Genomic DNA, 143,635 nt, shown 5'->3' on the forward strand with positions numbered 1-143,635 from the left:
AGCGAGCCGTGTTAGCGGGTCATGCGACCAGAACTCCTCAAGCAGCCGCACTTCTGTTTGTTACAGATAATCCATACTGCGAGGCCATAGGTCTCTTTCAGTCTCCCCAGTGCCATTAAAAAGATGATATATCGAAACGATGACGAGGAATGCAGTGCAGGTGTTAGAAATTTAAGGAGATATAAAATTGAGTAATTGTGTTGTGTTTGGATCGTTTATCTTACACTCACTCTCGCAATGGCAGCAACGTTTTAAAATTATGGAAGCCGAAAATGACCGTCGATTCGAATGGCAGTTACCAAATGCGCAAGTTTTTGGTACCAGTACATCCCGTCGCCATCCGTGAAGAGCAGTAGACTAGTACACCTCGGGTCCGACTAGATACAGATTGTAGAAGTTAATGCTGCTCTGCGGTTAGATTAATCGAGAGGTAACTATCACCTTGCAGCATTAGCTTGTCACTTTCTTTCAAATCTTTGGGAATATGCTTTCAAGACATAAACTAAGCGTAAACGGTGAGCCGGGAGACCCTCAGCAAAGATCTTGACTTTCAGTTATCCCGTGGCCCGTGCGGACTGAATGTGCGTCAACACTCATCATACAGGGTGTCCAGAAAAAAAAGATACTACGGAACTTAAGTCGCATTAATTAACGCACGTGCCGATTTCTTTCCAACTTCATATGCTTATAGTGCAAGATGTGGCAAAACTCATGCGCACTGTAATACGTCGTTGGAAAGCTGTCTGCCTGACCTCCGAGATGGTCAACATGACCATCAGTCACCTGCAGACTGTGCTAGTGCTGGAGCTGATCCGCCGGAAGGCCGCTCACATTGAGAATCTGCTTTGAGGAGCTGCCGTGACTGACCAAAGGGTTTACATGTCATGTGGCACCTGCTGTCTGTTTTGCCATATTGTTGCGAATACAAGCATGTGCCATTTTAAAATGTGCGGTGTTTATTTTTGGAATTACAGCAAAAAATAATAGTATCCGTTTTTTCTGGACACCCTGTATGTCATATCGCTTTGTCCGTGAAGCCAGCGGCTAAAAGCACTTTGGGAATGTTGTGGCGTCCCCACGTTCAACATCGAAACCGTTCAGCTACTGAACCGCTGTCTGTCTTTTGTGTTGGAACCGCAGGAGACCGTCAGTGCGAGCATACTCCACGTCTACCCCTTCCTTCCTTTTTATCCCTTCCTTTTGTGGCGAGGACATGGGGAGTGGTAGTGTGTACTCGAAGTGTGCGAGCGTCATGACTCGCAAGTCGCAACTTCAATTTACAAAATCGAGTGGGGAACGGTCGTCTTTTGGCGCAAAGTGCGCTGTGCGGGGCCGCTTCGTCGTCTCCTCTTGTTGGTTCAGAATCAGATAATAAATTGTTCGCCGGTACTGAATGCATTGTCACGTCAGCGCGTAGTCTATTGGTGATTGTCGTCGCTATGGCAACGTTCATCTGTTTGTTGGCTGCCATGACTGTGTGTTCAACGTCCCATAGCCGTGTTGATGGCTCTTTTCACGCAACGGAATCGAAGGTCGCCGGGACATTACAGTATTCGGTGTTGGAGCTTATCGTTGTCAGGTATATTCAGAGATTGATAAAATACTTCCTTCGATGATTTTTGCGAGCTGCGGTTACAATGTAAAACAGCATCAACCATCCGTTCCCCCTCCCCCTCCAGCTAACATGCTAGACGAGGACAGTAAGGAAGTTGTGACACACCCGCTCACGGAAGCCCCGCCGTATCGCGGTCCCCTATCTGTCTGCAGTGGCCAGTATGGCAAGTCACGCGGACTCACCATCATTCTTGCCACGTCAGTGGCATAACATATTCTAGAAGCACGGCCCCTATGATCCCCTCGCTATTTTTTGCTTATCATTCACTGGATTTTAGTCCTGAGACGCCGGGCAGCGTCGGGCAGCGGTTATAACCCCGGCCTTGACTATGACCGCTGGTGCCGCCCCTGTCGCCTGGGGCAGTCCGACGCGGGCGTGACTTGCACCTTCGACCGCCACTGCCGCTGCCGCTGCCGGGTCTACTGCTGTTGTCGACTGACGGGAGGCGGGGAAGGACGTGGAAGCAGCGGCTTCCAGCGCAACGTTCTTCAGTGTCTTCGAGTTGTACGCCGCATTCCACTAACAAGTAAGCAGTTACAAGCTCCTGAATGATAGGCCCGTTCGCATCCCCTTGCTGATCCAGTTGCGTGCTTCCGTCGCCCGTATTTAGCACGTATTTAACAAGTATGTTATTGACAGAGTTACGGCACTAGGGATGTCCGCTGGTAGGTATTTGATGACAGCGTGTTACTGGATATCCACGACTAGTATGATAACATGCCTTGTTTTTCATATCGAGTCAAATAACCTAAGGGTGCGTTGAGAAATTGACGTCTCGGATGGAAACACCGTTTAATTCTATTCTATCTCACCGGAATATATTTCGCCGAGCATGAAATGGGGCTCATTGGCTTCGGAGCATAAGTCCTGAGAAGAAAACATTGATGTAACCACGCACTGCCCATCATCCTTCCCGTTCCCATTATTGCAGATGTCCTAACCGCAGAAGTACATGCATACAGCACTCGGGCCACGAGCATGCGAGCGGTGCCCCGCGTGGGTTATCAGACCAGCACCGATGTCATTTGACCTTCACTAGATGACGGAGACTTTTAGAGTTGACCTTCAACCTTCCTGTGAAGTTCGAGATAGGGCCGGTTGTTGACCTCCATAGTCCATACTCGCCATGGCAGACCGCCAGGACAACCATGACAACAGCCATACGAACCATAAAAGTCCCGCCGCGCTGAACGTTCAAAGGCACCGTCAGCCGGTATGTTTATTGTTTTCAGAAGGGGCGGGGTGGTTGCCGGGAGTCCCAAGTCAGTTTATTCAGGCGCGGTGGGTCGATAATACTGGGAAAACGTGTTTACATGTGTTCCCATGTCTCACAGCTGAGCAAAAATCAATAGATGAGATCATGTATAAGATACATTACGATCGATCAATACGAGACGACCAGTAGACTCGGTATATCAACCACGATGCATAACGTTCAATCGATTTTCAAGCTTCGACCCACAGTTGTGTCCGCCCTGATGCCGAACCGAAATGGGTCCCGGCGCCAAATATGATCAGCACAACAAAAATTAGTATGTATTATAGCCTCAGAACATGAGCGGAACTGGCACGGTTAACTTATGAAAACAAATTTCCCATCCTTTATTCATTTGGGTGATTTTTCTCTTAGAGCTTTCGCGTCTAAAGGTAACAAGACTCAAACCATCCGGCGGCCTACGCAAATGAACTTCAAACACCCCATTCGACGCATCTAACACCTCTCTCTGTTTTATCCTCAGCCAGCGATGGGAGTGGACATTTTCGGCGTGCAGGGCAGCCCGCCGTGCCGTGCCGTCTACCTGGTGGCCAAGGCCATTGGCCTGGACTACACCTTCAACAAGGTAGACATGCAGGCTGGCCAGCACCGGTCGCCAGAGTTCCTCAAGATGAACCCGGCACACACAGTGCCAACCATGAAGGATGGCGACCTGTGCTTGGGAGAGAGGTATGTGGGAAGACGCCGGATTCCTTGGTGGCATGCGGAGCCGTTGAGTTATCTCGCACTAATGCTTCACACTACATGTGCGATCAACGATATAGTTTCGATGTACCAGTCTTTCCACATGAAGCGGATCGTGTATCAGGGACGTCGACACCGGTCCGACTTTTCCGACTAGTCGGACCACTTTTTCGACTAGGCGGTGCCCTGCTGTGGCTCGCGGGGCCCTGCTGTGGCCGCGGGGGCCCCTGTTGGGGCTCTCGGGGGCCCAGCTGCGGCCACGGGGGCCCCTGCCTAACCTAACCTAACCTAACACCTGGGGGCCCCCACCGGTGGGGGCCCCCCGAGAAAAAGTCGGACCAGTTTTCCTTACGCGTCGACGCCCCTGTCGTGTATACTGTTCTTCAGGAAATGGTCACGCCGTTGCTGACGTACCTCATGTCTCGTCAGTACCCTCGAGTGTTAACCGTCCTCTACCCATTTCCAGCAAGGCCATCATCACCTATCTGATGAACAAGTACGCGCCGGATAGTGAGCTGTACCCCAAGGACCCGGCGGAGCGAGCCAAGGTCGACCAGAGGCTCCACTTCGACTCCGGACTCTTCTCCAGCATTAGGGGCATCGTGGTAGGTGCCTGATATGCCTGAGAGCTTTGTTTACTCACAGATTACTCTCAGGTCTCCTTTCCAAGCGTCCACCCACATCTACCTCAGCTGGGTTATGAAAGCAAACGCTCAGATCAGAAAAAGTTGGCGTTAAAAGAGCTTGTGAAAGTCGGGCTTCGGAGTGAAGGAACGATTTGTGTCTTTCAACGTCAACTTATGGAACTTTCTAAGTTATCTAAGAATCTTGCAGAGAAAAGCTTTGCGCACTCTTGTGTAAACATGTATGGTAGAACCAAGATTCTTTGGATACGTGGAACCACGTCATAAATACATTCCCCACCCGCTTTTACAGTTTCCGGTGCTGTTCAACAAGGACCTGGAGGAATTCAAGAAGAACAAGCCGAAGCTGGACGAGAACTTGGACCTGCTGGAGACCTTCCTGGGTCGCTCGCAGAACGTCGCCGGCGAGAGGGTGACGGTGGCCGACCTGGCTGTACTGGCCAACGTGTCCACCGTGCAGGCGGCAGGTCTTCTGGAGAAGGACAAGTGGCCGCGCATCAGCGCCTGGCTCACACGACTGCAGACGCAGCTGCCCTACTACAGCGTGAACGTCGAGGGTGCCAACATGCTCGGCGAGGCCGTCAAGAAGGGCATTGCCGAGCTGGGTGCTTAGAGGGATCGATGTGCCCGGGTTGGATAGACGGTCCGACAGAGCGTATATGACAAGTAGGTATGTATTTCGGTTGTGTGCCAGTTTTTAGTTTATTAATGATGTTTTCAGGGAATGTCAAAGGTAGTGTAATCACTGTGTTTTGAGATTCCTGCTTGTTTTCAGTAGATACTGTTGAAGCCCATGTCATCTGCCTTTTGCGGATATGTCGGGAGCCAGTCGATTCGCGAACTACTCGGACTCGGCTGCTGTGGCCTCACCATTCGTCCCGAAATAGGTAAATTGCACAGTGTTCGATAGATTGATACGTCTAACGATTTTGATAAATAAACTGTGTTTGAATGTTGTGTTTACTTGCTAGTGCTCATGTAGGTTCTTTCATAAGTTTTACACTTTTACCCCAACCCCATGTGTGAGAAAGGGCCCAGCTCCAGTACCAAGTCTCACCGGCGCAACCGTCAGGCGTCAACCGACCAGCCTACAACCCAGAGGTGTCGTTTTCCGAAATGATTGGTAGGGCCCAAAGGCGGCGGACGACCATATGTGACTAGGGTTTCCCAAGGTAGGGTACCCCCAAATCTGCCTTTCTCATCAAATTTCGGCCACTTTTCCACCTTGGTCACTGACAAGACAAACTAAAGTCTAAAAAAAAAAACTTAGAAATCTCCGCCATCACCGGACCCGATGCACAAAACGTGCAGTTTTAAAGGCACTAAATTGTAGTGTTAGCGGAACTCACGCCGTTCTGAGAGGTCCACGCCGACTAAATAGGATGGTTGCGATGAAAAGGCCCAGGGAAGGCTTTGAAGGCCCACGCTGAGTGAAGAATTCGACAACTTACGATGCTTGCTAAAATAAACGGATGAGAGTTAGATTATGAGTTTGAGTTTTCGTGATCTGATGATGGAAGGACCTGGCGCTGGACCCTCGGCATCAGGGTGTATGACTTACTGAAATCAAAATGGAGAATTCTGGAGCATCGCGGCACCCTCCGAAGTCGGCGCCTTCAGAGGCTGGTTTCGGAGACGGGCCAGGATCTATTAGGGGCCGTCGCGTGGTGTGCGGCGCTCAGAGGCAACCATGGGCCGTCTAAAACCACTGGTCTTTCGAGCCTCCTGGCTCTTGGAGACTTATTCACCATTGACATAAAAGACTCGATCCCCTTTTCGTAAAGCTCCTACGCCCATACGCCCACGGCCCAGCGATGATCGCCTCGCCACCGGCCATGGACAGCTGTATTGCAAGAAGCATTTGAAAAATACTTAGACTATCTTTACGCCAAGACGGATTTGGACAGGGCGTGTCTCAACTTGCTTTATTTGAAAAAAAAAATCAATGTCGGATTCGGAAAATTCCCACAGAATCGGGCACAAGCTCGCAAAATTGTAATTAGTAGTCGCGTTCAATAATTTAGTTTAGTCATTTTCAGCGCAGCACCGACGTTTTCGGTGGATTTTTTTTTTCAGCTTCAAGCACTGCTTCAAGGCAAAGGCGAAGACCTTTGGCGAAGAGGGCGAAGCGGGCGAAGGCAAGGCTAGAGTGAGAGGAGGAAAATTTCGTTCTGAGAAATTTTGCTTTCGTCGGGTAGATTCAGGTAAGTCGAAAATTAATATTGATTTGGATCTAGAAGTGTATCACATGAAGTGTATCATCAAATCCTCCAGCCTCAGGAACTGGTGTAAAAAGTAAAATATTTATGTTGAATACCCCTAGCAGATAGCAGAACTGAACATAATTCTCATTTTACAATGGACTTTCTTACAATCTTCTACCAATTTTACAATACCAATCTTACGAACATATTTGGTGGAGTGCTGTGCTGAGCATTGTTAGAAGGAAAATAGTTATCATTGAGAAAATAGTTACCTTTTGATTGTGACCCTGAAGAAGTCCCATGGACGAATTATAGGTAGGCATTTTTTTCAAAGAATTTTGCATTTCACTTACCATTCGGAACTTAATATGAGCAAAGGCTGTCTCAAGGGCGAAGCAAAGGCATATCTCAATGATAACTATATACCAATCTTACAACTGGTTGTTCCTTGCCAAAAAATTGAGAGGCTGTGTGATAGTGGTCACTGGTCAGTCTGGATGCCTCTGCTGAGCTGAGATGCAAGTGCAACGTAACACATAGTGATCACTCAGGTGTTATTATGACCTTATTTATCCTGAGATCCTCATAACGTTAACGTTAGTTTAGTAACTCATAACGTTAGTTTAAAATGCTCAGGTAATACATGTCCATGAAAGATGCTTTCTAAACTTAAATTTACAAGGATATGGTCATATAAATTAAGATGTTTCTTAACAATCGGTGCATGAAGACTTGGTCCCTTGAAAAATACCTACCCAGAGATGACCTACCAAATATGTTAATGAATTAAGTTCAGCCTTCAGGTGGCTGGCTTTATTGATGTTTCTTGAGAAATTTCAAAGTTTAAGATGAATGATTGCCTAGGGTAGGTACTGCTTTTATCAGTTTAAATATCTTAATTGTCCTTAGGGTTTAGGTGTCTATGTGATTCAAATTTCTTATTTTTTTATCAAAAAAATATGTGCATCTTTTTATTCAGTGAGTTGGTTAAGTAAGAAAATGTGCTTGTTTTCCACTTTTGCTTTGCAATTTTTTCTACCCTATCTCAGTCATGTAGGAGCTTCTTTGGAGCAAGAGCAATTAAATTCAATTTAATTTAAGGTTGCCTGTGCCTGACCATCTAGTTGCTTTATACTATTTACTATGCTTCCATTTGAAACCCTCTTCCATGTCTACTTTGCAGCATGCTGTAAGATTATAGAGCACTGTTTCATAATTCAGAAACAAGATGTTTTCAGTGGTGCTCATTTCCCAGTATTACTGAAGTCTGAAGCTGAGGTCCACACAATTTTTGAAGACCAAATTTTGTTCCTTGCCATGTCTTCAATGTCCTGAATAAAAATGTTGCTTAACTGTGCAGCAAATATCATGATAATTAGTTCAGGTGAGGTCACCCGACCCAACCTTATCTAATATAACCCAGCATAGCATTCTGTAAGAAGGTTTTAAGTGTTAGGTTTGTGTAGGCTTTGGATGTTGGTCCTATTGACATGGAACCATGGAACTCTTTAGTATGATACCTAAGCAAAAGAGAATCGGGTTTCATCCAAACGGTATTTTGTTTGAGTTTCAAACCGTTCCTGATCTCTATTCCTGAACACCTGAGTACACATCGCAGCTGCATCATACATGTATCTCACAAGATACAAATTACAATGGATGCATGCAACAATGGTTGCTAGATGGCGTTGCTTACGCTTTGGCTTCAAAGTAAGTAGGTGGCACTGTTACCAAAGCCCCAATCCTTGCCCCAATCTTTGCCGTATCAAGTGAGCAATACACTTTCATAATTGTAGATACTAAAAGGAAGTATGCAGTGTATGGTGGTATGCCTTATTGTCAATGATTAACGCATAGGTCTTAGGTGACTCCCCCTGATCAGTTGGGTTTCCTAGTGTCGTAAAAGGGAGACCATATATATATATATATATATATATATATATATATATATATATATATATATATATATATATATATATATATATATATATATATATATATATATATATATATATATATATATATATATATATATATATATATATATATATATATATATATATATATATATATATATATATATATATATATATATATATATATATATATATATATATATATATATATATATATATATATATATATATATATATATTCCGTGCCAGAAGTGCCTAATCAAGAGAGACTAAAAATCTTCATCCTAGATGTACAAACCGCGGGGGATGAGGTTCGCAGAGCTGAATAGGCTGATATGGGTATAGCGTCGTCGGAAAGGACTTTGTGAATACCTGTTTCGTTCATACATATATGTAAATTAGCAGTGTTGTTATTTTAAATTTGGATACCTAGCAATAAGAAACTTTCACTTGTAGCCAATTTTTTGTATTCATTTCATCCACTCTTTCATACCTGACTAATAGGGTGTGTCATCGAGGGGGTGATTCTCGCAGAATCAAACGCCGTAAGGTTTTTCCTTGGCACATTGATCAATAATGAATTTTCATCCATATCCGAGTCCACCAAAATTAAAATTCGTGCGGCGCCAGCCGTTCAAAGTTTTGGCGCCCGGCGTTGCAGTCTCCAATGCTGAGCGTCACCCAGCACTGCGAGTAACACCAAGTATTGTAGGAGGTAATAATGCAAAATAACTACCGCTGAAAATGATGCTTTTGAGCGCTTCTAAGGCTGATTGTTGCAAAAAAGCATGTCCTTAGAGTGTCCAATTATTCTTTTTATTGTGCTCAATGAATTAAATCGAGCATGGCTTCTGAAACTAAAGAAGAAGCTGCCCGATTTTGAGAAGCGGGCTGGGTGGAGGCGGAGACGGCAAGTGACTCAGATTCGTCTTCTGAAAACACCGACTCCGTGGCATCCTCTGGGCGGTGCTTCTTCTTCTTCTTCTTCTTCTTCTTCTTCTTCAGCATGTCATCTCGTGTGACCCGCCCCGTCTCCACCAGGAAGTCCCGGATGAGTCCAGCCTCGGTGGAAAGGATCTCCCTCAGCGTCGGCAAAGGGCCCCACGGGCGGGTCCGTGGCCCCTGGTAGGCGGGGTAGTCGACCAACAGGTGTTTGGCCGAGTCCGGTTCGTCGCAACGGACTTTCTCGTCAGACTCGGCCGGACCGAGTCGGAATCGGGTGTCTCCGGTGAGTGGGGAGCAGCTCACGCGGAGCTGTGCCACTGTGATGGACGCTCGGCGGTCCAGTTCTCTCTCCGTGGCCCAGAGCGCCACATCGTCCGCATTCGCAGATGTGTACCTCCAGTTCCCGAGCCGCAGTTATAGCCGGTCATACGAGCCTGCAGGGTTAGCGTCCGATGGCTGCGCTGGTCCTTCAGGAAGACAGCCTCCTCCTGAGTGACTGTGGGCGATGAGACTTTTGCACCTGCTCTGAGAGTTGCATTTGCATTTGGCGATATCCAGGAGTTGTTGAATTATGCAGTGGCGGCGCTTTGCTGGTTCCCGTGCTATAATTGTCGTATGGGCATTTCCTAATCAGCTACGTTTTTTTTCGCCTCGTGAATTATGATCCGGATAGCATAGGGCCCTGCCGAAAGTGACACGGCCGCGTACAAAACATTTCGTGATAGGACAGCCGGCACTTTTGTCCCAACAGCGACTGCTGACTAAAGCAGAGGCCTTCAGTTATGTCAGGTGGCTGAGTGCTCAAAGAAGAAATCCAACAAATAGTGCATTTAGGGCCGTGGCGAAAAAAAGGACAAGGCAACTCTGAACTAATGAAGGAATCCCTGTTCGCGATCTATGTAAAACACACGACGAAAGCGATCAAAAGGTACTGCTATAAGCCCTACAGACAGCCCTACAGACTTCTGAACAAAACACCAGAGACACAGGAAGGAACAAAGCGCCGCCACTGCATAATTCAACAACTCCTGGATATCGCCAAATGCAAATGCAACTCTCAGAGCAGGTGCACAAGTCTCATCGCCCACTGAGTCACTCAGCAGGAGGCTGTCTTCCTGAAGGACCAACGCAGCCATCGGACGCTAACCCTGCAGGCTCGTATGACCGGCTATAACTGCGGCTCGGGAACTGGAGGTACACATCTGCGAATGCGGACGATGTGGCGCTCTGGGCCACGGAGAGAGAACTGGACCGCCGAGCGTCGATCACAGTGGCACAGCTCCGCGTGAGCTGCTCCCCACTCACCGGAGACACCCGATTCCGACTCGGTCCGGCCGAGTCTGACGAGAAAGTCCGTTGCGACGAACCGGACTCGGCCAAACACCTGTTGGTCGACTACCCCGCCTACCAGGGGCCACGGACCCGCCCGTGGGGCCCTTTGCCGACGCTGAGGGAGATCCTTTCCACCGAGGCTGGACTCATCCGGGACTTCCTGGTGGAGACGGGCCGGGTCACACGAGATGACATGCTGAAGAAGAAGAAGAAGAAGAAGAAGAAGCACCGCCCAGAGGATGCCACGGAGTCGGTGTTTTCAGAAGACGAATCTGAGTCACTTCCCGTCTCCGCCTCCAGTTCCACCCCGCCCGCTTCTCAAAATCGGGCAGTTTTTTCTTTAGTTTCAGTAGCAATGCTCGATTTAATTCATTGAGCACAATAAAAACAGTAATTGGACACTCTAATGACATGCTTTTTGCAACAATCAGCCTTAGAAGCGCTCAAAAGCATCATTTTCAGCGGTAGTTATTTTGCATTATTACCTGCTGCAATACTTGGTGTTACTCGCAGTGCTGGGTGACGCTCAGCATTGGAGACTGCAACGCCGGGCGCCAAAACTTTGAACGGACGAATTTTAATTTTTTGCAAAAACGGTTGCTATGCCGTGTGTTTGCAGGTCTCAGTGCCAAGGAATTTCTTTACGGCATTTGGTTCTGTTACTGATGACACACCCTAATGACTAAGCCACTCAATCAAGTACCCATGCATTTGCAAGAAGATATGTTTGGGTTTCAAGGGCTTGTCAACTGCATGCTTTATTAAAATTTGAGCTCAGAACCGTGTTGCAATCTCCTACTGTCCTCTAACATTCATTATGCATCTTGCATTTTATTTGATTTCCATTTTTCAGGTTTCTCAACTAACATCAAACATCTTTATCCAAGATGCCGAACCTCTCAGGAAAAGTGGCGATCGTCACAGGCGCCAGCTCAGGCATTGGCGCTGCCACGGCTGAACACTTTGCATCACTGGGCGCGAGGGTGGTGCTGGCTGGACGTAACGAGGATCGTCTGAAGGAGGTGGCCGACAAGTGTCACGCGGCAGGAGCTGCGGCCGATCAGGTCCTCACAGTTGCTGGAGATGTGTGCAAGGAGGAGTACTGCCAGCAGCTTGTCAGTGACACCATCAAACACTTTGGCCAGCTCGACATACTGGTGAACAGCGCCGGCGTTCTGGTCGGAGGCCCCCTGGAATCTCTTAGTTTGGAGCAGTACGACAAACAGATGGAAATCAACTGCCGTTCGGTGGTCTGCCTTTCTCAGTTGGCCATTCCGCATCTGATGAAGACCAAGGGCAACATTGTCAACGTCTCTAGCGTCACGGGGACGCGATCTTTTCCGGGCGTCATGGCGTACTGCATGTCCAAGTCTGCGGTGGACCAGCTGACGCGATGCGCCGCTCTGGAGCTGGCAGATCGTGGAGTGCGTGTCAACGCAGTCAACCCCGGGGTTATCATCACAGAGCTTCACACCCGCTCTGGAATGGGACCCGAGAAGTATAAGAACTTCTTGGAGCACTGCAAGTCGACGCACGCTCTCGGTCGTCCTGGTGAAGTGATGGAAGTGGCCAAGCCGATCGCGTTCCTGGCCTCGGATGATGCTTCGTTCATCACGGGTCAAACGCTGGGAGTGGACGGTGGACGCGGTGTCATGTGCCCAAGATAGTTCGACTTGCCTTCCCGGGACAGTAGTAGTGCTGGGAATGGTTTCATCATTCCCGATGGGCTGTTCTGACGTGCTTTGAATGCACTTGTCTGATGTCGGGTAATTACGTGATCTAACAGGGACCGTGATAGGGTTGATAATCGATGCTATCTTTATGGGGATGTTTCATTTCATGGGTAATAGTTCTCAGGTACAAGCTGATGTTGTTTAATCGGTTTCTCATGAGAATACCTTCATTTGTATCTGCGAAGGTATTCAGAGTGACAAGAATTTACGATGCTTGTTCTTGACCTGAACATGCCTGAACGGCTGAACGTATATGAAATGGATTTTCTTGGTAAATATATACTAACCGCTTCAATGAAACAATGTGTGACTTTGCTCTTGGCGACAAATTTCCTTTTCGTGATTCATGCTTATTGCTTTATACGAAATCCGAAGAAGGGTTACCACTTTAATTGGCGAATTAGCCGCCCCTCTCCTCTCGAAATTCCTCGGGCTGCTTCGCTTGATTGACTTAAAGGAGGTCACAACTTTCAGGCTCTTTTTTGCGTCAGAAACTCAGAAAGCATTAGTGGTATCATAATAGAGTTTTCACTATTCATCGCGGCTCTGTTTTCGTACCTAGTTACTTTGACAAGCATTCGAGTGCTACCGGCGTTCCGTGCTACTTCGTTTGGGGTAGCGCTATAATAGGCCATGTGTCACCCTCAACAGTGGAGAACAACTACTGTGGACGTCAAACCTCGTGGGACGCGACTTTTTCGCAATAACTTTTGAATGCGTTGCCTCTCAAGAACGAAACTTCGGCAATGGACGTTTCAGACCCCGGCCTAATTTTTATTACTAAGGTTTTTCAATGTCCGATCAATATTTAGGGCACTTCCCGTTCACTCGTAATGTTAAATTTTGCTCCTGAAACTCTCTCGGTGAGCAGAGGCTACTCCACAAGGGGCGGAGCCATAGTGTGACGTTGGAGCTAAGCTCCGCCTCGGCTGGCCGTTGCCTGAGGCGCTACCTGACCCGAGACCGGTCAGTCGCGGTCCGTAGGGGTTGGTACGCGGTGCTTCCTGCCAACACACCCAGCCACATGGCGTACGTTATTCATGCTTTCCCTAAGGGCTGCAAGAATGTATTTGCAATGCGCCTCTTGTCGGTATTTGACCGTGAAGGTGATTAACCGTTTAACCGTTAATTTTTTAATTAACATTTTAATTTTTGGTTCTTGTAGATATCAAATCGCCAGGAACGTTAGTACACTTCGTGTTATCCTGCCAAGCCCCAATATGCCCCAACTTAAATGTTTCCGTAATGCACCGGTATGGACCGAAGCACCTAAACAACAATCAATCAATCAGCACCGGTGCGCATAGCCGGAGGGGAGCCGGATCCGCCGGAGCCGTCATATTTTGCCCTGAGTGGGAGCCGGAGCCGGAGCCGTATTGCCATTTTACTCGGAGCCGGAGCCGGAGCTGGAGCTGACTCAAATGTTCAAGTCTCTGCATCCCTGCTGCTAGCTAAGACAATAATTCGTATAGTTAATTTGGTAAAGGGCCATACTGAACAATCTCGGTTTTTTTCTCGGATTAAAAAACCTGGTAAAAGGCCATACTGAACAATCTCGGTTTCGAGATGTCCGCCCATCTGAGACCCGACGCACACAGCATGCAGAACCGGTTCTGAGTGAGGATCGACCGACAGATGGCAGTCGTGTCTGAACGGTAGATGGCAGGGAATTCGTAGTTAGTAGGCGGGGCTTCGCGAGCAGCCTGACGATAGCCGCCATCCGGGCTGATATTTCACTTAGCATTACGAGTGAACGGGAAGTACCCTAAATATTTATTTGACATTAAAAAACCTTAATAATAAAAATTAGGCCGGGGTCTGAAATGTCCATTGCTGAAGTTTCGTTCTTGAGAGGCAACTTATTCAAAAGTTATTGCGAAAAAGTCGCGTCCCACGCGGTTTGACGTCCACAGTAGTCTCGGATAATCGAGGGTCCAGGCTATTCGGATCGGGGTGAAGCGCGAGAAGTTTCCTAACATCGGCGAGGTTGAAACTTGAAAAACATCTGTTCGAGAGAAAACGTACCGTGCCGCACAGCGACGGCAGCGCGCGGCGGGCACGGCCGAGCCCGCCGTCCACGTGGTCCTCTGCAGGGCCTGGGGGGTCATCTGGAGCGCATGTGTGTGCTGACCGGCCCCAACGCGCCGGGCCGGCCGCCGCCGGCCGGCTCGGCAGTTCGCGGCGATACGACGACGACGGCGCGGCTCCGCCGGCGCAACGGCGCCGGCGTCGTACGATTCGATTGAGGTGTAGTGTGTGACGAGTAATCCAGAAATAGACATTCATCTAAGAACTCTTTTGGTCCTCCGGTTAATGAAACGATTCGATCAGATACGCAATTATTAGTGAACTGGACGATTACATGAACACTTTGGTCTGCCGTGCTGGATCAGAGTAAACGACCACGATTCACACGAACATTTTGGTCCTCCGGGCCGGATGTATGTGAACTAGTGAGTGAATGGACGTACAGTCCGACGCAAGTGCAGTGAACGAGTGATGTCGGAAGCGAAGTCCGACGCAGTGATGTCGGAAGCGAAGTCCGACGCGAAATCGACCGCAAAGGCGGTCGCACGGTGTGACGCTAAATCTACGCGCAGCTCGCAGGCATGTCATACCCGCAGCGAGACCTTCGGCAGCGCAGCGTCGTCCACCATCAGCGCAGCCCGCCGCCGAGCCGCGCTAAGCAAGCTCGCAGCGGAGCAAGGCCAGCGCGCGGCCGCGGCAGAGGCAGAACTGGCACGACAGCGGGCAGCTCTCGAAGCTCAACAGCTCGCCGACGAAGCTGAACGCCGTCAGCTGGAGCTGGAGCTGCTCGAGGAGGAGGAGTATGACCACCAGTCATCTGCCGTCGACCGTCAGGCTCTAGCTCGGCCTGCTGCCGCAGCTCCAAGTGAGCCAGCCGCCCAGCTGCGTGAGCCGCTGCTGCCGGGTGACAGGTCCTCACGCACCCGGGACTGGGTGGAGCAGTCCTCCCAGTACGGACAACTGGTCAGCGCGCGGCCATACGACGACCGTCACCAGCAGGAACCGCGACGCCCGCTACAGCCCGTGAGACAGCAAACGACTCCACAGCTGCCTCGAGTGACCCTGGATAAGTTCAGCGGCTCCGCTCTGGAATGGCCGAGATGGATCGCGCTGTTCAGGGCTCTAGTGCACGATCGAGACGACCTGACTGACGTCGAGCGCCTGACATATCTCCAGGCTCATCTCACCGGGCCGGCCAAGGAATCAGTGCGCGGTATGTTGTGCGACTCTTCTCTGTACGGTGAGGCTCTGCGTGAGCTAGAGGAGGAGTTCGGTGACCCGGCGCGGGTCATTCACGCGACGATGAAAAAACTGCTCGATTCGCGGCCGGTGAAAGATGGTGATATGTCGGCTGTGACAGAGCTGTCACGTGACCTTCGCACCGCAGTCCGTGTGCTACAGTGCCTTCACTACGACGCGGACATCTCGGCTGCCACCAATGTAACAGCTGTGATCTCGAAGCTTCCCGCTGCGCTGGCGCTGAAGTGGGGCGAGCACGCTGTACACAGCGGACTCGTTCGCCCCACTCTGGCCGACCTGGACAGCTGGCTGCGCCGCTACGTGGCCGCTGGGCGTGCGTCCCTGACCCTGACGGGCCACCAGCAATCCAAGGCCGAGGTCAACAGTGGGGAGAGCCGGCAGCGGCGTGTTTACGCGACTGCGCTAGCGCCGGCCGCGTCCCGAGAGGTCGTAAAACCGAAAATTAGTGCAATAAAGGCAGCGCCGGTCGCAAGTGAGGAGGCATGTGTAGTCTGTCAGGGGGCACATGACTTAGAGCGCTGTGACAGGTTTCTGGAGCTGACAGCGAGCGAGAGGGCGGAGGTCGCCGGTCGCAACGGACTTTGCTTCAATTGTCTCGTGCGAGGCCACATCAGCGCCGCGTGCCCGTCTGGTACAAACTGTGGACACGAGAACTGTGGGAAACGTCACCACACACTTCTGCACAACGGAGGCCGTGTGTTTCCACGGCGCAGTGCTGCCGGCAGCGCGCCGTCACCAGTGAAACATGTCGGCACTGCGGTGGTCGAGCCGCCCTGTAAGGTGCTGCTGCAGACACTGCCGATAACTGTGCATGGTCCTGCTGGGCGCTGCACGACCCACGCGCTTCTCGACCTCGGGAGCCAGGTAACGCTGGTGACCGAAGGCCTGAGCGACCGTCTCGGCATCTCTGGACCCATTGACAGTTTGGTCCTGAGTACCCTAAACGGAAGTGAACGACTCAGATCACGCCGTGTGTCCTTCGTGATCGAGCCTGTCAGCAGCGGTGGCACACGTCACGAAATACGGAACGCCCAAACGACGCCGACGCTGAGTGTGTCAAATCACGCCATGGACTGGTCACGGGAGAAGGGCAAATGGCCTCATCTCGCTGACCTGGATCTGCCGAGTACGACTCGAGGTCCAGTAGAAGTACTTCTGGGCGCTGACGTCATAGAACTGATCGTGGCACGTGCGGTGATCGACGGACCACCGGGTGCGCCGTGCGCCGTGAGAACACTGCTCGGCTGGACGGTCACCGGCCGCGCGCCGGATCGAAACCTGCCAGTCAACAAGGACGTGCATCATATCCGTGTCAGCGAGGAAACCCAGGACGCTTCGGAAGTGACTCGATGGCAACACGTGCCAGGGTCACTGAACTCATCGAACATAGGCAGCCGAGGCTGCTCGGTGACTGAGATGGCACCGAGCGGAGAGCGGGGCCAAGGTCGCGCCATCCTGTCGCGCCGTCCCCAGGACCGGCCCGCCGCGCCGCCCCGCCCGACAGAGCGCCCGAGAGACGAGGAAACAGCCGAAATGAGAGCACCAGCCTGCGTCACCAGGGGAGCGGAGCCGGCCATAAACCCCAGCCGGTTCTCATCATGGCTCAGGCTGCTGCGTGTGACAGCGTGGGCGCGCCGATTCGCTCACAACAGCCGCAGCCGAGCAGCAGCTGATCGGCGGACGGGACCGCTGACTGATGAAGAGCTGAGAGAAGCTGAGCGTGTCTGGCTGCTCAGCACACAGGCCGAGCAGTTCGGCGATGAAATCGAAGCTCTCCAGCACGGAAGGCGGCTTCCCTCGAACAGCCAGCTGCACCGGCTTAACCCATTCCTGGACTCGAACGGCCTTCTGAGAGTCGGGGGCCAGCTGCGCCACGCCCAGCTCGACTTCAAGGTCAAGCGCCGGGTGATTCTACCTGCACGCGGAGACATCACTCGGTTGATCGTCACCGACCGACACGAGAAGCTCGCCCATTCTGGCGCAGAGCACGTTCTGGCTCACCTGCGGAACCAATTCTGGGTCATCAGTGGCAGGGCCGCTGTGGAGCGGTACACACCTACCTCCACGCCGTGCCGGAAACGGTCAGCCCAGCCAGCGCCGCCGCTAACGAGTGACCTACAGGCTTCCAAGTGGGCGAGCCGGCCCCGAGCCGCACCTCCGGACGCTTATCACACGGATGAAGTGACGCGCAGACCCGGCGGACGTGCAGCTCGACGAATTAGCGCCGGTGACAAAGGACAATCTGCCTCGCGGGCACTGGCCTGTGGGGCGCGTGGTGAACGTGTTCCCTGGCGCCGTCGGCCGAGTGCGGGTGGTCGAAATGGCCACTGCCACTAGTCGCTCTAGGCGGCTGATCTCTCGTCTCTGCCGTCTCCAGTGCGATGGTGACGGGCAGTAAATGGACTCAGACGGATGACGTGTGCGCGAGTGGGGCGACTAGTGAGTCTTTTACGACCACCGTGAGCCGCTGCCGAGCAGCGTCGGAGTCTGGACATTTGTAAGTGTTAACTGCGTCCGTCATTCGTGTTAGGTTGACGTGTGCGTGTGTGAGAATGAGCCGCTCATTCTGTGCGCTGTCGCTTGTGTCAATTGTAATTCGTTTGGTGATTAGCCATTAGCTAACGGCTGTGAGCCGTTCGACAGTGTTACGCGTTCACACTGTCATGGTGCCCCTCCCGGGTCATTCGGCCGGTCGGTCTGTGCGATTAGCAGTTTAGGGCCTTAGAGTGTAGCAGCCTTAGATTGGGACCGACGCGCGGCGCAACCGATGTAGTTTACAGCCTTAGCTTTAGCGTTCGTTTATTGCTGTACGATACGGACGGAGACGCTGCCTGCGAGCAGCTGCTTGTTGTTTCGTTAATGTTTTCTCTCTTACGTTTAGAATTTCCGCGAGCGACGCGAAAATTCGGGCCGGCCATGTTCGAGAGAAAACGTACCGTGCCGCACAGCGACGGCAGCGCGCGGCGGGCACGGCCGAGCCCGCCGTCCACGTGGTCCTCTGCAGGGCCTGGGGGGTCATCTGGAGCGCATGTGTGTGCTGACCGGCCCCAACGCGCCGGGCCGGCCGCCGCCGGCCGGCTCGGCAGTTCGCGGCGATACGACGACGACGGCGCGGCTCCGCCGGCGCAACGGCGCCGGCGTCGTACGATTCGATTGAGGTGTAGTGTGTGACGAGTAATCCAGAAATAGACATTCATCTAAGAACTCTTTTGGTCCTCCGGTTAATGAAACGATTCGATCAGATACGCAATTATTAGTGAACTGGACGATTACATGAACACTTTGGTCTGCCGTGCTGGATCAGAGTAAACGACCACGATTCACACGAACAACATCTTTACGCTGATGCGAACCTGGCATATTCTTACTCCCTCCCATTGGTACTCTACATTGACCCCTTAGTTCCACCGTCCGTTTGCCTGAAGATAACTGTTTGAGGTGAATAGAACTGTCAACGGCTCAATCATACTCAACAAAAAGATAAATCGCTGCCGCTCTTGAAGCTTGCAATCGGATCATGACTCTGATCACTTAGGGGCTTTATAAGTTGATGCGACCTTTGTTTTTGCAGGGTTAACTTTCACTTTCCTTACGCCAAGAGCTCTTTCTTCAAGATGCCGAACCTCTCAGGAAAGGTGGCGATCGTCACAGGCGCCAGCTCAGGCATTGGCGCTGCCACGGCTGAACACTTTGCATCACTGGGCGCGAGGGTGGTGCTGGCTGGACGAAACGAGGATCGTCTGAAGGAGGTGGCCGACAAGTGTCACGCGGCAGGAGCTGCGGCCGATCAGGTCCTCATAGTTGCTGGAGATGTGTGCAAGCAGGAGCACTGCCAGCAGCTTGTCAGCGACACCATCAAACACTTTGGCCAGCTCGACATACTGGTGAACAGCGCCGGAGTTCTGGTCGGAGGCCCCCTGGAATCTCTCAGTCTGGAGCAGTACGACAAACAGATGGACATCAACTGCCGTTCGGTGGTCTGCCTTTCTCAGTTGGCCATCCCGCATCTGGTGAAGACTAAGGGAAACATCGTCAACGTCTCTAGCGTCACGGGGACGAGATCTTTTCCGGGCATCTTGGCGTACTGCATGTCCAAGTCTGCCATGGACCAGCTGACGCGTTGCGCCGCCCTTGAGCTTGCAGACCGTGGGGTGCGAGTCAACGCTGTCAACCCCGGAGTCATCATCACAAATATCCACACTCGCGCCGGCATGACTCCCGAGAAATATCAGGAGTTCCTGGAGCACTGCAAGTCGACGCACGCTCTCGGTCGTCCAGGAGAAGTGATGGAAGTGGCCAAGCCGATTGCGTTCCTGGCCTCTGATGATGCTTCGTTCATCACGGGTCAAACGCTGGGAGTGGATGGTGGACGCGGTGTCATGTGCCCGAGATGAATCCGTGTCCTATCGGGACATAAGTGTTGTGAATTGTTTTCACTAGTTTCGCTGTCAGGTATCTATCTACTACCTCACCTGGCAGGTTATATGGATCTTCAACATTAGGAAATGAAAAGCTCCGAAGAAGATACTTGCTGTCTCTTTGCTTGTGTGAGCTTCCTTGCAAGTTGGCCTTGCATTAGCATGGGATTGCCATGTGTTCCATTTATTTTATGGCCCATCTTGAGTTAGCGTTGAACTTAACGGAACAGTGGGTCTTTTCTTTGTTGATTTTGTAACTAGGCATTCTCGGTTTGCGAGGATATGTAGATTGTAGGTGAAATGCCTGGTAGTATTTGAAGCAAGCATGGACATTTATTTTTCAGCTTTTTTGCCGTGATCCTAATTTTGGATCGATGTGTGCTGATTTGCGTGATGCCTATACGTTTTTGAGCGACTACGAATAGAAAATTTTTGAAGTCAGTTTTATAAACAGCTGCAGGTGTCTTTCACTTCTTTTTTAATGACCTCATTGACTTCTCGGTAATCTTTCCTGATTTCCTCTAGGGTGTCTTTTTATGGTCAAAGTCCTCCAGCAGTTGAAATTAGACAGGCTGCTTTCGCCATGTAATAAACGTTGTGGATTCCGATAACACCATGACTGTATTTGCCACTACCAATCAACTCGAGAGACGAACGTCTGGAGGCGTGGCGATAGCAGTTTGATTATGTATGGCCGCTACCGAATCACTATTAAACAATAATCCACGCATCCTTCTATCTCACTCGCAAAATGTTCCATCACTGTTCACTATGCACGCACCTCGTCCCATACACGCACGCAGTCTCAACACGCCAGTAGTACATTGACTCTAGTAGGTACATGTAACTACGTTACTGATTGGTGCATTAGTACAGCGGCATCCATTTGATTAGCTGCCAATGCAATACATCTCATATAAATAAAACGCGTCGAAAATTCAGGAATGTGTTCGGAATAACTCCATTTAGAGTTACAGGATGTAGTTCGATTCATGACATCAGCGTAACGTTTGATATCGGTATGATTGTCTTCCATGTAAGCAGAGTAAAATTGGACATGTAAAACTCAAGGAGCAGCCTTCCGGTAAGCACATCCATTCGCCAGGGGCCCGCGCTGGGTCCGTAACTCCAGCATAGCCCAGCATTGCATGCATCATTACAGGAGGCTTATCAGTCAATATGCATACATTTCCTTGCGATCATGATCAAAGCAGGAACATAAATCAAACAGTCATCAAACTGCCTGCCCCAGAAGCATATCACAGGGCGTGTTATGATCATGCATAGGTGCAATGCCCAGCCATTGACTTTTCCAGTTAATCAGACTGCTAAATATGGGTAATCGTTCACGCATTCACTACTCAACGAGTAGTTAAAGGTCCACAAATCATTGTAGTGGCTGAAACATTGGAATGGCTATCCGTGCCTCGACTGCCTATACTCCCATCAAATGCAATTACCTCACATTTCATGCGTTCCTCATCGCAGTTTCAGCAGCAGAATGCCTTACGTCCTATTCTCCTATACTGGCATCCCAGATCACATGCCCATCCCTTCATGATTAATCGCATCTCCAATAGAATGATCCCAACGCCTCCCTCACCTTTCACACACCACACATTCTGAACATCACCAAACTATTCACTAGCACTCGTCCTCCCCACCGGTTTCCCCATACACATCCTAATCAACATCCACGTAAGCCCACCGGTTTTCCCACGCACTTCTTAATGCCACCTACTTCACTCTCGCCCACACGCCCTAATCACATGAACTGCGGTTACATCGCCCGCTCTTCGCGCTTCTCTTCTCGTTATACCACCTCGCTTCCTCCCGCTATTCTCTCTTCTCTCAGAGTTGCGTATCGACCATCTCTCCCGGTTGCTCCAGTGACTGCTTTCTCTCCCTCAGCGCCTTCTGCAGCTTCTTCCTCGGCCCCAGCGGCACCTCCAGCTCGATGAGGTCCTCCTCGGTCAGTAGCTCCAGCGCGGTGAGGTCAATCTGCTCCCTCACGAAGGTTGGGATGAACTCGGGAATTCCGGCGGACGTCAGGAACAGATGGAGAGCGGAGGTCTCGGGGTCCGGCTCCTGAGCCTCGTCATCTGAGGGAATAGTGGGAGAGGTTGGTCAAATAACATCATATCCATATAAAGAAGAGAGAAAGCGAGAACGAGCTATTTGGTAACAAACTAGGGCAAGTACGGCACCTTTTTATGCTCGCATTATTGCGAAACTGTAAAATGCTTATCAAGGCCGTTAAAGTAATGCATAGAAATTCTACGGCTTTTTTATAGTTAGATGTGTCATATACATTCGTTGATGAATTGATGTAGGTACAGCAAATTGTTACAAAAAAAAAACAACTTAGAAACCATTTCACGTATCCGCTCGTACGAAAATCCAAAGAGGAGAAAAGCACATCTCAATCCGATGCAGTTATTCAAAGGTCAACATAAAAGCATGCCCCGACGGAGCCATTGTGGAGCTGAGTCAGGATCTATGGACTCACCGCTGGGCAAGTCCTGTTCGTCGAAGGGGTTTTCCTTGCCGTTGAGGCTGCCGGCAGAGCCGATGCTGTCCTCCTGCCCTGGCCGTGCAGAGTCGTCACCTAGCTGGTTCAGATTCGGCATCATACCCCTGTCGTGGAAACGGGCAGAGCGTTACGGATACAGACGTCATCAGATGCAGGCACGATGACAAACGTCATCAAGATAATCCCGGCGACTGTTGCCATCATTAACCATTAACCATCACCAGGACCAGGAGTCATCTTAATCATGTACCTACATACCTATGTAGGGACGAGATTCCTTACATATAAGATATATTGTCGTACTGCGCTGTGGGTAGCGCGTGGCTGGACGGACGGTCTGTGACAATCTATTGATCTGTGGCTGATCTATTAGAGTGTCCGTCCGAGAGCCGTACGACGGCTGACAGAGCCTGGGGTCGCGAACTGGTGTGGTAACCGTTACGCCCACCTGGGACGCCCGAGTCGGTACGGCACTTGCGGTGTCGTAACCGGATCGGCGGGAACCAGCAGAACGCTGTTGGACCGGCGGTGAAAGTCGGAACCGAGCACTCGCCCACCAGTGGGCGTCTGGTCGAGCAGGTCTACCCGCTAAGGCAGCCTGAGCACGAACCAGTGGCAGGGTCCGATCAATGACCGTGGTCCGACCAGGGTGTCAGCGCAATGGCCAGTCAGAGGCGTCTTTAAGGGCGCAGAAGCCCACCTCGGTCGACTGTGGCCGGTGCAACCTAGTCAGGTCGTTTGCGTGAATCTCCGTGTTCTTCCCTCGCCTCAGAGTAGCCGCTCTTCTCCAAATGCCCGAGCCGTTTCCTTTGTGTATTTGTCTTGTAGCGAACAGCAGAGTCGAGAAACGAATTGACAATGTCGCCGAAAACCGCGGTCACATGCTGGCCGTCCCTAGTACTACCAATATGCCCGCAGGCGCGGCGAGAGACAAGCTTAACGTATGAGTCACCGTCCGGCTGCCGGGAGAGCCCCTACCGCGACCTTTGCTCACAGGCATGACGTCACGACAATGGGTTCGTAAACGTACGGGCAGCGGCCGCCTCAGGGGTGCCGCCGTGACCTTTGCACGATATGTTCTAAAGCGTATGGCACAGCGGTTACTAGGAAGGTTGAGGCCAGCGGCAGGCCGGTTTACAAATAACAAACAAACTTGACGCGCAATTGACAACAGGTAACAGATTGATTAATAAAGCGGCGACAATATAAATGAAAATGACAACATGAAATGACAAATCGCATAGATGACAAATCGCGTAGATGATCCCTACAGTACCCCCTCGCCAGACATGTCGCGGACAAAAGTGACATGGCGATATCTTACCGGAGGTCGTATGACGCGGCCGGAGCGGGTCGTCCGTAGTATCGGCTGAGGCTGCAATGGTGCAGCGTCAGCCTGAGCGACGGCTGCAGGGCGATTTGGTGCGTCACCGTAGATCAGAAGCTCCGGGCCGCTGGGCTCATTGCTGAGCGGTGGCGCGGCCGGCGGGCCACTGGACTGAGTACCGTGCGGCTGCACAGTCGGCAGGTCAGGCTGTCGATGACCGGATTCGTCTGGCGTCTCCAGGAAGGCGGCCTTACACCGGTCGATGCTGATGACCTCCTTTTTCTGTCGACGGTCGATGGTGATGGTTTTGGTGGTCCTTTCGGTAACCGGGAACGGTCCGTCGTATGGAGCGTCCAGCGGGTAGCGGTGACAGTCCCGGCGCACGAAGACGTGTGTCGCCGTCTGGAGTGCCGTCGGGACGTACGTGGCGCGCTGGACCGGACGTGGGAGTGTCGGCCGTACCTGAGACATGGCGCGCTTCAGGTCTTGTACGAAACCGGCCGGTGATGCTGCTGAGGCTTGGCTGCTGATGAAGAACTCACCAGGAAGCCGCAGTGTGGTGTTGCCGGTATTGCTGCTGTTGCCTCTGCTGTTGCTGTTGCTGCTGCTGCTGCTGCTGCTGTTGCCGCTGTTGCTGCTGCTGGACGGTCGAATGGTGCCTTGCTGGAGCATCTTGTTGAACTCGGCACGTGCGATTTGAAGGCGCTCCGGCGGGAGGCGTCGTGGCCGCTGGTACACCGGTGGACCCTTGGTGACGATGTGGTGCGTCACGTTGTGCTTCACCGGTGTTGGTCCAGGTTTTGGTGAGGTCACATCCGGGTACCGGGCGAGGACAGCTGCGAAGCGAGCAGCAGCCTGCTCCCGGACGAGACGCACTCCGATGGAGCACAGCCGTGACCGCTCGGCGCTGGCGCAGACGGTGCCGTCCCGCAGGAGACGCTGGTTGGCAACGTCCACAACGAGGTGATGTGCGGCCAGGAAGTCGGTGCCCAAGATGGGTGTGGTGACGTCAGTGACGAAGAATCGATGTTTCAGGCGGTGCTGCTGACTCAAGGTGACGTCCAGCAGGCAGGTGCCGTGCACCGCGATCGGTGAGCCGTTTGCCGCGACGAGCTGCTGGCCGACAGGAGCAGGGGTCAGTGTGGACCCGTTGGGCAGGCAGCGGCGAGGCAGCACGCTGACCTGCGCCCCGGTGTCGACTAGAAATTGCCGGTCCGTCTCCGTGTCCCTCACGAAGAGGAGTGGCGCGGCAGGAGGGGCGCCCGTGCTTTGCGCCATCAGCACGGGGCGCCTCAGTTTTCCGAGGCGATCCAGGAGCACGGCAACTTGCATCGGCGCGCTTGTGCGCCGAATCGCTGGTGGTACCAACACAGCGTGTCGTCGTGCGGCGGCGTTGAAGGACGAGCCGGTGACGGGCGGCGAGACTGGCGAGACGCCTGGCGCGGCCGGGAACGGCTGCGGTCGCGTCGCACGGCGTCCTCAAGTCGTCGGTTGCTGGCTTCCAAGCGCTCCATCTTAGCGACCAGGGAGGCGATGACGGTGTCCAGCGCAGGGGTTGCAGCTGGCGCCGGGGCTGTCACTGCAGCAGCGATGGGCGGTGCCGGCTGTGTGTACGGCTGTGCCGCGATCGCTGATAGCCGTGGGTCCGGTCCGCTAGCTTCCAGATACCGGTCGGCCGCTTCTGCCAGTGCGTCAAGCGTGCTGTCGGCTGGCAGGAGGGCGAGGGCAGCACGGACGGGCTGCGGTAGCCGTTGTTGAAAAAGGGTACGGAAGAGCTCTGTATCAACCGGGGCGTCCCCGGCTGCGGCTAGCTCGTTGCGCATTGAGCGCAACAGCGCCGTCGGCTTCTGATCGCCGAGCTGCTGGCGGCCGAGCAGGGTTTGTAGTCGGTCGGCGCGTGACTGTGCCAGGCGGGCTTGGAGCGCCGCACACAGCACGTCAAAAGACCGAGATGACCGAATGACGTCCTTGACCTGGACGGCGATGTTGGCGGGGAGGTTTGCGACGAGGAGCTTAAACCTCAGCTCGTCGGAGTCGACCCCGCTGACGTCGAAAGCACACTGCACCTGCAGTAGCCACAGGTCGGGCTCTTCCGGAGAGTATGGTGGTAGCCGGAAGCTAGCCATGGGCCGATGAGTTGACTCGGAGGCTGAAGCTGGAACGCTGGCTGGGTCTTGAGCTGCGGCGCCGGACTGTGCGCTGTCCGCCGGCATGACGAGAGGCTAAGGTCGAACAACGGAGATCACGTCGGGGTCACCAATGTCGTACTGCGCTGTGGGTAGCGCGTGGCTGGACGGACGGTCTGTGACAATCTATTGATCTGTGGCTGATCTATTAGAGTGTCCGTCCGAGAGCCGTACGACGGCTGACAGAGCCTGGGGTCGCGAACTGGTGTGGTAACCGTTACGCCCACCTGGGACGCCCGAGTCGGTACGGCACTTGCGGTGTCGTAACCGGATCGGCGGGAACCAGCAGAACGCTGTTGGACCGGCGGTGAAAGTCGGAACCGAGCACTCGCCCACCAGTGGGCGTCTGGTCGAGCAGGTCTACCCGCTAAGGCAGCCTGAGCACGAACCAGTGGCAGGGTCCGATCAATGACCGTGGTCCGACCAGGGTGTCAGCGCAATGGCCAGTCAGAGGCGTCTTTAAGGGCGCAGAAGCCCACCTCGGTCGACTGTGGCCGGTGCAACCTAGTCAGGTCGTTTGCGTGAATCTCCGTGTTCTTCCCTCGCCTCAGAGTAGCCGCTCTTCTCCAAATGCCCGAGCCGTTTCCTTTGTGTATTTGTCTTGTAGCGAACAGCAGAGTCGAGAAACGAATTGACAATGTCGCCGAAAACCGCGGTCACATGCTGGCCGTCCCTAGTACTACCAATATGCCCGCAGGCGCGGCGAGAGACAAGCTTAACGTATGAGTCACCGTCCGGCTGCCGGGAGAGCCCCTACCGCGACCTTTGCTCACAGGCATGACGTCACGACAATGGGTTCGTAAACGTACGGGCAGCGGCCGCCTCAGGGGTGCCGCCGTGACCTTTGCACGATATGTTCTAAAGCGTATGGCACAGCGGTTACTAGGAAGGTTGAGGCCAGCGGCAGGCCGGTTTACAAATAACAAACAAACTTGACGCGCAATTGACAACAGGTAACAGATTGATTAATAAAGCGGCGACAATATAAATGAAAATGACAACATGAAATGACAAATCGCATAGATGACAAATCGCGTAGATGATCCCTACAATATGTTACCTAGATTGGGAATGGGATGCTAAACTGCATAGCAATTCTCCGGCTTTTGCATGGTTAGATGCGTCATACATATTCGTTGGATAGGTATGTAATCGCCGAACCTTATAAATCATCAAGCGAAGAAGGCTGTTGCCAATATGATGTGACTGTAAAAACGAAGTGCCCAATGCTTTCTGCTGACACTGACTTGTGATGGCAAGTTCAAGTTTGCTGACATTGAGATCCTACATTAGGTACTGTATTTTCCGTCTGAAAGCTCGACTGACTAATGTGATGTTAGGACGTTAGAGAGTGTCTCTAGACTTGAACGCGTGCCTGAAGGCGTTGGGGAATTTCTCAGGAAGTTAACGAACAGCTCAGGATGTTGTCGAGAGAGTATTACGACGTTGGCGAGCTACTCAGGACGTTGGCAAGTGTTTCAGGAGTCCTGAGACACTTGTCAACGTCGTCAGGACGTTGACGAACCTGAAGGCGACGCTGCCGAAGCCCGGTCGGTCGAAGAGGTCGCCACCGGTAGTTTTGCGCCCGAACTCGACGTCCGCGAGCTTCCCACGCCGACCTGAGGTCACGAGGTCACGGGGTCACGGGCCCGAGGTCAGAGGGTGTTATATACTGCGTTTGGGAATAGGGATACTGTAAAAAGACAAGTAAATAGACTGTAAAAAAAAAACTAAAAAGACAGGTGGTGCTGTTGCCTGCTGATCACAGCAGAAAAAAAGCTTTGCACATCACATCTTATGAAGTGGGGATGTGAACAGTTTTCTAGACGCATAAAAAACACGATGACTTGAAATTATGTATCTAATATATAGCATAAATATTTCCGTCACGGCTTCACTAATTGTCCATTAAAATGCAACATTTCATTGTGAAGAGAAAAATATGCATTACCAAACTCTGTTTTATGTTCCAAGCTTTTGCACTAAATGATGAAGACTGCAACAAAATGAAAGGCATTAAGGGAAAAGCTCGATCAACTTCAGCTTCTTACTGGGTTCGTCGGAACCGGCACCGTCTTTCGTGTCGTATTTGTTGGCATAGGTAACACCAGACACCTGTTGGTAATGTCAGTCAGTGTTATCGTTGACAGGTCGAGTACGTATCAGTTCATCGGTGCCTTATCTGGCTTCTGTGCCGCACATTTCAGTAGCATTTAGTCTTTTATGTAGAAACGTAACTTACATAAAGTCTGCACGGTAAACGTGTGTCGATGACTAGTGTACAATATGCATATGGCACATATGTATACATATACATAAAATGCATATGCATTTCAGTTCAGGACATTGCTAATGCCAGGACGGCTGTATCGACAATCTAAATTTTTAGGTCACCACCAAATGATGAATAACAAAAAAAAAGGGCGGCGACCTGGGAATTCCCTCTGCGACCTGCCGCATTGCTTTAAGGAAAAGCCATCAAAAAGTATCTTTCTAAGCACTACTACCACGGGTTGAATAAAAGGCAGAACGTACCGTGGAGTTGCGGTCCTCGAACTTGTTGTTGCGCTGTTGCAGCCTACGGTTGACGCCACCCGGCAGGTTCTTGTTCCGGTTGGCTGTCGTGTGTGATGAGAAATTCGGAGCCTGGCTCACCGGCTGGCGAAAGGAAAGAGAAAAACGTCAAAAAGGAAGGCTTTCGAGACGCTTCAGGCCTCACGGTATCATTGAACTTTATAGATTTGACTCGCACTTCATCTGCATCTCTCTGTCAATCGAACGGCGAAGATGAACTCAGAAATTCAGATGAACTCAGACATTTGGGCGGCCCAAAATCACAGTGAATCAAATGAGCTCAATTGGTTCAAATGCTTATTTGTGACCACTTCTTCCGCCTATCCCATATGCATCAAGCAGCATCTTTACGACGTGGACTTACTGACACACACATCCCAACCCGGAACACCTTCTCACCTGCATGCTCTGTGTCTGGAGTTTTTTGCCGAGCAGGCCGGCCGTGCCTCGGGAGATGGTTGCCATTAGCTTTTTAGGCCCTTTTGGCGGAGGGGCGCTCGTTGCCGCTGAAGAATCCCCATTCTCTCCCGCGCCGGCACTCTCAGACTGCTGTCGTTGTAGGCGCTGCTCCTCCTGTTTACATATTGGGAAAAGGGTTAGTCAATGATGGGGTACAGTTGACTTACTACATAATGATGTCCAACTTCTCAGAGGCAAACAGTTGACTTGAGCCCTATGTCGTGCCGTTTATCGCTCAAGTAATTTTGTCTATGGTGAGCATTGGGTCACTTCCAGTGTCACACAGCCTGTGTGATGCACCACAACCTATCTCTCCAAGCAAAGTATTGCCTGTCGAAGTTCCTAGCAAGAACAAGTGTCAAATTTTCGAAATTGAGATTTTTATACCATTCGATTCAGCTGAGTCGAATGGTAAAAAATTCTCAATTTCGAAAATTTGACACTTTGATGTTCTTGCTGGGAACTGTCGCTGTGAAAGATGGAACATTAGTCAACTTATCAAATTCTGTTTTGAGCATTTCTCTTGTGTGGGAGAATGATTGATACTCGCTGCTGCTCGTGCAGCGTGGACAGTGCAGTGGGAGGGTTTGAGATGGAATTGTTTTCCTTCTGATAGGAGAGGATGGGCCAAGAATGGGAAGTCGCTACTGTTGTGAAGTGAAGAAGAGGTGAGCCAAGATCTGGTACAGCAACTGCTTCAGCTGTTTCTCTTGTTGTGCACAAGCAGGATTGCCGGATCTCGGCGCCTCTCCCCGTTCAGATTTCAACTGCCGGTAGCCCGTGTCCCATCGGATTGCTATGTTCCTGCTCCATGTACACTGCTTACTGAATTAATTTTATTCGTGACTAGGTTACCTTGGCGGCCTTTTTGTCGATCTTCTTCTGCAATTTGTCGTACTCCTTGACCCTCTTCTCTGCTTCCTTCTCCGCCTTCATCTTCAGCGAAAGAACAACCTGAAGAGGACCAAAAGGGTTTTTGATTAAAATTTGCATTGTACAACGATAGTCGTTATGCACTCGCTAAGCAAGGAGGCTTGAATAAATGCGTACCTAGCAAATTACGCGGAGAAAATCTTCAATAATTCTCAGTTCTTTATCCAACACGTTCCCATGAATATTTAAAATTTTAATTTTGCTTCTGTTTCTTGATTTTCATCTCTTTCATTTATACGACCTTTAACAATAGAAGCCTGATATAGATATTAAGCGTCTCACCCGCTGCACCCCTTCAACTACCCAGACTTTTCTTCTAACAGAAAAAGTATCCACGCCACCTTCTTATTGAGTGCCTCCTGTTTGGCGATGACCGTGTCCAGGAAGCGCAGGATTTCGTCACGTCCGCGGATTGCCGCCAGGTCCTTGCACGTGTGGAAGTCGTTGTCGAGCGCCCACAGGTTGGCGCCGAAGTTGACCAAGAAGCTGACGCAGTTGAGGTGCCCCTTGGCGGCGGCGCAGTGAAGCGCCGTGTTGCCATAGTTGTCACATTTGTCCGGATCACCGCTGTGGGTATGAAGAGAGGGTTAGTCAGGATGAGAGTAAGCGCGATGCAGGTGGCGTTGGTATCATGTGGTGACCTAAAGACTGCCTAAAGGCAGGAGAGAGAGAGAGAGAGAGAGAGAGAGAGAGAGAGAGAGAGAGAGAGAGAGAGAGAGAGAGAGAGAGAGAGAGAGAGAGAGAGAGGGACAGACAGCCAGACAGACAGGCAGACAGACAGACAGACAGACAGACAGACAGACAGACAGACAGACAGACAGACAGACAGACAGACAGACAGACAGACAGACAGACAGACAGACAGACAGACAGACAGACACAGAGACAGACTCGTGAGGAAAAAAGTAGTGGAGTGGCCGAGGCAGGCAACGATCAAACGACCTAAAATTGCAATTAAATCACAATACTAGCCTGAATGAATAACCAGATCAAAAAACATCAAAGCGTGTAATTCTAATGTACGAAGATCCCGCTCATATACGTGCACCAAAGTCCAAAAGCAATGCATCGTGCATTCACTGGGTGCACCGCGCCCTTTCGGCGCTGGCTCTTACAAAAGAGACCTTATCAGTCGGCGTACGATAGTGCTATCGAGTCAGACAGCGTCAGGCTGATGGCTATGTGGGGGGATTAGCGACGCTGTAGGGTTATACTGGCCACATGATAGAGAGTGGCATTTGTCGCTGGTTAGAACAGGACAGAAAAAAAGGAGACAGTGGGACAGAGCAGGAGTGCATGTGTCGGAGCATAGAAAACTGCATGTACCCGTAGATCAAAGCAGGGTCTGATGCAGATCAGGGATGCGTAAACATAGGTAAATGGAAAAGAAGTACTGGGGGAGGGGGGGGGGGGGCAGTGACATCAACGATTCGGTTACTGAGTTACTGAGTAAATGTCCACTGTCGTGCATCGAAATCGATGCATAGTTTTGGCTCAGACAAACCGGTCGTAGCTCTTTGCAGAGGCATAAGATTCTTCTATGTAGTTTCTCGTCGGAAGTGAGCAGCATTACTACCTGCAGTACCCTGAGAACACTGCTCAAGTAATTATTGGTTAGACGATGCCCGGGCTGCAAAAACGATACAAGTAGTCACCGTTTGACGGCTTTCTCTTACTTAGCTTCCTGTGGGGAACGAGGAGTGGGAACTACAGAAGCGCTCCGAGTTTTTGTTAGTGTCCTAATGAAGTGTTCACATTGGAACACAGCTCATTATGTGAGTGTAAAATACAGGCGTATTCACGAGGGAGCGAGAAGGCAAAACGTCAGATAATTAAATGTACTCTTACCAAAAGGCTCGGGTCAGTGAGCGTTTAGTTACTTCACAAGGAATCGGAATGTTGTCTAGGACGATTGTGGATATAAGTAATGTCACACAATGGTTCGCGACAGTTCATAACGTTGTGACGTCTAATGACGTTCTGTGACGTCTTACGTATTACCATAGTATTACACGTATTACATACATATAGTGTAACATATGTATAACCGATTTATTTCAATAACTTTGTACGAAATCATGTCATTCTGCGTTTAGGTCCATAGGAAGCCATATCCATTTGACATTTCGCTTAACGCTTTGGAAATTACATATTAGCCCATGACATCACACGATGTACCGTGACCTGTCCTTCCATGACGTCATATGATGTGTGACGTCAGCAGTATCGCTCTGCCTCGTGGTCACGTGTTGTGCACACCATGTGCACTACGCATGACACGTGACCCAGCGCCGCCGCGCGACATGAAGTACCGTTAGGGTCTGGCTGTGCCTAGTGCGGTACTGTGTGCACGTCGGTATGATCTGGCACGCGTACCTTGGGTTTTAGCTCCATGCAAAGTAGTGAAGTGATTTCAAGATTTTTGGCGAATGCCATTCCTAGGTCGAGCTCATTATAATAATCCAGACCCCTCCCCCTTGATTGAGGAGCATCATTCGAAGTTCAAAGATCTCCCGTAACAACTTCGATCCACCGCAAGTCGTAACCCCAATTTCAATTTTCAGCAATATCAGTTGCGTGTGTTTTACCAGGCCTGCCTGAGTTTTAGTTTCAAGCTCAGTTGTGCTTGCGGGACGACTCGCGAGGTTCTGGCTGGGAGAGGGGAGGGGAGGACGGAGGCCGCCTAACTGCACTGGACCGGAAGTCCTCTCCCCGGTCCGCTCCCACGCACCTCCCATCCTCTCCCCTCCTCTCCCCTCCCCTCGCCTCTCTCCCTCTCCAGTACCAGCGCGGTGAGAACGCCATGCTCATTGTCACTGTTCATAATTGTCGAGAGGGTAGAAAGTGGGGAGAGAGAGGTGAGGGTAAGAGAGGGAAAGAGAGAGGGAGAGAGACAGACAGACAGACAGACACGGAGACGGAGACGGAGACGGAGACAGACAGACAGAGACAGAGACAGGGGCAGAGACAGACCAGAGACCAGAGACCAGAGACCGAGACAGAGACAGAGGCAGAAAAAGAGAGAAGATTATTAGAAGGAAGAGATGGGAGGTCGGACTGGACTAGGGTCGCAGCTGATGATCTTATACTTAAAACCGTTAATATAAACGCGCCGAAAGCAACACTTTTGAAATAGTGCGTGATGGCTAACTCCTGACCAGAGTATTTTCAGTCCACACCGTTTCGGTTCCTGCTAAGTGCGTCACCCGTGCCGTCCTTAGCAGATTTTCGTTATAAGCTTTGCCCCAGCGCGCTTACCACTCACCTCACTCACACAAAGGGGAAAGTAGTCAGCTCAGCCGTGAACCCCCTGCCTGCCCTCGCGGCACTATATTATCTGCGGTCGGATCACGGATCACTGAATGGATCGCGGAATGGATCACGGGATGGATCACGGATCACGGAGCGGATCACGGAGAGGATCATTGGAACGGATCACAGAAGGGAATTAACTGGCGCATGGACTCATAGCCACATTGAACTGTGGACACCATGCACCAGGCAGGTCTGACTGGCAGACTAACTTCGCCACTACGCATCGGTTGAAGGAAACACCGAACTAAGTTCTTTTGAAGCCGATCATTTTGGTTAATATTGTGAGCTACCTTATCTGTTAGAACCTTGGGCAACCCTACCTAAAATGACGTCATCGTAGTAACAAGTGACGTCACATCCACTTCCAAACCACACCTACTTACCCGCGTCCGACGATGAGCCTCAGGGCATCCAGGTGTCCCTCGTGGGCGGCCCATAGAGTCGGAGTCATGCCATCTTCGTCCTGTGAGTTACAGTCGCGCTTGCTGGCTTCATGAAGGAGGTCCAGGTAGCCGTCACGAGCCGCCCTGCCGGTCAAGGGGGCAGAAAATGTCACGAAAAAGAAGGTCAAGTTCATTTATATAGCAACATCGTGCACAGCGGCTGGATATAATCATGCTCAAAACAAGCTGATTATGTCACTGCTGTGCGCTTCGTAGATTACTAAGAAAGCAATTTCTTGAGGCAAATGTATAAAAAAGAAATGAAATGCATGCATAAATTGGAGAACGAAGCATCAGAAAATAGCATGAAGTTACACTTCAGACGCTGCAAATTGCACAGCTCTTAAAAAATGTCGGTTTTTTATCCACAGCAAAAGGTAACAAGTTTTTAAACGAACTCTTCTTCCTCCGTTTCCGGCGGCGCTTGCGCAGAGGTTGTTTGCAGACTGTTGTTTGTTTTGTGACGTAGTTGCGTCACTATTGCGTCATCCTGAGGTGACACACGCATTTTGAGACAGTTGGAAAATTGCAAGATGACGAAACAGAGCCCCGAGCCACCTCCGTGGCTCGAGGGCAAGGTCAAATGTGGCGGAGCAAGACTCGGTACGCACTATGACCTACATAGCAACAAAGGAGAGATGAGAGGGAGCAGGGAAGCACGAGGCATTTGCTGTTTGCTTGATCAACGTCTTAGGTCAAGTTAGCGGTCTTGAACGCAAGCATGAAAACCATTGCTTGTTGGCAGACAAATGATATTTGGCAGGTTGGCCAAATATTCCCCCACCAGGCAGATTGGCAAAATATTTCCCCACGAGTGCTATATTTGCGGTCATTGGGGTGACTTGTCAGTAGAAAACATTCGGGGCTGCCTTGAATACACTGAGTAATGGGTATTGCTTTGACCGTTTACAGAATTTATAAACAAAGTTCACTTTATGATGCCGCGACCTAGAGCGCGTTTTGCATGTGGTTTTACATGCAAGGTTTACATGTGTTTGTAGCCAAGTACCTATCGCTTTTTCACCAATGCAATTGTGAGCTGAAACGTTATCCATGGGCCCATAGTTGCCTTCGCGACGTAGCCACGCAAGATGACCGCTGGCCATGCAATTCGGATTTGAAGTGTCTCGGCAATCAAACAACAGCGGTGCAAAATTGAGAGCTGAGGTGTCTCAACGAGATTAAACCCTCCAGTGAAGGGCCAAAGTAAACATTCCATGGTTCGATTAGATTCTTTTTAGGTAAGCTAGGCAGTAGGCACCTCAGACATGTCTCATGGTTCGTAGAGTTAGTTAGACTTTATCCACATAGCGTGACTGCTGCTGTGAATTTGATCGTTTTGTTTTTTAGCTGAGCCGGTAGGCAAGGCGTCCATTCAAAGAAGCTGGAGGAGTGATTTGATAGAGAAAGTCGGGTTAACTGGCCCAATACAAGGCATATTACAGCATGTAAATACACGTCACATTTCAATAATTGACGCCCAACGGCATACGTTTACGAAGCTGAGTCTCGCACTTACGGCTCTCTTTGTTTTTTATTTTTATTTTTATTATTATTTTGCTTTTTCACAGCCTATTGGGACGCCTGTATATCAAATGTGCATTTATTAGTGCATGCTTGTCTCCCTGATCTACCAGCCTACCAAGTCTAACACCCTATACCCTTCCATCACAAGCCTCAAAACCATGGCTTCAATAGGTGTAAGATAGCCTCGACCCACTCCAATACGAGCAGTGTGAAGAACCGATGAGTGGCATATTGTCAACCCCTGGCGGGAGAATGGGATGGGGACGGGGGTAGTAATCGACCCCCACCAAGCGCTCAGGTCGAGATAAGATAGTCACTTGGGGGGCGGGGTAGTTCGATTGGGACTATCTTTGCCGGTCTACCGTCCTTGACGAGCTGATATGGCAGCGGGATGTGGCGATATGGCAGCTCTATTGGGCGATATGGCAGCGCCAGCCGCCATCTGACCGGTCAGAGAACACACGAGGCGATGCTGGCAATGGCTGAATGGTGCATTGTTTTGCAGGACACGTGGATACCTGAACCTTTTTATGTCACCCATACGTTTCGGTTATAATTTTGAGATAACTGTGCATGGCTTTAGATGTGGTATGAACCTTGAAGGATAATAGCCGAATTAAATGCCGGGTAGGTCCTGTTTATTATACCTACCTATGTTGCTCAAAAATGGGAGAAAAGCAACCCTTCGTGGGAAATGCAGTCAACGTAAATGGTTATGAGAGAAAACGTAGCTATCTGGTAAAATGGTAAAAATGTATGAAATTATTTCATGGATGGTTTTCGTAAAGAATACCGTCCAACGCTTTTTTTCGGCTAGGAAGTTTCAGGATTTGAGATAGAGAGCCTCATGAAGAATGTCTCTAGCAGCGGGATATGCTTTTATTAAGCAGCTAATACTAAATACAGGTAACAAAACATCGCTCGAAATGTCCAATGGTTGATCGGGTTTTTATGTGTTGACTCGTCTAAATGCAATTAAATGTGCCAAGAAGTGGTTTGGTTGCTTCGGATGGATGGTTTCAAGGCACCATCAGACAGCATACTAAATTTCCGAGCATAACAAGTTTAGTCCCACCCACCCATAGGTGGGTGGCAACAAAACAGGACTTGTACGCTCTTCTCTGTACTTTGCCCTTCAGTATATCACAAAAGAATTGTTTAGAATCCATCTTACGCTTCTTTCACAGTCTCCCTTGCCACCGTAGGGCGTAGATAGATTGCTGTTGCTGGTAAGTTAAGGCACGGTAGATAGACATTACCTCGGTTCTCAACGCCTTAAGTTATTTTCATTAAAAAGAACAAATAAATGACCAATAAGATGACAGGAATGTAAACATTTTATTTAATCGTAAAGTAGTCCAAATATTGGAATGAGCTTTTGCTTTTCAGCATCCTCCGATTCATCATCTTTATCATTTGAAAATTCGAGGTACATAAAATGTTTATCACGCGCTCAATGTTAAAGGAAATAGTTCACTTTCACGAAATTATTTTTTTGCAATGGATTTATGATTTTTTATGTTCAAAATGATCAGCAAAGAAAATAAAACCTATTTATAACAAAACATTATTTTCTATATTTTGATATAGGAAGGACTTTTCAGTTTCTGTAAGGCACAGGCGATCCAGTATGAAAAGAGCATGGGTCCCGAAAATTCTTCAGAAACTAGAGAAATTATCGCGGCCACCGGCATTTGGGTGATCTGCTGCTGCTGAATGTCCTTATTGATCAGTACGAGAATTTCTCTAAAGTTCTCGTAGATAATTTCTCTAGTTTCTGAAGAATTTTCGGTACCCATGCTCTTTTCATACTGGATGCGAATATATGCAAGGCACACATCCTCAACGCAAGACACCTTTTTCGGGACGAGAAATAGAATATCTTTGCCTAGGGTGATCGTTGGGCTGTAAAAACTCCTGATTTATGCTCGTCTCAGCCCAGGCTACGGAACTGCTATTCCAGTTCAAAACCCATGTTAAAAAGTGAACTATTTCCTTTAAGTGGGAATATAGTACACGGCAGACACATCAATTTTTGACACTGAACATTTCATCCGTAAATGTTTTAGCATAATTTAAAGTTAAAAACAGCGCGAATGGCAGAGTGAAACAAACAACATCTTTCACCCATTGATATAACATGTAATCTGTGGTGCGCCAGATGCGCCATTATTTGTCAACCGCAGAAGGTGACATGTGACGTAACAGCATCAAGAGCATCTTTTTTCAAGAACTTTTCAAAACAAGTTTCCTATCTTTTTTCCCCCATTTCTCTCAGGATATTGATTTCATGAGGCAATGGTATGCACCATAAATTCTGTGAAAATAGTTTGATCATTTTCATGCATTCTTAAAAAATCGAGTTCCCAACCCCATTGCGCCAAAATACAGGGACTAGACCAGCTGGTTGCTCCCAAAATGGGTTATGTCCCAATCGCCATACTTTGCCAAAAGTAGTTCGACTATCGAAAAATGGCCGTGGTTTACCTCCTGACAAATTTTTGATACCTAAATAATGCTTGACTTTTTGCTAAATGCCTAACGTCTTGCCAAATTATTTACGCATAGCAACATGCTAAACCAATGCAACAGATTGTTTATCAGAATTTGTGTCACGAACAGGCATAAAGCATAAAACAAGCGTAAATGTGTATCTCTGCTTCTTCACAATTTGCTTCACGAAAGAAGAATGTTTCCGGAATCAACAATAGCTCAATGGTCTAAAACCCGTTCAGCCTCCCCGACCGGTGCCGGGGCATGAACCGTGCGCGACAGTTACCGCCTGAACAGTTCCTAACAATATGCGCCTCTGTGAAGGGGAACATTGAAGGACACGGCTGCGACAGTTCAGATTGAAGCTGGGTTGGATTTGGAACCATTCAGGCAAACAAACCCATTCGGGGGTGAACTCGAGCAAAGGAGACGTGGTAGCTGGTTAGTCATGCGCATTGTGGGGGTTGAGATAGCATTAGCCTCGCATAAAACCATGATAAAAAGTCCTTCATAACGATAGAGATTGGCCAAAGAGAACGGGAAGTATGAATAGAGTACGATGTGTGGCAGATTATGGTTTAACTTGTGACTTCTGAAGCAGCGTGACAGTTGGCCACAAATTGCGACTTTTTATTTGGTAGACGCTAGAAAAGAAAACTCAACAAGCCCAACTTCAAAATCGCTTTTACTCGCTGAGCTCGAACTATTCCGTCCCTTGAAACCTGACATTTTTTATAACGTTGTCACGGTCTATCTCACATTTGCTATCGTCAATCACTTGTCAATCTTCTAGCCCTCGAATTTGCCATATAATCAAAACGGAATGGATTTTGCGCATACCCTCACTTTTAGACCTTTTGTTCTGTACCAGCCTTCATGAATAGACTCCACCCGCGACTCATGATTCATACGCCCCACGACTCCTGCCTGCTCTTGTTCCTCACGTTCTTCAATAAATCCCGCTCCCAATGACCAGACCCGATGGACGACTTTGCTCGCACCTAACACCCGTCCAAAGTGTGTAACAAATCGAGCATATCATATTTGTAACACGAATTCTTAGTAGCATGCGCAGTGCGCTCAATACGGGATCTTTTTTATCTGGCAATGGTCATCAAAGAAACGCTAATTCCACAATAACAAAACATCCATCAAACACCCGTCAACCAATCATTGAATGACAAATGATTGAATCAGGTATACACAGTTCATGCCCCAAACCACTATGTAACCCCGCATGTCAGCCGCTAGGTAAGTTAGGCATACAAGGCAGTGGCACACTTCAACCCCCTACCTCGTCCCACCGGAAGCGACCATTTCCGGTCTACCGGCGACTCACCTATGGAACCTGTCCTCCTCCATGGCTGCTGGTGGGTGACCTCTGACCCTGGCTGACCTGTGATCCGCTCCCACCAATCTATCGGCACACCGCCCGCGGCAAGAGACCCACCTCTATAGCCCACACAAGTCTCCTCTCGACTGCTCGAAGCCAGGTGGCGTCACATGCGACCACTCGCGCCAGCTACGGCTTTGGGCAGCCGCCGCACAGGGACAAAGTCGAGCCGCGAGCGTCGCGCGCCGGATGGGGCGGCCAGGTACGGCGCGGGCGATACGGTTCGTGGCGGTGGGGGGAGGGGGAGGGGCCGGATGCGGGAGGAGTGGGTCGCGCGCCGCGGGGACGCCCTGGGGGAGAGGGGAGGGGGTCCCTGAGGGGAGGGGTGCCGGTGGCGGCGCGGTATGCGAGCACGGTTCGATTGGCTTTGCTTGATCGGATGTCGATGACTCAATGGTAAGGGACAGTAACAATAAGACCCCCAAAATGTGTTTAAGTAGGTTTTAAATGATGCTGTGTATTTCGACCGATTGTGCTCACATGCGGCGGCCTGCCAAGGTTTCATTTCGTGTTCAGGAAGCCGAGCTGATGTTTGGAAACATCACTTAATTGCGACAGTCGCACGGCACTACACTTAGACCGGTCATTGCTTTACACCTCTGCTGCCCTTCAAATGTCGCGGCTGAAACACATTAATCATTGATTTCATACATGCATGAGGAGCTGTGTTTTTTAGAAGCGCGATATACATATGCAGATGCTAAATAAAAGCTCGAAGAGCCAGGCCTTCGAAAATGCCGTGACATTTGTATAAAGAATCAAACACATTGAGGCATTAGCGGATCCAGGGCTCAATCTTACAAACGCCGTGGAATGGATATGGCAGCACTGGCTGAAGTTAAGCTGCAGAAAACGGCTATTAAGTGGAAGATGGTTTTCACGCATTTCAGTCCATCGTATGTTGACGGTCTAAAGATTCATTTCGTTGAATCGGACAACCCTTTGTCAGCACTGGTATCACTGTCAATGTTACCAAATGCCGTAAATAGAATAGTACGGCATTTTGATTGGGCCCAGTGGTGACATCGGACATTTGGGGCAAATGCTCCCCTCATAGCACCCGAAATCGATAAAAAAACGTTTTATCCAGAAAAGAAAGAAAGCTAAAATGCTTCTATCAGATTAAAGTATGCTGCAGAGCAGTGCACAAGTAATCGAAATCCGAGGAGTTAGTTTTAAAGGGACTATCCCACCTTTAACATGGAGTTTGAGTTGAGATAGCCAAGTTTGCGGCGAGGTTCAGAAACCACTATCTATCTAGGTTGCAACCCCCGCGGCCTCTTGGTGTTGAAGAAATTTTTTCCCTTCATTTGAAAATGGGCCTTGTACAAGGCCCTATCTTCAACATGGAACGACCGTTAGTGTGACGTCAGCTCGTTTAGTCATTCTGATTTAAATGGGTTTGTTCGTTGAAAAATCGCTTAAAGGGACCCTCCCACCTTAACATTAGATTTGAGTTGAGATAGCCAAAATGGGGTCCCTGGCTCACAATTACCGGTTTCGGCACTCACAACATCGAGAAATGCCTTAAATCGGAAATATTGAATTTCAAAATTGCAGCATTTTGATTCAGAGGGGCTAATGCTTAGGAATACCCCTCTGAATGTGTGACGTCAGCGCAGATATCTAACGATTTTTTAAATGTTTGACTAAAACGTTTTGTAGCACGCGGTGGTATATGCTATTTGCGCGCAACATCTGCCGCAAACGCCGCACTTCTGAAATAAAGTCGCTAGAAACAGCGGAGACCCCAAAAAAGTAAACAAAAGTAAAAGTCTAATATCTTGAAAACCGGTGAATATTTTTCGGTGAAATTTGGTAGATACTTGTTTTCGCTCTTTCTGAACCGAGCGACATCACTTTCATGCCAATTCATAAACTTTTTTGAAGGTGGGAGGGTCCCTTTAACCCGCGCCCTGCTGGGGGGGGGTGCTTGAACACCCCCCCCCCCCCCTTGTGGTTTTTCGCGAATATCTCAAAAACGGCGGCGCGGAGCGCCGCCGTTTTTGGTACACCTTATCATACATCAATTCTACACATGTTGTGAAAATTTCAGACCAAGGTCATTCAAGGTCAGGTCACCAGGTCACTTGAAGTGACCTCACCTCATAAAAAGTTTCAATGTCTGTCATAGCTACATCGAGTGACCGATCGCTTTGAAACTTTCAGCGATTGCTAAGAGCAATAGCATGTACAAAATGTATATCTCAGAATTTTGATATCGATGACCTAAGGTCAGGTCAATTTTGCGACCTCCCCATTATAAGTCAACGGGAGAAAATTGAAATGCGCTTCTTTTGGACGAAAGACATTATAAACACTCCCAAACACTGAATTACAAGTGGTTTAGACACACTGAACATGAAAATGGTGTCCGTGACCCCTATTTATGCCCTGAGGTCATCTTAGGTCACGAATGGCATCTAACAGTTTTTCGCAAATAACTTTTGATAGAGGCATGCTAGAGCGATGAAAACGCCTTAGATGTGTTCAGCTCGATGATACGGATCGACTGATATGCAACATGACCCTTTCCGGTCAGGTCATGACCTTGACCTGAGGTCAAATTTTCAAGTTGACCTTTCAAGGTCAAATTATAGTTCATTCGATGCGTCTTGACGAGAGGAACACGATGCCGGTAAAAGTAAGCTCGTACAAGGCTTGGGTCAAAAGTTATTGCAGAAAAACTGTTTCCGAAAAAATCGTCTATTTTTGCAGTTTTTTCCCCCTGCAGGCAAAACCGTTGACGTTAGGTCAAATCTGAGAGAATTACTCAGAAAGGTCTGTAATAGGGCTATCGAATGCGCTTTTCCTCGGCGCTGTAGCTCTATTGGTTGCCGAGTTATGCGTTGGCTTCTTGGAAATTGTCGATATTCGACCTGGAAATCGGCGAAATTTTGCCTTCAATGACCTCTGGTGACCTGACCTTTGACCTGACCAAAAAATTGACCGAAGTGATTTCCTCATTATTTTTGACGCTCTTTCGAACGCCGCCTTCCGCGTATCGCTACGTGGCCTAGGAGCCGAGTTAGAAGGGGGGTGTTCAAACACCCCCCCCCCAGCAGGGCGTGGAAATCCAGGACCCCCAGCCGGGCGCGGGTTAAAACTTGGTCTGAACTTTGTTGTGGTGCCTACAGAGTAAAAAGAATCAGCTTTATGACAGTAATGTGGCCTGGGGAAGGAGGTAATTTTGGGCTGTGACGTCACATATTTGAAAGTTTGTGTTTGGAATATGGGAAGCCTAAGATGTTTAATGAAAAATAAATGCCAGAACCGTGTTCCTGGTCATCCAATCTATAAAGTCGGGCATAATTTAACTGGTTTTAACAACATTTTAGAAGGTGGGATAGTCCCTTTAACTATGGAGAAAGCGCCGCCGTGTTTAGCACACCTGTTTATGCATCTTTTCTGCACATGACGTGAAATTTTCAGATCCAGGGCTCTCAAGGTCAAGTCGCCATTACGTCAAGTGACCTCACCTCAGGAACAGTTAGAATCCTCTGAGCTACACCGACTGAACGATCGCCTGGAAACTCTCAGCGATTGATACCAGTAACAGTATGCATCCAACGTGTATCTCGGAATTTTGATATCGGTGACTGAAGGTCAGGTCAACTTTAAGCCCTCTCCATATCAGTAAGAGAAATTTGAAAGGCGTCTTTCTTCTCACGTAAACATCGGGATACAGTTAAACTTGACAAACTGAATCGGAAAATTGCACCCGTGACCCCCTCCTTGTGTCCCTGAGGTCATCGCAGGTCATGAAAGGTCCCAAACAGTTCTTTTTTTGCAATAACTTATAATAGAGACATGCTAGAGCGATGGAAACACCTTAGATCTATTTAGGTTGACGATACGATACGGATCGACTGATATGCAACATGACCTTTCCCGGTCAGTTCATGATCTTGACCTTAGGTCATTTTTCTCAAAATGACCTGTTTATGTCAAAGTATAGCTCATTAGATCCGTGAATACGATGTTGGCAAAATGAATGCCGTGTCCAAAAATTATTACAAAGAAATATCGTAAAAACGGCAATTTTTTAATTTTTGCCTATAGGTATTAGGTACTGTTGATCCTAGGCCAAATCTAGCAGCATACTTACTTCAGAAAGTAAGTTACGAGGGCTATCGAATACGCTTTCTTGCGGCGCTGTAGCTCTATTGGTTTCCGAGCTATGCGCTGGTTTTGAAAAAAAAAAAATGTTGAACTAGGCAAAAAAGCTTGTTTGATGACCTCTGGTGCCTGGTGGCCTAAGCTATGGTCTGACCTAAGAAATGACCGGAATATCTCCACAATGATTTTGAACGCTCTACCGAATCTCGCTTACCACGTGTCAATAGGCATGGCCCAGGAGCCAAGTTAGAGGGGGTGTTCAAATACTCCCTCCCCCATCTTCATCAATTTCGGCAGCTGCGAGGGGGCATTTGACCCCAAATGCTCCCCCCTCTTTCCGCCAGTGGCAACTTCACGACATATGTACAGTCCACAGCCAGTGGCGCAGCCAGGATTTCGTTTCGGGGGGGTCATCGCCTCCAAAGCGGGCCCCCTAGTGTGCGGGCCCCCCCACTCATTTTTCAGAATCTCTCCATATTTCATACACAATCTGCTGAGCGGGCCCCCTTTACCTGCACGATAACCCTGAGCGAGTATGAATCAGAAAATTTGGATAGAGCAATAGCTCGGTAATCACCCGGTGTTCAATTTTTACGCAAATTGACCACAACAGAAATATGTTACTATGACGTATGAATTTGTATCTTTCGAGGCCGAAAAGTGCCCCTTCCGCAATATGCATAGCATATATGCAATCGGAACTGTTGCCTGCTTCTGTCGGACAAGATTTACCTACCTACCCTAGATATTTCATGACCCTGACCCAAATGACCTTTGACCTACTTTCCGAGACCATGTTTGGCCAGAATCGCGGTTCGGCGTATGCCGGCTCGCATTAGCCGCGCGTTTGCAGTCCTTTCGAGTTTCGTGGTTTCAATTGTTCAAACATGTGATTTGATGTTGCTCCCATGCATAAGGGTGATGTCAATGTCACCTGAAGGTCAGGTCAGGTCAGGTCATTGACTTATGATGACCTCGGTACACTTTTTCAAGTAATGCATGTTTCTAGGCTAGTTTTTTAAAGCTGAATTCGATTTTAACAACCATTTGAACATTTCAGAAGTAGTTTTGGTGCCTTCGTAACATGTTACGAAGCTGTCGGAGGCGGTTGACACGTAGGCACTACGAATACCCGGCAGGACCCCTACTGGTTGACATGGCCTGACCTGACCCGACCTGGCCGAAATGCATAAAGACATCATCTGTGATCAAAACTAACATAATATTCGTGATCAGCACCCCGACAAATACCCTATAGCAGCCACATTTTACGACGTTCTAACAGGTCCCGATTTTCCCGACATTTGGGTCATTGACCTGACCTGGAAGGTCGACCAATGACCTAGGACCTTGGAATTGGGTATTATCGGCTTCCTCTCGTCACGGGCAACACGCTCGTTTTTTTTTCCGCGAAGCTCTAGCTCGATCATGGGCCAAACGCGAGGAAGGGGTCGTAACCTCCCTCCCTTGTGCCGTCGAAGGACGCAAAATGGCCTGAGCCGCCGAGGGTTCGCGTTCACATGGGTCATGTATTGCCTTGGGCCAGGTTTGTTGTGGTGTGGTGATGTGGTGACGTAGATTCTGTCTGTTACCGTGGTTCCGGCATGGTGTTACTTATCCCGGGGTAGGTACAGGCCAGACCGTTGCACCTACATAGTGCGCTAAACTTTGCGCAACTTATAGAACAAGGATGGGGAACGTGCCTGTGAGGAGTCTCAGCTCGATCGGGCCGGTGGTGAGCACATGGCGCGTGCTCAAAAAGTGCGAAGTCGCGTCATAGACTTTACATGTATAAATCGGCTTGCAAAATTGGGCAAAAATGGCTAAATTTGCCCGACACGGGTCCGGTCCCCGTGCAGTATCTCGGTAACCGTGGGTCCGATCGGCATGGGGAACACAGTATTAGAGATGTCAATCGGATACCAACTTTTTGGTATACCGATACCAAACCGATACCTACCAACTTAGTATTTGGTATTTCAATCCTAATGTGTTTGGTATTTTGTTGGTATCATGAATCCTCACTAATGCATAGGAGGCTAAGTAATCGGTAAAAAGTTGGTATTTCTCTCATGTTCCCAAGTTGGTTTGGTTTCGGTATTTCCCCATGGTTTTGGTTGGTATTTGGTTTGGTATCGGTATTCCGATTTTCTGTAATTGACATCACTACAGAGTATCGTATATGAGGATCGAACGGATGTAACGGAAGTTGGCACAGATTCAGCACAGATTCAGCACAGCACAGATTCGGTAGGGGAAAAAAGGCCAGGGTAGAGGGAAACCTTTATGGCCCGTTTTTCCCTAGAAATGACGTCACAAACGGGTAAAAAACCACACCAATCGAAAGCTCTCGTTTACCCAGACACAGCTGTGCAGGAAAATTTCACTTTTTCCCCATAGGAAAGTTTTTACGGGAAAATCAAAATTTTGGGTCAATGGGGGGTCCCCCCCGATTTCGTTCAAAATCGGCACACAGGTGCCCCACCACCAGCCGAGAAACTTTCCCCAAAACGGTCCCCGTTGCATTGACGTTTAAGGCCCTTAAAGCCCCGTAAACTCGTAAAAAATCCGTAAATTCGCCCTTGTACGGCCAAAAACGGGGCGCTAGGGTAAAAATGGGTATCAAACGAAAGCTCTCGTTTACCCAGACACAGCTGTGCAGGAAGATTTCGCTTTTTCCCCATAGGAAAGTTTTTACGGGAAAATCAAAATTTTGGGTCAATGGGGGGTCCCCCCCGATTTCGTTCAAAATCGGCACACAGGTGCCCCACCACCAGCCGAGAAACTTTTCCCAAAACGGTCCCCGTTGCATTGACGTTTAAGGCCCTTAAAGCCCCGTAAACTCGTAAAAAAATCCGTAAATTCGCCCTTGTACGGCCAAAAACGGGGCGCTAGGGTAAAAATGGGTATCAAACGAAAGCTCTCGTTTACCCAGACACAGCTGTGCAGGAAAATTTCACTTTTTCCCCATAGGAAAGTTTTTACGGGAAAATCAAAATTTTGGGTCAATGGGGGTCCCCCCCCGATTTCGTTCAAAATCGGCACACAGGTGCCCCACCACCAGCCGAGAAACTTTCCCCAAAACGGTCCCCGTTGCATTGACGTTTAAGGCCCTTCAAGCCCCGTAAACTCGTAAAAAATCCGTAAATTCGCCCTTGTACGGCCAAAAACGGCTTGTACGGGTTTTTAAGGGCCTTAAACGTCAATGCAACGGGGACCGTTTTGGGGAAAGTTTCTCGGCTGGTGGTGGGGCACCTGTGTGCCGATTTTGAACGAAATCGGGGGGGAGCCCCCATTGACCCAAAATTTTGATTTTCCCGTAAAAACTTTCCTATGGGGAAAAAGTGAAATTTTCCTGCACAGCTGTGTCTGGGTAAACGAGAGCTTTCGTTTGATACCCATTTTTACCCTAGCGCCCCGTTTTTGGCCGTACAAGGACGAATTTACGCATTTTTTACGAGTTTACGGGGCTTTAAGGGCCTTAAACGTCAATGCAACGGGGACCGTTTTGGGGAAAGTTTCTCGGCTGGTGGTGGGGCACCTGTGTGCCGATTTTGAACGAAATCGGGGGGGGACCCCCCATTGACCCAAAATTTTGATTTTCCCGTAAAAACTTTCCTATGGGGAAAAAGTGAAATCTTCCTGCACAGCTGTGTCTGGGTAAACGAGAGCTTTCGTTTGATACCCATTTTTACCCTAGCGCCCCGTTTTTGGCCGTACAAGGGCGAATTTACGGATTTTTTCACGAGTTTACGGGGCTTTAAGGGCCTTAAACGTCAATGCAACGGGGACCGTTTTGGGGAAAGTTTCTCGGCTGGTGGTGGGTCACCTGTGTGCCGATTTTGAACGAAATCGGGGGGGACCCCCCATTGACCCAAAATTTTGATTTTCCCGTAAAAACTTTCCTTTGGGGGAAAGTGAAATTTTACTGCACAGCTGTGTCTGGGTAAACGAGAGCTTTCGTTTGATACCCATTTTTACCCTAGCGCCCCGTTTTTGGCCGTACAAGGGCGAATTTACGGATTTTTTACGAGTTTACGGGGCTTTAAGGGCCTTAAACGTCAATGCAACGGGACCGTTTTGGGGAAAGTTTCTCGGCTGGTGGTGGGGCACCTGTGTGCCGATTTTGAACGAGATCGGGGGGACCCCCCATTGACCCAAAATTTTGATTTTCCCGTAAAAACTTTCCTATGGGAAAAAAGTGAAATCTTCCTGCACAGCTGTGTCTGGGTAAACGAGAGCTTTCGTTTGATACCCATTTTTACCCTAGCGCCCCGTTTTTGGCCGTACAAGGGCGAATTTACGGATTTTTTACGAGTTTACGGGGCTTTAAGGGCCTTAAACGTCAATGCAACGGGGACCGTTTTGGGAAAAGTTTCTCGGCTGGTGGTGGGGCACCTGTGTGCCGATTTTGAACGAAATCGGGGGGACCCCCAATTGACCCAAAATTTTGATTTTCCCGTAAAAACTTTCCTATGGGGAAAAAGTGAAATTTTCCTGCACAGCTGTGTCTGGGTAAACGAGAGCTTTCGTTTGATACCCATTTTTACCCTAGCGCCCCGTTTTTGGCCGTACAAGGGCGAATTTACGGATTTTTTACGAGTTTACGGGGCTTTAAGGGCCTTAAACGTCAATGCAACGGGGACCGTTTTGGGGAAAGTTTCTCGGCTGGTGATGGGGCACCTGTGTGCCGATTTTGAACGAAATCGGGGGGGACCCCCCATTGACCCAAAATTTTGATTTTCCCGTAAAAACTTTCCTATGGGGAAAAAGTGAAATTTTCCTGCACAGCTGTGTCTGGGTAAACGAGAGCTTTCGTTTGATACCCATTTTTACCCTAGCGCCCCGTTTTTGGCCGTACAAGGGCGAATTTACGGATTTTTTACGAGTTTACGGGGCTTTAAGGGCCTTAAACGTCAATGCAACGGGGACCGTTTTGGGGAAAGTTTCTCGGCTGGTGGTGGGGCACCTGTGTGCCGATTTTGAACGAAATCGGGGGGGACCCCCCATTGACCCAAAATTTTGATTTTCCCGTAAAAACTTTCCTATGGGGAAAAAGTGAAATTTTCCTGCACAGCTGTGTCTGGGTAAACGAGAGCTTTCGATTGGTGTGGTTTTTTACCCGTTTGTGACGTCATTTCTAGGGAAAAACGGGCCATAAAGGTTTCCCTCTACCCTGGCCTTTTTTCCCCCTACCGAATCTGTGCTGTGCTGAATCTGTGCTGAATCTGTGCCAACTTCCGTTACATATCGAACGGGCTATCGAATGGTGAGCGGTGCAGGGATGGCACGCGCCACGTGCACCCGTGAGGGCACTTATGCTTGAAAAATTGACCTTTCGGACGGATTTTGGAATTAGGTAATGCTAATTTCGGGTGACTGTCAGACGGAGCGGGTTCAAACATCGCCTGTTGGCAAGAGAAATGTACCGCCTCTCAAGGAAAATTTGTGAGAAGGTAATTGATCAAAAACAATGTGGAACAAATCACTGAAGAAAATGGTATTTGTTCATGACTTACTTAATTACATGGGTTTTGCTGCACAACCTGATACGTTAGACAATTAAAAATGGCATCGTTTGGAAAGAGCATTCAATTTTGTCCAAGATCCAATCATCGCTTTTGCAAGACGAGCAACAGTATACTTAAAAATATAAATTTTTCAAACCTCTACATGGCAATTCATCTATGGCTCTCATTTTTCAATGACCTACGTCAACCTATGCTATAAAATACACTTGGCAAGTTCTATAGTAGACGTATGGTTATCAGACACGAGCACCTCGATGCGATGGATGTTTTTTCCCAAAACAAAATGCTTAGCCGTCAAAAGACAACCGACCGAAATGTATACATGACCCACGGACACAAGACCAACCAAACGCCCACCGATCGAAAATATCCCGCATTCGGGTTGCGAAGCAAGCGGGTCACCCTAGCGGGCCCCATCCACCCGGGGGGCCCGGGCCCCATCCACAGGGGGCTGGTCCCCGTCCACACGAGGGCCCAGGCTCCGTCCACCCGGGGCTCCGGGCCCCGTCTACCCGGGGCTCCGGGGCCCGTCCATCAGAGAGCCCGGGCCCCGTCCACCCGAGGGCCCGGGCCCCGTCCACCCAAGGACCCGGGCTCCGTCCACCCGGGGCTCCGGGGCCCGTCCACCAGGGGCCCGGGCCCCGTTCTCCCGGGGGCCCGGGTCCAATCCACCCGGGGGCCCGGGCCCCATTCACCCGAGGGCCCGGGCCACGTCCACCTGGGCTCCGAGTCCGGGCCCCGTTCTCCCGGGGGCCCGGGCCCCGTCCCCTCGGGGCCCGGGGTCCGTACTCCCAGGGGCTTGGGGCCGGACCCATCCACTGGGGGCCCGGGCCCCGTTCTCCCGGGGACCCGGCCCCATCCACCCGGGACCCGGGCCCCATTCACCCGAGGGCCCGGGCCCTATCCCCACGGGGGCCCGGGCCACGTCCACCTGGGCTCCGAGTCCGGGCCCCGTTCTCCCGGGGGCCCGGGCCCTATCCACCCGGGGGCCCGGGGTCTGTACTCCCGGGGGCTTGGGCCCCATCCACCCAAGGGGCCCGGGCCCCATCCACCCAGGGGGCCCGGACCCATCCAACGGGGGGCCAGGGCCCCATCCACCGGGGCCCGGGCCCTACCCACCCGGGGGGCCCGTACCCATCCAAGGGGGCCCGGGTCCCATCCACCAGGGGGCCCGGGCCCAATCTCCCGGGGGCCTGGGCCCCATCCACCCGGGGCCCGGGCCTCGTCTTCTCTCTCTCTCTCTCTCTCTCTCTCTCTCTCTCTCTCTCTCTCTCTCTCTCTCTCTCTCTCTCTCTCTCTCTCTCTCTCTCTCTCTCTCTCTCTCTCTCTCTCTCTCTCTCTCTCTCTCTCTCTCTCTCTCTCTCTCTCTCTCTCTCTCTCTCTCTCTCTCTCTCTCTCTCTCTCTCGAGCGGGCCCCTGACAGAAATTTCGGGGGGGGTCAGCTGACCCTCTGACCCCCCCCCCCTGGCTGCGCCACTGTCCACAGCAGAAGTAATGTGTGGCAGGGGCGTAACTTTGTATACTTTTGGGGAGGCAGGTGCCCCCCCAACTTGAAATTTTGCCACCCCAACATTCCGTTTGCCCCCCCCCCCCAACCTTGGTGGGCGCCCCCAGGCCCGAAAGGCGCCCTCACGGGCCAGCGGCGTCATAGGAGCGCGTGCGCCATCTTTCAAGGGGGCGCCATCGCCTATATGGAAATGGGATGCGTGAGAGGGGAACCTCTGAGGCCGTGGGGGCGCCTGCATGCGAAAGAGGGGCGCCCATGAAGTCCTCAGGGGCGCCTCAATGCAAAACACGGGCGCCTGAGATGGCCACAGGGGCGCCTGCATGCGAAAGAGGGGCACCTTATTGGCCTCTGAGGCCCTTCGGGGTGCCTCTGAGGTCTATAGTATAGGGGGCGCCCACATGAAAAAGGGGCGCCCATTAAGGCCATAATGGCGCCCCTATACGAAAGAGGGGAGACTGCATGCCAAATGGGGGCGCCTCCGAGGCCCATAGAAAGAGGAGCTCCAGTTGAAGCCCAAAGGGGCGCCTCAATGGGAATTAGAGACGCCTGTGAGGTCTATAGGGGCACCTCTGATGCCCATGTCGAGAGAGTCGTCAGTCGTTTGTGTAACGTTCCTCAGGGATGGTGCGCCGCTTGCGGCAAGTAAAAACTTAGCTAAATAGCGTGCCCCATTGGTTAAAAAGCGCCCCTCGAGCCAAAGTGGTGCCCCTCTGACAACACGCACGTCTTATGTCATCTGTTTTGCTAATAACTAATGCCCCCGCATGCAGAGCGGCGCCCCACCCGTTTATCAATGTGACCCTTCAGGTGGATGAAGCGCCCCTCTGGCCAATACCTTATCATCATTGTTGCTAGAACAGCGCCCCCAGTCCGTAGACTGCCCCATTGGCTCCTGAAGGCGCCCCTCGTGCCCGTTTTGGTGCCCCTCTGCACTGAGTAATGAAATGTATGTGGCCTACCAATTCTTAAGGGCGCTCCTTGAGTCATAATCATCGCTCCTCGGGGAGGGGGGGGAGGCTAGAGGGCCTAGATACCATAGCACGCTATAGTGTGTTATGGCATCCCTGCTGCTAAAACGGCACACTTAGCTAGGTTAGCGCCTCAACGGTTCATACAAGCGCCCCTCGAGCCGAAGTTCGCGCTCCTCTGACTTACATAATTTCCTTGCTAAGTACGACGCCCCTCGCTGGGCATGGGGTGGCGCCCCACCAGTTTACCAACGCGCCCCTTTAGCCACATGAAGCGCTCCTCTGGTCAATGCGGTCAATACCTTATTTCATCACTGCAGCTAGAGCGGCGCCCCTATTTCGGTGGCTGTTCCATCGGTTCCTGAAGGCACCCCTCGAGACAGTTTGGAGGCCATCTGCAGTGAGTATTAAAATTGATGTGGTTAAGAATGGCGCCCTCTGCACGGTGTCGCACCGATTCTAAAGGGCGCCCCTTGAGTCAATGTAATCGTCCCACAGGGCCTTGTGTGTTATGGTATCCCTGCTGTTAAAGCGCCACTCTTGCTTGGCGTAGCGTCCCAACGGTTCATAGCACCCATCGAGCCAATGTTAGCGCTCCTCTGACTATACTGGCATCCTACATCATCTTTTTTGTTCAAAGGGTGGCAAAATGTGGACCCGAGGACCCGGTCAAAAGAACCGGTCTGGACCCATATGGGTCCGGAGTCCGGACCGGTTCCTGGAAATTTTCTGGCGGGTCCAACCGGGTCCTACCATAAACCATACATAGTGGACACTACATATGATTGCAAAATATGAAGTGAATGGAAAGAAAACATTTGCTCATGTATGTTCCTTTGCACACTGTAGTTCATAAGTATTATCAGTGGGAAAAGGGCTGTTTTACACGATGCAATTAATGATTTCTACAAACGGTTTGTATTAGGTAATTGACTTTTGGGGAACGGGTCCAACTGGTTCCGATTCCAACTTAGACCGGGCCCGACTGGTTCCAGAAATGTCCAGCCGGGTCTGGTTCGAGTCTGGTTCCCAAAATTTTCACGTTTTGCCACCTCTAGATCAAAGCAGGAGTAATTTGTACCTATCATTTCGTGATAACTTGATATCACCTGGTGAGCCACAGACTTCTGCATGTCTCGGTATACAGAGGTATATGGGTGACCTAAGCTTGAACGCTCTCAGCCTGGGATTAACCCGCGCCGGGCTGGTGCTCCGCGACTTCCGCGCCGGGCGGTGAGGGGGGTGTCTGGTCTAACTCGGCTCCTGGGCCACGTAGCGACACGCAGTAAGCATCATTTGAAAGAGCGTCAAAAATAATGACGGAAACACTTCGGTCATTTCTTGGGTCAGGTCAAAGGTCAGGTCGCCTGAGGTCATCGAAGGTCAAATGTAGGCCATTTCAACAATTTTGGAAACTGCAACGGCTAACTCGGGACCAATAGAGCTACAGTGCCGCGGAAAAGCGCATTCGATAGCCCTTTTACAGACCTTTCTGACCATTGTTCTCAGATTTGACCTAAGGTCAACGGTTTAGCCTCCAAAGGGCAAAAACTGTAAAATAGCAGTTTTCACGAAAACTGTTTTTCGGCAATAACTTTTGACTTAAGAGTGCCACGACATTACTTTTGGCAGCATCATGTTCCTCTCGTCGAGACGCGTCGAATGAACTATTTTTTGACCTTGAAAGGTCATTTTTAAAATTTGACCTCAGGTCAAGGTCATAACCTGACCGAAAAGGGTCATGTTGCATATCAGTCGATCCGTATCGTCGAGCTGAATACATCTGAAGTGTTTTCATCGCTCTAGCACGCCTTTATCAAAAGTTACAGCCAAAAAACTGGTGGTGACCGTCTATGACCTGAGATGACCTCAAGGGCACACAGGGGTCACAGGTGCATTTTTTCCGATTCAGTGTATCATGTTTACCTATGAAACGATGTTTGAGAGGGTTCTAAATACCATTCGTCCAAAAAAGGCTCATTTCAATTTTCTCCCATTGACTTATAATGGAGAGGTCGCAAAATTGACCTGACCATAGGTCACTGATATCAAAATTCCGAGATAAACATTTTAGACATACTGTTACTCTTATCAATCGCTGAAATTTTCAAGGCGATCGTTCAGTCGGTGTAGCTATGACGAGGATTGCAACTTTTTTCTGAGGTGAGGTCTTTTGACGTGACCTGGTGACCTGACCTTGAGAGCTCTGGGTCTGAAATTTGCACATGTGTAAAAAAAGATGCATGAACAGGTGTGCCAAAAACGGCGGCGCGGAGTTTTGAGATATCTGCGAAAAACCGCAGGGGAGGTGTTCACTCCCCCCCCCCCGGCCCGGCGCGGGCGGGGGGGGGCAATTTTTTATTTTTTTCGATGAGGGCAAATTTTTGCCACTGGTTTGCTTCTAGAACACGTGCGGAAAAGATGCAGTATGAAGTGTGTTCTTAACTTAAAAGGGGAGGCGTAAAAACGTCCCTTGCTTCTGCGTGGGGTGAAGTTCTACAGATTTGTTTCTTTAATCTCGCCTTTTTATCAGTTGTTTTTTCTTTTCTTTTTGTCAATTCATCAGTTCGTCTCGTTTCTTTAGAAGAACTACCATATGCGTTGTTTAATAAGGCGTCACTACCCTGGTCCCCAATTCCACTACCCGCCCCCGGTCTCTGGTCCCCAAAGTGCTTTCAAAATGTATTTGGTTACAAAATAATTCCGCGCTTTTGGCGCGCTATTTCAGAAAAAACTGCAACATAACGTGCCAAAACACGACGGCACAAAAACAACGTGCTATGGTAAAAAAAAAAAATGCTGCCGTTAACTGAAATAAGACTTATTTCTAGACAGTCACGGGGAGGCGCCCCCATGCCCTTAAAAAGGCGCCCCTGACAGCGTTGCCCCCCCAACGAAAACCAAAAAGTTACGCCCCTGATGTGTGGTTTCAGTCATGGGTATGTTCTGCTTCTGAAGCCTAGGAACGATTAGCCAGACTGCAACGAGACTTTAAATGTAGCTTACCTGTATCTTCACCCTTGCAGCTACAACTTTATCTACTGACGTCTTCTTTTCAATCAGTCCGCATTTAAAAATCGTCGGTCAAAACCATCCGTTAAGATTGGTAAAACCACACATTACTTTAGCGGTGGGCTGTACACCTGGTGGCCATTTGGTAAGCAGTAGTTCAGGTAGATGACGCTGCCGTCAGCGCCGTACAGCGATCTCCTTCGACGAACGTCCTGCGGACGGGGTCGGATTCCCTCGTACGTACATAGGTAGGGGAGAGTGGGGAAAGATGCCCAAGGTTTTGCAATGTCATACATTATTCGAAAATGACAACCGGAAAGCAAAAACTTGGAGTTTCAACGGAAGCCGACATCATTTAAAGAATATCACAGTTTCGTGCCTGAAACATGATAACTTTTTGCTATTAAGCATTTTCCTGAAGAAGTGAAAGGGGGCATCTTACCCCAGATGGTGGGAAAGACGCCCCTGGCGTTGGGGGAGATGCCCCCTGCACTATATGTGACATAAATGGGCACCTGAATTGCCTGAAGGAATCACTAGTCCCTTCGAGCCGGTAGACACTAAAGGCTATCATAAGGGCCCTAAAAAGTCGTCGTGAGGGGCTTCAGAGGTCATCGTGAGGTCCATCATGTCCAGCGCGATCAAACGAGCCTCTGTGGTGGCGTTCGGAGACCGTCGTGGGGCTCTTATAGGTCTTCATGATGCTTGAGGGCCCTCAAGCCCATCGTGGGGACCTCAGATGCTAGCGCGGCCCGTGGAGCCAACGTGGGAGCCCTCAAAGGATGTCGTGAGGGGCCTTGGAGTCAATAATGGGGCCCACAGAGGCCGTCATGAGGGCTCTCAGAGTCTGATGCCGCCCAAAAAGTCGCTGTGTGGGCCGATAGACCGGCATGGAGAGCACCCGACCGTATTGGACTCTCAATAGTCCCAGATCGGCTTTTGTTTCTCATCACAAGTATGTAATAAATGATTCGACGGGTTGCTTCAGTGGCGGATCCAGGGGGGGGGGGGCAAAATGGGCATTTGCCCCTCCCAAACGGCATAATTTTAACATTACGCCTATGGACGAGGCATGGAAAGAATCGATAAATTGCTATGGTTTGCCCCCCGCCCCCCCCCCCCCTAAAAAAAAACTCTGAGCTGGATCCGCCTCTGGGTTGCTTGAAGGACAGCGTACGGAAATAGGGGCGTCTTTCCCCATCAGAGCAGGGGGCATCTTTCCCCAAGGTACCGAATTAACATTTAATCAGTACAATCTGTTAGCCATAAAACAACAACCTGAAACAAACTAGTTGGGACACAGTACACGCATGCTTATGTATCACGACCATAGCAAGGGAGATAAAAATTATTTACCTTCTTTGATATTTACAATGTTTTGACACCAAATTTTTTTTTTTTTTTTTTGAAAGCAGCAAATAAAAAACATGCAATCACCAGCCAACCGTTGCTCAACTGAGCTTCGCAAATTTTTGTGTAGTTAACCCTCGCGGGCCCGGGGGGGGGCGTTTTTCGCCCCCCCCCTGGCGAATATTTGCGATAGCTCCCGAACGCTTAGGGATAGGAAAGCGAAACTTTCAGTACCTTTTCTCCCATCAATTTGACATCTTCTGAAGTAAAAAATTTGGACCTAGCCCCCTTGATGACGTCACAAGGTCCATTTTTCTAGACCCCTGCACGGCAAACTTCGGCGTCACAGACGCAAACTTCAAATAGCTACTAAAAATAGAGTTTTAGAGATAAAGACAAATTACGAGTACGGTTGTGTAGCATTTGACCTAGAGAAAAATAGAAAAATAGTTTTGGTGACCTGAGGTCAGAGGTCAGGTCAACGACCCCGAAATGTGGTTTTAGTTTTTCGAAAATAACTTCGACAAAAATGGTCCTAGAGCTACGGCAGTGGTACCATCGCATTCGCCTTGTCAAGCCGCGTCGAATGATATATATTTTGTTCGGAAAAGGTCAAATTTTATGTTGACCTCATGTGACCTCGAATGACCTCTGGTTGACCTTGACACATGAAAGGTCGTTTATGATGGATTTGTATCCGCTGATCACGAATCTGGCATCTATTTTCCTCTCAGCCTTCATTTAGAGCTTCCGGATGGCAAAATTGTCTTATTTATTATAACTAACTTGAATTAGTGAAATAGCCTCTAGCAGGGATACTCTTCTGTGACCTTGACCTTTGAGCAGCCTTGTATCGTAAGATGAACCACAAATAGGGGACTGGTAAGCCTCAAAACATTTCAAAACATCTTGGAAGTTAGCACGCAAGATGTGCGAAAAAGTGCCAATTTTGAGGTCAATTTTGAGCGTGACCTTGACCTTGACCTTTGATTTTGAGCACAGTTTCGGAATCCTCAAATTCTCTTCTTTTGTTTGACACCCAATTTTGCCGGTTTGATGCAGCCTGCCGTCCTCTAGAAGGCTTACTTTGAGATCACTACACATGTGCCGGTTTTTGCCTTTGACCTTGACCTCTGACCTTGAAAATTGACCTGAGGTCAAAAATTTTAGGTGCTTTAGAATCGTCTCGTAAGGACCTTTCGTTTGGTATCGCTTTTGTTTCCGTAGCTCCCTTATTTACGGAGTTAGACAGGGGGGCGAAAAACGCCCCCCCCCCGGGCTGCGGTGGTTGGGATTACCCCCCGGGCCCGGCCGGGTTAACAAGACAGGCTTCCGCTTTACGCTAGAACATTAATTTTCATGTTAGATTATTTGTTTCGCCGCTAGAGGGGGTGGGGCGTCTTTCCCACCCTGGGCATCTTACCCCACTCTCCCCTACGTAATCTCAGCCGCATCATCTCGATTGAGGAGGATATTGAAAACCGATAGGTCCGGCTTATAATCCATGGTCTGGCGAGGGCTAGTGCCTAAAATAGGTGGCAAAATGTGGACCCGAAGACCCGGTCCAAAGAACCAGTCTGGAGTATAGACTCTGGACCCTGGGTCCAGACCGGTTCCTGGAAATTTTCTGACGGGTCCAACCGGGTCCTGCCATAAACCATGCATCTTGCACACTACACATGATTGCAAAATATGAAGTGAATGAAAATGAAACATTTATTCTTTCTTTGCACACTGTAGCTCATAGGTATTCGCCCAGTAGGAAAAAAGGCTGTAACTAATGATACCTGCAAATAGTTTGCATTAATTGACTTTTGGGGAAAGGCGGGGTCCAACTGGTTCCGATTTCAACTAAGACCGGGTCTGACTGGTTCCAGAAATGTCCAGACGGGTCTGGTCCGAATCTGGTTCCCAAAATTTTCACCTTTTACCACCTTTAGTGCCTAACATTTGCAATCGCGTCAGAAATGTTGTCGTTCCTTTCCACTGAGGTAATTAGAATTCTCTTAAAATGCAACGCGAGAAAAAGCAAACAAGGAACTTTTTTGAACATTTCGGGCGTATGTCATGTTATGCAACGTCCAATAGCACCCTTCTGGATATCGAGCAGTAGGTATATATTACTGCTCGGTATACTTCTACTGCAGTAGTGGCAACAGACCAGCGAGATGCGCGCCTGGCGTTCATGTTGATTCCCCGAATTTCCCATGGTTTCTATGAAAAGAAACACGAAGTGGCTGTGGCACCCTGATGGGAGTCACTTTTTCGTTCTTGATTTATTGCTGTCTCCTGAACACATGAAGAATGAGTTTCGCGATACACCGGCCGTCAAACCATTAGAATATAGACGTGAGTTCTGGTAACCGGTTGTTTTATTCATGCCGTGGACCATGATGGCTTTGAGGCTGCTTTAGTAAGTCTCCTATGCTTTGTTTCCCGAAATGATAACCATTTTTCATCGTCGCTCCGCTCAAAAACGGCATGTCACTGTCTGTGTCATCCTGACAGGCATAAAGAAATACTTAAAAACAAAAAGAAACGTACACCTCTGTGTGCACTGCTTGGAGCTGATTCTTGGTGCATGCTAGTTGTGTGTCCTAATCACTGCTGTTTTTCTGGTATTATTTTTTAGGTAACTGTTGAGTATCGCACTGTGCGTCGCACGCTCCACAGTGCGTCCAGCGCCCGGGGGGCGGCAGGCTGGGTCGGCCAGTCTGGACAGAGGTGACCCGAGCTGCGGCAAGGGCGCGAGGGCGGAGGGTGATTCGGCTTGTGCTCTTAGCTTTAGGAGCTCTGTCATTAGCTTAAGAAAATAAGCTTTTATCTGGCTTTAGGAACGATTGGTGAAGTAGTGCATGGCACTGCAGTGACCAAAGGAGATTTTTTTACTCATCATCGCTTTTATTCTAAGCGTTGGCTATTTTTGAGAATTGGTCTTGCGTCAGAAAGAAAGCCTAAAAACAGAATGAATGATCTGTGCATGCAGTATGTACGAGTAGATTGTTCTGGATTGGCTGTTTCTTTAGTGGTAGATCTTCATTGAAGCATTTTGAACAGCCGATACACAAGTTGGTCATATATTTCTAATACAATGTAACGCTACCATTTGTATAACAAAGTACACAAAGGCGTAGGTACTCAAAGGGACTATCCCACCTTTAACATGGGGTTTGAGTTGAGATAGCCAAGTTTGCGGCGAGGTTTAGAAACCACTATCTATCTAGGTTGCAACCCCCGCGGCCTCTTGGTGTTGAAGAACTTCGTTCCCTTCATTTGAAAATGGGCCTTGTACAAGGCCCTATCTTCAACATGGAGCGACCGTTAGTGTGACGTCACCTCGTTTAGTCATTCTGATTTAAATGGGTTTGTTCGTTGAAAAATCGCTTAAAACTTGGTCTGAACTTTGTTGTGGTGCCTACAGAGTAAAAAGAATCAGCTTTATGACAGTAATGTGGCCTGGGGAAGGAGGTAATTTTGGGCTGTGACGTCACATATTTGAAAGTTTGTGTTTGGAATATGGGAAGCCTAAGATGTTTAATGAAAAATAAATGCCAGAACCGTGTTCCTGGTCATCCAATCTATAAAGTCGGGCACAATTTAACTGGTTTTAACAACATTTTAGAAGGTGGGATAGTCCCTTTAATACCTACTTACTTTTTCATTTTCTTCTCATAGCCTCTTGTCAAAGCTCGGTTCATGATATAATACTTTGTCTGGCAACTCGCTAATTTAGCGTCGATCAGTCCCATTTCAATATGGCCACAGCCACAGCGACATTGGCACTTCCATCAGAAAGCAACAAAAAACGACCATGTCACAATGTTGGCCGTTTTGATTCATATTGCATCCTCCTGAACGCACAAAAAAAATAAAATGCCTCTTAAGTACTGAGGTTCTTGGACACAGATGTCGGGCAGATACAGAGCTGGCCCGCACGAAAATTGCGCTAGACTTAGACAAGGCGAACATACAACTAGCACATACACACTTTTGAGCGGCAACGAGCAAATCGACGCAAGAGAAAGACAGATGAAACGAAGAAAAGGCTTGCTCAAACTAACACTGGCCAGACGCAAAAGCCGTTTACTATACACTTACGCAAGGAGTGTTACTTTGCTCAGACATAACGGGCAAGCGAAACACCTGTACCTATAGATCGGTAAGTACCTACATCTGGCATTCGACAACATTGGCACACATGACACAACACTGAGGTTCCGCGCACAACTAGACAGAAGCCACCCAAAGTTCATGTCCTATTCGGTGTTTGGGCCTTTGATTTATTGTATTTAAACATTGAGGAAGTTTCTGTGCATAGGAATGCACATTGCACAAAGAAACCCGCACATACTTGTTTAGAGCATTTGATGCTTTTCTGGAGGTTGTTTTGTAACATGGATATCAGCACGAAGACATCAGTTTATCGCTGCAACTGGCGCGGCGGCACCCTGTTCTTCATTTTCATCCTCCGTGGGTACGGCAGCCTCTTCTTCGGCATACACAGGCAGAGCTGCTCTGCTCTCGACTTCCTTGAACAAGTGCTGGATCTGCTCCAGCGTCATACCACGTGTTTCAGGAAGACAGAAGATGGCGAAGAGTATCTGAACTACGCTGACACCCGCGTGAAGCACGAACGCTCCTCCCAGACCCACCGCAGCCTGTAGATCCGGGTATACCTTCAGTAGGATAAACGTACTGAAGTTGATGGACATGATGACCATGTTGGCACCAAGTGCACGTGTCTTGTTGGGTAGCAACTCGTTGGCGTAGCTGAAGGAGATTGGTCCGACGATACAGACGTACGGCAGCACGACGACCACGGCTCCTAGCATTACCATCCACCCAAGATGCGCCCGTTCGCCGGAGGGCAGGAAGTAGAAGGCAGCTATGATGCCACAGCCGGCCGTGCTGACCGCTCCGGCGACTCGCAGAAGCGTGAGACGTCCAAAACGCTCCACCAGAGGAATGGAAGGCACGGAGAGAAGCAGGGCAAACACGGGCACGACCAGCGCGCGCTGGTAACTGTCCAGAGATAGGTCAGCGGGATCGAGAACGATGGCGGTGATGAGAACCACCGTCTGTCCACCACCCCACACGAACAGCACCATCTGTAAAGCGGCTAGAAGAAGCGGTCGCAACGTCTCCCTCCGACCCATCAGCCGCCAAGCTGACACTCCGTCATCGGCAACAGCCAGGGATCGCTGGATGACGGCTACCTCAGCGGCGGCGTCTTCGTGTGGGTGGAAGAAGAGGATGCAACGGCGTGCCTCTTCAGCGGACCGTCCGTGGGCGAGCAACCACTTTGCTGAGTCGGGGAAGAAGAGAACGCCGCAAAGACAGATCCCAGGAGGCGTGCATCCGGCTACAACAAACAACGTTTGCCAGTCCAGGAACTGACCTAGCAGCAGCGCCGCCACCTGGCCCACGTACAGCAAACCGTTCATCAACGTCGTATACAGGGCTCTCCGATTAGGGGGCACGATCTCAGACACGTAACCACGCACGGTTCCCTCGGACATCTGCAGTGCCACAAACATCACAATCCTCCCAATCAGCACCCAGACGAAACTCTTCCCAAGCCCAGCAGATATGGCGCCCAGCGCATGAAGTGGCATAGCCACCAGAAGAAGACGTCGCGCGCCCAGCACTGGAGCTGCTGGTACGGCCAGCAGGCATCCCAGCATTCCTCCCAGCACAGTGGCGGCGATGGTCCAGTTGAGCTGATCGTCGGTGAGGAAGCGATCCGGCTGCTGGGGGACTTGGATCAGTGTTACGCTGTGCATGCCGAAGTTCATTCCCAGACAGAGAATACCTTGGCCGAGGATCACAGCAGCGAGAACCTGCCGACAGAAGAGAAGAGCTGGTGTGAGGCGGATGTTGTGTAGACAGGTTACGAGAAGAGCACATATGTCTGAGAACGACCACACATCGCAAATATCATTCGGCTGATAACACAAAAGTCCCACCAAACTCCTCTGACTACCTCGCTAACCCTACGAGTCTTTAAGAGTCCTTCAGCTTCTCACGGATAGTTACCCATGAGTCATACCTCATAGTCATTCAGAGTCGTTAAGGCGCTTAGACTCATAGCTGTTTCGTGTAAGTATACCTATCTACCCCGTGGTGTCACGTCAGTTGCAGCCTGCATCGGTCATTTTATGCATGTGTGCATCCAGACGGTCGGCGAAGCCAGTGCAGTGGTAACCGAGTAAAGCCTGAACCATAAAGCTTCAAAAGCTTCATGCAAAGTCGGATACCGCTGGCAGTATTTCTGAATTTGATACTGGCATGTGGTCAGTGTCAGTGAGTCACTTCTTACCAGTGGCCACCGTGATAGTTATATGGCTTCATTAGGTAAAGGTAAGCCTACATCAGGTGCAGCGCTTGTTGAAAAAGAAGATTCCGTATTTCCAGTTTCCACTAGTACGTAGTCTGTACTTCGTGGTCCTCAAGCGTAGGGGAGAGGCGGGAGAATTGGGACGCAGGAGAATAGGGACACGCCAATATCTAAAAAATGGACAGCATCCTTGCACGATTATTGCCTTTACCTTTTGATTCTATGTGTCATGCAACGATGGGAAGCCTTAGCAACCCTTTTGTGGGCGTCGTTTGGGCTGTGCTGGCTGGGCACCAAAAAACTTGTTTTTTCGAGTGCTATTCTGAGTTGTCTGTGCATTGCATATGACAAACTATCTTTCTTTTAACATGTTACGATGTTAGATTAACACCGTCCTTATGCGATTGCTAGTTTGTATGAACACGCTCTGTAACTGATAAATGACAAAAAAAATGCGTGATTTGTTATGGCTGTGTGTTGGAGAAAAGGGACACCAAATGGTAAAAACGGTAAAGTGGTGCAAAAATATGTGTTTTTACCTTCGTGTTTTGGAAGGGGTTGCAGCTGCACCCTTAACCACAAATACATCAAAGCGAAGACCAGAAAGTCTTACTCTGGTAGGAAAATGTGCATTTTATGGGAACATCGTAATCGTGAAAGACGATCCCGGCATTTAACGAAACAGATAGTGTGAAGATAAGTTCCAATGTATCAAATGATTGCCTATAAACATAGACACGACAAATAATTCGAGATAGAGTCATCCCAATACCCGATTTTTATATGTCCCAATTCAGCTTCGTGTCTGTCCCTTATCTCCTTGCATGTGTCCCTATTCTCCTGAAAATGAGTGTTTTTGTTTTTGTCCACATATAGCTACATCATTGCACAGGCTCGCTATTTTATGATGGCATAATGCAGAGAAATGGTGGACCTTTTATTGGCGCTGCGCAAAGCAGCTTGGCTACAATACTTGCCAAATAATACCTCAATGAACATGGCCTGAGAAACAAGTCCCAATTCTCCCGCAACGGTCGTCTGTGATTCTCAGTGAGTCCGGGGACCGGGATTCAATTTCTCCAGGTCTGGTTGTGCAATGTGCAGCACGCTTGTTTTACACTTCTTTGTTCGTCCTTTTTTCTTCGTATCGATATACCTCCGCTGCAAAGTTCCTTATATCAAACTTATTCCCGATAGTTTATGTAGAAGGTTAGATCCGAACGCCTTGATCTGGTCAAGCGCTCTGTTATCGCCATGTCCTTGCTACATACTCTGGTTTCTTGTTTGATTAACTATACAGTATACAGTTTACATTTGATCGACTCATGTTTCCTCAGCCAGGCGAGAGAAGTTTTCTGTAGACCATTGGATATATACTATTATACCAATGACCGTGATGATTATTCAATTGGTGATATCGAATGTCGATTCCGAGTAGAACATCTTTGAATTTTGAAGGATATCGAGCATTCCAAACGTGTTCATACGTCATAAACAATGATGAACCAGCTTGAGCGAAGAAAAAACGGGCAAAAGAAGTCATCGATGGATATCCTGTCAGAATCTCAAGCACGGAATGAGACCGCGCTGTGAACCTCTGCAGTGGACCAAGGGGCGCATCGGGACATAACCTAGGGGCGTTATGTCTCCGCAATCCGTCCTTAATTTAATTATTATATATTAAACCGCGAGTAGGTAGAACAAATCATTTAAACGTCGAGCCGATAGGCGAGACGTTTAAATGATTTTTCTACTTACGAGCGGTTAAATAATTTTATCCCGTACCGCTGATTCCTTTCGGGCGCCTAAAGGTTAAAAAAAAATACATTTTTTTACAAATACGACACATTTCAGAAGAGCCAGAGACAAAGAGAAGCAGAGACAGATAGAGCTTTGAAAAACGATCCAGACAATGTGATCGGTCTGGAATTGACAGGTTCATTGAAGCTCAAGTCGCAAATACAAAAAAAGAAAGAAAATGATGTTTCATTGCGTTTCCCTGCGCATACTGGTGAAAATAACGTAACAGTCAAATGGAAGAAATGTCTATTAGACGTTTAACAATTTGTTAATCGTCACTAGACGTTTAACAAATCACTTGAACGCACGGACGTATAAATAAACTTATTTACGTTTATTTATACGTCCGTGCTTGAACGACATCTGTTAATTTTCTCTCTTTGCACGTGAAGCAATTGTAAACACTATCTTCGGTGCGGGATAAGACATTTTAATCTAATGGTAAACATAGGCAGCGGAACGGGGAGGGCACCGTGCCCCCCTTTGATTTTGACATTTTTACATTAGCCCTATGGGCGTTGCATGGAAAAAAATGGGACCAAAACAGTGCCTCCCCCCCCCCCTTAATTGAAGGTGTTCCGCCGCTATTGACGGTAAAACACTGCATTTGAGATGCCTGTGCTTATAGGCCAGCAGTAAGTATAGCGACCAACTAGCAACGCCAGCCCCGGATCGATGCTATTGCATCATTGTGCTTGTTCCATAAGAGCTGACTGAGTTATTGATCCCAACTCGAGCTGGGAAGACTCTACGGATGCATCTGGAATCCAGTAGGCGTGATTACTGACCAAGGAGATTATTCTTAGAAAGCCTCTGACCGGATGGGTCACTGGAGAAGGGAGGGGAGGGGAGGGAAGGGCAGGGGACGGGAGGGGAGGGGGAGGAATGTGCCCTCAGTGTGTGCAGACTATCGGACCGGCGATGACGTAATCATGTCACATGATTCTCTGACGGTTTGCACCGAATTTCGTGCGTCATGGCTCGCTGTCTCGGTTTGCAGTGAAATTGGTGGGCAGTAGAAGGCGAGGGCAGCTGCCCCTAGCGGAACGCGATGGTCAGCTGGCTACGCTGCAGGCTTTTTTAGATGAGAATGCTGACCGGGCTAATAGCATGATTGTTTTAGACGGAGTGACAGCTTCCTTCATCGGATAACATAAATTGGACACCTTAATCTCAGATGCATATGAGGCGTCCAGAGATACTTTCACCGGTTATATTCCATGAACATATAGCTTTGCTTGGCCAATGCCTGGGTGTGTCCCTACTCATGTCATGATTCATTATTCATGCCTCGCATTATTTGAGTGCCGCTAGCTTCCGTAGTTCACCGATTATTGTTAAATGCCGCCTGTTGACCGATATTACACATACGTTTCCGCTTGTAGCCAGCCACCCCATCAATCACTGTCCATTTACCGATGACAAGTCCATCTGTCCTGACAGGATGGTATGTCTTCCCTGAGCCCTGCCCAACGCTGTCAAACCGCTGGGTGTTTGTTGCCAAAACGTCCACGAAAACACCCTCAAACACCACCCGAGGCTTGACCGATAGCACGGAGAGACTGTCAAGTGGACATTTTTCGACTGGCACAGTCGCCGCCGCAGTGTTGTGACCAGGCGCTCAATATCTCCCGCAGCGCTATCGTCCTAGCTCTCAGCTGGCCTGGATCCACGAGGCCCCCTGAGCTCCTCTCAACATAGCGGGTATCCCATTACGCTGATGAAGCGCGTGGTATGGACGGCCTGTACACGATCTCAGACAGTGCCGACAGCCCCCTCTCCCCCCCCCCCCCCCCCACACACACACACTCCCAGAGCACTCTCCTACCCCCCCCCCCCCTGAGCCCCCTCGAGCCCCCTCTGCACCGGGTCGGTCATGACGAAACTATAAACAAACGCTGGGAAGCAGCGCCGGTGGTTCTGTACAGGAGATATATTGCAGGTCTGCAGAGTGGGAGGCAGAGCCTGGTCTTGGAAGAGGAGGGTAGAGTGGGGGGGGGGACAGACGGCTTGGAACAGCTGATAATCACCAATTTGATTCAACCCCTAACATTTGTATTACTTCGTCTTGTTTCCTTATTTGCTAGCTGAAATAATGCTTTAAAAAGGCACAACGGCTCTGCTTAACTACAGTATCCAACCGCTTGTTTGACCATCATTGTCCGAACTAATTAGCTTGTGTCGAGAGCGTGCGGGGTCGCACAGGACATGTTGGGAAAAGAACGCACAGGAAAACTGCCTCATCGGTACAAAATATATGTTTCGAAACAATTGCATCTTGTTTTGTCAAACATGTGCGCGGCCATGACATTTCGGTAAATTGTCGCACTTTTCTAGATATGACATTTTGTGAAATGTGTAAATTGTAATGATGTCAGGCACTGATGATGGCAAATGCGACTCCAAGTCAACGAGCCGATACATAGAGAATCCAGATGCAATAGGGGCCTAACTGCACGAAGACATAGGGAAGACAATAGCGACCGTTTTTAACTGCCGTTTACTTCAGTTGAAGCGTAAATCCTGGTCTGGCATGACTTGGAGAGAAAGGTTACAGGTCAAAGGTCGTTTGAGCAAACATATTATGCGTAGCCCAGTGGCATCGCCCAGTTTAAGCACAGTTAGGTTGCGCATTAAGAGCTCCCCCGTTAGACACGTGTGTTGACGCCCCAGGGGTGCCTGGCGAGCCCCAAACAGATGTCAGTTGAACCACCCATCAAATCTCAAATGAGACTTTAACCAGACATTATTGCCGCCAGGCGCTCAAGACAGGCATTGGTTTTGTAATCGAAAATTGGCACGTGTGAGAAATTCAGCAACAAACATAGGCTACTGGTGCAGTAGCGATGTACTAAATGTTTGCTTAAAAACCTCGTGCGGTCTGGTTATACTCGAACATAGATATCACGGGGCCCGTGGGGATAATTCATCCTCGTGAATGTCAATAAAGAATCTATATTTTGGATACACCATTTTATATTTACACATAGCTATCTTAAGACATCGATATGTAACACCTACCTACAACTTTCATTAGTTATCTTTGTTTTATTTATTGGTCAATCAATGAATTTAATGATATATTTATTATTTTATTCCTCTATTTTTTTCAACAAAGCTGAAAGATGCATGATAATCGTTGCCTTTCGATAGGGAAACGCACTTTACAGAAGCATGTAAAAATGATTAACAAAAACGGTGACTCAACTCAATATGTTAACTGTGAATAAATTCAGCGACAACCACCTTTGTTTCTTTTGACAATAGTTATGAATGCTTCATAACGTCAACAAAGACAGTTTCCTCAAAATAGCTTTAATCTTTCAATGTTCCGTGCCCCGGATGCTTCCAGTGCTGAGTTATATAACTATTCTATTTGCGTGGTTTTTCCTATCTGTTGACCATAATTCCCACAGACGATAGAACTACTTTCCGAACAAAACCTTTCTTACATATATTTGTAAGCTGCATGACTAACGATGACATACCGTCCAATCGGGTAATGGAGACAGGAGAATTGGGATGCCAAAGTTTATCGTACCCATCTAAGCCGTAATAGTTCCCTCCGATTCAACTGACCAACTGGCTGCGATTGCTCCCACCAACTGCAGAGTGCAGACACTACCCCGTCAGGAATTTCCTATATCGAGCGCGGTAGTGTTGTTTAGAGATGTCAATCGGATACCAACTTTTTGGTATACCGATACCAAACCGATACCAACTTGGTATTTGGTATTTCAGTCGTAAAGTGTTTGGTATTTTGTTGGTATCATAAGCCCTCACTAATGTATAAGAGGCTAAGAAATCGGCAAAAAGTTGGTATTTCCCTCAGGTTCCCAAGTTGGTTTGGTTTCGGTATTTTCCCGTGGTTTTGGTTGGTATTTGGTTTGGTATCGGTATTCCGATTTTCCGTAATTGACATCACTAGTGTTGTTGTTAGTGAGTGGACGAGGGGGAGACCGGCTGGTCAACGAATCTTGGGCTAGCCGGCGGCCTAGGAGACACCGCTTTCCCAACCCGGCCCGACCCGACGCGGACTGTGTAGCGTCTCGCTGTGTGTGAGCGGGGGGGGGGGGGAGAGGGTCTGTCCGAGGCCAGAGGACAGCGTCCCCCCCCTCCGCCTACCGTCCTAGCCCGGGGCGGTCCTTACCCTCTGTGGGGACCCGTCCCCACGGACCCTCTGAGACCGCGTTCCCTTTCATCTAATATACCCCGAGCGTCGCCCTTCCCCGTCCCGGCCCGGGGCGGTGCATACCACGTGTTCTATCACCGGGCCCTGAGGGGCTGCGTCCCCTCCTAGAGGACGCCTGAGATCCCGCTACCTGCGGTGGGATTAGTGCTGGTATGCGAGTACCCTGCCGTCCACGGCCCTCACCGCCCTTCCGGCGCGGCGGAGAGGGGGTAGTCTGGTCGGAGGCCGGTGTGGTGCGCACGTGAACAGAGACTGGTGTAAAAAATGTTTGGTCTACGAAACGACTCGAACACGGGCTCTCACCACCGGAGTCTAACCCTTTGCCAACTGAGCTGCAGGACGGGCTAGAACACTCGAAAACTTACAAATTGCAAGAAAACACAGAAAGCAAGAAACTTCCGGACATGTGTGTCATCATTGCTCCATTACCTATCTGGCAGGTAAGAATAACAAAAAGTTGCATGGAATGTGAATGAAGGAAATGCAAAGCTGTACCCGAACCAATTCGGCAAGGGTTTCCATGATATTCTTGAAACTTGGCCCTTGGGAGAGTTCTGCCAATATCAACTTAACGTGCGCCAGCGATGTTAAACAAAACTTTTATGATCAATCTTAAAAGGTCATTAATTATTTTGATAGATACAGAAATTTTTGCTAAACATAGCACCTTAGGCACAAAATAAATTAATACAGAATAAACTGCTCCGTTGATCCGTGGAAGCCTTATAACTGCCGTCCTTGTGCCTGACTTTTACTATTTTTATCGAACCAAGTCACAAGCATCAGCAGCAAACACCATAAAAAACGTTACGACTGCATGCCACGTCTGAGAAACATTACCTGTTTGACGGTGCCAATCCAAGTGCCAGTCGGGCGCTGCTCAGGCTCCCTCGCCTGCGTTGACTCTTGTTTCTCCATGTCTGCTCCTCCCGTGGCCCCTTCCAGTGTCTCTGTATCCTCCATCATTACTCCAGAGTTGTGAGTCTTCCCTCTAATGAGTCTAAACTCTCCCGCGCGCACGCGCTCGCTGCGACCGACCGCTCCCGACTCCGTCACCCCTCTGGTGTGGCGTCGGCGCTGCTCGGATGGTACCCCCATCCCCCCCCCCCACCGACGCTGCCTCATGGATCGTCGGTGGCCAGAGGCGGGTCCAGCGGTGCTGTGTCGGGACGGTGGTTTAGTTGCGAGGAGATGAGAACAGCTCTAGATCACGCATGTGTAAAATTATTACTCTACGGCGAGGGATGAAATAGGTTATCTTCATTCAGAGTTGGGCGAAAAAGCACGGTGATTTTTATAAGAATGAATATATGCTTGGACTAACTTGTAAAATAAGGAGATGAGAAACAATGCTATGATGAGTTTGAGTTCGAGTGGTCGTCAAGGAAATGAAAAATTAAAGGTGTGTTAGGTGAGACAAACATTGATCGTGAAAATGAGGTTCAATAGCACGCATGAAGCCTTCCCCCAGTGCAATCCTTTCTTCCAAATGAAAAGTGGCATACAATGTTTTTCGACCATGTAACGTGAAAAGTTTCATGTTGTGCAATGTGCAGATTGGCAGCAGGTTTCTGCTAGAAACCTGTCACCTATTGATCAATGTATTTTTGTTGCCGAAGCGTCATTATTCTTCTCAGGTAAATAGATGTCTGAAATGTTAATTGTTTTCAAAACGGGCTTCGCTGAGGAAACTAAATATTAACACATTTCAGGGCAGTACTTTTTAAGCCATGATTTTTTTATAAACGTGTACTTAAAACCAGTGAACAAGGCTGATCAATAAAGCCGAAATATTTGGCTATAATAGGTATTTACATAGGTTCCACAGCGAAGCCCGTTTTGAAAACAATTAACATTTTAGACAATGTACTTTTTTGCATAAATCGAGCATTATCATCCACATCGGTGAATGTGTATGGTCTCATGTTCAAGTAACCTAAGTTCAAGCCATCGGATGGGAATTGTGTCGCAAATTATTTTCGTTAACTCACATAGGTAAGCGCATTGAAGTGTGCCTGTAAGTATTACATTTATACGATGATTCAAAATGAATAAGTTTGCCCGTTACTTGCGCATATCGCCGTCACGATTTTGATTGTAAAAGGTACGCCCTCTGTCGTTCAGGATTATGGAAGGTTTCTATGTTTCGAGAAACTATTTTTGACTGAGTGAGCCGGCCCAGGCGGCCCGCCAAAACGTCCATTCACGCCTTTCTGGATCCGCCAATGTAATGAGACATCGATCATAGAATCCTCTGATACCACCGGGCCAGCTGCCTTACGGGGTTCCAGGGGGGGGGGGGGTTCTGGGGTCCAGGGTCTACCCACGCCAGCAGATCAGACAATCCAACCACCGGATACTTCCGGGAGTCCACGGGTCCACACCGGAAACTCGGAGTCACATGCTCCCGGTTCAGATAGCGTCCAAGCCATTCAGAATCAGCATGAAGTCAGCAGAGACTGTGCATTGTGCAGCTGCCCGTCCTTTTGCTGCTATTTTGGCATACACGTAAGTACTTCTATAGTCTATGTCTATACAGGGCGCAGGATCTCATGCAAGGATTTTTTTTTTTTGCTTGTTGTGCTTTAAAGTGATGAAGATTGTTGATTACCTACATACCTACCTAAAATATTTGCAATATTTTAAGCTCGGTCTAAGACACATTAAAATGTGAATTAGAGTAATACGATACGGACTGCAGCGTGAAACATGCCTGCCAAGCAGACCATTGGGCTCCATACCTATAAACGCTGCCCCATAAGAAAAAAACATAAGATGTGAAGTTCAAAGGAAATGGAACGCTTTCAAAAGCACAGGGACGCTTTTTCACCATTTTGTAAAGGCACATTTTGCACTCTGGGCCATTCGGTAACCAAAGTTCCGTAAAGCGGAATTCCGTGAGCAACATTACCCTCTTTTAGGCGCTGAATCACTTATCGAAACAACAAAAAATGTCAGCTGAATGCTGCCAGCCAGTGTCAGCAGAATGAGTGCGCATGCGCGCGAACCGTCGCCGAATAGCGGAAAAAGGTGAACCAGTTCGGCCTTTTCTGCGGTGAGACCGCGCAAAGCCGACTTCAGTGTCCTCTGAAGTCCTCGAATGTTAGTTTTTGGGTCCCCTTCTCTTTTCAGTACGTATCAACCTTATATGTTTCCAATAGCCGTTTTCACGACGGCCATCTGGTTACTGGTACACATTTGGTGCACATCTGGTACAGATTAGGGGCAGATTTGGTCAAATCAGGTTCAGTGTGTCTCTTAGCAGCTATCAGCTAGGGTTGCACTAATTGCTTATATGCCTGCTTTGTCATATTATCGGAGAGCATCATCGATTTAAACACTGAAATAAATTCATAAGGGCCGTTTTCACGACGGAACTTTCGCAGAGGAACTTATTTGATACCTAAAAAGTACCTACCCTTAGAGGCCTTAACATCCCTCAAACTGAAATATTTTATGTTCAAAATAATTTTAGAAGTTTAAATCTGGGCATTTTTTGCCCTCAAATCACTTATTTATTTACAAACACAGCAATTTTTGGTTCTAGTAGCCCACCTTTCGACTATGAGGTATTAAATCAGCGTGGCAACTTGCTCCCTCTTTGCTCCCTCGGGTATCTAATTCCGGAATTCTTAAAAACAAGGAAAGTATATATCGAGTTCTCTTTTATACCTATTCAGTTATGTTTTAATGGTGATTAAAATATGACAAATTTTTTAATTACATTTCATATAAGAAAACACGCAAAACAATGAAACAAAAAATACTACGGCAGATAATTACCTTCAGGTATCTAATTCCGACCAATCAGCACCTCAGTAGGATATGACGTCATACAAGAATGGTGGTGAAGGCCGTTTGCAGTCCCGGCCGGTAGGTCACGTGACCGCCGGGCGCCTCGGGTCACGCGGCGGTCGGGAGTCGGACGCGGGGCGTGGTCGCGGGCGGACGCGCGGGGCATCATGCTTTGCTTTGCTTGCTTTGTCAACTTCATATAACTTACTATCGCATTCGTGTGAAAGCCAAACACTGCTCAGTGACCTTAGAATTTGAGTTTTGGAAAGCTCAAGTCCCTATAGCTCCTCAGGTCGGCAACAGTTGAAGCCTCATCTGAACCCATGTGAAAAAACGACGGTAAGGAACCTTGTAATTCGTATATGATGTAAGATAAAAACACCAAAACCACCCAACGTTTCGTGTTATTCACTTTTTCAAGGGTGATATGACACATCTATACTACTATTTGAACAGGATCCATCTGTCTGTCTGTTTGTCTGTCCGCCACGCCGTGTAGTGGGTTCAATTTAGCCGGCCTACAGGGCAGACGGTATATCGTAAGGGGTTGAAATTTGCACACCTTCTAGGTGACAGAGTGGGTCAGCGCCTTTTCTAGGTTTCGGCTCGCTGGGGTGCACGGTTCGCGCGTGGGGCGCGCCGGAAGAACGCCAATGGAATTTTTATTGGTTCGTAGATCTTCATTGAGAGCCGGGGTCGACAAACTTTGTGGCCTAAATGCATGCCGATCGGCGGCGAGTGCCTCGCATTGGCGGATCGGCAAGTTATTAATTTGAATGAAAAGTGGCGAGAGAATGTGTTGATTGTTGCTAAATGGGTGCAGTTTTTGATAGGTATTTACAAATGCACCGCGTTTGTCGCAATGCGTCACATTGGTCACAACACGCCATTTTTGCCGCAAATCGCACAGTTTTGTCAAATATGGTCTGATATGGGTGCAATTTGGTGCTAGGATGCATGCTCAACCAACAGGTTCAGATGCGCCGCGTTTGTCGCAGTGTGCCACATATGCCACAAAACGCCATTTCCGACAAATACGGTTAAGCGTAATGGAATGGCACGAATAGGAGCAGTGCTAAAAGCACTTTTAAAGTCTGATATTTTAGTACTGATTGGATCCAATTATTCTGTGACCTGACATGACCCAGCGGTGTTGGTAGGGGTAGGGGTAGGGGTAGGGGTAGGGGTAGGGGTAGGGGTAGGGGTAGGGGTAGTGGTAGGAGTAGTAGTAGGAGTAGGGGTAGTAGTAGGGGTAGTAGTAGGGGTAGTGGTAGGGGTAGTGGTAGGGGTAGTGTAGTGGTAGGGGTAGGGGTAGGGGTAGTGGTAGGAGTAGTAGTAGGGGTAGGGGTAGTAGTAGGGGTAGTAGTAGGGGTAGTGGTAGGGGTAGTGGTAGGGGTAGGAGTATGGGTAGTAGTAGTGGTAGGGGTAGGGGTAGGGGTAGGGGTAGGGGTAGTGGTAGGGGTAGTGGTAGGGGTAGGGGTAGGGGTAGGGGTAGTGGTAGGGGTAGTGGTAGGGATAGTGGTAGTGGTGGAGGCAAAAGTAGAACAGTGGCCCGGGCTGATCCCAGCGGACGAGAGGTGACCTATGTGACCTGGCCTGACCCAAAGCGACCGGGGCTGACCCCTTTGACCCGTCTTGACCCCGTATCACCCAAATGTCATCCAACAACGCCCTCAGAACAGTTCTTTTTTAAATTCTCTTCACATTTCCGTCCATATCTATGCTTCTAGACGACACATCTACATGAATCAAACACCATTCGAAAGCAAATTGGCTGGTGCCGCAATTTTTTCCTACCACGCAGCAAAGCAAGTGGCGCAGCCGCTTGTCTATATTACTATTTGAGGAGGGTGCGTCTGTCCGTTACCGAGGTCCCGACTTGGTAGTGCTTTGCGTGGACTACAGGACAGACCGTTGCACCTAGCACGCTGAAATTTGCACAACTTATAGATCAAGGATGCGCGACGTGCCTTTGAGGGGTCTCAGCTCGATCGGATTGATAAGGAGCGCGTGGCGCGTGCTCAAAAAGTGCAAATTCGCGTCATAGACTTTACATGTATAAATCGGCGTGCGAAATCGGGCGAAAACGGCTAATTTTGGCCGACACGGGTCCAGTTCCCGTGCAATATCTTGGTGACCAGGGGTCCGACCGGCACGGGGAAAACAGCATCGTGTACAGAATTGAACGGGCTATTGAATGGTGTGCAATGCAGAGGATAGCACGCGCCACGTGCACCGGAGAGGGCACTTTTATTTGAAAAATTGCGGTTTTTGAGGGATTTTGGAATTAATTTTATTTTTTGGTGACCGTTAAATGGAGCGAGTTGAATCAACGCCTATTTGCAAGAGAAAGGTACCGCCTCTCATATAAAAATTGTGAAAAGCTGATTGATCCAAATCAAGGTGGTGCAAATCACAGGAGAAAATGGTGTTTGTCAATTTTGTGCCACTTTATTAATCACACGGGGTTTGCTGCATAACCTGATACCTTTGGCAATTGAATATGGTATCATTGGATAGAGCATTCCATTCTGTCCAAGATTCTCTCTTCATTTTCGCATGATTAGCAACAGTATCCTTAAAAATGTAAATGTTCCAAACCATTACATTGTCATTTTTAGCGAAATTCATCGATGGCCCTCAAAAGACTTCACGCCAGTTTTCGAATCATTCTAAAGTAGAACGCATGATAATACGACACGGGCACCTCGATGCGATGTATCTTTTTGTTTTCTTACAAAATGCTTGGCCGTCAAAAAGCAATCGAACGAAATGGATATCTACCAACCAAATCGACACAGACCAACCCAATACCCACGGGTCAAAAAATCCCCCCTTGGCGTTGCGGAGCACGCGGGTAACCCTAGTTTTACCTATCGAGTCAAGTACGTTTTTTCGGTTTCGTTCGAATATAGCGCGGGCACTTTTTCACAAATTTCCTCTGCCTTGCATGACATATTCACACATACATACACACATACTACAAATTAACGTCTTTCCTAGCCAACAGAGCAGACACCGAAGCTAGTCTGAAGAATCCACTCGAAGTGTTCAAAACATCACCTTTCGCAATAAACGCTGCTTCTATAATTCTCCGTTGGGTTTTAGAAAAGTTTTGATCTACATGTGTAGCCCGCGTCCAATCAGGTAAATGCCCTTCTTTCTCAGCGTGAATAACAAATGCATTAGAAAGTCTGTGATTACGTAAATCCCCCCTGTGTTCACGGATCCGTGTTTTGAGACCCCTACCAGTTTCCCCGTAGTAGGGTAAGGTGCCTAATTAGCGACCCTTTCCGATTTGCGACCTACCTCCCTACAAAAAAACTGGCAGGAGAAAACGGGGTAAAAACATCGTCAAAAGGTCAGCCATACTTAGGTTATCAAATTAAATTATTTTCCGGTCGTCGATGTTTCTGGTGAGACGTTTCAGGTGAGTTTAAATAAAAATGACGAGTTTCTTATCCAAAAAGTGTGTGTTTGGGCCCTCTCTGATGAAAAGCGATGCACATTAGGATGATGCACCTTTTTTATTCTGAATCGACATTCCTTTTTCAATTGATTGCCGTTTTCCCATAGTGAATCGCTCAACTGTGCACAGCATGGCGGTTAAAAATGTGTCGCAACTCATATTTCCTATTTGCGCCTGACATGGTCGCAAATAGCTCAAGAAGGGAAAGAAAGGGGAAAAGGGAGAAATGAAAATGAGGTGTTGCTGAAGCTTGCAATGTGTGGCAGGGGATGCCAAATGTCGTCACCGACTGCAGGGGTGCCGAATTCAGCGCGGACCTCAAATATCATACGAGATAGCCCGCAAAATGTGGGTTTCCGCCTTCTTTTCGCCTTCAGTGCATCACGTGATCAGTTTTCACTTACGTAAATGTGTTGGATAAACGTGCATGTTCGAGTGAATGAGTGCTTTGCGTATAGGTTACCTTTTTGAGATCATATTTCATATTTTCAGGCGTCGCATTTTTTGCCATTTTTAATATGGGAAAACCCATAGACTTATTAGCGACCCTCCCCGGTCGCTAATCGGGAAGAGGTCCCTATTAGCGTTTTTTTGCAATGGTCTGCCAAAATGCTCACTACAAATAAGTTAGTGAATATTGGGGCAGAAAATGACTATATTTTAATAGAAAAATGAACGATCTCTCCGAAAATCAAGCCATTAATACAGCGGCACCCACAGAGCGTGAGCAATGACGGTTCAAATTAAGGGGGTCGCTAATTAGGCACCTTACCCTACACCCGCGGGCACTATATAACACGAAACGTTGGGTGGTTTTGGTGTTTTTATCTTACATCATATACGAATTAATTTGTCCAATTCAAATAATCAAGGAACCTTGTGTTGCTTTTTCTTTTACCGTCATAATTATCTCAAACCATCACAATTTTGAGTTGCCACATTGTCTGCTTCACTACATTCGTGTAAAACTTGGGTGAAGGCTGGTGGCTCAAAGAAAGGTGAAGATATTTCTTTAAGTGCCTAATCCGTGAAATTGAAATATCCCGGCTTTACAAACCTACACTTTTCATTTTCTCCACGATACATTTTTTAAAATTGTTTAAATTTTATCTACATTTGTTAAAATCGGGGCTTTGGTTTTTTGTAAACTAGATCATAAAGTTTACTATAGTTTTGTGTAACCTGATGGCTGAAGAAAATAGTAATTTTGCTAAAATGATGTGCGGAAATTTGTTGCTTTCCAAATCAAATTACTCATACCTATATTTCATTCAAAATTAGGAGGCATTATTACTGTTTTTTCTTGTAACATGAACTGAGTTTGGGTACGGTGCTCCGGAAACGTTGTGGAACTTTAAGCTAGCTAGAGCAGTTTCCATAAAAATTGTTTAGATGTTGACATGGCTTGTTGACAACTCTTTTGCTGTTTCTAAAAAAGTGAAAAAATATTTTCCTGCATTAAGCACACAAGGCATGTTATTCTCATAAGCTATCGAATGTGTGTGTTTTTTTAAGCTGTTTTTTTTTTTAAGCTTTTAAGCTGTAACTTCAGTTACTTCACTTTAGAACATATTGCCCAGAATGCGTCACTGATCATGAGCTGGTATATCATATCATATGTAGCAAATACATAAATGAGAATAGTGTGTCATGAATTTTTGTGCATGCTTCTGGATCATCTGTAATTACATCAAAGGCTCGGCTCAAGAGTGTCCTGCCGACCAGCTTATGCCCAACCCTTTCTGTCCGCAGAACGTCGCCTGCGACTCCCGCACGCCGTTTGCCCCGGCCGTCCGTACTGGTCTTCGCGCTGCGAGCCGCGCTGGAGTTCGCGGCGGCGTCGTGGAGCTCCCATCGGGACGGCGTGTGATGCCCGCGTCGAGCTTATAAGCCGTGAGCTTCGATTGGCGGCTCACGCGGTCACCAGCTGTATGTACAGCCTCGGCCCCGACGACCCCGCTAATGGCCGAGACCGGCATACCCCCGGCATGGGTCCGCTGTCCGGCGCAGCGCTGGCCGCCCGCATGCTATGCTACTTTTGGCTGTATCGCTGCCCAGCGGGAGCGCGCTCCACGCTGCGGAAAAGGTACACGTTGCGACCCGACTGAGGACTGCAACCGGATGGTGACACGTCGGCCTCTGCGCCCTGGCCGGGGCAGGCGTGACCGACGTCACAGTGGAGGAACGCCCAAACAAGACCAGCCCACCGTCGGAGCAGCATGGAAATATCATGTTCTGCCTGGACGTCGGACCCGGCGGCCGCAGTGCACCTGCACACGTGCGGAGAGGGGCGCTGGAGGCTACTCTGGAGCTTCTGCCATTCCGCGGCGCGACTGCTGGCAAAACGGCGGCGATTGAGGCGGTTGGGAACAGCTGCAGCAATGGTGATGGCGGTGATGGCGACATGGCGGTTTGGGACTTCATCTCAGCGCGGCCGCCGCCCAGGCGCCGCTGCGCCCGGCTGCTCAGCCACCTACCGGATGGCGGGGTGGCCCTTACGGCCCTCACGCCCGTTCGGTCTGCGGCCACGTTGTGGGGTGGCGGTCGCGGGGTTAGCGGCGTTGGACTTCGTCCTTTATCCAGACTGCACCGTACCACCTGAACGGATAGATCTGCCAAGAAAGATGACATCCAAGGCGGCTATGAGGCGATCACAAAGCTTCACCAAGAGCTTCTCCTTCATGGAGCCGGCCGGCCGTTAAGTCGCAACACCGGCTGCCGAGTGCCAACAGCTGCGTGCGCTGGCGCCGACGCGTTGTGGGCCGCGCTGCTGACGCCCAAGCTGCGATATCAACCATCTATGAATAAGTGGCATCGGTGGCGGCTTGTCAGTTGTTAACGTGCCTTAACAGACGTTGCGAATAGCCCGCGTTGGAATCGCATGGTTGGGAACACAACGCAAGTAAAAATGGGCTTCCTTGATGAACCTACTTTTTAAGCATTGTAGCCTTTGTAATTTTGGATGTTTTGCTGTAGATATTATTTTCTACATATATACTATATAGGCACTCACGTGCTTTAAATCGCGCAATGCAATTGAACCATGGTAAAGACAATAATAAATAAACTGAGAGCTGACATGCCCCATGCTTTGTGTGTGTATGTGTGTGTGTGTGTGTGTGTGTGTGTTTTTTGCGAGTCGATAAAAGTGGTTTTGGACACTGGATGAGTTTTTAGGGGTGTGGTGAGGGGGGATGTAATTCCACAGACATTCTGTCAGATTCACTAATGCAGTAGGTCTGTGCGGTGTTTAGTTATCGGAGCATTCTTTGAAAGTCGTGAATAGGGCCACCGAGTACCTAAAGCCGTGATATTCCCCCACAAAAACTTCTTTTAAATAACCGGGGATAGGTACATGAGCAGAGTAAATGCTATTACGAACGCCTATCACAATGCTGAGCGAATAGGAAAATCCATAGATGGAGAATTGTGCCGCGTTACGGGTGCTCGGGCGCACCCAATCCACCGTTACCCCAGCGGTGACCTTGACCCGCATCGTCTGTCTCGGCTCCAAAGCCAAACCGGCGTGGAATTGGGAGCGTTCGAGCACTCATGGTCCAGCGCAATTCTCCACCTAAATCCATTCCTGATACACATTTGCTTGCTCATAGTCATGTAACCCCGGTAAATTCACCCAACTTTCATATTGGTCGCTCCATAGACAGATGGCCACAGAGATCAACTTAAAAGGCCATTGTTGCATTCATTTAGTGGAGATCATTAAAGAGCCGTGACAGGCCACAAGTCGCGTGACATCATACGTGTAACGACCAATGACGACGGCCTGCAAAACCCAATGGAAGCGGCTAGCAGCGTGCAATAAAACAGGGCGCTGCTTTCTAAATGTCTGTCGTGCGCCATAAATGAATATATTCTTTGTAGCCTGGCAACTCAGTATCTTTTTTTAACTATTGTACTAGTATCTAATAATTTCATAATTTTATAATTGTGCTTACGCTTTATGTTGATATTAGTGATAAATCCTTAGATAAAGTAAATCGATGTGATATTTAATAGAAAAATAGCAAACTAACGCACCATTCATTCGAAAGCTGGGGAACCTACTAAAAAGAACTACTAAAATTCCTGAGGAACTTAAGGATCAAATGGGGATTAAATAGATGCCTGCTATTCCGTCGTGAAAACGGCCAAGATGAAGATATTTGCTGTAAAAGAAATTCGGTACAGATTTGGTCAAATCAGGTGCATTCGCCGGTAACCCGTCGTGAAAACGGCTAATATGTACCAACCTTATCGAACCTTGCGACTGCACCTTGCGAAATTAAATCTCAAGTTGCCTTATGTATGCGGATGGCGTTAAATTTACCGGCACGTCTTTTCACCATCTGCAAGTGCAGTGCGGTGTTGACCAGCTATCACTGACAGCATGGTGCGTCAGGGGACTGACACAAACGGCGATATGCAAATCTCTCTCGACCACTCCCAGGCGTGCCCCGCTCGGACCAAGTATTGTATCGCCGGTACCGAGCTGGAATCTGTTGTAAAATTAGAAGACTTAGTCCGGCACCGCCTGGACTATCTGCCCGCCACAGCCAGGTTGGAGGTCGGATCCGATCCGATGGCACCTGTCGGTGGATAATTTCTCTGTGGTGATGATTATAAATAAGCAAAGAAACAGATAAGAGAATAAATGTTTATGTTTATCATAGATAACATGAATCCGAGCAGAATATCGCACGCAGGTTACATTAACTATCAGGGGCGGAGCTTCCTAGACAGTCGGTTGGGCGGCTGCTCCACCAATAAGTGTTTTGCCCCACCAAACTTAGCTAATTTGTAGGACTTCGTTGCCTTGCAAATCAATCTTTTTCGCACTGAGGACGTTTGTAATCTCGTTGTAATGCAAAATAATATATCTGTAATGATCTGCATTGTTTCAGGGTATCATTTGATCCAACTTGAACATCAGGCATTGTGAGGTTTGACGACTTTTTGCCCAGCAACTTCCCTGGGCCTTTTTGCCCAGCCCAGCAACTTCCCTGGGTCGAGCACCCATGTTAGCTTTGGCGCCGCCGAGCTAGCATGGAAACTAGAAGGAAGTCGCCAGAGCACCGATGTAGGAATGTCACCTGCAGAGCAGGGGTGGATAATTAGGGGTTTTGGGGGTGCTCGAGTCTCGAGCAGCCCCTGAAATTCAAAAGTCACCGTGCAGTAGTGCTCCAGGGGTGCTTAACTTACGTCTGAGACACAAACTGCTTTGCGTAAGCCGCGAGGAGAGTGATGCTGCTTGGAAACGTCACTACCTACACATGCTTTTCTACGCAAGAATTCGACTTTTCCATTCATCAGATGCTAGAAAAGCACCCCCTGGGATTATGACCATTCTCCGCCCTTGCTACAGAGCTCCGCTTTTGTCGAACGCCGAATCGCCATAGTGTGCGCCAGCCATAGTGCAGTGAAATAATGCGTAAAAAGTATGTTTATGTAACGTATGATACTTAAACAACTCAAATATTGTCCCGGTGGCTGTGCCCCATTTCGAAAAGCAGCGATCAACCGGAATATGTGTAAAGACTCAGATATGGCGACGATATGATCTATTGGGTCACAGGGCCAGGGCGTGCAGGGGTGTTCTTGGGCAGCGCTTTTGGCAGTGAGATGGTGCTCATCGCTCCTTCACTCTTATACCCCACCCCCACCCCCACTCTGTCACCAGACTTTATTGCTGTTTACATGTCTCACCGAGCAGCCTGTCGTACATTGCTGTCTGGAAACTCTCCCGTCCGGTAATCTCGGTCGGCGTATGTTTTATCTCGGCAGCTCGGCCCGCCAGCTGTCGACGCGGGAATCGATACAGCGCGGTCACTGACCCAATGACGTCACTGATTACGTCATCGTAGTGCCAGAGACGTCACCCCAGATACACAGTCGCATGACCTGAGTTAGGCTGCTGCCTGCTGGCAGGTGCAGTTTAGTGCTAAACGGTTAATATTTTCCATTTTGTTCTTATGAAATCCAATATAGTCTTAAATCATGCCTTTCTATAATCATTACTCACACGTTTTATATGTCATTCGACGCGCCATGGCGCGAGGAATGCAATGGTGTTAAAGTTTTTCCTCTAGCTATGCAATGTAAAAAGTATTTTTTTTGTAGAGAGGACCTCTTCGGCAAAATTAACTACGTCAGTTAAAAACATATTACCCGTTACGTCAGCTTTAGCAGTGTAGAGCCTTATAATGGGAAGCATACAGTGGCTTTGTAGGCCCCCCCCCCCCGGACAGGCCCCTGTGCAGATGATCCCGAACCTTAAACAGAAAAAAGATTAAAATGATCTAGGGAATCGGTTCGCCATTCTAAAAATCCATATCCTAGCATGCTCATTTTCTGTGATGGATTTATCGGTGCCTTCGACTCGACTCCGACCCCGGCTTCCAAAACCGACTCCGACTCCGGTCAGAGCTGTCGACTCCGACCGACTGCGACCCCGACCTCGCAGCCCTGCTCAGAGGCGCACGCGGCCCCTCCATGATAAGATCCGTGTAGGTCTTCATAGGTCTGTCGTATGGAGGGTCCTCAAAGTCGAAAGGGTCCTCAGAGACTGCCATAGTGCCAATGGGCCCTTGGACGCCGACGGGACCCTCAGAAGCCAGTATTGGGCTGTTGAGGCCGACGGAGGACCTTAGAAGGACTGCCGCCTCACACTGAGCCTCGCATGCGGATCGCGAGTTTTTGGGTTTTCGGGTTTCTTTAAGATTAAAGGATACGCTCTGTGCTGAGTGACCCACACCACCATGTAACAAGCGAGTCTGCATGTTTTCAGCATGCGAGCCAACTTGCATAGCATTCCAAAAGTTGATTTTGAGTCAACTTTCGAATTTCCTCGCTGCGAGGGCTGCGAGCTTTGGCGTGTTTTGTTGAAGTCGATTTTTGGTTCGTTGTGCTGATATTGCAATAATATGCAATTTTCTGAGGGTGTGCCGGCTTCACTGCATTCATGTAGTGACCAATAAGAGAATGCTTTGATCACTCCATGAATGAGCATTACACCCGCGAATCAAAAACCCGCAGACTCGCAACCCGCATGCGAGGTCCAGTGTGCCGTGTGGGGCGGCCTTACCTATATTTATGGTGGACATTCGCACTACCTCCTACAAAAACAATATAGGTACTACTACTGAAATCCAAGGGGCGTTGCTGTACCTACCAAAATGTAAAAAACAGTCTTAAAACCTCTTTCCTACAGCTAACAGTTAAATACAAGGGGTATTCGAATTTGCCACTGATTAAGCAAATTTGTCGGACCTGGTCGGACCCCTCCGATTTCGTTCAAAATCACAGGAATGATGCTCCTTGACCTCCTGAGCATCATAGGCGGCGGAGCGGGGAGGGCACCGGGGCACCGTGCCCCCCTTTGATTTTGGCATTTTAAAATTAGCCCTATGGGCGTTGCATGGAAAGAATGGGACCAAAAGTCGGAAGTGCCCCCCTCCCGTAATTGAAAGTGTTCCGCCGCTTCTGCTGAGCATGAAAATGGTACTCCCTTTGAACGCTGTCAAGAACTTTTCCAGATATGCGCATCCATGCACATTCAAATTGCATAGGTGTAACGAGGGCCGTGTTCAGTCCCACTGATGACTGAACTCTAAGAAGGGATCCCACGCTATGTAGCTTCCAAGGGACCCAAACCGACTTCTTAGGGCCCTCAGGCCGGCACTTATGAACACCACTCCGATCTTCCACTGCTGTTTCTGAAGGCTCGGGCGCCGATCTTTGAGAGCCACTTACCTATAGCTGTCACGTGTCAAATAGCGCCAAGAGGTGAGAAAAGGTGCATGACCTTGAACGACCTTGAACTTTAGATGCTCATCCTGAAAAAAACTATGAGACGGCGTTAAATACAAATTAGTTTTTTTTTTTTAATCAGCTTTTATGTTTACATAAAATCAGGAGTTTTCCAAAAGTTGGTTGGGTCCGATTTTTCCAATAATGGTTACGGTCCAGAATATGTTAGCAGTGAAACACATGTGAATACCTATTTTAAGAACCACTTGACGAGCATGATTTTCGGAATCAAAAGCTCAAAATCTATCAGTTGTGCAATTTTGAGCCAAATCTAACAGGTCCGCGAATGTGCACGCGATTCTGAATATGAATATAATGCAACTTGATGCACGCACAAATTTTTGGGTGTGTCTAAAAAGCAGACGAGATTAGCAGACGAGCCCATGCGGCATGCTCAGTAACCACTGGACCGATTTGGATATTTTTTCACCATTCAATAGCAGGGAACGTATATAGGTGCCGTTTTTCGTTTTTTTTTGCGATTGGTTCTCTCTGACTGGATCAATCGGACCAAAATGGTCTAGAACCATAGACCCCGTCACCCCCTTAAAAGCAGACGAGCCCACGCTCCAAAACTACTGGGCCGATTTTAATGAAACCTTTACCATTAGATGCGCCGTGGTCTGAAACGGTGCTGTTTTTGATAATTTTTTGATTGGTTCACCCTAAGTGGTCCAAATCGGTCCAAAACCCCTAAAATCTGTTGCAGACGAGCCCATGCTCCAAAACTACTGGACCGATTTCGATGAAACCTTCACCATTAGACGCGCCGTGGTCTGAAACGGTGCCTTTTATGATATTTTTTTTTTTATTGGTCCGCCCTAAGTGGTCCAAATCGGTCAAAAACCCCTAAAATCTGTTGCAGACGAGGCCATGCTCTGAAACTACTGGACCGATTTCGATGAAACATTCACCATAAGACGCGCCGTGGTCTAACATGCTCCAGTAGTTTCGGAGCATGGGCTCGTCTGCAACAGTTTTTAGGGGTTTTGGACCGATTTGGACCACTTAAGGCGAACCATTCAAAAACGTATCGTAAACGGCACCGTTTCAGACCACGGCGCGTCTAATGGTGAAAGTTTCATTTCATCGAAATCGGCCCAGTAGTTTCGGAGCATGGGCTCGTCTGCAACATATTTTAGGGGTTTGGACCGATTTGGACCACTTAGGGTGGACCAATCAAAAATTTATAAAGAAAGGCACCGTTTCAGACCACGGCGCGTCTAATAGTGAAGGTTTCATCGAAATCGGTCCAGTAGTTTCCGAGCATGGGCTCGTTTGCAACAGATTTTAGGGGTTTTGGACCGATTTGGACCACTTAGGGTGGACCAATAAAAAATTATCTCATACGGCACCGTTTCAGAGCATGGCAATTGGCACGTCTGATGGATTTGTCCTCCCCGTGGCCTAGTGGATAAGTTTCGGAGCATGGGCTCGTCTGCAACAGTTTTTAGGGGTTTTGGACCGATTTGGACCACTTAAGGCGAACCATTCAAAAACGTATCGTAAACGGCACCGTTTCAGACCACGGCGCGTCTAATGGTGAAAGTTTCATTTCATCGAAATCGGCCCAGTAGTTTCGTAACTCGGTGGCAGCGAGTTCGCGGCCGGGAAGCTCCACGTCGTTTGACCCGCGTTACTATATTCAGCCAGCTGGCAACTGGCGAGAGAGGGCCACGCTAGACCCGGGAGGACCGTGCCGCCATCTACCTGCGGCACGTTAAACTTTCGATCCAAATAATCACCGGTAAACCGGGCGCGGGCGAGGTCGGGGCCCTGTTTCACCGGTGATAGCAGCACGCTGCTTTTACACGTGTCAAATTGGGTTTCCATGGAAACATCAACAGGCCCATTGCTCCAACACTACCGCAAGTGTGACATCAGCTCGCGCAATTTGATAGCAGCGTCCCGTGAAACACCGCCCGGGTGGTTGGTTCGTGGTGCCATTCGCAACAAGCACTGCTTAGCGGGGCACCCGGGCCCAAAGCCAGTGCCACCCATTCAGCCATTCGGACAAAATTTCTAAAAATTTAAGAAAAAAAATGGTGAAGGTTTCATCGAAGTCGGTTTAGTCAGCCCCCGTTCACGAGCTTCAGAATTCCTTTACCGTGACGTCATCACGGCGCATGAATTTTCCTTCACCCATAGAAATGCATGCAAAGCATGGTGTGTTTCAGGCGGGCTAAGGAGAAATCTAAGGCCTACATGTGTTCAAAAGACGTACCACTAAGCCAATGGATTCTTCTCATTACGATAAATGGGGTTGAAATCGAAACATTCGGCCTATATTTATCTAAAATGGGCCAATCAAATGGTCCCTGCAACTCATAATGAAGGATTTCCTCTGCGTTAAAAATTTTGTTTCAAGTGTTTTTTATCAGCGACAGGGGAAATCCTTCATAATTGCTACCAGATTACTACCATATTCCCTCGCATTTCTGTTCAGGGTTGCCAGACTTGGCGATATGTCGCCAATTTGGCGAATTTTGAAAGTCATTGGCGATAGAAGCACGGCGTTTGGCGATAGGCGATAAAACGTCAAATATTGGCGAATTTCCAGAGTTCACCTCTAAATCACCGAATATTATTTTAAAAAATGAACAAAACAAAGCAAAAAACATCGTTACGAAATATTTCGTAATCTGATTAACTTAACCTTCCAACGTTTCATATTACGCACTCAAATATAAAATGTTCCTGATGAAAATATCTTCTTGATTGAATGTGAGAATGTATGTAGATGTTATGTAAATGAATATGAGAAACGAGATAGGTAAATCGTGAACTTGGAAACGAATCGTGAACACGGTTACACCTACGCCAACTTGCGCTGCTATACTCTGTTCCGTTTCAAGCTTGCAGCCGAAGTGCCCTGTTGAAAGCAGTGCATGATTTCTGTATACATATATAGCTCTTTTACATTTTAAGACGCAAATTCTTGAGCGGAGGAGCGATCTGCCGAAGAAACTCCGACTGCAAACTTGATATGGAACAGACTATACGTATGCTTATACAGTGCATCCTACTTGGCGAATTTTGGCGAAATTCGAGGGGCGAATTTGGCGATAAGGACCATTCTGGATCTGGCAACCCTGTTTCTGTGAAGTTTATATCAATTTAATTGTCATATTTTGACTGATTTTGGCGATTTTCAATTATTTCAACGCAGCATAGATCAGATGGTTCTCATAGTTTGCTGAAGAATGTGGCTTTTGCTTGGTTATTTTCAAAATATCTGTGATTTGGTGCGCCGTGATCGTAGCATTATACAAATTATAAAATTGAATCAACTTTTGAAGTGAAGTTCACATGAAAAACCAAAAGTTCAAGCATAATAATTGTTTAAACATAATGATGCAACATGTGTCTCCCAGATGGAAGTTATAATTCAATTGAAAACTGAAAATGGAAAACAGAAGATGGATCTGCGGAGTTACTGAGATCACAAGGTGCTCTTGATTGTTGGTAATTGAAGATGTTGAGGGAACTTGTGAATCTGCATACCAGTCCTGACTTGCTTGATTGTTTAAAACTATTTTAATTCTCATTATTGTGTAATGTGTAGTGACTGTGCACATTGCGCAGCACATGTGCGCAGAAATGTGCAGGTGGCTGGTAGGTGGGTTAAACCGGCCCCCGCCGAAGTTAGTTGGTAGCACCGCTGCTCCACGGCGTACATTTCCTACCAGCCCATAGGGTTTACATGTTAAATGGCCTGTTTTCGGCGAGCGATATCTCGGTCAACCTTTGAAGGAATCAATAGTTCTTAGTCTCAAATGATAGATCGATGAATTTTCTTTCGACAATTCCTCTACCATTTTTCACGAAACCCAGCCGATCTTCTACGGCGTACAGGGTAAAGATTTCTCTGCACGCCAGCACCCGCGATCCGCCTCTCCGAGCGTCGGCTCGCGGTCCTCGGTAGCGCAGTCGGTAGCGTATCGGGATACAGATCCGAGGGTCGTGAGTTCGAATCCTGGGAGCGCCGCGTGATTTTGGCTAGAATTAAATATGTAGATTCTTGAATGCTTGCATAATCAATTATTAAAGGGACCCTCCCACCTTCAAAAAAGTTAATGAATTGGCATAAAAGTGATGTAGCGTGAATCACAAAGAGCGAAAATGAACATCTACCAAATTTTACCGGAAAATATTCAACTGTTTTCGAGATATAAGACTTTTATTTTTGTTTACTTTTTGGGAACTCCGCTGTTTCTATGACGTCACATAAAGGTTTTCTTTACGTCGGCATTTGGAAGCAATAATTTGGTATCAAAGTGCGACAAATATTGCGCGAATGATGCGTTTATCTTATCAAGGTCAATATATGATGGCCAACAAAGGATTCCAGGACAATTCTTCTAATGCATTTTTTCGTATCGCAATTCTTCGTCTGCAAATCTTCGTCAGGGCATTTATTCGTATCGCATTACTTTGTCTCGCATCAGGGTATATGAAAATCGGCTCGCATTTCTTCTTCAACGCAAATATATGCAAGAGTAAGCATTGATGGACAAATAAATGCACCGACGAAGATTTGTAGACGAAGAAATGCGGACGAAGAAATGTCATGCGAGGATTCGTTCGGGTACCATGACATTTATGTGATTTCAAAGTCAAGGCTCACAGCTGATCTGCTAAATCAAGCCAAGAATCCAAACTATCAAAAAACTATAAATATTTGTTTGTCTGTCACAGAGGTCTCAAGCAATATAAGGTTGACATATGTTGAATCAAAAATCTACTGCCACAACTCACATCTCCTGCCTTAGTTTATCATTGTTGTTTTAACTTGCTTTCAAGAGAAACAGAAGCCAGTATCTGATATCACTTCAGATGATTGTTTCAAGATCTGAGTTCAAATGGAATTAAAAGCAAGATCAAGATGAAACAGGGATTATTGCTGTTAAAGTAGTTTGGCCATGATACAACAGGCACATAAATCATTAGCCAAATCAAATACTGGTTGGTTTGTCAAGATGTTTGTTGTCTGTCGTCTGTCGAGCTGCTATGAACACTGAACGCTCTCACTCTTACTTTAAAGAGAGTAGTTTAAGTTGAATGGTAGTGAGCTGTAATTAGACAAAGCAGCTATTCAGTGCTCACATCAAGCCAGGCTAGGAAATGGCATCAACTGTGGTGGGAGGAAGCAGGTTCGGCAGGCCTATGTTGTAAACTTCTGTTGTGTCTTGTGTTTGATCAACTGATGTTTTCTGCTCTGTTTTGTGCAGTGATAGTAGCAGGTAACTGCATGCTTGTCAAATTATGTGAATAAACGAATTCATAACATTGCATTTTTCTCTCCATGCAAGGAACAAGTAAGATGTTGTAGAAAATGTAATAGAGGGCTGCATTGCTGATTTCATGCACTTTATCAGAGCTTTATTTAGAATTGCTTTCCTGAAAGCTACACACAGGCCACAGCACTGATATTCACAATGTCATAGCTTTTGGCAGAAAAAAAGAAAAGACTTGCCTAGGTAAAATTGGCTGAAAGTATGGCAGAGCAGGTCTTGATGCGTATGCCCATCCGTGTGCTTGCCGAAGCTGAACTGACTGCAACACATTAACTCTGACCCACCATGGTGGCTGGCATATCCTGAACTTTCACCACTCTAAACAAGACAACTTTCAGCCCTCAGCATTGTATTAAAACACTGTACATGGCAGTTGACACTCAAAATTTGTTTCAGTGCCATCCACGGACAACATCAGTCGCCATTCACCAGGCCAGTAAAAACAGAATAGATAAAAGCTTCAAACCCATGTAGTCAGAGTTACTAGGTCTGCACCTCAAAACAAAATCCAGGTGACATTCACCACGCCAGTAAAAAAAACAGGTAGGTACTTAGGTAACGTAACAGCTTCAAATCGGGTAACATGTTGGTCGGACTTAACACTACCATATGTACATGGAATAATATGATACCAAACAATAGTGCAACCATTCTGGACAACAAAAGTGTATGATAAAATTAATTTAGAATACTTTGGCAGCATGATTTACGAGCACAGGCAGGTGTTACCTACCAGCCTTCTCAATGCTCGTAAAACCAACATTGTAGTTTTGATTTTACCTTACATGATAACACACTTGGCTGCAATGGCACATTTAATTTAACACTGTGAAAAGACCAGTTATAACCACTTCACAAGCACAATTGCACCTCATGCCGACATCCTTTTCCAAAGACAGTCAGCAGCGTCTTTCGTCAAAACTGGAAGATCAATCCCCTTTCAACTGTTAACATCAAAAATATTTCTTCATGGTGTGATCTCCTATGGAAACCTTGCGGGAAAAGAATTAATGTCAATTGTCAGCTCTTCAAATTTCGGTATCGGTAACCCTGGCGTCACCGGTAGCGTTTTCGTTCAAAGTTAAGGTTTCCTGCATTAGGCAGTATTAGGCCACCGTGCCAAGCCGTAGCATGCTGTGACGTCACTGGGTAAGAGAACGTACCACGCTATCAGTATCGACTGAGACTCAGATAGACTCAGAACGACTCAGGCAGACTCAAACTGACTCAGGCAGACTCAAACTGACTCTCAGACCGACTCAACCGACTCAAATAGATTCCGATCGACTCAGATCGACTCAGAACGACCCAAACTGACTCAGACCGACTCAACCGACTCAAATCAATTCCGATCGACTCAGACCGACTCCAAACGACTCAACCGACTCAAATAGATTCCGATCGATTCCGATCGACTCAGACAGACTCAGAACGACTCAGGCAGACTCAAACCGACTCAGGCAGACTCAAACTGACTCGACCGACTCAGAACGACTCAAACTGACTCAGACCGACTCAAACTGACTCAGACCGACTCAACCGACTCAAATCGATTCCGATCGACTCAGACCGACTCAGAACGACTCAGGCGGACTCAAACCGACTCAAATCGATTCCGAGCGACTCAGGCAGACTCAGAATGACTCAGGCAGACTCAGACAGACTCAGAACGACTCAGGCAGACTCAAACCGACTCAGGCAGACTCACTCGACTGACTCAGAACGACTCAAACTGACTCAGACCGACTCAACCGACTCAAATCGATTCCGATCGACTCAGACCGACTCAGAACGACTCAGGCGGACTAAAACCGACTCAAATCGATTCCGAGCGACTCAGGTAGACTCAGAATGACTCAGGCAGACTCAAACAGACTCAGAACGACTCAGGCAGACTCAAACCGACTAAAATCGATTCCGAGCGACTCAGAAAGACTCAGAACGACTCAGGCAGACTCAAACCGACTCAGGCAGACTTGGGCCGATTCAGATAGACTCAGGCAGACTCAAACCGACTCAGGCAGACTCAGACTGATTCAGCTCGATTCCGAGTGACTCAGAAAGACTCAGAACGACTCAGACAGACTCAGGCGGATTCAAACCGACTCAACCGACTCAAATAGAGTCAGTTTGTGTCTGCTTGAGTCGTTCTGAGTCTGTCTGCGTCGATCGGAATCGATTTAAGACGGTTGAGTCGGTCTGAGTCAGTATGAGTCGTTCTGAGTCGGTCTGAGTCGATCGGAATCGATTTGAGTCGGTTGAGTCGGTCTGTGTCAGTTTGAGTCGTTCCGAGTCGGTCTGAGTCGATCGGAATCGATTTGAGTCGGTTGAGTCGGTCTGAGTCAGTTTGAATCGTTCTGAGTCGGTCGAGTCAGTTTGAGTCTGCCTGAGTCGGTTTGAGTCTGCTTGAGTCGTTCTGAGTCTTGCTGAGTCGATCGGAATCGATTTGAGTTGGTTGAGTCGGTCTGAGTCGGTCTGAGTCGATCGGAATCTATTTGAGCCGGTTGAGTCGTTCCGAGTCGGTCTGAGTCGATCTGAATCGATTTGAGTCGGTTGAGTCGGTCTGAGTCAGTTTGAGTCGTTCTGAGTCGGTCTGAGTCGATCGGAATCTATTTGAGTCGGTTGAGTCGGTCTGAGTTAGTTTGAGTCTGCCTGAGTCGTTCTGAGTCTATCTGAGTCTCAGTCGATACTGATAGCGTGGTACGTTCTCTTACCCAGTGACGTCACAGCATGCTTCGGCTTGGCACGGTGGCCTAATGCTGCCTAATACAGGAAACCTTAACCTTGAATGAAAACGCTACCGGTGACGCCAGGGTTACCGATACCCAAATTTCTTTGGACTTAAAGGAAATAGTTCACTTTTTAACATGGGTTTTGAACTGGAATAGCAGTTCCGTAGCTTGGGCTGAGACGAGCATAAATCAGGAGCTTTTACAGCCCAACGATCACCCTAGGCAAAGATATTCTATTTCTCGTCCCGAAAAAGGTGTCTTGCGTTGAGGATGCGTGCCTTGCATATATTTGCATCCAGTATGAAAAGAGCATGGGTACAGAAAATTCTTCAGAAACTAGAGAAATTATCTACGAGAACTCTAGAGAAATTCTCGTACTGATCAATAAGGACATTCAGGGGAACATTATCGCCCTTGCCAGTAAAACTAGTAAAAGGGCTAACTTTGCATGGTTCTTTAATCTTTAATGCATTATTTCACGCACTGGCGGATCCAGGGTTTCAGCGCGGGGGGGGGGGCATACCAGGTCACGGAGCCAAACGTACTCCTAGGGTACCCCCAAATCCTGTCTTCTCATCGGATTTAGGCCACTTATTTTTCGTCATAGCCCTGATACGATAGTTTTTTTCTAAAAAAAAAAAAAAATGGTAGGCCACCTGGGCCCTGTTTCACCGGTGATAGCAACACGCTGCTATTACACGTGTCAAATTGGGTTTCCATGGAAACATCAACAAACCATGGCGTCGTCAAACTGTGTGATGTCATGAAATATTGATGCTAACATCTTCACGGCCGTGCGATCAAACAAATGTATCAAACGCATTCAACGAGACAGCAACTCTGTTCCAAACGTAGCTATGCAGCGTGCTGCTATCACTGGTGAAACAGGGCCAATACCCCACTGGCAGATCCAGGAGGAGGGGGCTTTTGGGACAAATAACCCGGCAGCGCCAGATATCGACGGAAATTTACGTTTTCGTTTCAGGAATAAGACGAAAACTTAACTTATATTACGAAAAGTTTGCTTTAAAGTGTGTGAGAGAGAGAGAGAGAGAGAGAGAGAGAGAGAGAGAGAGAGAGAGAGAGGAGAGAGGAGAGAGAATGAGAGAGAGAGAGAGAAAAAAAAAAACCCTATGGGGGGCGGGTGCCGCCCCTCATAGGGTTTTTTTCGCGATAGCTCCGAACACACTGGCGATAGAACGCTGAAACTTGGCATACCTGACCTTTGATCCAAGCCGGATCTTTTGACACCAACCATTTTTGGGTCAGGTCAGGTCACTGACCTATGACGTCATAAGTGAACCTCTGCACGGTCTTCAGATGTCGCAACTTCGCAACGCCCTCACTGCCAGAGGAGATGTCACAGAGAAATGAAACTTGCAGGATCTAGTATCCATTATGGGTCTCACAACTTGTATATCTCGGATTTTTCCTAAACGTCATATGAGGTCAGGTCATTTTCGTGACCTCACCATTATAAGTCAATGGGGAAAAATTCAAACTGCTATTCTGGCGCCGGGAACGATCTCCAACTATCTCAAGCACACAGAATCGTGATTTGATGCACTCCTTGCAAGGTTAGATGCGTCACTTTTGCAATGTTGACCTTGTGTGACGTCATTTATGACGTCATCAAGGTCATATTAGTTTTTCGTCAATAACTCTTGATCAAATTGAGCTAGCGAGTCGCGGAAGCCACCAATGGACTCAAGAAGACCTGCCGAATCGAATGATATGCGACATGACCTCTTTCGACCAACTTCGTGACCTTAGGGTGCTGACCTGACCTTGACCTGAGGTCAAAACCCCAAGTTGACCTGAACCGAACAAAACGTATATCATTCGACGCGCCTGAGCGAGGCAAACACGATGCTACCAAAATCGCGGCTCTGCGGCCATTTTTTGCGAAGTTATTCACCAAAAACTGAACCGTACCTTGGGGCACTTGACCTAACCTCAGAGGTCACCGGTTGACCTAGGACCTTAAAATCGGGTACCAATCTCTGCGTCTCGTAACGGCGCACACGCTCGTTTTTTCCACCACGCGCTAGCTCCACCAGGGGCGAAACGGCGAGGGGGGGTCGTACCCGCCCCCCCCCCCCTCGGCCGGCGCGTATGTAGAAAACCAATAGGTCCGGCGAGGGTTTTAAGGGTGGGGGGGGGGGCACTGCCAACTTTTGGTCCCATTCTTTCCATGCAACGCCCATAGGGCTAATGTTAAAATGCCAAGATCAAAGGGGGGGACGGTGCCCCGGTGCCCTCCCCGTTCCGCCGCCTATGGAGAGGAAAGATGAGTGAGCAAGGGATTTGAGAGATAGGTAAAGAGACAGGAGAGAAATGAGATTTTATTGCTCCGCTCCTAATAACACTTCCTAAAATAAAATATAATTGGCCGTAATTATCGAATAAGAATCGGAAATTGTCAATTGAACGTCTGATTCGCTTACATCAATCGACAATCCGCCCTATACCATGTTTGACATGTTTGCAGTTTGCACCAAAGCCAGCTTGCAGGCTATAGCCTATTCGAGGCAGTGGTATATACTATACATCCCGGTGAATTCCTGCATATAGCCGAGACCTCCGGCGGTATTTTCCCACGATCAGCCGGATTTCAAAGTCGTGTATTTTTCCTCCATGGCAGGCGGCCGGCGCAATCTCGGGGAAAGAGGCGCTCCAGTAACAAAAGCACGAGCAGATCGCCCAAATGCCGGTGGCCGCGATAATTCCTCTAGTTTCTGAAGAATTTTCGGGACCCATGCTCTTTTCATACTGGATCGCGTGTGCCTTACAGAAACTGAAAAGTTCTTCCTATATCAAAATATGGAAAATAATCTTTTTTTATAAATAGGTTTTATTTTCTTTGCTGATCATTTTGAACACAAAAAATCATAAATCCATTGCAAAAATAATAATTTCGTGAAAGTGAACTATTTCCTTTAAACTTGCAGTACCATATCCAGTTTGCTTTGATATTTTGTTTTTCATTCCATGTTGAAGTTGAACACCAAGCTCCAGATATAGCAGGCAGCTTGATCATCTTCGGCCTTGGTATAATATCAGTCCAAGTTCCAGTGGTGGGTATCTTCTAATATTCAAATTAAAATGAAAAGCAATAGGCTTTCTCAGCGCCGACGACGGATTTCACGTTGATAAAAAAGGGAGCTCAAGGTCAGCAAAACTCGGGTTCAAGGAATGGCGGGCGTTGAAACGACTGCTGACGTCATCAACAAACCGCTAATGGTTAAGAGATAGGGACTAAGCTGGTCCCACCCTGCAAGTAAAGGGAAGAAATTTCTTGAACACCATAAAGCTGCGGGGGTTGCGACCAGGATAAATGGTGGTTTCTGAGCCTGGCCGCAAACTTGGCTATCTCAACTCAAAACTAATGATAAGGTGGGATGGTCCCTTTAATAGCTAATTGAATGTATCGGCCCACTAATCGGCCCTTAAAACCTGTTATTTAAGAAATTTAAGAAATGATTGTCACGTGCGCGTCACGACTGCCAACCATAAGCGCTACCATATTCTAGATTGAACTAACTTTTTGCTAGTCCCGACCACATATAGTAGGTTTTCTAGTAGTTATACTAGAAATTCCTACCAAAGTTCGTCCTACCCTTCACTCAATATACCCTGGGTTAAACTTCGGAGATGCGAATTTGGATATCAGTTATAAAATCAATGGTTATGCCTTGTAGAGTAAGCTCTGCTGTTTTTTTTGTAATTGTCTTTTTTATAATTGTAACCTACAATGCTGCTAGTTTCATTTTTAATAAAATGCTCGACCAGAATTTGCACTTGTTCATGCATGAATGGCTAAGTTTGGGGTGTTTATTCAACCCTGACTGCTCAAGTTTTTCAAAGGCACATGACTCAGCACGGCTAGATCAGCTGGTACCTACCTGTTGACTATTTTTGTTTTTGGTGGTTATGTGTTTGCTGTTTGTCTTTTGCAAGGTGGTCAATGAAATAAAATAATGCATTATTTTGGAATGTTTCCTTGACAGAAGCCAGGAGCCGGATTAATGTGTGCTGGTGAATGAGATGGTTCAAAAGCATTATCTGATGTTTTTCAATGTGCATAAGCCATAACATCCCTTTCATACGCTGAAGTTTTAATAGCTTCTCAGTCTCATTTTCATTCTCATTTTCATTCTCATTTTCAGTCTCGGTCTCATTCTCAGTCATTTTCCTGAAATATTTGGTGAAGATAAGAGATATCAGTACCTTCTCAGAGGTACCTGCCTTCTGCTGGATGAATATTTAATTGGTTGGACGAAATGGACAGGTAGCCTTATGATAATGTAATGTGAAATCTTATTTCTATAAAACTTTGAAAATGAAGTTCTAATTATTCATATGTGCATACATTTTTGATGACTAAGAAAGTTTTCCACAAGAGTAGAAAATGTGGGAAAGTCTATCAAATGACACATTCTGAAGGCTCAATGCTGACAGAGTGCTGCCTCAAAGAATAACTGACTTGCTGGGTTACGAATATTCCTTTATTTTAAATTTTCAAATGTAATGTACAATACATTGCAGTGAAATAACAAAATAGTGCAGTAAAATAGTATTGGCGACGATCAAACAACACGTGCGCCATTGATGTCTGCAAAAATTGCTACCAGATTGCTACCAAATCCGTGACGTAGCTACGGCGCCTTTATTTCCCTAGTGAACCAACCTGAGTAGTAAAGTAATCTTGGGTTTAGTAGTTTCGGAGCATGGGCTCGTCTGCAACATATTTTAGGGGTTTTGGACCGATTTGGACCACTTAGGGTGCACCAATCAATAAATTATCAAAAATGGTACCGTTTCAGACCACGGCGCGTCTAATGGTGAAGATTTCATCGAAATCAGTCTAGTAGTTTCCGAGCATGGACTCGTCTGCTAATCTCGTCTGCTTTTTAGACACTCCCCAATTTTTTTGAATATTCCAGAATCGTCTCCCACGTGCTCACGTTTTTGTTCTCGGTCAAACGGCTGTATCAAGACGCGCGCGCAGAGCTCCTGAAATCAAGGCCCTATATACCCCTGAAATTTTGTTGGAGTGGTGAGGCCATATATAGTAGGTAGCGACACTGAGCGATTTGTTTACAGCCAGTTTCGATCGAGTGGTGTGGTTGTGTGCCTGTGGGGGGAGGGATTATATTAGATTATATTCATATACCTGTTTCAAGGAATGCTGTTCAGAGGTGAGTTGATTGTTAGGTAAAGGTTTAAGGTTTAATCTTGTCAGCTGGTGCCTGGTGTCGACCAGGTATGTTTGGTGCTCACATCCTGACACATAGGTGTAGGAACACAGTTGGGGAAACTACGAGGCGAACATAAAAAAATTGACTGGGTCAATAAATTGACTGGTATATGTCAAGTTTACGTCCTAAGCACATATCAATGATAATTGTTTCACATTCCTACGTATTTTGACGTGCTGAATCCAAAAATCATACTTACATGTCTCGCAAGAACAAAATTATCACCAATACACTAAGCAATTACACCTTCCGACAACACACGATCAAAACAAATCGAGAGGAAATTGAAAGTGTCCCGCGTTGCCATTTGTGAAAAATATTTTGTCTTTTTTTAATGTCGAGAAATAAAACATTCAATATATTATAAAAATAAATAGGAAATATGTAAAAAATATTTATTTAAAAAGAAATATTATTATTAGAAATAGAATAGCAAAACAACAAAGGGGAAATGTTGGGAACCGGGGTTATTGGGTGGGGGGGGGGGGGGAGGAAAGGAAAATCCTGAGAACTGGGGGGCGATTACTTGTGCAAAGTTGGCCAAAATCAAGAATGATATCTAACAGTTGCTATTCAACTGTGAATAATGACGTCATAATATTTCTCGCGGCGAAGCAGCGCAGTGCCGAAGGCAATGCCTTAGGAGAGATTACAGGCAAGAGTAAATCAAATATTTTTAGGTTAAGTGGTTATGTATCTGGCTTCAGGCGCCTGAAAGCCTGATGCATGACCACTTAACCTAAAAATATTTGATTTACTCTTGCCTGCAATCTATTCCTGCAAGCAACTTTTTCCTTATCCCCGGTAGGCAAAAATCAGTAGGTTAGGTTAGGTTAGGTTAGGTTAGGTTAGGTTAGGTTAGGTTAGGTTAGGTTAGGTTAGGTTAGGTTAGGTTAGGTTAGGTTAGGTTAGGTTAGGTTAGGTCAGGTCAGGTCAGGTCAGGTCAGGTCAGGTCAGGTCAGGTCAGGTTAGGTTAGGTAACAACTAGATTTGAGGCAAGAACCCCGATTCCTAAAATTTCCCAAATATTGTAACAATTCTTATCGTATTTTTCTCCATCCCCCTCCCCACAAACCCCGGTTCCCGACATTTCCCTATGACGTCATTTTCATTTTTTCTCTCCCCCACCCATGAACCCCGATTCCCAACATTTCCCTGTTTTTCTAACCCTCCCCACCCAATAACCCCGGTTCCCAACATTTCCCCTTTGTTGTTTTGCTATTTAATTTCTTATATTTTTTAAAATAAATATTTTTTTACATATTTCTTTTTTATTTTTATCATATATTGATTGTTTTTATTTCTCGACAGGAAATATTTTTCATCAATGGCAACGCTGCATACTTTCGATTTCCTCTTGCCGTGTTTTGATCGTGCGGTGTCCGAAGGTGTAATTGCTTAGTGTATTGGTGATGATTTTGTTCTTGCGAGACATGTAAGTATGATTTTTGGATTCAGCATGTCAAAATATGTAAGATTATGAAAGAAATATCATTGAAATGTGCTTAGGACGTAAACTTGACATTTACCAATTGACTTTTGATAACCATATATGGGCATAAATGCAGCCCCCGCTACTAAGGGTGAAAAACGGCATAACAAGCCGGTGCTTGCGGTATCGCGTCCACTTATCGGAGAGAAAAGGTTTCCATTTTCCAGAAGGAATTAGCATGATTTGATTCAATTCGGCGAATTGACTCGAAAATGGTGATAGGAAAACGGCTTTTCTGCAGGTTCTGGCCGTCACAATCAGCTGGCCATTCAATAAGTGGATTGGTGTTTTGAAAGAAGATTTTTAAAAGATTTAATTTAATTACAATAAACAAAGATATTTAATTTTAAATTAATAACTTAACCAAAATTAGAAAAACCATAAACAAAATAATAAAAATAATGAAATTTTTAAACTACTGTACTGCTTACATTTTTTGGTGCCTGTTTCAATCCGCCATATTTGCTAATCACTGACCTTGCGACGCGTTTTAACTATGCGATTTAGAGCCGCCGGTTAATTGTGCGCCAAGTGAGTGTAGGCCTTGTGTGGTTAAAAAACATTATTATGCCTTATTTTAAATTTTTTCATTTGAATGTTAGGATGCATTGAAAAGATGAAGATGTCTGATTTTATGACCATATATGGTCATCGCCCCGCCCACTCCAGCCGTTGATTGGCTAATCCAATTTTTGTTTGGCTCCTCTTAGTTTCCCCAACTGAACAGGGGGGACGGGCCGGGGTGGGTGGGGGGCTACTAATGGTTGGTGGCCCCCACTTTTCAAGCAAGAAAAGTCTAAAGATGTCAGTGCCCGCATTGACCAGATGATGAGGCCCTGTTTCATTTAGCAGCATATTTGAGATAGGTGCGTTTCTGGCGTCTAATGGGGGTCCATTGCCATTGTTTTAGCTCGAAACCAGTTTGAAGTCTGGAATTCGCATGGGTGCCAACTGCCAACGCGGCTGTGGAGAACTGGGACGCGTCCACCAGGCTTACTTTCTGAATGAGGGCTTCCCTGAGGTTTTGGCCGATTTTTTCTTGTAACATTTTTTAAACTGATTTGAGCATGTTTGCAAAAGTAAAGTGGCCGAAATCCGAGGAGAAAATGGATTTTAGGGGTAGGTGAGGTTTTAGGTCTCTAGGGCCTGCCCCCCCCCCACTTTTGAAAAGTGAAAATGTTCCTACACCTATGTCCTGACAAGATTATCGGATCAGGCTGAGGAAACTGGCCCAGTGCAGCTTATCAAACTTATTTTTGAAACTGTTGGTTGTTGAAGATTCAACCAGACTTCCTTAGGTAGCTGTTTCCACAAGTTTGCTGCTCGGTTTGAGAAGAATTTAAAAGTCTGGAAACATGTTTTGCCCTTTTCTTTATAAGATTGAGTCCATGTCCTCTTGTTCCCTCCTGATGTGTCACCTCAAAGAACTGTTAATGGTTCACTTCTGCTTTTCCAGTCAGGAGCTTGTACAAAAACCTCAATTCATCATCATCATCATCATCTCAGGAGCTTGTAGGGGTAAAGTCACTGTTTACCACCTATGTTCGTCCCCATCTTGAATACTGCATCCAGGCAGTGGGTCCACACACTGTCAAGGATATTAAGACTGTAATGGGTGCAAAGATGGGCAACCAAACTGTTACAGGCAATTAGAAATATGTTGTATGAGGCTCGCCTCCATATTACCCAGTATCAAGGAGAGGATACATAGAAGTGACATGATTGAGACTACTCTACTCCTCAACAGGCTCGGTATTCATTCACACTGACGAGGAACAGGACTGGGCCCAGGGCCCGTATTCACGTCGGAATTTTTCGTAAGATTTATCTTACGATCGCTCTTTGTCGTACGATAATTTGGTATTCACGTTGACATCGCAGACACTTAAGATTTATCTTACGATCAAAATTTTGGTCGTAGACATTTGTCGTACGAACGATCGTAAGTGCGATTCACGTCGGGACATCTTAAGTCCAATCTTCCGATAATCGTACGATCATAATGTTGAAGGTATTGTGAACTTACGACTACTCCCAGAGCAGTCTTAAGTGCGGGATCACCTTTGTATGCTATTAATTTGGGTTCTCTTTAAGAGTTCCAACACAATAGATTGGTTTTGAGTTATGTTATGTCATTTTATGAGCCAACGGTTAGCTTTTCAATCTTCGATTTATCTAGATTCTTGATACTGTATTTTTAATGGAAGATATTTTCAGGCATGAAAATATATTCCTTAAAAACACTGTATAGCACCGTACGCCATATTTTAAATACACGTGCGTCGAGTTTAAAAGGAATTATATTTCACATTAACACAATCGAGTAGCACACGTGTAGTCAGCCAGTCAGTCAGTCAGTCAGTCAGTCAGTCAGTCAGTCAGTCAGTCAGTCAGTCAGTCAGTCAGTCAGTCAGTTCGTCTCACTGTTAGGGAAGTTGCTAGAGCGGCCAAACACCTTGCACTCTTCAAGAGCCAGCAGCCGCTCTTGCACCGACACACTTCTCTGCTGAGTGGCCACCAGCTCCTTGAGCGACGCCAAGATTCCCTGCTGTGTCTTCAGCATCTCTGCTGCCACAGACTCCTCAGCTGCCGCATGTCGTCTTTTTTTGAGTGGTCGCGCCTGCTCACCGTAGTGAAGCCCATCGCTGGTGCCCGGTTGGGCATGGTCACCTTCTCCTGCGTTGCAGTGGTCTGAGAGATCCTGCGCGGTGTCGATGCCGCCGACCACTCCGTCCACGGCCTCCTCTCCAACGATGCTTATGATCTTATGGTGCAGGTCTTCCGGCGCTGTTGGTGGGGGCCCGCCGCCAGTTTTACCCGACTCTCGCCGGAACCGTGCCACTTCTTTTTTTGCAGCATATTTCATGTCTGTCCACTTCTTTTTTATTTCCTCTACCGACGTGGAAGTCTGGAACAAAGCAGCTAGCTCAGTCTGAATCAATCGCCAGTTTTCTTCTTTTTGGTTTTTGGACTGACCTGGGCCGCTGAATTTCTTGAAAACTTCTGGGTGACCAGCGATGATATCAACGAGAGCAGCCTGTTCTTGATTGCTTGATTGCTTGTCCGGCGTCATGCGTTCTCGATGTCGTTCGTCGAAGGGGACGATCAGCCAGGAGCGAAGTGGGTATCCGCTGTCTCCTAGCAGATACCCCAGACGGCCGTGGGATGACGCCAGCATTCGGCCCAGTGCACTTTGTTCGAAAACAAAAGCGTCGTGACTGGCACCCGGAAACTTGGCGACGACGTTTGTGATGAGCATGTTGCTGTCGCACACTCCTTGCACGTTGATGCTGTGCCTCTGGTGACGATTCACGTAGAGGTGTTCATTCACGACGGGAGCCTTGATGTTAACATGTGTGCCGTCCACGCAGCCTAGCACGTTTGGAAGGCCAAACTTGTCCCTGAACTGGCGCTCTGTGTCAGCGATTTCTTGCTCAGTTCCAGGGAAATGAATGACATTGGGATAGGCAGCACGTACAGCCTCACAAAACCGCTGGAGGACGCGGCTGACGGAGGGCTGACTGACGTCCACAGTGTCGCCGGATGGACGCTGAAAATTGCCCTCCGCCAGGACACGCAGCGCGCATGCCACTTGCACATCTGGTGATATGTTACGGCCTCGGCTGCTCCTTGCCATACTATCACGAACTTGTAATGTCAGTTCAAGTAGCATGTGTCTTGGCATTCGATACCTTTTGATGAGGTAAAGGTCTGGCTGATCGAAAACTCTCCCAACTCTCTGGATAGGCCGCTGGGGATTGTCGTACACATCTCGTGCGTCGGGATCGAGCACTGCTAACAATTCCATTACCCAGGGCTTGTGTACTAGATACTAATTCTTTTTATCCAAATAACATGCTACGTAAAAACCAAACGTCTCAAGACACAAAGCTGGGATATCATTCGGCTTCTCTCTGGCCTGCACTCCCTTGCACACCTTACCAAAGCCCTAGGACCCAAGGCCATATGGACACTTGTATGGACCTAAACTTAATCGTTAGTTGATCGTCGTGCGTGCAACAATGAGATGCTTTTCCTAAAATAATCGCGTGTTTTATCTATCGATAGTCTTTACCTAAAATGAACTTCGCTGACACATCACTTTCTATATCATTTAGTGTTTGGGTGTAAAAGATCAAAATCAATTATTTGTTTTCGAAATATGATCAAAAAGTTAAGTTTAACAAACTTTTACCTACATTGTTGTTTGCAATGGATTCTCGGCCACGTAAATAAATGTAGTTGAGTGTATTCGGTGCTTGCCTCGCAGCCGTTCCAACCGCACTGCCGGTCCTCTCGTGGGACTCGGCGCCGCCGCCACTGGCGTACCACGACGGCCCTCTCCTGACCTGACCTTGACCTGACCTCCACCAGAAAGTGACCTGAGCCGTACCTGATGGTCTTATAACCAACACCATTGAGTTGGAAATGAAAAATTGGTCATAAAACACGCATCGCACAACCTTAGTAAAGTTGGGTTCATGTGGTGACCCTTGGTGACCTGACCTGTGACCTGACCTGGTATGACCAGTGACCTCTAATAGCAACATATGTACTAGACAACTGACGCCCTATCGCTGATTTTCGACAAAATGCGTTTTACTCGGTGTTATAGCGCTTTCCCTAGAAGACCCGTGAACGGTGAAACATTTTACCTTTGACCTGACCTGTGACGTCATCGGTGACCCCGAGGTCAATGAAATTTGGTTTCCCTCGACAAATCTGACAGGGCTATCGAATGCCGTTTGAATTTTCCGGATCCCGTCCAGTAGTTTCAGAGATACGGGGGGGGGGGGGGCAAAAAAATGCCCCCCCCCCCCACCGCGCGGAAGGTGGCCGGGAGGCCCACCGCCTGCCGGGTTAAGAAAGGATAGAGAAGCAGCTATACGAAAAATCAGGCTTCTAGCTCTAAAAGTGTTGAGTGGAGAGCAGAAAAACTACCTGGGGGGGTGGCACCCCCCCCCCATGAGCGGGCGAGGGTTAACATGTATAGCATAAGTAATCGCAAAAAAGAAAACTATTGGCAAAAAAATCGTTCTACTCCGTTCCATACAATGCCTAAGCGGATGCCTATGGGCATTCTATTTAAGGACTATAAAATTCAGGGACTATTCTTAAGAATGGTTAAGAATGTTTAAGAATGAAACATTCTGTCGAATGCCCGATTCCAAAGATCGCCCATATCAAATTCACTTTTGTTTAATAAATTCAGCCCGAACTTAATCCGCTAGGAGACTCATAAACATCGAGCGCCCGTCGCGCTTCCAGCCCAGACTTTTATAACCGAGACGCGTGCTCCCATCACGCGGAGTCCATCGCTCTACCGACTGAGCTAAGGGAGCAACTAAATACTATTACTCTATTATTGTATAGATATTATTAATCATATCAATCGCTGAAAGTTTTAAGGCAATCGTTCAGTCGCTGTAGCTATGACGATTGACAAGCATTCTAATTTTTGAGATGAGGCCACTTGACGTGTTTTGGTGACCTGACCTTGGGACTTGGGAGACCTTGAACTGAAATTTTCACAACACTTGCAGAAAAGATGCATTAGCCGTTTTCATCGACGGGCATCCGGCGAATTAACCTAATTCGACCAACTCTGCGCCTAATCTCTTTTACAGCAAATATATTCATTTTATGAATTTATTTCAGCGTTTTAATCGATGATACTGATACTGTTAATATGACTGATAATATACTGATAATATGACAAAGCAGGCATATAAGCAATTAGCGCAACCCTAGCTGACAGCTACTAAGAGATACACTGAACCTAATTTGACCAAATCTGCACCTAATCTGCACCAAATTTGCACCAAATGTGTACCAGATGGCCGTCGTAAAAACGGCTATTAACAGGTCTACCAGAAAGGGTTTTTGAAATATCTATGAAAACCGCAGGGTGGTGTCTAAATATCCCCCGGCATGACTCGCGGATTAAGGAAAGGAAGCCTACCTTAAAATACATGCTTTATCGGTTTAGTCTTGATATGATCATTTACAATATAATAATTTCGTTTCCATAATAAAAGTAAAAAAAAATTCATAATAACTTTGATGCATCCTAAATATATGGTACTTTTATAATGTTAGGAATAGCTCACTAATAACCGTTTGAATATATTTCGTTTATTGTATCATTTGGACGGAGGATCCATTTTCTATGTCGTCCCGGAATATGCTGCTAAAAATCAAATCTTCGAAACTGCTACGACATCTTAAGTTGGGTCGTAGGATGAATCCTAGGAGTTTTGACATGAATACCAAATTATCTTAAGATTGTCGACGTGAATTAGAAGTATCCTAAATATCCAGACTGATCGTACGATAAAAAGTTAAGATGGTCAACATGAATACCAAATCGATCGTACGATGAAAACTGATCGTAAGATGTCGACGTGAATACGGGCGCAGTACTGAACCCTGGGGGACTCCGCTGGTCACTTGACCCCAGTCAGAAGCTCCTTTTCCCACTACTTCTACTTGCTGCTCTCGTTCATATAGGAAGCCCCTTTACTAAGTCCCAATAACTGTTGCTGTTGGTGCTTCTTAGACAAATAACAATGTCTCAGCATTGTTCTGTTTGTCAGAATTTTGGGGCAGAAAATCACATCCTATGGGGAAACTATTTTCATCACAAAATCAGAAAGTGACATTTCAACTTTTGGCAATGTTAAATGCATTTGAACAGCCAGGCCCAGGTTACATATGACTTGACAGTTGGTGCATCCATGTCCTTATCTTTCAGATCCTGTTAAGATCCTGACATGAAATTCTGCTTTACCAATTGGCATAAAAAGTAGGTTATGCCCTTTTGCTAGAATCACCCACATATGGAGGCTATGGAGCTAGGACAGCAGTTACTTGTTCATACACATTCATTATTCACAGGTGATGACTCGCAGCACTGGACACGTTTGGCAATCAAGCACCTGGTGGCCAAGTTTGAAGCAATCACCATGGCATCATATGTCATTGGCACAAGTGCTTTCAAGCACTTGGAGACAGGATTCTGGATCACACAAGCAGAGGCGGCACACAAGCATGTGAGTGTTCTTTGCTGTGGCTGATGGTTGTGTGTAGTTTTAGCTGTGTGAAGTGGGTATGTCTCCTGTGGCTAGTGGATATCTGCACTGCACTGCCCTCACATCTGTCGGGGAAAGTTTGAGCCAAATCACATGTGTACAGCGCGATGAAACTTATGCAGCTGGTGGCACCTTCTTAACCCGCGCCCTGGTGGGGTCTGTTTATAACGCGACCTGGGGGGGGGGCTATTTTTTGCCCCCTCGTATCTCCGAAACTACTGGACGGATCCGCAAAATTCAAACGGCGTTCGAAAGGCCTGTCAAATTTGTCGAAGGAAACCAAATTTCATTGACCTCGGGGTCACCGATGACGTCACAGGTCAGGTCAAAGATGAAATGTTTCACCGTTCACGGGTCTTCTAGGGAATGCGCTATAACACCGAGGAAAACGCATTTTGTCGAGACTCAGCGATAGGGCGTCAGTTGCCTAGTAGATATGTTGCTATTAGAGGTCACTGACAATACCAGGTCAGGTCATAGGTCAGGTCACCAAGGGTCACAGTTCAGGTCACATGAGCCCAACTTTACTAAGGTTGTGTGATGCATGTTTTATGGCCAATTTCTCATTCCCAACTCAATGGTGCTGGTTATAAGACTATCAGGTACGGCTTAGGTCACTTTCTGGTGAAGTTCAGGTCAAGGTCAGGCCAAGAAAGGTCAAATTTTAAAGTTGATAGTTTTGCATAAAATGGGTATTGATTCGATGCAGCTCGTCACGGTGAGTCTAATGGTGGTCTTTGTTTTGCGCTACGGGGTCTAGAATTGCTAAAAATTGAGTTTGAAAATTTGACGTCATCAATTTTGAACAGTTTTTTTCGCTATAACTTCAAAAAAAGAGGCATCGATCTCAAATTTGTTATGTAGATAGAAGGCGGTAGGGACTATCACATATTTTCCGGTTTTTGCGAAATTCAAAAAACTTTTTGGATTTTTCAATTATTATATTAAAAAAAAATATTTTTTGATTTCTGGGGGTCAGAATCTAAAAATTTCAAAAATCCGAGATAGCAGTTTTGTAGCCCTGTCGATTCTACAGCTTTTATGTCTTTGTCGTTTTTCTGTATTTGCAAAGCTGTAGGCCTGACAGCTCTTCCCGCGAAACCTTTTTTTGGGTCGAAAACGGCAGAACATGACGTCACTCTGACGTCATTTCCGGCCAACCTATCATAGCCTTTGGAAAAATTTTTGGTCACAATGTGTAAAATTGATGTCCGGGAGGGTACTGAAAGTTTGGTGACGATCGGCGCAGCGGTTCTGGAGATATAGCGAAAAGTCTGGAGGGGAGGGGGGGGGGGCAAAAAATAGCCCCCCACCAGGTCGCGGGTTAAGGTGACGCTTCATTTGGCGCCACCTTTTCTTTCTTTCTCGTTCCCGCGGTGGCCAGCAAAGCATTTGTGCGGTTCCTTGGCCGCGGCGGTTTCTCTTTCTACCTCTTCTCGCGCTGGATGGCGATTCGACAGTTCCTTTCGGGCCGGCGTGTTCTTTCGTGGGTCACGTCGACCGTGACGGTGTCACCGACCGCTAACCTAATCGGCTTGCCGCCCACCAGATCTCCCGAGTCGACCGCGCTCCAGGCCATGAACAGGGGACACTCTTGGTGTCTCGTGGACCGTGACGGTGTCACCGACCGCTAACCTCATCGACTTGCCGTCCGCTAGATCTCCCGATTCGACCGCGCTCCAGGCCATGAACAGGGGACACTCTTGGTGTCTCGTCGACCGTGACGGTGTCACCGACCGCTAACCTCATCGACTTGCCGTCCACTAGATCTCCCGAGTCGACCGCGCTCCAGGCCATGAACAGGGGACACTCTTGGTGTCTCGTCGACCGTGACGGTCTCACCGACCGCTAACCTAATCGGCTTACTGTCCACTAGATCTCCCGAGTCGACCGCGCTCCAGGCCATGAACAGGGGACACTCTTGGTGTCACGTCGACCGTGACGGTGTCACCGACCGCTAACCTTATCGGCTTGCCGTCCACTAGATCTCCCGAGTCGACCGCGCTCCAGGCCATGAACAGGGGACACTCTTGGTGTCTCGTCGACCGTGACGGTGTCACCGACCGGTAACCTCACCGGCTTGCCGCCCACTAGGTCCGCCGAATCGACCGCGCTCCAGGCCATGAACAGGGGACACTCTTGGTGTCTCTTCGACCGTGACGGTGTCACCGACCGCTAACCTAATCGGCTTGCCGTCCACTAGATCTCCCGAGTCGACCGCGCTCCAGGCCATGGACAGGGGACACTCTTGGTGTCCGTGGACCGCTGACCTCATCGGCTTGCCGTCCACTAGATCTCCCGAGTCGACCGCGCTCCAGGCCATGAACAGGAGACACTCTTGGTGTCACGCCGACCGTGATGGTGTTACCGACCGCTAACCTAATCGGCTTACTGTCCACTAGATCTCCCGAGTCAACCGCGCTCCAGGCCATGAACAGGGGACACTCTTGGTGTCACGTCGACCGTGACGGTGTCACCGACCGCTAACCTTATCGGCTTGCCGTCCACTAGATCTCCCGAGTCGACCGCGCTCCAGGCCATGAACAGGGGACACTCTTGGTGTCACGTCGACCGTGACGGTGTCACCGACCGCTAACCTAATCGGCTTGCCGTCCACTAGGTCCGCCGGGTCGACCGCGCTCCAGGCCATGAACAGGGGACACTTGGTGTCACGCCGACCGTGACGGTGTCACCGACCGCTAACCTCATCGACTTGCCGTCCACCAGATCTCCCGAGTCGACCGCGCTCCACCCGAGTCGACCGCGCTCCAGGCCATGAACAGGGGACACTCTTGGTGTCACGCCGACCGTGACGGTGTCACCGACCGCTAACCTCATCGCCTTGCCGTCCACCAGATCTCCCGAGTCGACCGCGCTCCAGGCCATGAACAGGGGACACTCTTGGTGTCACGACGACCGTGACGGTGTCGCTGACCGCTAACCTCATCGGCTTGCCGTCCACCAGATCCGCCGGGTGGACCACATTCCAGGCCATGAGCAGGAAACACTGCTGGCGGTGTGTCCCTGACAACATGTGGTGGTACATACCACTGGAGCAGGTGGGGGGCCTTGTGGGCCAGGCTGGGGATGGCGTCATTCCACCAGCTCTCATCTTTCTCTTCTCTCCTGGACGAGTTTTACCAAGTCTCAGTTCACATCTCTCAATAGGTGGCAGCACACGGTGTGGGGAACATTCGCTCCTGACGTGTTGTACCTTCAAGGCTCAAGGCCAGCGTATGGATGAAGTAATTACTGGATGGATGAAGTAATTACTGGATAGGGCTCTTCGCATTGTTCTCGACCAGCAGTGGCCGGTGGGGATATGCCTGCCATCTAGCGGGATCAATATCGTGAGCCAGGGGGCGGACGCGTCGCCCAAGCTTTCCAGTGAGCGTGCGGCGAATGTTAACGGGCACGCCGTGTGGCATCAGGCTAGCGAGACCGTCTTGAAGGCTTTGAGGCACCGATGATACTTTTATGGAGTTATATGATTAACCCATTAACGCTCGCTAGTACAAATAGTCGCGCAAAAAATGATTTATTGCACAAATAATGGACGAAACACATAACGATACACCCAAGTAAGTTTCATCAGTTTGCAATAACGATATAGACGTTTTTTACACCGTCCTCATATGAGGACGCCGGGCGGATAGGGGCGGCGGCGGGACGGCCGCCATCGCCGGCCCGACTGCACGGCGGGCGGCCGGCCGGGCGACCCCGCCGGTGAGTTACCTGTTGCGGTGGCGATGACAGACAAGACACGATCTGCAGAAAGAACTTTGTTATCCCTGCTTCTAGAGGCACCTTCGAACTACTTGGTATGGTAGGGTTTGAAACAGGGAATGCACAGCACAGCGCAGCACTTCTCGCAGTAAGAACGTGGCTTACTTGAGCAGTGTACAGACTCACACTGCAGCCACCCAATGAGCCAGTTCCTCAGTTGACTGTTTCCCTGGATGCAGCTTGGCAAGGTAAGCTAACTGTTCGCAAGTTGAAGGTTAGCAGGTAAGATTGAGTTAGGGTGAGTACCTAGCTTTAACTGGGTGCTACTGCTATGCAGGTCTTGAGTAGGTTGCAAATATGTGTGATGATTGAGGTTAGGTCAGGTTAGTCAGGTATGCTCACTGTTCAGGTCACATTTTTTATGGACACTTGACAAATAAAAAAACTAAAATAACCTAATCTAAGCTAACCCGATTAAACCTACACAACTACTGACTATAGGAACTAAGCACCTACCTACTTGTGCCTACATCTGATCTCATACCATGTCAAAGTAAAGCTCCTTGGTGGAAGTGAACTGGTGGAAGATAACCCTCATGTACTTTTTTATCCCAGTGTGAAGAAAACCAATGCTTCTAAGTTCTGAGTCACTACTGGCCATCCACAGAAAGAAACGCTAAGGCTTTGCCATTGTATATTGGACCAACAATCACTATGACGAATGACTATGAACACATTATATGATCACATTGTTGTATGGATTGTCACATTGACAATTTTACTACAATCCTTTTTTCAAGAAATACAGAACGATTAACATCAAAATCAACAAAGTGGATTTAGTGATCCAAAACTTTCTCCTCCAGTAGCAATGGAATGATCGCATGTTTCATTTGCCAGACACTGAGTACCTGATGCACATTACCGTCTGCATACTGCATAGCATCTAAGCATAGTAAAGCTGCCCGAGTCCATTCATTCTAGATTTTTCACTTGATAGTTAGCACTAATTTATCTTGCTGTTGTAAGTTATCATTCAATATTCATACCAATACATCGCTCATCAGTCAACATTTCCTGGCATGATACTGCTCAGCGTGCTCTTCAGTATTGATCCAAGATCTCCTGCAATATTATAGCTTGTTTTCGGCCAATAAGCTCTTTTAATTTTACTTTTTCTTGCTGATATGTGAGCCCGATCAACTTGCGTTTATCAACCAAAATTTCACAACTTCAAGTTGAAGTTCAACTTGACACTGATATTGATATTCCCTAGTAGCACATCAACATTGTATCAATGTTGTATCAATATTGACAACAATGTTGTATCGATGTAATTCTGTTAGCCACTTTCGACATTGATACGATGTTGAAGTTCGACATCGTATCAATATTGACGGGACAACATTGTGCAACGTTGTCTCGATATCGCTACAACATTGTCCCGACGTTGATACAATATTGTCTCGATGTTGATGCAACGTTGTTTCGATGTTGATACAACATTGTCTCGATGTTAACACAACATTGTCTCGATGTTAATGCAACGTTGTCTCGATTTTGATACAACATTGTCTCGATGTTGATACTACATAATCTTTACGTCGTATCAATGTCGCTTCGATGTCGACACAATGTCGTTTCGATGTAGACACAAGTCTCGATGTCGACGCAACGTCGACACAATGTTGACTCATCGTTGGCCTACAATATTGTCTTATTTGTCTCGATGTTGTATGTATGTTGAGACCCAAGAGTACGACGGCAACATGTTCCAGCGTTATAGACAGTCAATATTCAGAATAAATGTATTTCTCGGATAAACACAGCCATGTCCGGGCAACTTCCCGTCACATTCGACACAGTACGTCCGACGTCGTCGCGTCGCGGCTGCCGCTCCGTCCAATCCAACTACAATGCAGTAGTGGTTTCGCCAGACGGCCCTCGCATCCTGCGTTCCTGTAACAAGGTAGAGATTCACATGTTACAATAATATATTGATTGAAGGGACAGAGGAAAAATATCTCATTAAAAAAATAATCTAGAAATAAGTATACGAATTTACAATCGCTAGATCTGCGTTGACGTCACAAATTCAGAGTGGGCATTCAAATGCATTATAGCCCCTCTGAATCCAAAGTGCTGCAACTTTGAAATTAAATATCTCTGAATTGAAGATTTCTCGATGATGTGAGTGCCTAAAACTGTAAGTGGAGGCCAGAGACCCCAATTTAGTTAGGCTATCTCAACTCAAAACTAATGTTGAGGTGGGATGGTCAATTTAAGGTGGGATGGTCTCGCGTAACAGAACACCTAACTCACGTTTGCTTCCGCCAACTCTCATTGGCGCATCCCACAAGAAGACTTGGGCCACTTTCTCCGCCTCCTGTTCGGTCGTCCGCGGAAAGAGCCGCTTGCTTGCACCTGTAACACATTTTGAAGCTAATGATGTGGAGCAAGTAGCTGTTGTTCATTTTGACGCAACCACAGTAGACATTCTCGCGTTATGAAGCAGAAGTACATATTCAGCTTACGAGCAAATGAATTATATAGCAGACTGAACTTTCAAGCCATAGAAAGTTATTCATTGAACACTTACCGACCAAGCAAGCATATAGTTGCAACGCCTGCAGCATACGCTTCCCTTTCCTCCCCTTCATGCTGAAGGTGCTCATCAGCTGGTTTGTCAGCACACTGCTGAGCCCTCGGCGGACAAACTCGTCCACGGTTTTGCCACCGATTCCGGACAGGTAGCGAATCTGTCGGTGAATGGTAAAGGTTATCTTTCGAAAACGTATTTGATAACACATAATATGTCTGGAACAAATTATGTTTTAGAGAGATATTATCTATCTGAAGCGTACAATCTTGCATCTTGCAGAACAAATCTGTTACCAAATTCGACGGCGTCCAGAAATTGATGTAGTTTTACGAAAAGCCCTTCGGAACTTAAAATCAATATGTATCGATGACATTATAACACCGCAAATCAACGGAAGTAACCGTCATGACACCACAATCATCAATCAGTCTTGAAACGTAGCAATTTACCACTATTTTGTCTGAACGTGTAAACTTTGCATTCGAAACTAGTGAGGCACGTAGCATATCGCTTATAACTACACTGACTAGGTCAAGGGTCAAGGCATGATGATGCTTACCAGCCTCTTGCGTTCTTCCGGTTGGGAGAGAGCCTCTTCGAGGAGCTCTAGCTCTTCTGGAGAGCTGACAGGAGATCGGACGAGCTGCTCCCCAGCTCCGTCCTCCTCGCTGAGGCTGTTACCATCCAGGCGCTGTAGAACCAGTCTTTGATTCTCCAGCACCTGGTGGAGCAGTCGAACCACGACCGTCCCTGCTGCAAATTGGAACGGCCTTCATCGTAGGAAACAACCGTTCGCATTATATATTAACCCGCGCCGGGCCGGTGCTCCGCGACTTCCGCGCCCGGGCCGGGGGGTGTCAACCCCCCCCCCGTCTAACTGCCCCTGGGCCACGTAGCGACACGCGGTAAGCGGAATTCGAAAGAGCGTAAAAATAATGACCGAAACACATTTTTTGGGTCTGGTCAAGTATCAGGTCGCTAGGTTATCAAAGCACAGCAGCAGTTAAGCAGCAAGGAACGGCTGTATCCCACATACAACACATTTTAAATGGCAATATAATGCCTTCCAATGGTAATTGAATTTCGTCAAAAGGTCTGTTTGTGCATGTAAGATATAATACTAGATGCCGGCAGCGCTCTTGCGTTGCCTTGGGCCAGAATTGGAGGAACGGACTGAGGGCACACACCGGGCCAAACCACCGAAACCCAGACTGAGCTTGGACTGAACCTGAAACCAACCGAAACATCCCAAAAATGCTTGGAAGAACGTGAGATTGGTGTGGATATCTACCTACAGTAAGATATTAATTAACTGCGCGTGCGTAGTTCATGTCCCAGGCACCCCAGTGCAGTCATTTTCATTAGCGTGTGGCTAGTTCTATCAGTGTACCGACTTTTGTGTCGCTAGCTCGACGTTTCCCGGGATCAGAGGATCCCTCGTCAAAACCGTTATCCGCCCCCCGCACGCGCAGCTTGCACCCCTCGGATATTATCTCGCCGGAATGTCGTGATCAAATGTATTCTTCTTATGACCTGCAAGTTTTGAACCAGTTAGAGCTGACGTTTACCCTGCAGGCGTGGCAACGTACGAAGGGGTGCAATCGGCTTGCACGTGCATAGCTCATGCACCACAGAGTTTAGCTCAACCAAATGTGCATTATTCTGGAGGCCTTGCCTGGGACTACCATTGAACCGATTTTGAGGTTGATAGCTTAAAATTTCTTTGAGCCAGAGGACCTCACGTCAAAACGGTTTTCCGACCCCAGCACGTGCAGCCTGCACCCCTCACAGACGGTGACCCCCCTGGAAACTGGTTCAAGGTGTTACCGATGTGTCCCGCCAGTATGGCTTTGCCCGTGACCTCGGGTTGACCTGTAGCCTTGACAAAAAATTCGTGTCACCGAAACTTTGAAGCAGAATAGCATGTGCCACGAAGCACCGAGCGAACCGAGACCAGCACCAAAAGTTTACCTCGCCGGAGACGAGTCGAACGGTCCCACTTTCGTCCCGATCGGTCCTCCCATTTTGACTCCAGGTCCAAAAATGCTTGGACAAACTCACATACTCACATACTCACATACTCACTGACAAACAGGCTTGGCCGAACTTTTCTTCAGCGACCCACCAATGGGAATTTCCGGATGCAAAAGCATGCTATCGCATGCTTTTGATCCTCCAATTCTGGATAACAATATTTATGTTACATTCTCGTTGCCCGGGGCATCGCCACTTCCCGACACGTCCGGTACCGATGGAACCACCAGGACCGGGAACTGCGGGAGGGGAGCCTTCAGGTCCTCAACTCGCGCCGCGTTCGTTGCGCGCATTGCGAGGAAGGTGAACTGCCACCGTGGTCGTGCATCATGAGAAAGGTATGGGCGAAGATGGTCGTTGATCGTTGGAGTGAGCACCACCCCTTCCGCGCACTCCCTGAGAAGCGGGGGGGGGGGGGGTGGCCCTTGCACGCCACTCGTTGTTGAGTTCCCCCCTGCGGGCTGATCCCCAGACTGCCGCCATGGTCAGCCATGGGTGATCCTCCCCTGTGAACGGAACCACCCACCGTCGATTCTCAGGTCGTGGCGCGTATGACGTCCGGTAGAGCGCACACCGTGTCTGATCGCCCTCGTCGTGGCCTCCGAAGACGTCGTCGGTGACTCGGAGGAAGCCAAGATCGTGTATAACTCTCTCGAAGTTCCCGAAGGACTCGTGCGTCCACCCAGGGTCTATCCGGGCCGCGAACGGGCGGCGAGCTGTTGACATACGCCGCCACGAGAGCTCATTCCATGTCACGTATCCACTGTGAGGTGCGTGGATTTCTCCCCAGGAGTCGATCGCCACGACCGAGACACGCGAGATCGGTGCGTCGGCAGGGTGGGGAGGGACTGAGCCTCCCTCACGTTGCCCCGGTAGTTGAGGGACCAGTAGAAACCTCCCCCCAGGAGATTCCCAACGAGGTCAGTTATGCGCCGCTTTGCAGCACCGACCGCCCCAAGGTTCTCCTGGTCGTCGGTGTGAACCGAGAGGAAATCATAGATGGCGGTCTGCTGGGTTGGGTTCTCGTACCCCGGGCCTGGGTAGTTGATGGCCAGGGTGTGCCCGCCCAGTGCGAGCGACACGTCCATGTATGTTGCCAAGGCTGACAAGTGTCCGGCAGTCGGGATGAGGAACTCACGGCCCGAACGGGGGTCCTACCGACCGCGCCAGTGTTAGCTGACACGCCAGCAGTCTCGTGGTAGGCAGGTGTATTCACAGTCGCACCCAGCAGCGTCGGCGGCACTCGTCACCACACTCCGGCGCCGGCGACCGCCCGGCACCGCGCTCCGGTCGCCACTGCCCGCCGGCCCGCCGGCCGGCCGGCCGGCGCCCTGACCCAGCTCGGGTCAGCCGGGACGTCACTGCCCGTGACGTCACCGGCTCCGCTCTGCGGCGCGGCCCCCGATGCGCAACGTACATCCCAACATTTACCCAGTTCGTTTCCTCCTCCGGACCGACGTCCTTACTCCCCCGAAGCTTCACGCCGATCGTGGCGTGGCGGTGAGCGCTGTGCGCGAGCATCATGCTGTCTTGACCATACCCGCTGGTGGTGCCGTTCTTCAGAGGACTCGCGCCGGTGGCGTAGCGGCGAACGCCGAGAGGTGGTCCGGCTCCCTGAAATAAAATTCAAGGCCACTGAACAACAAATAGGTTTTGCGTTGCTCTGACTCAGGCAGGACCTCTGTCAGTCTCCTGGATACATGGGATTGTTTTCAGTCACCATGCTTCTCAAAAATGATATAAGTCAATCTTAACCCTCGCCGGCACAGACCATTTTGAGTCCTTCGACGGCACAAGGGGGGGGGGGGGTTGGTACGACCCCCTCGCGTTTGGCCCCTGATCGAGCTAGAGCTTCGCGGAAAAAAAACGAGCGTGTTGCCCGTCACGAGACGAAGCCGATTCTACCCAATTTTAAGGTCCTAGGTCATCGGGTGACCTTCCAGGTCAGGTCAATGACCCGAAAACCGGGAAAATCGGGACCTGTTAGAAAGTCGTCAAGTGTGGCTGCTATGTGGTTTTCCGGGGTGCTGATCACGAATATCGTGTTAGTTTTGATCAGAGATGATGTCTTTAAGCATTTAGACCAGGTCGGGTCAGGTCAGGTCAACCGGTAGGGGTTGTGACGGGTATTCGTAATACGTGTCAACCGCCTCGGACAGTTTCGTAACATGTTACGAAGGCACCAAAACTACTTCGTAAATGTTCAAATGGTTGCTAAATTCGAATTCAGCTCCAAAAACTAGCCTAGAAACATGTAAAACTCGAAAAAGTGAACCGAGGTCACCCAAGGTCACCAAAGGTCAATGACCTGACCTCACCCTCAGGTGACCTTGACACCCACCCTAATGCATGGGAGCAACATCAAATCACATGTTTGAACGTTTGAAACCACGAAAAGCTTGCAAACGCGCGGCTAATGCGAGCCGACATGCGCCGAACCGCGATTTCGGCCAAACATGGTCACAGAAAAGAGGTCACAGGTCAAAGTTCATTGGGGTCAGGGTCATGAAATTTTCAGTGTAGGTGTAAAATTGATCAATGCGAGGGTACTGAAAGTTTCGTCGCGATCGGCCGCTTTTTACGCGAGTTATTCGCGAAAAACCTTCAACCCCCCCTGTGCCGGCGAGGGTTAAGGGATTCAAAACATCTAACAAAACGACGTACAAGAGTACGGAAACCATTAAATAAACCTGAATAGGGCCTTGGAACAGAGCCAAGTGGTGCTCCATTTGTTTGTTTACAATGATTATAGTGCTGATGTATTTTTAGGACTCTTACGGTCGGCTTATAAAAATAAAACGTTTTAACAAAAGTTGTACGGCAAGTAATATTTATCCGAAAGAACTTAAATATTCAAAAACCAAACACTATGAAATACATGAATCGGAACGAAAAAGTAACCTAAAAATCCAGCCTAACTTCGGCTCCTAAAACTGCGACAAAATCAGCACTTTTCCCCGCAACTCGTTGTCCAGACGTAAATATGCTGTGCCACAGTCAAATTTTTTTTTCAGCAATCTAATCAGCTGGTTAAAAGCCTCTGTTGCATCTGTTTCGAAATCCTTGATAGCCTTGGCCCTTTTCGGTCGCTGTTTTTATATCAGCTTGCTGTCGGTTTTCCCCATATAAGGAAGTTATTGCTGGCGCTTGGCCTCTCATTGGTCTAACGAATAGACCACTTGAATTCGACCAATGAGGAGCCAAGAAGTAGCAGCATGCTCGCAGCCTGCTGATGAATAAACGGGGGGCGAACAGAGCTCTTGTGTTTGGAGACAGATGTCGATCTCGCCTCCTCATGGCCGAATCCAAGCCGAATCTGTAGTTTTTTGTTGTCGCCATCTATATTTCAAACATTTGGTTGGTGGGGTACCTGCAACATTTTAGGTATGTGGAATAGTAGAACACCTGTGAAATGTAAATTTGATTACTGGTAACTGTCATGTCTTCATAAACACATTTAAGTAATTCAAGTTATTTTGTCCTTGCTTTTTTATGATTGTAAAATGCTTTTTGTAGGCAATACCTCTTTGAGTACAGGTGATATTTTAGCACTTATAGACTGAAATTGAGTTTCAAAATTGATATAAGCTTTTTACTCCCCCGCTTAACAATTTAGCCCTGGCCCTGCTGCCTGATTTTTTCACCCCCCCCCCGCTCAACAACTTTTTTATCTTTGAGTCAATTTTGAGTCGACTCAGTTCACAGTTGACTCAACAAAACATTTGAGTCGGGTTGAATCAACTCATTTTTCAAACGTACACTTTGAGTCAAATTTGAGTCGCAGTGTTCTAAAATTGGATATTTGTTGGGTGTGCCGATGAAGAAGAAAAATCCTAGGATGAGAAAAAAGAAAGTAAATAACTGAATAATTTTTTCAAAACGGTGTGCCTAGGTAATGTAAACTTTTATGCCAACTGGTAAACCAGGATTTCATGTCAGGATCTTGACAGGGTGTGGAACAAAAATAAGTGGGTGCATCAACTGTCAAGTGACGTGTGAACTGGCTGTTGGGAATACATGAAACTCTTTTCAGAGATGAAGTAAAGTCGGTCATTCATATTTTAGGGATGAAACTATTTTCCCTATTAGGTGTGATCTGCCACCAAAAAGTCTGAAAAATGGAACACTGTTGAGTCGACACATATTTTCATTGATCCGCTTGAGTCATGAGTCGAGTCAAAGGAAAAAATCATCTCTTTGTTTGAGTCAGAGTTGAGTCAGGTCTTCCTGAAGTTGAATGATGAGTCGAGTCGGCATTTTTTTTTTTTTTTAGTCGAGCTCAACCCTGCTTCTAATCTAATCTCCTGGACTACCTATCTTGTCCACCACTTCGTCTGGGAGGAATAGGTTCGTGCAGTCAGAAGGAGTTTTCGTGTCGTGGATGTCAAATGGAAAGTTGTCCCCGGAGTAATGGCGCCAGAAAAGGTAATGATATGAAAAGTTAAAGGAAACAACTCTTCTTCCAGACAAGTCTCCGTGCTGGAAAATTAAACCAATCTTCAAACTAGGAGGATGAACGAGACTTTATCAGCTTCACATATGCACAAATACACCCCAAGTTGCAGAGCAGATGGATGCCTACGGAGACAGATCGGTTCGGTACCTTGGCGGCGGACTTGACTTTCACTTTCAAGAACGCCACAAGCTGTATGTGGTTTTTTCTTAGACTGGGCGCTGTCTTTATTGTACCCTTGACGTCCTCAGCATAGAAACGACGGAGATGCTGCCATGACGCTTTGGCGTCACTGAGGTTGACGTCATATTTGCACAGAACATTTCTCACGCACTTGAACAGGTGTGGGACGTCGCACATCGCCACTACCTCCCAATCCTCTACAGAGAACAGAGGGCGCTCCACGCTTACACCCAGTCTTTTCAGCAGGTCCTGATTGGGTTTCCCCATGTCGCAAAATGTTGCATCATTTTTATTGACTGCATTTCTCAGCTTTTTTACCGCGCTCTTCGCCAGATCTTCCAAAACTGACGCCGGCGTCGGCCCAGCGCTGTAAAAGAAGCCGATCGGCTGTTTCCAAGCTTGTTTTACTCCGTGTGCTGGAAGCACGAGAGCACGGTCCGCCACTCGTACCGTCATTTCCCATCTCTCCCATGTCCTTGAATCCTTCAACATAATCTCCACCTCTGTGGTACACCAGCTTTTTCTGACGGTCATCTCGTCTATCGGCAGAACGACCAGCGTGTCTGTGTCCGTCATCTTTTTCGGCTATTCGCCAAGAAGGTCGATAACGACGTCCTGAAATCCAGGGAGCATCTGGATGTGCTCGATCCTCTTTCGCAGTGGGCGAGGGTGAGGTGGTAAAAAGATGGATCGCAGGTGACGGTAGGATCTTGATCTTTGTTAATGGAGAACAAGGGCCATCATCATTTCACTGTCCGAATACCTACGCCTTTTGGGCTTGACACAGGCACACCTAAGCTGCAGTTTGAGAAAACTGAACACCCTTGCAGCGGGGAGAAAGCCTAGTGGCCGTGAACAGAGTAGCTCGAGGACGGCGAGCCTGTCACGGCTACTGAGGCTCGAAAACTTGAACGCCTTCTGTTCATTAGTTCTTAGGTGGCCTTTCATCCCCACTGCACGGCTCCGCCTTGAACACAGACTCGATTATCACCGACTTCCTGCTTTACCACAAAATCGAAAAGTTTATCCGTGACTCGGAAAACAGATAGTGTGTCAATTGAGGTGTCTTTCAGCGAAAAACGAGGCAGCAACGAATCATTTTTGAAGCCGGGACTCCTTGGACTGCCCCTTGTTCGCCACTTCAAGCCACCACGGTAGTACTGCACCAATATTTGCTCGCAGTACATGCAAGATTCTGGCTGTTCGCCGCTTTCATTCCCAACGCTAGCAGCATGAATTTATAGTCAGCGACGGAAATAAAGCGCACGTGGCACACTTCGAGCTGTGTTTTTATGCCGTTCGTGGCTATTCGGGTGATTTCCTGGCTGATCCGTTGATGTGAGCTCGCAGGGTTCTTCTAGGACTCACCAGCTTCCTGAACGCTTGCGTTATTTTGTCGTATTATGCTCTTTTTACTAGCCTAAGGCTTTTATAATCTATTAATCTAGCACGCTGTCTTATGACACACTTGTTTCACTAGTGTGCCGTTATGGGCGCAAAATGACCTTGCAGTCGGCGCTCCCTAAAGCCCCAATTAACAAGCAACACTACATTTGGCCCATTTCTCTGCGGAGTCTCATCGATAAGCGTGATAGCGTATGTAGTGAACAACTTAAATTTTCCCCATGGCAGCATCATCCGCTGAAAAGATAAAACAAGAAGAACAAGAACAAGGAAAGATAAAACAAGACTATATTTTAATCCCTGATGACGAAGACGAGAGGTCTTTGAAACCGGTTGGATCTATTAAAATATGCTGCTCTGTGCCCCAATATACGTCTTTTTGTTATGAGACAAGAAGCTTCAGACATGCGCAGAGTGAAAACAATACGGGCCCAGGGTCCAGGGATGCATCGTGGATCCAGGTTGTGGCAAAGACGAGCTTATGGAGAGAATATGAGGACTTAGGATGGGAGTTCCCATGGTGGGATTAGAATGACTACGAATGATGCTTTCTATGAGCCGTGTTAACCCTATTAGTGGCAGGGGGGGGGGGGGGGTTGTTTTTATCCACCCCTCAGGTTTTTCGGGAATATCTCCGAAACCGCTGAAGCTACGATGCTGAAACTTTTTGACTTTTCCTAAAACTAAATTGGGCACATTCCCTGAAAATTTCAAGTTCATAACTTTACCAGGGGCGGCTCCAGAGCACTGGGAATTGGGGGGTCCTATTCGTGAAGCGAGTCATTTGGGCGAAGATCACGATGCTGCACCAGTTTTACGAACAGTGAATAAAAGGTATCATGTGATAACATATACAGTTATTGTGCATCCTCTTTTGACACGTTTTTGCTATAATAGGCGGATCCAGGCGTCCAAAAAGGGGGGTTATGTTTTACCTCCCAACATAGGTGCCCTGACACCGCCTATGCATTACCAATACAATTTTAGTCGTTCTCATAAGAAAATTATAACATAACAAGACCATTACCACCCTTTTTAGAAACAGTACCAACAAAAACCTTATTTACTATACTTTTTGTGTACCCCCAATCTCAATGATCTGTATCCGCCTATGATTTTTGAAAATGCATATTTTTAGGATCCATGTGAATTCCTGGTTCATTCTCTATCGATCGGCAAAAGTTGCGTTAAGATTGGTTCAGAAACCTGGCCGTGATAAACAGTCTAAAATGTATCTGCAATTTGCCCGTTTTTACCCCCCCTCTACCCCCCTATTGACATTTCTTAATTTTTATTTTTTAGAAATGTAGATCACGTTGAGCGAAATCGAATGCCGTTTGAATTTTGAAAATCGGTCCGTTAGATCTCGAGATATCAAGGGGGGGGGGGGGGGTCGTAAACAGCCCCCCTGCCACTAATAGGGGGTAGCCAGGAGCCTGCCACTAATAGGTTTAAAGGGACCCTCCCACCTTAACATTAGATTTGAGTTGAGATGATAGCCAAAATGGGGTCCCTGGCTCCCAATTACCGGTTTCGGCACTCACAACATCGAGAAATGCCTTAAATCGGAAATATTGAATTTCAAAATTGCAGCATTTTGATTCAGAGGGGCTAATGCATAGGAATACCCCTCTGAATGTGTGACGTCAGCGCAGATATCTAACGATTTTTAAATGTTTGACTAAAACGTTTTGTAGCACGCGGTGGTATATGCTGCTTTGCGCGCAACAAATGCCGCACTTTCAAATAAAGTCGCTAGGAACAGCGGAGATCCCAAAAAGTTAAGAAAAGTAAAAGCCTAATATCTTGAAAACCGGTGAATATTTTTCGATGAAATTTGGTAGATATTCGTTTTTGCTCTTTCTGAACCGAGCGACATCACTTTCATGCCCATTCATTAACTTTTTTAAAGGTGGGAGGGTCCATTTAAGAAGAAATTAGAATGCATCTGCGAGTGAGTCAAAGCCATGCCCAGAGATTCAGCGGAGTTAAAGGGACAGTATCATCGAAAAAAAAATCCATGCATGGAGCTGATTTTTTTTTTACTAGCATTTCTTATTTTTCTGAATCAGAAAAACATAGTTTGAGGACCGAACTCGGTGAAAAATATTGCAACCACATTTCATTTTCATGATTCATTTTCATGAGCGAACCACCACTATACAAGCATGGCCGCCAGTTTGGAAGCATGCAAAATTACTACAGAACTGGCGCAGATAATACATTATTGACGCTACGCTTACGCGGTCGTTCTTCTGATTGAGTTGTCCTTAGTGAGAGGTAGCCTTAGGTATTGCCTATAAAAATATAACGTGACAATTGGAGGGAGTGACAATTGGACGTGACAATTGACAATGGGAGAAAATATCACGTGACAATCACGTGATAAACGTCATACATTGGAGGGAGATTGTGATTCAAGCTGGAGGAATTCCTTTGTTGAGCCGCTAGAATCCGAAGGAAACAGCGGAAATTGCCTACGACTATTTAATGAATTTAACGGTGATGAATAAGTGCGAAAAACGTTTTGGCTTTATAAAATTTGATGAAATGACCAGGGTAAAAGTTTTATTACTGGCGGTCAATTCAAAACGGCGCAAACATTTAAACAGTGAAGATAGTGAAGCACGATTCAAAGTGTGGTACACCTTTCGTACTTTGAGCGGCGATAGCGGGATAACGGTGTGGAGCTTCGAGGATCGGTCTTCAGTTCCCGGACCAGAAAGGTGGGGCCTATGCAATGTCAAATTTCATCAAAATGGTGATACTGTCCCTTTAAGGAGATGCAGGATGAAGTTAGTGTGACAATTAGAATGAGTGTAAATTACGATTTGCACGGCAAACTTTCACTCAGTATTAGACTTTGCAAACTCATTACACTCGCCCTGTAGATTAAGCATCATGCCAAGAAGCAAAATCATAAGGCTACGCCTTGCGGGACGTCGGAAAGCTACCGAAACACCGAGAGGTCGACGTCCGACAGCTGAGCCCACGGGACCACCGCCATGAGAATGACAGTGGCCTACGGGGCGCCGAACATCAGCAGGCACGTTATTAGCCATTTGATGTTCTGAGCCACCGCCGCAGCCATGGCGGGGGCGTCAGGGAAGGGCACAGTGTGGTGTCGCCTGGGGGGGTGAGAGCGTTCCCCCGAACGACACCACGACTACATCGGGGGATGGATCCCCAGCTCCGGGGAGGGGCCCGGCTCCCGCCGAAGGAAAGCCGACGGGATCTTCCGGAAGTCCTCTTTCTCTAAGAGTTCTCCCCTTGAAAGTTCTCACCAGACACGCCCAAGGTGCTCGGCACGGGCGGAGGGGCAGGCAGCGAAGGCTCATGATTCTCGTCAGACTCCGGAGAGGAGCTCCGCTGAAGTGGTCTCATAAGCGGCTGAGCCCTCCTGAAACATGGCCGAGCTCAGTAAAGCATCTTTCACTGAAACTGGCAACCACGGGCTGGCGATATTCATGGATTACTCTCCACCATTTCATACAATAATGCTCGATTTTGTATGCTGCTCTTGTTACGTTAAGTGTTGATTTGCCAGTCTACTGAGTCATGAAATAAACAGCCACACAACGGAAACATCAAACAACGTTGCATACCTCCGACGTCTGCCATCTTCCCTCTCGCTAGCGCTAGCAACGTCGCTGGTGTAGACCGCTCTTTGCTTCAAGACTCCATTCGCCTCGCGAATATCGTCTAATGGGAACGGGAAAAAAGTCGTAAATAAGTATAGCCCATCCATCGGCACTTTGGGACAGTTCCATTCCTTATACTTCTTTTGCCGAAAAATAGTGAAAAGCAACACTTCAATAGCTGTTGCCTGGTAATACAAAGCGAGTCAGAAGCACTCAATATGATATATGCTTTCTATGTACGCATAATCACTGACGAAGCTAAAACTTAAAAGCAGTGATATAAAAAGTAAATCCAAAGCAATATCCTATTTGAATGATAGTATGTGACCAAGCATAGCTTGTTACATACCTGTCACAAGAAGTGAGCGCGCCGGATGAACAGACCATGTCTCGTCAGGGTCCCGACCGCCGTTCTTTAGCAGCTGGCCGATCCGGCCGCTGTTCCTCGGTGGCCAGTAGGTGTGGCTCAGTGGCCTCTCCTCTTCTTCCTGTCCTTCTGCAGTCCGCCACCAGCGAGCGCTGATCACCGCCACCTCACTCGCGTCGCGGAAGGACACGACGCGAAACATGGCGATCTACGATCTACAGAAACATTGGTGATTTAAACGATCTCGGGAACGCATAAGAATACTAGCAAATGCATCTTCAGAAAACAGCTAGTCCTCTAATCTCCGCAAAGCTGATGCAGCTAGGGAAACGGCACATGCGAGTTTCCATCTAGTTTAGCAAGAATGCATTTCCGAGCACGGCGAGCACACTCAGGGCATGATCTAAACGATCTCGGGAACATACGAGAATACCAGCAGATGCATCTTCAGAAAACAGCTAGTCCTCTCCAGTGGCGTAGACAGGGGGGCATGGGGGCCATGGCCCCCCTTTCCGCCCAGCCGCCCAGATGGCGCCCCAATTAGCGCCGACTAGGCCGATGCCGTTTTACAGAGGGAACATGAATTAAAAGTGATATGCAGGCAGGGATCGAACTCAAAATCTCTTTCGGGGTGCCTGGACACCCCAATATTTTCCAGGGCATCCCCAAATAGGACCTGAGCCCCCCAATGTTGAAGGGTGCCCCTCCGGAAACCAGAATATTAACCAGGTGGTAATCTTATAGCAAGTATCACAGGTGCTGCCGTTTATTTGGATTTTTTTTGGAAAAAGTCATTTGATTCACAAGTTCTTGAGATATTTACCCAGCCAGCAATTCCGGGTGAATCCCAAGCGGGATATCCCAGCATTTCCCCTATCGGTCGCTCAAGAAATCCCAACCGTCCGCTTGGGAAATGAGACACTTTTTTAGGGGTATCCCAGCCAGTTCCCAAGAGAAACCCAAGCGTTCCCCAATCGGACGCGTGGGATATTCTCAGCGTTCCCCTATCCACATACGGCCGACCAGCATTCGAAAATATTGTCCCCGACCGGGATATTCCATTATTTTCCCGAGCGAATGGTGGGGATATCTCACGCGAACCCCTATACCCACATGAACGTTATGCATGGCATCGAGCCCTATCCCGACCGGGATTTCCCATACTTTCCCCAGTGACGTCGTAATTACAATTTTAATTAACCATAATTAATAAGCTTTGATTAATTAATTAATGGCTAATTAACACTTACCTACTATTTGATTTTTATAATCAACCAAAATTAATTTAATGGTAATTAAACAATTTACTATTTAAACAATTCAATTAGCTTCAGTTAATGAATATGCCCGTTTTGGGTGCCCCGAAGCCATCTGCAACAGCTTGCGTCATCTCATATCCCACCGCTGCACGTGCCTTGGCCACTCCACCTGATCATACCACGCTTGGTCAAATCCACGGCAACGTGCTCGTGTATTGTAAAGGAAAACACATTAGGTGATAACACGCACGCGAGACATGAACATCCTCAATAACGAGCAAAAGGCAGCTCCTGCTCCTCCTCCTCCTCCTCTAGCTCTCTGGGAGCTGGACGGGCTGCCGGCGTCTCTCCTCCGGACTTTTTTCCTCTTTCTTATCTTTATTAGCAAAAAAGGTCGCCATCAGGCAGCCAGCCACAGTGTACTACAAAAACGGTCGTCGTCGGGCAGCTAAGCTCAATAACACCATACAAAACAAAGTTAAAAAAAAAACAGCCAACGCCGGCTGACGAAGTCGCACAACACTACGCAAACGGTCGCCACCGGGCGGTCAGTCCTCAGCAGAACGAAAGGCCCCATCATAGGACATAAATGACACTGAGAATAAGAAGCCACCATCAACTTCTCAACACAGCCTTCGCCTCATATGCTTTGTACTTGTCACGAGGAACCAAGGACTAGCAAGGCCATCCGTACTGGAAGGTATCCCTGAGATCAGCAGAATGGCCCATATCTGGACTACATAAAGCTACACTAGACACGTGGCTACAGGCCAGCACTGCGCTTGCCTACTCGCTGGTAAGGCACAACTTCACCACCTCGCGCCTGATGACGCTGTATGCCGACGGCGTCAGGTGGACGCCGTCATCATCATACCATGCCGAGAGCGGTTGGGCGGCGGCGGGCGTCCGGGAACCCACCCCGTGGTCCAGGCGACGTCAGGGACAGCCGCGCGCTGGGCCTCGGCGAGGGCAGCTCGGCACGCTGCCACCTCCCTCGCCGCCCTCTCCGCCTCCTCCAGGACCTCGGTGGCGACGGACGCCACGGCCCGCGAGGCCGTGAGAAGCCGGTTGGGTAGCAGGCCCTCCTCGGCCTCCTGTTGTAGGTGGTCCATGGCGGCTTGGAGGGCCGTTCGGCTATTGCTGCGCTCCGGGGCCATGTCGTCCGTGGCCGGGCGGGAGGAGGCGTGACCGGGCGTGGCAGCGTGCAGCACGGACGGGTCCTGGGCGGCGGTGGCGGAGCATGGAGCCAGAGGCGGTCCCGTGAAGCAATGGCCGCCGACCGACGCTTGCGCCTCCTCCGGACCTCCAGCTGCTTGACGGGGCGCCGGCGCCTCCGCGACGCCCTGGGCAGTAGCCGCGGTCGACGTCCGCTTTCTGCGCGCCGGCTCCGTTCCGCTGCGGCGGTCCCTGGCCCCAGACAGCCACTGGGACATCCGGCGGCCGACCTCGGCCCTGGAGACTCCCCATGCAGTGTGCAGAACATCTAAAAACAAGTAACATCAGCGTTATGTAGTTACTGTCCCGTAGTACAGCTGGTAGAACACTGTGTAGACTCCCGCACCATGTGGTTGGCGGGAGCAGCATCAGTCAGTTGAATTCAGCAGAGGGGCAGACCATGACGTTTAACCGCAGGTAGTTGTTAGAATTGTTTTTCTATGAAAAATAACCGGCACAGTTTTCGTAATTTTGGATTTCCAATTCTTCTGACAACTCTTACGCGACGGGACGGTGGGGATCAGGGCCTACGCCAAGAGCTCGCTTAGCGCTGACTCGGCTACAATCCTTCCATTCACATGCATTCTAACTAAATTTGCCAAAAAAGGTCGAGATTGAGATAAAGAGGTAAATGACGGGTTAGGAAAGTGTGCATTCTCTCAGCATTTACTGTTAACGAACGCAATTTTCAATCCCGCGTGAAATGGACCATGCACGTGTAGATACTTGTAGGTACTAACCTGAAACGACCTCGAAGACGTGTGTATTACCGACACACATCTTCTGGTTCTGTCCATTCAGTGACATCCTCTTCGCCAGCTCCGGACCGAATATGGCTGGCATCATTTGCCTCATACTATTCTGGACATCGATGGTGCACCATCGGCTCGATCGATGGAGCAGCTCAGCCGATGGGCTGCTCCTTCTGTAAAAACACGCCCATGCACCAATACCTCAACTGAAAGTGCAGATTGTACCACTCATAGGCGCCAGATTTATTTAAATATATGCCCCCTTCTTCCATCTTGTTGTCTCCATCCTGGAAGGCATGGTACAATTCCCTTCTCCCGGGTGAGCCTGCACTCCCGTTCGTCCATGTGCAGCTAGCCTCCACGGGCTTGGCGACATTGTTGTAACTTAGATAGTCACAAAAGTAAGTGTCGACCACCATCTACACTTACTTTTGTGAAGCCTTACAGAACCCGAGCACACTACTCCGTCCATTAGGATGGACTCCCTCTTCTCGAGGAATGCGTTCTGTTATCTATGTAGAGAGGTGATAGGTGAAAAGCAACAGAAGAGACGGATGAGTGGTAGGGAGATGAGAGTTAGAGTGGCAACACAGCGAGAGTACCACAGCTTTGAGGGAAACCACGGCGCGGGCACTTTTTCTTCAGCCTCAGCTCCTTCTGGGCGTTCCGGAGCAGCTCACGACCTTTTACTGTTGTGTGCCTCTTTGTTACTCTAGTGATGGAGTTCACGACGGCCCACACCCAGTTACTTGTCTTCCTAGAGTCCTCTGCCAGCGCAAGTAGGTGTGCTCCATCCTAAAGCATGGGCACACAGGGCGACATGGACCTCTCACGGTAGTCCTCCTGCATCTTCGTCAGTTACTCCAGGAATTTGCTGGGCACTGACAGCCCGTGATGCTTAGGGACCTCCCGAGCTTTCCGGACTATACGAGGAAAGGAAAGGAAGCCACGTTAAGGAAGCCTTGAAGGCTTGTTTCACTCCGCGTGCCATGAACACGAGAGCCGGGTCCGCCACAAGACCCCATCTCTCCCATGTCCTCAAAGCCATCAACATAATCTTCACCTCTGTGGTAGACCACTTTTTACGGTCATCTCGTCCATTGACAGAACCACCAGCGTGTCTGCGCCCGTCATCTTTTTCGGCTATTCTCCAAGAAGGTCGATGACGATGTTGTAGTGTTTCCGACAAAAGTTCGAGTTGGTCTAGTCTTCTATTTCCATTCCGACGGCACCAACACCACACACGGACCCGTCCTCTCGCCTGCCCCCTCTCTGCCTCACTGCCGCCTCTCACCCCGTCCACACATGGCCAGCAGGCGGCTTCCGCCCATGAACAACGTCGCCCTTCTCCCGTCCCTCCACTTGTCTCTGTCGCTAACGAAACAGTACTATTCAAGCCCACTCGCCGACGCACAATTAAGCTACAATGACACATTCGAAACACATTCCCCCTGTTCCTGAAGGAACCCATTCACTCAACCATCTCGCTCGGGATGGTTCACATCCTGAAATCCAGGGAGCATCTGGATGTGCTCGATCCTCTTTCGCAGTGGGCGAGAGTGAGGTGGTAAAAAGATGGATCGCAGGTGACGGTAGGATCTTACTCCTTGGTATTGGAGAACCAGGGTGATGAATCACAATCAAGTCATCGCAATGTTCTTGTATTCTCTGGCCAAGCTCTCGCTACGCGGCGAAGACACACACGCTCAGCGAGTAGTTCCGTGAAAACCCCATAGAGGGCACCGCCATCTATCAACTGCGGTTAGTCGCCTACACATCACAGGGCCATAGTCATTGTACTGTCCGAATACCTACGCCTTTTGGGCTTGACACCGGCTAAGCGGATCTGCGGTTTGCTGCACGTTGTGAAAACTGGAGACATTAGGGGGCGGCGGCACTTGCTTTGAGTACAATAGTACATCATTTATGGTTGTCTCCCGCCTTTGCTTCATCTGAGCTTCGAGCATTTGGATTTTCCTTTGCTGTAAGCTCATTAAACCTAAGTATGTTTTCCGCCTTCGATCCCCGACTTTTTTCGACACCGCTTGGGGTCGTTCTCATCCCACCGTGAAGTCATACCGAGGTTGTGCTGGATGGCGGGTATAGTCACTCTCCACCGGATCTGTTTCCGAACACAATTCTTTTTTAGGGAGTCACCGAGAGCTGTCTAAAATGAATCAGATAACTTCAGGAAGCTACTCTCTTTGACTCTCGCCAGATCTCACTACTTTCCATGTACTCCGTACTTCTCTCCCAACTCTCCCTAAAACTTTCCTCAAACTCTCCATTGCTCTCCCACTAGGCATTAGCTCTCCTGTTAACTTCCCACTCCTCCTCCCCCCCACACAACCCCTCATTGCTCCTTTCGCGGGACCATTCATTACTCACCCAAAATTGTCATATGCGAATAGAACAAACCATTTATTAAAATTATCATTCGGGTTAGGCTCAATCTTTCGCGGGTATTTTCGTCACGAAACGTCAACAATGGGTCACCCAGCTGACATGTTGCGCCCCTTAACAACACATTACAATGGACTGTGATTAAGAACCGGCCATTGCCCAGTCTGTGTTATGGTTCACAATCAACGGTCGGGCAGGCGCAGCGGAGATCTAGCTCAAAGGTGCATACGTAGAAATACGACCTTCAAGTAGTATTTCGTAAACTTGCAGAGAACGACAACCAAATGCATGGTCATGAGCTACGTACCATTGCCACCCTAGCCGCAGTGTTGCGACCGAACAAATCATCCAGCGCCCTGAAATCTTCGGCGGTTATCAGGCGTCGGGAGCCAAGCTGCTGCTGTTACCCCAATGACTGCGCCACTCAGTGTCCCAAAATTGAGTTTTGTCTTGGGTGTCAGAGGGGAAAATTACCCACCAAAAAGAGGGAAGAGAGTGGAAAACTGCTGATTCGATTAGATCAAAAAGGAGTGCGAAATGACAAAAAGCATGCATTTTATTCTAGGGTGTAGAATGTTTGATGCTAACTGGGCATCCACACAACTGTCTTTCTATAGGTAAAAAAATATGTTTTCTTGGTTGGGACTTGGGAGTGGAAAATTGTTCTTAAAAATGGTGGTGAGAGTGGAAAATGAATTTCATTTGGATGGCGTTTCCCACCCAAGTAGACAAATTTTGGGACATTGGCGCCACTTGCTCTCGAAGCCCACGCTGCCCCTTTTCTAGGTTATCCAGCTTAGCCAAGATCTTGGCCAGGTAGACGGTCTGCTTACGAAATTCTGTACCAGATAATGGAACGGTCTTAACCCGCGCTCCGCTGGGATATTCAGTATTCAGCCATACGCGCCCTGCTGGGGGGGGGGGGGGGCAGATTCTGCCCCCCTGTCTAACTTCCGAACCGATGGTCTCTAACTTCCGAACCGATGGTCTCCAACTTCCGAACCGTCTCCTGAAGCAAATATGCTTGTTGCTGCAACACCTGTGCAATCAAACAAAGTAGCCGAGTCTCTCGGTGCGTTGCTCGATTACGCCAGGTGGCAGAATGTTGAGCAGCGCGGCCGCCCGGTAGCCGAACCGTCGCTTGCCTGTCTCGAGCCGCGAGCGTGGGAGGTGGAAAAGGTGGTCCTGTCGAGTGGATCTCACTCGCGCGTCACCCGTTATTAGTGAACATGGCCGCTAGTTCTTTGGGCTCGCTCTTCCTTATTATTTACTGAGCAGTTACAAGGGTTTGGATATCGGTAATAGCTTTTGGAGGCATCCATCCGAGTGAGTCACGGAGGCCAGACACCTGGTCAAATTTACGGCGGCCGAAGATGACCCGTGCAGCGAAGTTCATTTTTTTTAAAGTCGTTCTAAGTTTTTCCGTGAGTCAAAATTGCATAAGACGTTTGACTGGAAAGCTGCTGGTGGTGCTGCTACAGCCCACAGAATAGGTAAAATTTTTGTGATGGTATATGTAGATTGTAGAACTTGTATCTCAAAGTAGCTTATAACAAGACATCTTTTGTAATTAATAAATATTAACTTTTGTAATTCACCGATGCTGATGTTGAAAATGCATAATGAATTCATGACAAACAATACTGTTTGGTGTTTAAGAAGTAAAAACAATAAACAGTGACAAAGAATTGAGACTACGCCTTGCGTGGCGTCGGTTAGCTACCGAAACACCGAGAGGTCGACGTCCGACAGCTGGACCCACGGGACCACCGCCATGAGAATGACGGTGGCCTCCGGGGCGCCGAACATCAGCAGGCACGTGATTAGCCATCTGATGTTCTCGGCCACCGCCGCAGCCATGGCGGGGGCGTCGGGTAGGGCACTGTGTGATGTCGCCCGGAGGGTGAGAGCATTTCCCCCGAGCGACACCACGACTACGTCGTGGGAGGGATCCCCAGCCCCGGGGAGGGGCCAACTGCCGCCGAAAGAAAGCCGACAAGATCTGCCGGCAGTCCTCGTCGGCAGCCCCACCCGTCGCGCCACCCAAGGCTTCGTATTCGCCCCCCCCCCCCTGTGGTGAGGTCGGCCGGCACACTGGGCGACACGCCTGGCGTGGCTGTCGCCCAGGTACACAACGTGAGCCTGATGACCCGCCGGCCCGCCCTTCACGCCTGGCGTGGCTGTCGCCCAGGTACACAACGTGAGCCTGATGACCCGCCGGCCCGCCCTTCACGCCTGGCGTGGCTGTCGCCCAGGTACACAACGTGAGCCTGATGACCCGCCGGCCCGCCCTTCACGCCTGGCGTGGCTGTCGCCCAGGTACACAACGTGAGCCTGATGACCCGCCGGCCCGCCCTTCACGCCTGGCGTGGCTGTCGCCCAGGTACACAACGTGAGCCTGATGACCCGCCGGCCCGCCCTTCACGCCTGGCGTGGCTGTCGCCCAGGTACACAACGTGAGCCTGATGACCCGCCGGCCCGCCCTTCACGCCTGGCGTGGCTGTCGCCCAGGTACACAACGTGAGCCTGATGACCGCCGGCCCGCCCTTCACGCCTGGCGTGGCTGTCGCCCAGGTACACAACGTGAGCCTGATGACCCGCCGGCCCGCCCTTCACGCCTGGCGTGGCTGTCGCCCAGGTACACAACGTGAGCCTGATGACCCGCCGGCCCGCCCTTCACGCCTGGCGTGGCTGTCGCCCAGGTACACAACGTGAGCCTGATGACCCGCCGGCCCGCCCTTCACGCCTGGCGTGGCTGTCGCCCAGGTACACAACGTGAGCCTGATGACCCCCCGGCCCGCCCTTCACGCCTGGCGTGGCTGTCGCCCAGGTACACAACGCGAGCCTGATGACCCGCCGGCCCGCCCTTCACGCCTGGCGTGGCTGTCGCCCAGGTACACAACGTGAGCCTGATGACCCGCCGGCCCGCCCTTCACGCCTGGCGTGGCTGTCGCCCAGGTACACAACGTGAGCCTGATGACCCGCCGGCCCGCCCTTCACGCCTGGCGTGGCTGTCGCCCAGGTACACAACGTGAGCCTGATGACCCGCCGGCCCGCCCTTCACGCCTGGCGTGGCTGTCGCCCAGGTACACAACGTGAGCCTGATGACCCGCCGGCCCGCCCTTCACGCCTGGCGTGGCTGTCGCCCAGGTACACAACGTGAGCCTGATGACCCGCCGGCCCGCCCTTCACGCCTGGCGTGGCTGTCGCCCAGGTACACAACGTGAGCCTGATGACCCGCCGGCCCGCCCTTCACGCCTGGCGTGGCTGTCGCCCAGGTACACAACGTGAGCCTGATGACCCGCCGGCCCGCCCTTCACGCCTGGCGTGGCTGTCGCCCAGGTACACAACGTGAGCCTGATGACCCGCCGGCCCGCCCTTCACGCCTGGCGTTGCTGTCGCCCAGGTACACAACGTGAGCCTGATGACCCGCCGGCCCGCCCTTCACGCCTGGCGTGGCTGTCGCCCAGGTACACAACGCGAGCCTGATGACCCGCCGGCCCGCCCTTCAGTGTCGAACTGAAAGTGTACTTCCTCGTCATCTAGCAGCATCAGCATGGCACATTTCACTTCTTCTTCTGTTCTGACACTGCCAGGATGTTGACTCACACAGGCTCTTCATCTTTTTTGACATTGATGCACATTGCACAATCCATTTCATTGCGTATCAATGTATTTTGGATTCGTCACAAAGCGCAACCACATTCGGCCATCACCACCACAGACTGCCACAAGTTGAAGCATTTCAGGCTTTAGGGTCTCACACGGTGCCACGTTACTCAGTCGGTGAGAGGCAATAATCCTGGGCTGTAGAGTTCTGAGGATGTCATCTGATCGAACAATCACTTAGATAATATTACAGTACTGGGCAGGAGCACAATCGAGAATCCCGTACATTTTTAGGCGCGCAATTGCTCGCTCGACGTGAATGCGTGCTTCTGCGACGTCCCGGTTGTGCAGGGCCTCGTATTTGGTAAATTGAGGATTAAACAGGTACGCCGGGGTGTTCACCTGGACCCCCTCCGGCACAATATCTTTGACGGGGAGCCATTTGTCGGCTATGATCATTGATCAGGTCACCTGCCATCAGCTGACCAAGGATGCCGGACGTTTGCACAATGTGTCGGCCAGACGCTTGCCCACCATAAACTGGGCTCACATGTTAATGACGCCGTTTGGTGCCAACCCCACCGCATGACCTTAAGTGTGTTGCAAGATTTCAGCACTGTATGTGCTCGCCTTATCGTTTGTTGCTTCGGGCACTTTCATCCGAGTTCAGTGCAGTCCAGTATAGCACGACAGTTTTTTAATTTTGAGAACGAAGCTGTTAATTCGGTCATGTTTTTGTCACGACTTGGCATCGACTGGCACCAGACCGTCAGTTCCATTAAAACAGCTTTGTTGCCCACAAAGCGAAGGGTAACTTCACACATAAATGCTACAGTAACCTATTGGTGGCGAAAGAAAGCACATGACTGGTGTTGGCTTCTTGACCAGCGTTCTGTAAGCGTACGGCGCATAAAGGGAACTGCTCAAACGCTCGCGATGCCGAATCAACACAACGGAGAACTCTGAAACGAATGGCTTACAAACGTCTACGACCTCGAAACACTACGTTCGGACTAGTCATATGACTCACTTAAACCCGTAGTAATTGCGCTTAAGATTAACCTCTGACATCAATTTACGATCGTTTGATGCATAAACACGTGTGTCAAGTGGGCCACAGCGGCATTGCGTTATGATCCCGGGAATAACATCTCGCCAGCTTTTTCACGGCGAGGCGTTATCCCGACTCGTCTCCTGTATACGTATATTGTATTGTCTCCTCCTTTCTCTCTTTGGCTACCCCGTCCGCCAAGCAGCTGCCTCCCAGCAGACTGAGCGTGTTTAGGTACGATGTTCAGTCCTGCAGGCTGTCCTTTTTCTCCTTCCGCCGCCTCTGCGCCCAGTTTTAACGACCAGCGTCCCCTCGCGCCGGTCGTACTCCTTTTCGTCCGGCGTGGCCCCGCTGCTGTTTTTGGCGGGTGATGTGTTGACGTTCATTCAAATTTCAAGCGATATTCTCGATCTGATACTAATCCATCTACTCTTTACCTTTATTCTAGTCTAGCCCTTATCGATTCAGGTATCTTGTACAGTCTGTCTTAAAAGTACCGCGCAAAGTGACGGTGGATCCATCAAGCCTGACCGAGGAGGGGCCTGCTGGAGTTTGAAAGTCACCCAACCAATTGACCTGGGGAATGGACGAGGATGTCAATTGCTTCGGTGACTCAAATTTAGCAGGCCCTTCCTCGGTCAGGCTTGATGGATCCACCGCCACTTTGCGCGGTACTTTTAAGACAGACTGTACGATACGCACGTGTAATTTTATCCATTCCTGCTCTTTAGCTAGCCTTGTTCTTTTATCTTGTCGGTGCTCTTGTGATACACTTGTTTTACTAGTATGTTTTCGGCGCAAAATAACCTTGTAGTCGGCGCGCCCTAAAGCCCCAATAAACAAACAGCAAGCAAGATCTGCAACATCTTCAGCTGGGTTTTCTCAAGGTTTGCAATGCGCCCCTCGCAACCTGTCGGTATGGCGACACCGCTCCTTCTGTTTCCACTACCCTGGTTTTCGAGAATGTCGAGGATTCGCATAAGGTTTGCTTCCAGAGCGTCCCGCCTCGCTTCCAGCGCTCCGCGGCTGACGCCGGGCTGGGCTTTGTTGATGAGAAGTTGGGTTCCGCCGACGACGGGCTGGGCTTCGCTGACGCCGGAGCCCAGCTCGGCGTCTAAAAAATGTAGAATAGTTTATATTCACGTCTCATAGTTTTTTCTTCGTTTTTTTTGTGATTTTGGTCTCCTGGATATTGCAACGAAATATCTACCATCAGTTATTTTATATCAGCCCTGGGTAGGGGCACCCTTTCCACTGCCTTTCAGACCCTGAGACGGCGCCCAGCCGACCGAATATCATGCACATTGCACAATATTAAAGGCGTTGTAATTGGTCCTATCATCACGTGGCGCCGCAGGCTTCCGCGCCAGCTGCTCAAGCTTCTCCTCAGCCAACGGAGCGGGCTGGGCACCGATGGTGGCCGTTGGCGGTCCGCTAGAGTTGTGCGCCAGCTCGAATTGGAGTTGTCGCGCAACCCCGCTCCGGGTGATGCGTCCATACTCCACAGACGAGCGGCGGGTGTCTAACATACATGTGTGTTACACTCATGCTACACTAAGATGTGCATTTCACAACAATACGCGCTTGCCATCATCCTTTCTTGTTACAGCATATGTTATATTTTGTGTGTGCTATTCAAAGTACTATTCTTGCCTTTATGAGTCGTGAATGACCAAGTTATTATATAAAACGTCGTATATCATACAAACATTAAAAACATCCAATAAAGACGATATAAAAAGGTCGAGCGGACGGTGCTCACCGGCGGCAGACTCGCACTGGCAGTGTTCCTCTAACGCAGGACCTCGTGGTACACGACGTTGCGGGTCGTTGACCCGCTGAACCGTTGACAGCTATGCCGCAAATGCTACGGGACATTGCGACATAGAGCTAGCTGTCCGTGAGATAACACGGGGCTCTTGAGGCAGACTTTCACTCGCTCCTTCATCTGGCCCTGACTACGGTTGATTGTCATCCCGGAGACCACGCTCACGAGAAACTGCAGCCTCCGGAATGAAACACAAGCCAGAGTCCGCCGAAGACTCGACTGGGAGTTGCGGAACAAAAATACTATTGCCGCGCTCTGGTCTGGTGACCACCATCAGAGTGGTCACCAGACCAGCGTGCTCTAGCACGCTGTGCATCAACGTCTTTACGACGCAGAGGATGCTGTAGACAATCCGAGATGCGTCCGAGTTTCGGATCAAAATGACGGGAGCACCGGGCTTAAGGCGAATTTTGTGGGCCGGTATTCCAGAAAGTTCTATGCTGTTGAGCACCTCATTTGCCAGTGGCACCGCGTCAGGGTCGGCCATGGAGTTCACGCTTGTGTACCCCATCTCTGATTTGGACACACGCGCGATGACCAGGCCATTGACTTTCTTTGCGTCGGAATTTAGCACGGTTAAAATGGCTCGCACTTCGAGCCAGCCCAGGTCCGGCAATTTCGGTCCAGATCGGGGTATATCCGGTCCACCAGCTCGTCCGGAGTCCGAGCCGGACTCAACACAGTTGGACCATACTAACCCCTGGGGGTTGAGTTGGTGGCTTCAATCCCTCTGGGGGGGGGGGTAGTTCAGGGAGGGCTACAATTCCTCCGCAGTTCTGCTGAGCATAGGAGCTGACATCCCGCCAAAGTAAGTCATTATGAAATATGCAAAGTACATGTCAAGATATATGCGACACAGTGCGTTTGTACCTATATTATACGAGTATATGGGAGGCAACTGCACGGCATACAATAATTCGTGCACTGCGAGGCGGCGTAGCGAAGGCACTATGCCACCTCGTACATGTCCAGGTGTGCCGAGTGTAACGATATAATTGAATCACCGGCCATTATTCACTTACCACTCATTCAAAGAGAGAAAGCTGGGACACGGTTTATTTGTTACAAATCATCCGGCTCAGGCGCCGTACGGCGGCGCGCTCTCGCGGCGGCAAGTGCGTCAAACGTGATCCCAGTCGCCTAAGCAGGGCAGCCGTCCGACGTAAAATCACACTGACTTCCTGTGCCCTCTCGCGCTGGGCAGCCTGAAAAAAGAAAACTTGGCGTCACCTCACGAACAGGGTTAAGTAAAACCGGGTAGGTGGTCAAAGTAGAGGTCAACTTAGGCGTTTTTTTATACATTGCTCAGGGGTATAGAATTATCCGATATTTTAGTGGCAGCGGCCACCAAGACGACGTTAGGGATGGTTCAGCAATGTGCAATGGACACGTGCGTTAAACGGAGAAACAGAAAAGATCACTCACCATGGCCAGATATGCAGCGCGGTAGCGTGACCGTTCGGTCGCCAGGTACCCCTCCATCAAAACGCAGTCGTAGCATGTAGATGGAGGCGGCACGTCCGGATCATACCGCCAGTCCGGTATCTCGTAGTCCGGGGACGGACTCCTCGCCGTCCGCCGCACAAACTTCACATTGAAGTCGCCTACGACCTCCTGCTCCGGGCTCGCCGGCCGCGGCGGGATCTCGGTAGGGGAAGTCTCGGAGATGGTTGTCGTGGTCGATGGTTACGATGAGGCTGGTAGAGATGAGGAGGCTGTACGCACTTACTCTGACTGGGGCACTCCGAGGAGTATTTACTTATCACCTAGCGAAGGGGGCGGAGCGAGGCTCAATCCCCGCCCAAGCCTGCCCGACCGACCCCTTGGATTGGCCATCCGTAATCCCGGCCATTAGGACCGGGTTGCGCCGCAGGGCGCAGACCGGCGCCTGCGCACTGGGAGGGGAAGGGGCACGTCTCCCCATTCACTCTCCCTCTCCGTCGTAAGGGTCAACGTAAAGAGCGGTTAGTGACATCAAAGAACGGTATCGTAATGCCCGGCGGGGTCATGCCGGGATGGGGCTGCCTCGTGAGTCAGCTCCGGGGATGGGGCTGCCTCGTGAGTCAGCTCCGGAAATGGGGCTGCCTCGGGCTCCGGCCTTGCCTCGGCCACACACAGACTCGGTAGCCAGGCCATTGGACAGCGGTCTTAGTGTATGTTGTAGAGGACTGCGAGCTTCTCCAACCCAAACGAGCTCCTGCAGAATCAGAATCAGAATCAGAATCAGTTTATTCGAAAAAGGTCCGCGTAAAACGGGGCTTTTCACTTTCTCACGTCAATCAGTAAATCAATGGGGAATGTTACTGGGACATCAGACATAATTAAAATCGCACATCAATCACGCAAACACTCACATAATACCTAATACAACACATGACTAAGTAAAAGGGGGGGGACTCAGTTTGATGCCTGTGAGAATGCCAGACGCCCCACCACGCTGTTCAGGATGGCTGATGTCATAGGCTGGTCAAATGCGAAGAAGCACGGCTGCTTCCATGCGCTGCATAGGCTTCTAGCCATCATCATCTGCATTTTGCCTGCACACCTGACTTGATCTGCTTCTTGACTGTAGCACCACCGAGAGGCCTGGCTCACTTCGTCAAAGCATGTTTCGATCAGCTTTTCGATGTCTGTCTACACGGTCTACGGTCAGCCGTCTCACTCCTGTCACCGGTCACCGCTCGCGGCTGGAACAGTCAGCCTCCGAGACCCCGGGTGACCTCGCCTTGGCCACACAGCGGCTCACTGCGCCTATCGGCCGAGGGCGCGACCCGAGGCGACGCACTCTGCCAGGCAGTGGGGCGCGGCCGTCCGGCGGCCCTCGCAGCACTGTAGCCCTGCTCGGCAGTCCTGGCCTCCTTAGTCGGCCGGCCAGACGGCACGCGCCCTCTGCCCCGCAGGGTAGTGGAGCGGCGGTGAGCTGTCGCCGTTGGCTGCACCCCAATGCGGGTTGCGCTCCTGCCGCAACCCGGCACTGCCCCGTGCAGGATGGAGAGGCCGGCCGTGCTGGTGCCCTCCCACCGTCGCAGGAAGGCGTCTACCTACGCCCTTGGCCCACTCGTGGCAGTCAGGTCCGATGGAAGACCGGCGGATGAGACCTTCCGCAAACTGGCGACATGCGTTTCCACCGCACAACAGGGTCAGTTCCCCTTTGTTGAGCCCCTCAAACAGGCCCTCGACTCCACCCAGGTTATGGGACTCCAGCCCGGGGAAGAGGAGGTCACTGTTTCGGCTTCTCTTTCCCAATTAATGCATTGCGAGAATAGCACACAGTTAGGCGACCTTTACCCTTTTATTTCTGGAAGTCTATCATCTTTAGCACGATACATTTCTCTCTTTTAATGATCCGGGCCCTCGGATGGCGGGCCAAGAAAGCCCGCACCGCCAACACCCTGGTCGGCACTCCCATCTCCACAAGCGTGTCGGCCGTTGCCAGTTCGTCTGCGGACCATGTCCACCGCTTCCTGCAGGCCGTCTGCTGTCTCCTTTCCCACAGTTTTTGATGGTAGATTACCTGGTATTTGCACCACTCCTGATCAGCGCCGTCACTGTAAAAAAACGGTACGATCAGCTGACTATGACGTGCCCACCGCTATTGGCGGCGGTTGGGAAAGCCAAATAAAATCCAGGGCGTATGTCGGGGACTTCCGCAGGGCTTCGCGGGAAACATACGGCGGACTGGCCTAACAAGGCACTCTGCTTCTCCGGCCCTCCGGGTGCGTATTATTTAGGCCAGGGTTCATAATGTCCAGGGTACAATGTGTCCAGTGCTCGAATTGGCCAGTGCCTTGAATTGGCCAGTGTTCACATTGTCCAGGGATTACATGGTCCAAAAGTGGCCAACTGGCTGCAGATAGGGTAAATTCAAAGAGGCCAGGGTTCATAATGTCCAGGGCACGATATGTCCAGTGTTCAAAATGGCCAGGGTTCATAATGTCCAGGGCACGATGTGTCCAGTGTTCGAAATGGCCAGGGTTCATAATGTCCAGGGCACGATGTGTCCAGTGTTCAAAATGGCCAGTGCCTTGAATGGGCCAGAGTTCATAGTGTCCAGGGATTACATAGTCAACCCAACCCAACCAAACCTAACCTAACCTAACCTAACCTAACCTAACCTAACCTAAGGTAATGATGTTTGCCTACCAGGGATAAGGAAATAGTTTCTCGCATGAATAGATTGCAAGCAATAGTAAATCAAATATTTTTAGGTTAAGTGGTTATGCATCAGGCTTCAGGCCTTCGGCCTGAAGCCAGATACACAACCACTTAACCTAAAAATATTTGATTTACTATTGCCTGTAATCTCTCCTAAGGCATTGCCTTCGGCACTGCACTGCTTTGCATTGAGCTGATTCCGTGTTTTTTACATAATGACGTCACTTTCAGTGACTATGCAATCCCTGGACATTATGAACTCTGGCCAATTCAAGGCACTGTCCATTTTGAACACTGGACACATCGTGCCCTGGACATTATGAACCCTGGCCATTTCGAATACTGGACACATCGTGCCCTGGACATTATGAACCCTGGCCATTTTGAACACTGGACACATCGTGCCCTGGACATTATGAACTCTGGCCTCTTTGAATATACCCTATCTGCAGCCAGTTGGCCACATTTGGACCATGCAATCCCTGGACATTATGAACTCTGGCCCATTCAAGGCACTGGCCATTTTGACACTGGGCATAGCGTACCCTGGACATTATGAACCCTGGCCAGAATGAATGCTCCCCGGCCCTCCGCTCCACACACATTTCTGACGCCCTCAATTTAGCCCTTACCGACTTTATAAGAGCGATTCTAGGCGCATGTTTGTATTAGTGCCCAGCCTGACTGCTGGGATAGTTGGACCAGGTCGCTAGCATATGCGTCGCGCTGTATTTTACCGTCATTGTCTGAGGCATCTTCTACCCCTTCATCCGATTGATCACCAAGTGTCCCCGCGGGGGGGGGGCGGCGGGGGGATGTAGGCGGCATCAGGGGCGTAATTTTTTTTGGAATGAAGAGTTGCGTACGTGCTGCACACGCTCGAGTTCGAGCTCCGCTCGCTCACTGCTGCTCACTGTGTCTCGTTGTTCCTGTCACACTTCCTGACACAGCACTGAAGAGCGTATTTCTGTATTACGGTGTCCAAGAACGGTGCGACGGCTAAGAGAGGACAGGGGCACGTCCGCACGCTGCGGAGGCCAGGCGAGAAACATGTTTACAGCGGTTTGAATGTGACGAGAAATGGGGACACGAATAATAGCACATATGGGGAGGCTGAAAGAATCCGGAAACTAGAGGGAAGAAAAACATGACCGCGGCGGTCCCAAAAATAGCCGCACCTGGTCAGTCCGCGCGCATACCTGGGACGGGGACGCCAGCGTGGACAATGCATTCCACGCCGGGGACGTCAAAAACAGGGGCCGGACTCGGCCCTCCCAGGCGGCGGCGGAAGGGTCAGGCAGCCCGGCCCGGGCGGCCGGCGCGCTCGCGCCCGGCCAGTCCCGGCGGTCTGCCTCGCCAGCGACGGGCCACAGCCGGCGAATATGCATATGCATACACTCATGCGGCGGTCACAACACCTTTCCGCCACATGTAACCATGACGGCACGCCAGCCGTCGAGAGCCTTATTGGTCGAAGTTCAGGCTGACCCACGTCGCACCGACGCGCGCACGGGTCAGGATCCGGCTGACTGCAGCGACCGGGGAGATAGTTCGGAGCGACGTCGAACATGCAGAGATCGGGTGTCGTTGACATGTGCCGTCCCCGGCTCAACCCGTCTAGCCAGCCAGCTTCCAGTGTTGTCGTCAATGAACATGATCGCCTTCATGTTTGCCTGGTTCAAATTCTCAGAATGGGAAGGCTTGCTTACTACACCTTTTTGCACTCAAAATAGGCATCTTTTCATTCAATTTCGGCGAATTGCATTCAATTTTAGCGATCTCTCATTTGCTTCGAATAGAGAGATCGCTAAAATTGAATGCAATTCGCCGAAATTGAATGAAAAGATGCCTATTTTGAGTGCAAAAAGGTGTATAGTCGGAAAACCTGATCGATGCAATTGATCACCGATCATTATTCGCACGCCACTCATTCAAAGAAAGAGAGCTGATGCACGGTTTATTAAGAACGCACATCACTGTGGGGACAATTGCCCGGCTCAGACGTCGCACGGCGGAGCGCTCACGCGTCGGCAGGTGGGCCAGGTGTGGTTTCAACCGCCTAATTAGGGCGGTCGTCCGGCGTAGAAGTGCAGTGCCTCCCGGGCCTTCTCGCGGTGGGCAGCCTGAAAAAAGAAAACCTGGTGTCACCTCACGAGAAAGGTTAAGTAAGCTCGGGTAAGCGGTCAAAGTAGAGATCAAATAGGGCGTTTTTTTATTTCGATGCATTGCTCAGGGGTGTACTGTAAAGTTATCCCATATTTTGGCACGACAGCGGCTATCAAGGAACGACGTTAGGGGCGGTTCAGCAATGTGCAATGAACACAAATGAGTTAGACGGAGAAACCGAAGTGATAACTCACCATGGCCAGCTAGGCAGTGCGGTAGCGCGACCGCTCGGTCGCCAGGTAGCCCTCCATCAAAACGCAGTCGTAACATGGAGTTGGAGGCGGCACGTCCGGATCGTACCGCCAGTCCGGTATCTCGTAGTCCGGGGACGGACTCCTCGCCGTCCGCCGCACAAACTTCACGTTGAAGTCGCCTACGACCTCCGGCTCCGGGCTCGCCGGCCGCGGCGGGATCTCGGTAGGGGTCGTCTCGGCGATGGTTGTCATGGTCGATGGTTAAGATGAGGCTGGTAGAGATGAGTAGGCTGTGCGCACTGACTCTGACTGGGGCACTCCGAGGAGTCCTTACTTATCACCTAGCGAAGGGGGCGGGGCGAGGCTCAATCCCCGCCCCGACTCGCCCGACCGACCCCTTGGATTGGCCATCCGTAATCCCGGCCATTAGGACCGGGTTGCGCCGCAGGGCGCGGACCGGCGCCTGCGCACTGGGAAGGGAAGGGGTATGTCTCCCCATTCACTCTCCCTCTCCGTCGTAAGGGTCAACATAAGTAGCGGTTAGTGACATCAAAGAACGGTATCGTAATCGGCGGGGTCGTGCCGGGATGGGGCTGCCTCGTGAGTCAGCTTTGGGGATGGGGCTGCCTCGTGAGTCAGCTCCGGAGATGGGGCTGCCTCGGGCTCCGGCCTTGCCTCGGCCACACACAGACTCGGTAGCCAGGCCATTGGACAGCGGCCCTTATGTATGTTGTAGAGGACTGCGAGCTTCTCCAACCCTAACGAGCTCCTGCAGACGCCCCACCACGCTATTCAGGATGACTGATGTCATAGGCTGGTCAAATGCGAAGAAGCACGGCTGCTTCCATGCGCTGCATAGGCCTCTAGTCATCATCATCTGCATTTTGCCTGCACACATGACCTGATCTGCACATTGGCTGCAGCACCACCGAGAGGCCAGGCTCACTTCGTCAAAGCATGTTTCGGTCAGCTTTTCGATGTCTGTCTACACGGTCTACGGTCAGCCGTCTCACTCCTGTCATCGGTCACCGGTCGCGGCTGGAGCAGTCAGCCTCCGAGACCCCAGGTGACCTCGCCTCGGCCACACAGCGGCTTCCTGCGCCTATCGGCAGAGGGCGCGGCCCGAGGCGATGCACTCTGCCAGGCAGTGGGGCGCGGCTGTCCGGCGGCCGTCGCAGCACTGTAGCCGTGCTCGACAGTCCTGGCCTCCTTAGTCGGCCGGCCAGGCGGCACGCGCCCTCTGCCCCGTAGGGTTGTGGAGCGGCGGCGAGCTGTAGCCGTTGGCTGCACCCCAATGCGGGTGGCGCTCCTGCCGCGATCCGGCACTGCCCCGTGCAGGATGGAGAGGCCGACTGTGCTGGTGCCCTCCCACCGTCGCAGGAAGGCGTCTATCTACGCCCTTGGCCCACTCGTGGCAGTCAGGTCCAGTGGTAGACTGGCGGATGAGACCTTCCGCAAACTGGCGACATGCGTTTCCACCGCACAACAGGGTCAGTTCCCCTTTGTCGAGCCCCTCAAACAGGCCCTCGACTCCACCCAGGTTATGGGACTGCAGCCCGGGGAAGAGGAGGTCACTGTTTCGGCTTCTCTTTCCCA

At 48.9% G+C, this 143,635-nt stretch overlaps 5 protein-coding genes across 8 annotated transcripts; 3 read left to right on the forward strand and 2 right to left on the reverse strand.

Annotated features, from left to right (window-relative positions):
* The first annotated feature begins 1,815 nt into the window (after positions 1 to 1,815).
* On the forward strand, positions 1,816 to 5,171 carry LOC122369131 (glutathione S-transferase 1-1-like). The gene is made up of 4 exons (XM_043343587.1): positions 1,816 to 2,141; positions 3,355 to 3,560; positions 4,042 to 4,180; positions 4,512 to 5,171. The coding sequence occupies exons 2-4, from the start codon at positions 3,361 to 3,363 to the stop codon at positions 4,830 to 4,832; spliced, it is 660 nt and encodes a 219-aa protein (XP_043199522.1). The 5' UTR covers positions 1,816 to 2,141; positions 3,355 to 3,360; the 3' UTR covers positions 4,833 to 5,171.
* A 1,128-nt stretch (positions 5,172 to 6,299) lies between these two features.
* LOC122369128 (glucose 1-dehydrogenase-like) lies at positions 6,300 to 20,510 on the forward strand. Of its 3 annotated transcripts, XM_043343585.1 has the most exons (4): positions 6,342 to 6,423; positions 7,607 to 7,807; positions 11,470 to 12,279; positions 20,028 to 20,510. In XM_043343585.1, exons 3-4 carry the CDS (start codon positions 11,504 to 11,506, stop codon positions 20,029 to 20,031), a joined length of 780 nt encoding a protein of 259 aa, XP_043199520.1. In that variant the 5' UTR covers positions 6,342 to 6,423; positions 7,607 to 7,807; positions 11,470 to 11,503; the 3' UTR covers positions 20,032 to 20,510. The 3 variants fall into 3 exon arrangements, with proteins under 3 accessions (XP_043199518.1, XP_043199520.1, XP_043199519.1); XM_043343584.1 differs by lacking the exon at positions 20,028 to 20,510 and having other exon boundaries at positions 11,470 to 12,648; XM_043343583.1 differs by lacking the exons at positions 7,607 to 7,807; positions 20,028 to 20,510 and having other exon boundaries at positions 6,300 to 6,423; positions 11,470 to 12,648.
* On the forward strand, positions 13,209 to 20,510 carry LOC122369127 (3-oxoacyl-[acyl-carrier-protein] reductase FabG-like). Its single transcript, XM_043343582.1, has 2 exons — positions 13,209 to 13,378; positions 19,209 to 20,510. The coding sequence occupies exons 1-2, from the start codon at positions 13,374 to 13,376 to the stop codon at positions 20,029 to 20,031; spliced, it is 828 nt and encodes a 275-aa protein (XP_043199517.1). The 5' UTR covers positions 13,209 to 13,373; the 3' UTR covers positions 20,032 to 20,510.
* Positions 20,511 to 20,657: 147 nt separating this feature from the next.
* On the reverse strand, positions 20,658 to 39,381 carry LOC122369125 (Usher syndrome type-1G protein homolog). Its single transcript, XM_043343580.1, has 10 exons — positions 39,185 to 39,381; positions 33,766 to 33,909; positions 30,409 to 30,634; positions 29,990 to 30,088; positions 29,075 to 29,248; positions 28,637 to 28,759; positions 28,153 to 28,216; positions 27,627 to 27,720; positions 22,565 to 22,692; positions 20,658 to 22,157 (listed from the first exon to the last, which is right to left on the reverse strand). Exons 1-10 carry the CDS (start codon positions 39,205 to 39,207, stop codon positions 21,907 to 21,909), a joined length of 1,326 nt encoding a protein of 441 aa, XP_043199515.1. The 5' UTR covers positions 39,208 to 39,381; the 3' UTR covers positions 20,658 to 21,906.
* Positions 39,382 to 58,788: 19,407 nt separating this feature from the next.
* Positions 58,789 to 96,671, reverse strand: LOC122369124 (facilitated trehalose transporter Tret1-2 homolog). 2 transcript variants are annotated; one of them, XM_043343579.1, is made up of 2 exons: positions 96,614 to 96,671; positions 58,789 to 61,565 (listed from the first exon to the last, which is right to left on the reverse strand). In XM_043343579.1, the coding sequence occupies exon 2, from the start codon at positions 61,518 to 61,520 to the stop codon at positions 60,141 to 60,143; it is 1,380 nt and encodes a 459-aa protein (XP_043199514.1). In that variant the 5' UTR covers positions 61,521 to 61,565; positions 96,614 to 96,671; the 3' UTR covers positions 58,789 to 60,140. The 2 variants fall into 2 exon arrangements, with proteins under 2 accessions (XP_043199514.1, XP_043199513.1); XM_043343578.1 differs by lacking the exon at positions 96,614 to 96,671 and adding an exon at positions 68,895 to 69,115.
* Between the last annotated feature and the right edge of the window lie 46,964 nt (positions 96,672 to 143,635).

The sequence above is a fragment of the Amphibalanus amphitrite genome, unplaced genomic scaffold (assembly GCF_019059575.1).
Source record: "Amphibalanus amphitrite isolate SeventyFive unplaced genomic scaffold, NRLGWU_Aamphi_draft 001008F_arrow, whole genome shotgun sequence".
Classification (NCBI taxonomy): domain Eukaryota; kingdom Metazoa; phylum Arthropoda; class Thecostraca; order Balanomorpha; family Balanidae; genus Amphibalanus; species Amphibalanus amphitrite.

What these genes read in the sequence shown, in the direction of transcription:
- LOC122369131 (XM_043343587.1), top strand. Translation starts at nt 3,361, where the DNA reads ATGGGAGTGGACATTTTCGGCGTGCAGGGCAGCCCGCCGTGCCGTGCC. An exon ending in GACCTGTGCTTGGGAGAGAG is followed by an intron (nt 3,561 to 4,041) that starts GTATGTGGGAAG and finishes ACCCATTTCCAG; the next exon opens with CAAGGCCATCATCACCTATC. An exon ending in CCAGCATTAGGGGCATCGTG is followed by an intron (nt 4,181 to 4,511) that starts GTAGGTGCCTGA and finishes CCGCTTTTACAG; the next exon opens with TTTCCGGTGCTGTTCAACAA.
- LOC122369128 (XM_043343583.1), top strand. Translation starts at nt 11,504, where the DNA reads ATGCCGAACCTCTCAGGAAAAGTGGCGATCGTCACAGGCGCCAGCTCA.
- LOC122369125 (XM_043343580.1), bottom strand. Translation starts at nt 39,207, where the DNA reads ATGGAGGAGGACAGGTTCCATAG. An exon ending in AGGAGGCACTCAATAAGAAG is followed by an intron (nt 30,089 to 30,408) that starts GTGGCGTGGATA and finishes GGTCCTCTTCAG; the next exon opens with GTTGTTCTTTCGCTGAAGAT. An exon ending in TTCGGCAGCGTCGCCTTCAG is followed by an intron (nt 22,693 to 27,626) that starts GTTCGTCAACGT and finishes TTTCCACGACAG; the next exon opens with GGGTATGATGCCGAATCTGA.
- LOC122369124 (XM_043343578.1), bottom strand. Translation starts at nt 69,020, where the DNA reads ATGATGGAGGATACAGAGACACTGGAAGGGGCCACGGGAGGAGCAGAC. An exon ending in GGATTGGCACCGTCAAACAG is followed by an intron (nt 61,566 to 68,894) that starts GTAATGTTTCTC and finishes TTCTGTCGGCAG; the next exon opens with GTTCTCGCTGCTGTGATCCT.